Source organism: Lonchura striata, chromosome 3 (assembly GCF_050655825.1).
Source record: "Lonchura striata isolate lonStrDom1 chromosome 3, ASM5065582v1, whole genome shotgun sequence".
NCBI classification, from domain to species: domain Eukaryota; kingdom Metazoa; phylum Chordata; class Aves; order Passeriformes; family Estrildidae; genus Lonchura; species Lonchura striata.
The window spans coordinates 33,647,111-33,791,289 of NC_140705.1; the positions used below are offsets into that span (position 1 = coordinate 33,647,111).

General features: G+C 38.6%; 2 protein-coding genes across 5 annotated transcripts; one reads left to right on the forward strand and one right to left on the reverse strand.

Annotated features, from left to right (window-relative positions):
• Nucleotides 1-6,777: 6,777 nt before the first annotated feature.
• Nucleotides 6,778-60,184, reverse strand: IBTK (inhibitor of Bruton tyrosine kinase). The gene is made up of 29 exons (XM_021546192.3): nt 59,989-60,184; nt 52,595-53,262; nt 49,249-49,345; nt 48,791-48,915; nt 47,847-47,957; nt 46,495-46,665; nt 45,273-45,390; nt 43,331-43,511; nt 41,997-42,120; nt 37,903-38,080; nt 37,045-37,219; nt 35,633-36,226; nt 34,162-34,248; nt 33,181-33,263; nt 33,041-33,078; nt 31,269-31,362; nt 30,731-30,832; nt 29,868-29,985; nt 28,168-28,228; nt 27,386-27,513; nt 25,778-25,890; nt 25,048-25,196; nt 24,693-24,856; nt 23,454-23,546; nt 22,172-22,330; nt 17,143-17,295; nt 11,219-11,287; nt 10,987-11,119; nt 6,778-8,151 (listed from the first exon to the last, which is right to left on the reverse strand). The coding sequence occupies exons 2-29, from the start codon at nt 52,916-52,918 to the stop codon at nt 8,026-8,028; spliced, it is 4,068 nt and encodes a 1,355-aa protein (XP_021401867.3). The 5' UTR covers nt 52,919-53,262; nt 59,989-60,184; the 3' UTR covers nt 6,778-8,025.
• Nucleotides 60,185-84,972: 24,788 nt separating this feature from the next.
• Nucleotides 84,973-102,046, forward strand: TPBG (trophoblast glycoprotein). 4 transcript variants are annotated; one of them, XR_014953655.1, is made up of 3 exons: nt 85,472-85,560; nt 91,166-91,226; nt 101,913-102,046. XR_014953655.1 is itself a non-coding variant. In XM_085574782.1 (2 exons), the coding sequence occupies exons 1-2, from the start codon at nt 85,216-85,218 to the stop codon at nt 87,248-87,250; spliced, it is 1,317 nt and encodes a 438-aa protein (XP_085430908.1). In that variant the 5' UTR covers nt 84,973-85,215; the 3' UTR covers nt 87,251-90,317. The 4 variants fall into 4 exon arrangements, 3 of the variants coding, with proteins under 3 accessions (XP_085430908.1, XP_077638445.2, XP_031360353.3); XM_085574782.1 differs by lacking the exons at nt 85,472-85,560; nt 91,166-91,226; nt 101,913-102,046 and adding exons at nt 84,973-85,256; nt 85,975-90,317; XM_077782319.2 differs by lacking the exons at nt 91,166-91,226; nt 101,913-102,046 and adding an exon at nt 85,975-90,069 and having other exon boundaries at nt 85,444-85,560.
• Nucleotides 102,047-144,179: the final 42,133 nt, after the last annotated feature.

Here is a 144,179-nt window from a genome sequence, read left to right on the forward strand (position 1 = left end):
TCCTGGGTCACAGAATATCCTGAGTTGGAAGTGGCTCACAAGGATCCTCAAATCCAACTCTTCGATGGCTGCTACAAACCCACAGCCTTGGTGCTAACAGCACCACGCTCTAACCCACTGAGTTAATCTCAGCAGTCAAATGGTGTTTGTCTCCAAATTTAGGGCCATCCCACTTCAAAGATGAGGTCCTTGGACAGTCAAAAGGGAAAGCTTGTCCCCTAAATATTCCTAGACAGTACAAAGGCATGGACATTCAATTTTCCCTTGGTAAGATAACTAGTCTGCCAAAAGAGAACCCCAGGTTACAGATGTGGCTGCTGTGATTTCCAGCATTGTGTGACAGAAAGGTGGTAGAAGTCAGCCTTATGCTGACCTCTGCAAAATAGGACAAGAGAAAGAGGCTGGAGGCCTCAATTCTTGTTTTGATACAAACAAAAACATTATTTATTATCCAGCCTGCAATAAAAATTAAATTTAAAAATCAAATAATAATTCCCACAGAGGTCACAGTAGCATTCAACACACTTGGAAACAAAAGCCAAATGAGAGGTTCACCTTGAGGTTCCTAGATGATGGAGCAGAGTGCACTGTTGGCACACATGATACCAAACTGGGGAGAGTGACTGACGCACCAGAGGTTTTGCTGCCATCCAGAGGGACCTCTACAGGCTGAAGAAATGGGCTGACAGCCCTCATGAACAACACAGTACTACACAAACAGCTACAGAAAAAAAAAAAATCATTATCATTAATATGCCGTAGAGGGGAAAATATTTTGTTGCCATATGATCAAAAGCAAAGAAACAATAAAAAGTCATTGTAACTTGCTCTTCTAACTCCTTTTTGTGCTCAGCCCAAGTTGCTTCAAGTGCATCTCAGCAGCTTGGGGGTAGATACTGAAATCTGTAAAGGCTTACTGCACAGGAACAGAAACACCCAAGCATTCTGCAAGGTGTTAAAGTGCTAGTAAAGATTTTCTGTGGCATCTTGCAACATCTTGAAAAAAAATATTTCGTGTTCTAACAAAAGTTTGCACCAGGTCAGCAAATTTTTACGTTTATTTTTCATTGGGCTTAAAATCTCTGTTGCCATTTGCCACTACAACTGCATATCACATAGGACAGAAGAAAACAGAAAAAAAATGTTTATAAAGCTCTGGTGAGGATGGACTATACTCAGGGTTGGAGCTGCCCTTTGATACACTGAGTGTGCTTCTTGGTTAATTTCTTTGCCTCAGTCCCTTAAGAATCAGCAGGCAGCTCCTGTACTTAAGACTGAAAGCATCACCGCTTTCAGAAGAAAATTATGGAAAAAATTCACAGTGACAGAGACATTTTGGAATACCCAGAACTGCAGCCACTGTGTCAAGTCTGTGGGCACTACAGTCACCAGGAGAAAGGCACATTTGAGAGCCAGCACATACTTACGATGCCTCTGATACGGCTAGTTTTCTTCTGTTGCATTTTCATAAAGCCTTTTCAGTACTTAGTGTAAATCTTACTCTGTGTAGCTCCTTTCAGGGGGAGTTTTTTAAATATTCACCCCTTAGTGAACTAAGTTTTTTTTATCATCACAGACCTGTTTGTGGTCCAAGTTACATAAGGCTTGAAAGTACAACCCAGGAGAAATTAAATTCATCTTCAAAACTACATGAACTTGAACATTATTTAAATTAAGGTGGTCATTTTGGGCTCTGTACAACACGGCTTAATGATTGCTATGCAGGCAAGACTTTTATATAGAAACATTAGTAATATTAGGAATATTTATACTAAGTCCACTCCATTAAATAACCAAAACATTCCACACACATGTGGCCATTGCCACTTTATGGTGAAAGCCTTATAGCTCCTGCTGCAACTGGTGCATTTCTAATACATCCAATAGCACTTCCCAGAGTAAGCTTGCAGTGCACAGTAACACATAATCCTTTCCATTTCCTTGTCTGCCAAAGATGCATCAATACCAGACCTTCAGCTGTTACTGCTCATTCTGAAGCTGCAAAGGAGCAGGGAGAAAAGGACTAAGTAAAACCTGGGTTTATTGTATCTAGGAAAGAAGACATTGGAAACTAAAAGACAAGAATGAGTAAAAGGTAGCCCTCAAAAAATTGCAGCTTGCAACTTACAGTGGGTTTTCAGCCAAATTCCAGCCAAAACCTCATTTTTTATGCCATCAGTAAAAAGAGAAAGTGCCCCGAGATTGGAATTTCCACCTCTTCTTGTGGTGCAAGCCTGTTCTAGCAGCAGATGCACTTGTTTCATAGGAGGGTCAGGGAAAGAGAGGAACAAGTTTTGGTTGAAAGGCATTCAGTGTTTCAGCATTTAGCCTATATAGCTGATTCCAGAGGAGCTACAGGCTCCCCATGGGACAGGAAAAGAAGGAGAAACTTCCAGATTCTCCTTCAGGACATGACCATAAATGTACTGCTTAACCTTAGACTAAACAGCTTCCTACTTGCATGTTGACAGCCACCACCTGGAAGTTGGATAACAGTTCACAGTTAGTGTGCCTCACAAATACAGTGAGACGTAATTGTTAACATTTGCAAAGCACATAGATAAAGTTCAGATGAAAAGGTTCACTACCACTGAGTACACAGAGATGGAGGGAAGAGATAACACATTACCTGTATTTGTTGAATGGTGCAATATAATTCAATTCTACAACCATAAGCAAATACAGCTATGCACATGTGCATGCACACACATTCTCCTTTAACCCACGTGCTATTAGCTATTTGTGTAACACAAAGATGTGATCCTGGAAACCCTGCTGCACTCACAGCCCAATTCCATCTTTGCAGTATGCATGAACATGGGCAGTGTGTCTTATAAACATCTTAAAATACACATAGTGGGAAAAAGACTTAGATTCTGCACATTTTTCCCTCCAATTGCAATAGAGCCAGTATAGAGAAGGCCAGGTGAACAAAAATATCTGTATGTGTGTATAAGGAAAGCAGAAAAGAACTTTAATATATCCTTTATACCTTTTTATTTTTTGCTAATGTACCAGTTGTTCCCAGTGTGTTGTGTCACCAAATGTCATAAGCACAACTCTCATCTGCAAGTGCTGTGTTGCCATCTATGACATCTGCAGAAATGGTGGCATCCTCTTCAGAATAAATCTGTGACAGTAGATAAAAAGTTGGCCTAGAAGCCCAGTCACAGCTGATGAATCATGAAAACTGCAGAGAGATGAGCAGGAGGTAGGAGCAAGCAGCTTGTATTACCTGCACAGCTCTCATGACCTCTTCACCTACTGTCCAGGGGCTGTAGCCGTGCTCATGCAGCAGGTACAGTGGCTGTTCTCAAAGCAAAGGGCACCTGGCACCCTCCCAGCCACGTAACCTACAGCACAGGCAGCTATTTCCTTGTAGTCAGAGTCCACTGCCTGGCAAACACACGTGACATATTCCTACAGAATTACAAGATGGTGAAATGACTACATGAAGAAGACCCTTCTAATTTTGACTGAGTATTTCCAGTAAAAAGCATTCTCCAAGACAAGGCACACAAAGAAAATGCCTTGGCACAAAGCCAATGCTTTTTACAGACTCATGGTGTGTCCATGAAAACGTGCACCAAAGAATTTTCCTCCCCCTTTGCAAAGGTTGAGACATACAAATTCAGGCACCTTCACAGGCTCTGAATGGAGCTGCAGAGACCCAGCCCAGGCAGACACCAGATTCTGGAGAGAATTCCCCTCCACAGTCCTCAGAAGCCACTCCAGGATGGTCACACTCCCCTCACTCGACTGCCCAAGTCTTCACTGTCTGTGACCATGGCTCAGTCACAAATCACCCACCAAGGCACAGTTTCATGTTTCAGGCCTGAGCTGAAATTTATATATTGTATAGAAACAGAACTGTAAGCATTTCAGTCACTTAAATCACACGAAATAAAACATACTTTAAGTAACACCTTGATAAACCAGACTGAATTCCTCAAGGCTAATCTAAAGAGTAGACTTTCAACTATTACTATTACTTCCTGCCAGTCCTTATCTAAAGCCATTGCAAAAGTTTCCTCTTTTCTCATGTTATTCAGGTGCCACAAAATAAGGGGATAAAAGACAGGTCATGCTAAAGAAATAGTATTCTATGTGAGAAATAAAAACAAGAGAAAAACATGAGAAATCGAGACAGAGAATGAAAGAGGAACAGAAATAGAGAAAGAGAAATACAAAAAGAAAAACAAAACCTGAAAAACAGAAAGACAAAAACTGAAGAACAGAAAAAGAGGGGGGAAAAAAGAAAAACAGAAAAGAGAACAGAAAGCAGAATTGTTGCTAGAACAGACACCTCACCTGAGGAGTATCTTCATCTCCAGCACATTCTTCACAATGCAAGTCCCTTTCCTCCAGGCAAAGCCTACAAGAGCTCCTAGTGCTGAAAGACTAGTGTAATAAGAGTCCATGAAGGTATCTGAGACCTGCTATAAAAATGGGGGTTTTTTTGGTGCCATGATACACACTGTAGTTCAGGAAGAATTTTACTGGGAAGCAAAAACTTTCTAGGTAGAGTTTGTGTCAGACACCACTCTCTCTTACAACAAAAATCTCACACAAGCCATTAGAGGGGCCCCCTAAACTCACAAGAACTTCTCTGCTGCATCATCGCCCAAACCCTTTCATTTCAAACATACATTGTGTGTGTGTGTGTGAATTTGCTGGCCTTCTACAATTAATGAAGTTTTTTCTCAAGGTTAGACACCTGAAACACTTCAAAAATAGTCCCTTCCCGCTTGGCATTTCTCAGGTATGCCACAGCTAGAGCCTTGACAGGAGGGATTCATTTTGTGTGCCTCAACATCTCACTTGACCACTTTCCAGCACACAGGCAATAGAGAGAAAACCTTTACCTTCAGTTTAAGTAGCAGGCACTTTAGTGGAGTTTTACAAACTTTTCTTGGAGTAAAAATGGATGGAATACATTCTGAGATCATGTGATATCTTAATTGACAGCTCCAGTTACTACAAAGTGTCTCTGGTGACATCCTGCAAATCAAGGATTAAGGGCTTAAATTATTTTATTCCAGTGTAAATCTTTTACCTTTATATTTAGAATATGGTCTAACAAACCAGTGTTCTCTTCTGACTTGTCTTTACTTCAGAGCTAGCAATTCTTTGGGTGAGGAGGAGAGTTCAGGCTGTCAAGGGGCTGCAGAACATAATTTCAATTGCAGAATAATCAATGAACACAATCAAGCATTTGAACACTGTTGAAAGAGCTCAGAGTATCTTTTTACATTATTAAAAAAAAAAAGAGGGACAGGCATGGGGATGAAAATTTTGAACATTTGAAGTTCAAAAGTGCTCATTTTAAGACATGCAGCTAAAATATCCTATTGTCACCTACAAATGATACTAACCACAGGGTGGGGGATGGGGAATTCAGTTAAAAAGCACACAGTAGGAAGACTTATCATCAAGACTTATAACACAAGCTAAATTAGGAAATTTAGTAATTTTTTTGTCAATGCTGAAAAGTTGCACAATCAGTCCTTATATGGAAATTCCATTCAACAATACTGTCAGATTAGTCACTAAAAACAACTTCCATCCTTGAGGAACAAAAGTAGCAAAGATCCTACAATTGACTGAAGTCTCCCACTTTACTTACATTTTCATTTCAATGTACAGTGCAGAAAAGTTATGCATTCCTCAAATGCCTTGACACAGTAACAGCAAGTCCTGAAGACAGAGCAGTATTATGAAAATTTTAAATTGTTTTTTTTTCCTCCATTTGAAGGAGGAAAATTCACAAGTTTTACTTATCTATTTTTTAAGAAGTTACTGAATTTGGGGATAATGAATGATGAAGGAGAAAAGACAAAATGCTTATTCAAGGAAACTGTTTCAAAGGATGGTTCATTTGTCTTTGAGATAAAACAAATACTTCACTAAAATCCTTTTGTTTAAGTTGTATTTCTTACACTAAATAGCTGCAATACATCTTTTTCAACTTATAAATCTATATTTGAAATACTGATTTTTACTGCAAGCTCTGATGTGCTGCATTATGTTCACTAGAACCCGGGAATTCCATCCTGTTTTGCTGCAAGTTAAAGAAGTTAACAGGCCCAGAAATGACAAAATGTGATTAGAGCTGAATTTGTGTTTGTTGTAGCATAAAAAGGCCACAAAGTTGGGCATCTGAGCAAGAAAATTACAATTTTCTGTGACACATTTTAGCCTTAACAAAGCAGTTCCACCACAGCAGTTTAGTGTTCTCAACTCCAGAAGAGTGTTACACTGATCATTCTTCACTTTTGTTTATAAATATTGCATATAACAAGTGATGATGCCCAAACAAAATGTGGCAATAAAATCACAACTTGAAAGCAGTCAAGCTCTTTGGCATGGAGAACACATCAATGAGAATGAGATTTTCAATGGCATCTTAAAAAAAAGAAGCAAATTAGCAAATCTACAATAATTTCACATTTGATAATAAATTAGGTCACACCTGGAAAGGCCTGCTGCTTCTGTAGCTATTTCTCACATTACATAAGCTTTCTTTTAAAGCAGAGCATAGCTTCAGCAGGCCCTAAGGCCTTTTAGTGCATCAAATAAAGCCCTTAATTCAAGTATTACCATCAGTTTACTGAATGAATTACCAGCAGAATTTGAAACAGAATTAAAACCTATTCCTGGCCTGTGCAGCTTAAAAAGTCTGCAGTTCTTGTTTCAGACACAAAAGAAATACACATTAATTACTCTAGTTACCTAAATAATTGATTATATATAGACAGCACATAAAAGTACACTAACTTTGTATAAATCAAGATTTTATGGTTTATTGTGATTTTTTACAATTTTTGTGGGGAATTTTTTTTGGTGTAGCTTGACCTGAAATCATTAAAACATATCTACATCACTTTTTTCAAGATTCTTTTATCACACAGTGATCAATTTTTTACATTCATTTTCTGTAGATATCTCCATTCCAGTTTTCCAGAGTTCAAGAGTACTGACATTACTGAGGAAGTACAAGTTCAAATACACCTATACAAACAAGACAAACTAGACAAAATATTGTAGCTAAGACTACCTTTTTTTCTTTTTTTTTTTATATCTATAAATTTGTTTCAACCAGGCACAAAGAACTTTGGAACACAATATTGAAAGCCATCTAAGATAATCTTTGCAGCTCAGGTATTTGCAGATTTTCAAGTCAAGCACTCGCCCCTACAGCTTCAACAACGTATATACTGATCTTTTATTTCCTCAGCACTTCAAGTGAATTGTCCCCCAACACAGTGGTTCTAAAACCATACCATATTTACCAGAGTAAGACTATGGATGGGCTAATTAAGTGGCACCATGTTCTCTTGAGCTGTGTGCTTTACTTCAAGACAGAGCTGGCTGTTCCAAGGCCAGGCTCACTCACAGCAGTGACAAACATGCACAGCTGAGCTGAGCGCAGGCAACGGGCGGGCACAGAGGCACAGCCCAGGGCACAGCAGGGAAACGGGCTGGCCACAGCAACCAGAGAACCAGGACTTGCACACGTAACTTAAACTGCTTTGTCAAACTGTACTTTTACATGAAGCTCAAGCACAAACTTTTTCCCAATATTCCCAATTTGTAAGAAAGATCTGAAGGATACATCCCCAAACTTTAAAGGTGTTTAATTCTGCACATTCAATTCCACATTAAATCACAAAATAAACACTCGCTTTTCACCTGTTAATTTAACAAAAAACCCATACAACTTAAGATTAGTAAATACATTCCCAATCTACAGCCTCAAATAACATTACTAATTATTGGTGTCATTAAAGAAATGCTGTCAAAACATACATACAATAGGTACTGTGGGTAAAGGACACAGTGAACACACTATTTCGTTCCCTCTAACAAATAACTAGTGATTATGGGCAGTGTTTTAATGCTGATATTAAAAATTACATGATTCTTATTCTTCCAGTCCTGTTTTACTTGTAAGAAGAATTACAATTTCAAAAGTGCACATACAGCTGTGAGAACTGTGGAAGGGAGGACTGTGAAGAGTACAAATTAGTGCTTGTTCCACATAGGTGCTGCTATAGGTCCCTGTGGAGCCCTTTCAACAGTCACAAATTCTTCAGGGTTGTCAAAAGCTTCATAGTGGACTAACAAGTCTTGAATAGCACACTCCTCAATCTGGAAGGAAAAAAAGAGCATGCATGTCAGTGTCAGTTGTTTGGTTTTTTTTTTTACACCACAGGCATGGTTATGAACTACCTATACTGATCCTGAATGCATGAGACCTCCTAATCAGGAAGGAGTAATAGATTATACATTCATTAAGAAATCTCATGTTTGCAGGCCCTGCTCCTCGTAGGAAACTCTGAGGCACCTTGGTATCTGCTGGAAAGGCAAGAGAGCTGGACACAAATACTCTCAGATGCTTCCGCATTGGTGAAAAATTCTTAACACAAATGCTGAAGGAGTTGATCAAGGGAGACACTCTGATGGATCTCATACTCCCCAAAAAAACCAACTGGTCAGGGATGTGAACGTTAAGGGCAGCCTTAGCCGCAATGACAGTGAAATATTGGAGTTCAGGATCCTGAAAGATCGGAACAAGAGAAATAACAAACAACTTGGGACTTCAGAAGAGAAGATTATGAAGGCATCTGCTTAGAAAAATTCATGGAATTTGGCCCCAGAATGAAGAAAGGTTGATTTCAAAGATCATCTCCACCAAGCTCAAGAACCCACCATGCCAATGAGCCTCCTAGCCAAGTAAGAATGGCAGGAGGACTGCACAGCTGAAAAGAAGTTGAAAATCCAAACAAAAAGGAAGCATACAAGACGTGGGAGCAGAAAAAAGTGACACAGAAGGAAAACAGAGACATTGTGTGACAACACAGGACAAGAATTAAGAAAGTCAAAGTCCATCTATGGTGAAATCTAGCAAGGAACATGATGGGCAGCAAAACAGGATTCTACTGCAGCAAAAAAAAAGGCAACATGGATCCACTACTGAATGGAAGAGGCTGGGGACCTTCATCTTGGTCTTAAGTCTCCAGCAATGCCAGGCCCTAGAGATCAGAGACGCCCAAAATGGCCGCAAGACCACTCAGAAAAAACTTTGAAAATTTGTTGCAATAAGGGTTGATTCCTGAGGACTAGTAATCAAGTGTCCTTCCTACCTTCAAGAAGGGCAAGAGGATCTGAGTGACCACTAGGTGATTCCTGAGAAAATGGTATTGCTTAAGTATTAACTAAGAGTTTAAGTGGAAAAACTTAAGAACAGACTCATAAATGCAATGTGAGACAGACTGGCAGAACTGGTGATCTCAAAGGGCTGTGACCCTTTGAGTGGCACAAAATCCACCACACCAACTGTGAGACTAAGGCCAATACTGTTTAACATCTTCATCAGTTAGCCACCGGAAGAGACACAGTGCACCCTCAGCAGGGTTGCAAGCAGTAGAGAATGAAAAGGAGTGGTTGATATACCAAATGGCTGTATTGCCACTCAGAGAGACACCGACAATGCTGAAAAAACAGGCTACAAGGAATCTCATGAAGTTCAAGAAAGTGAAACACAAAGTCCGTCCCCCAGGAAGAAAAACCCTAGACACCAAGTACACACTGGGAGCTGACAAGTTGGAAAGCAGCCTAGCATAAAAGGACCTGGAGTCCTGGTGGACAATTTTGTGGGAGGATGGACTGTGAGAGAATAGAGATAGTGCTGAAGGCAATCTTGCTCCTGAGGAGTTGCAGCTGTACAAATTACCAAAGAGTAGGAACAGCCTTGCCTTTAATAGGTCACAGCTGTGTCCAATAAGGATGGTCCAACAAGGATGGGTGTTATAAAGGAGTGGGTCAGCTGCTTGAGAGGAGAGTTGGAGTCAGTTGGCTGTGCTACGGTGAGGATTAAGGGTCAGGTGGTTGTCCTAGGGACAGTGAGGGTTAGTATTTCTTCTAGGGACAGAAAGGGTTAGGCAACTGTGATAGGGACAGGTAGAAGTCAGCCAGCCATGTGGAAGAAAGAAAAGGAGTCAGTGTTACGAGGAGCTGCCCATGAGAATTCACAGAGAAAAGGAATGGAAGTCTCACAGTAAGATAATAAACTAACAGTTAGTCAGTTCCCATCCACCGTCGATTGGTGCCAAGCACCGACACCAGCAATGGATGGCCCATACAGGGATGAGTTCAGACACAATTTAGCCTTTTAGCCAGCAGTGCACTCATACTGCAAAGAAGGGTGATAACCTCCTGTGCTCTATGAGGGACAGCACTACCAGAAAAATGAGACAGATGACACTTTCCCTCTACCCAGCACTTCAAGTGAAGTGAAGACATACTTCAAGTACTGGGTCCACTTCTTGACCTCCCAGTACAAGAGAAACATGGATATAATGAACAGCCAAGTGATATGGCATAAAAATTATTAAGAGCCCAGTGCATATGACACTGAGGAGATGCTGAGCACACTGTCCTTGTTTAACATGGATAAAAGAAGACTTAGGATGATCTTATCAAAGGGTATAAATACCTGCCAGGAGAAAAGAAAGACAACTTACCTATGCTCTTCTAAGTGATACCCAAAGACACAAGAAGAGGCAGTGGGTACAGATTGAAAAACAAAAAATTGCATTTAAAAATCTTTTTTGGTGTGAGGGTGGTCTGTGGAACAGGTTTTCTGGAGAGGCTATTAGTGTTCATCCTTGCAGATAATCAAATGCTGCCTGGCTTTGAGAAACCTGTTCTGAGCAGGGGTTTGCATTAGACAGTTTCCAGAGGTTCATTCCAAATTCAACCACTCTCTGATGCTGCAAATAGATTTATCATGGACTCAGCCATTTTGAATTTAATAGAGGCCTACCTCATCAAACAGCAGCGTGACATTATTATTAATTTATATTAAATATAATTATGTAAATTACATTGAATAATACATAATTAATACTAATAACTGATCTCTGAAAGAGCCATTGGAAACTCCTCGTGTTACCTTAGAGCAGCAATAACTTAGCACTTTACCTGGATCAATGCCAAAGGTTTTTCTCTGCTCCTAATAAGAGCAGCTTCTTGCTGGAGCTCTTCCTCTACAATGGCTGAGAACATGACAGGTGCTATCACAGGAGAGCTGGCTGGTGATGCTGCTGACCAAGGACTAAAAAAAAGAAAACCCAAACAATATTGTGAGGCAACATCTAGGTAAGTACAATACACAGTAAAAAAGTTCCAGAACTTAAGCCACAACCACACTTACTTATGACTCTCCAGCTGTGGAGAATCCAGGACATGGTCTTCCAGACCTGGGTTACTTCTAGTGTTGCACCTGGTGAGAGGTACGAAAGGAGAGTTTAAAATCAGTAAAAATGTAGGCAGAGCATTTTCCTACATCATTTTGTGAAATACAAAATTGCAGTAGGAAATTACAACAAATTGTAGGATTTTTACAGAGGAAAGGTATTAGGATATAATGTGGAATTTGTTTTTAAGTGTGATACTGAGATTGAAAAAGACACATTCTCATTTCCAACTACCAGACCCTAAAGGAATTTCATCTTGGGCATTAATTCTGGCATTTCCTAACACTTCAGGATTTGAAAAAAAGTTTAAATTCTGATTATTAAAAAAAAGCTCTTTCACTTTTTAAAATGTAAATTAGTCAACTGTGTTATACGCTAACAGCACCACCTATAAAAGTTTGCAATTAATATGAAAGAACAAAAAATTCAAGTTAAAAAGATAAATATTCAAGATAAAAAACTGAACTGTCCTGCATTCAAATTAAGTGCTTCATGCAGAAGAGCCAATGCTACAATCTCACTGGAGTAAATTCTTTGAGTGTAAACCCAGAAATTATGGACTTTCAGTACATTTCCTGTAACCACTTCTCACATTCACAAGAACAGCATAAAAGTAAAATTAACAGAATAGAAAAAAAAATATCTTGAATTATTTATATAGCGTCCAACAGGAAGATACTTTATTCAGTTGCAAAATGTTAACTTCTCAACAAAAAGAAGTTCACGTTTGTTACACTGTATTCAATTAAGAGACAAGTATATTTGTCAGAAAAATCCTATGCCAGTAGGAAGAGAGGGACCTATTCTCATGATTTAATACCTATCTTTAACAGGACAGTTTTGCAGTTTCCAGAACCTTAAAAAAGTGTTACAACATACTGAGACATGCTGGCAAACATTTTTTAAATTATTTTATGGCACTGCAAACAACTCCAAGCGTGTTGCTGTTTCAATAAATCACTCTCAATTTTCTTTAATGCTTTGGTAATCCTTTGTAAGTGACCACAAGCTCTTGGATAAAACAGGAAAAAAATCTATAGAAAGTTAAGAGAATTCCAGTAACTACCAAGTTCTCTGTCTGAATTATTTTCCACAGAACACAATTCCAAGGATAACAAAACACATGATTCCTACCACTAAGTAGTAAGGGCAAGATCTCAAAAAGTGTGAAATCTAATATCCATCATCAAAAACAGATTTAAATTAATCATGTTGAGCTTTTTGTCACAAAACATATTTTTTCCCACGGAACAAACAATGCACATGCATCCTTGTACTCAGTGGAGCAAACGGACTACGAGATGGGTGGAAAATGGTCTGGAAATGGATTAGGTGTACAAAGCCCAACTGGAAACCAAGTACTAGTGGGGGTCCTCAGGGACTGATACTGGAACCAATCCTGTTAAGCATCTTTGGTAGAACAGAACAGAATAGAACAGAACAGACCCTCAGCAGGCCACAGCTGGCTGTGGAGAAGTTGAGGACGGTCTGCATGCCAGGCTGCCTTATAGAAGCCCTCAAGAGACTGGAGAAATGGACAACTGAGAACCAATGAATTTCAAAGGCAAGTGCAAAGTCCTGTATTTGGAAGAGAACAGCCGAACAGCCCCATGAGGCAGTACTGGCCAGGACTGACTGGCTAGAAAGCAGCAGAGAGAGAGCAGAACCTGCAGAGTCCTGGCTGACAAGAGGGAAGATGTTACCAGCCAGTGCCTCTGCAGCAGAGACAGCCAACTGCGTGCTGGGCTGTGCTAGCAATACTGTAGCAAGGCAGGCAGAGGAAGTGATTCCTCCCCTTTATGTTGTAGTTCTTTGTCTACATACAGAGTATCATTCTCAATTTTGGGCTCCATAATACGAGCATGCTGTGAGGTTGGAACAGGATTTGGAAGAATGTGTTTTGTTAATCCTAAAGGGAGGCAGCAAAGGGGAGATATCAGTGCTGTCTTCAACTACTTAACTGCAGGATAGAGAAAAGATGAAGCAAGAACCTTCTTAGAGGTGCACAATGATAGGTTAGAGGCAACATACACAAGACACCTGGAAGTTTGCCGGCAGAGGAGAAGGAGGAGGGGGGGGAAGATGCCCAGCGTGGGAGATGGGAGACAGAGTCCTGGGCCGAGAGATTTCAGCTGTCTGGGGAGTCCGGGAATTTTAACCCTTTCCTGTGAAATAAAGGCTTTGTGAAATATTGCTCCTCCTCAATTTGAAAAAAAGAGAGACAGCCAGAGACCTCAGTTGTTAGGGAAAGAAGGCTGGGGGGAGATGATGGAGTGGCTGTTAGCTGGACTCTTCTTGTTAGCCATAGAGTGAACCAATTTCTCCTCCAAGAGAGACTACATTTTAGAGGAATGCAATGGTAAGCCAAGAAACTCCTCCAGCAACTACCAGTTCAGGAATGAGCAGAGGAAAGCAGAGGAGGGTGTGCAGATGCCCTCCGTCTTCAGAGAAGAAGAGAAGGCGATCTCTGTTCTTGGACCCTCAGCCCCAGGGGAAAATGGGGGGCACTGTAGTCCCAAAATGAGACACTGGACTGTTCCTGTTAGTCCTTAGCAAAGCATCCTTAAAGGGGCCCTATAAGCAGTCTCTGTCCATGCATGGTAGTGAGAGCACTGTGACATGGAGAGTGTCACATTGGCCCGTGTGTCTGGGCAGTGCCATGTGTGACATGGAAACACAAGAGGTGGCAGCTGTGTTTCCTGGGGGTCTATAGTGCAAGGGAGACTCCTCTCTCCCCTAATGGACTCAGTATTGATTATGTGGAAGGATGAAGACTTAATTAAGGGTCCAAATGTGTCTTGCTGTGATTTATTGGAGTTGAGTGGTGGGAAGAGGAATGTTTTGAAAGGTTTTCATTTCAAATTTTGTATGTTGTTTTTTTTTTTTTTCCCTTTTATAGTAGTAGTAATAGTAGTAGTAGTGTAATAAAGTTTTCCCCTTGTTATTAAGTTCAGCCTGCTTTGCTCTGTTCTCAATCACATTTCACAGCATTCAATTAATAAGTTACATTTTCATAAGAGCGCTGGCATTGTGCCAGTGTCAAACCATAACAGCTACATATTAGCTCACTATTAGCCATGACAAAACTAGGCCATTCCCACACAAAGCCGCAAATACTTGTTTCCACTAAGACACTTCACTGCTCCCTGGAGTAACACAGTGAAGACAACTCAAATTGCCACAACTAAGTTAAGTCATGTCAGGCCTATGGTTTTAGCTTGGACTGTGAGCTACATACGCATAGCACAACTCCCAAGGCTGAGGTGCCTCTGGAAACAATGCAGCCACATCCACATGCCCCAGCTCTTGGAATGATCTGCCTCTGGATTAAATGCAGTTCAAATCACCACAATTCATGACATGGTTTACCTAAAAAAAAAAATCTGTACTGCAAAAATTGGAAAGTGACAGTACATAGAAGAATGCTTATGCCACCATCCAAAATACCCTCATCCAAAATACCTCAGAGAGGTAAGAAAACTGTCAGTTTAATTAGTGCAGTTTATCCAAAGGAGAAAGACAAAGCAGGAACATTAAGTCATGCAAGTATCTTCAGTGTCACATCACCAAGTCTGACATCAACAGATGAGGATTGCTTATACTCTACCCTTGTGTAATTTTCTTCCCTTAAAAAGGAAGGGGTAAGGGTGTGAATAATTAATCTTTACAGAAATAGCCTTTAAATGCCACAGGTAAAAATCAGAGCCTGCTGTGACAAAACTGCACAGTCAAAAAAATAAATTTACCTCAAACTAGAAACTCCCCTTCTGAGTTTCAGATGGAGGAACTAGTCACCTAGGCTCTTTATACCTACTAGAAAAAAATAAGCATCTTCAGACACAATCCAAAAACAGATATTTTGAGGGGCCTTCTTTCCAAAGTGATGGTAGCCAATTTAGCCATCTGCTAGGCTTCCACTAGCTTAATGTATCATCTTCAGACATTTAATATATTAGACCTGGATTCAGCTCAAATAGTACACTTTGAGAGCATGCAGGCTGGCCATACTGCACAGACAAGAAAGGGCAATGCAAAAGGAAGAGATTACAGAGCTGTTGTGGTAAAGCAATAGTAGCATCAAGTGCAAATTTTTTTATTACCAACCCAAGGCATCTCCCATATGATTAAAACTTTTATTCTTGTCCTAGCAACAAAATGAACAATACCAGTTCTGCAGATTTGTATTTCATGTCCCCACACCTCCATTCACCACAGTAACTTCAGCTTTATCACTCTGTTCCTGAGGAATGCCTCCCCATCACACACACTCCAAATGCCTCCTACCTCTCCTCAGACACTATCCCACACACAATGTTCCTACATTTCTACCCTCATTTTATTCTTTATATAGCAGTAAAACATGTACTACTTCTGTCCTAAGAAAACGCCAGTTTTTATACAAGCTGAACAACCAAAAGCAAGGCTCAGCAGAACATTCTTTTCCTCACAGAGAAGTCAGTTATTGGAGGACAATGGAACAGGAGTTCATCAGAAAGACAGCCAGATAATGACACAGCTTCTTGTGCACCAACAGCTCTGCAAACTTCTCCCTCAGCACAGCTGTGTGAACTTGAGTCAGATTGCTCTAAAGTTGTGTTGTAAGAAGAGTTGTGTGAAGGATTACAGAAGCTCCCACTCTTTACTCAAGAGCTTAATTTAAGCTCAGTCCCTCAGGCCTTCACTGAGCTATGCTGCAGCTATGGCCAAGCCCAGCTTTGCTGTTCCTGACCCTGACTTGATTTGCAGTCAACCTTGCCTAATTCCAATGCACCTGTCTGTGCTCACTGACTGTGGCTCATCCTGGTTTCTGCACATAGCCTGCCCTGCTCTCCTCCCTCTGTCACACTGGGGCTGTGCCTTTGCCAGGGAAGCCACCAGTCAGCCAGTTGTGCTGTCACACTAGGGTTCCCTACCACTAGGTCAGCTGGTCTGCAGTGCTTCCAGATAGTAGGTGGTAGAGTCTGTAAGATTTTCAGGCTCTCTGTTTTGTAAATATATTTGAAACGTCTAGCATTAAAAGTTACTGATGATAGGGGGAAGAGATGCAGGTGGGTGGGCAGTTCAGTCATACAGACCTTCAAGAACAAGGCTGAGATTCTTTTTTCAGCTTAAAAGCAGTTATTTTAACTCAAAACAACAATTCTACTGGAGGTAGCAAGAGGGTACATGGCTAAAATATTTTGACCAAAGAGCAACATTGTCTAATAACTAGAGATATAATTCACATGTGCCTTATTTTTGTCCTTAGAACTGTAGCCCCACAGTAATTATAATACACAGACATAACCAGTGCATCAATGTTTCTGTAAACCTGCTTAATCCATGATAAACTGCACTTAAACAATTAAGCCATCTTATAAGAAAACTAAGATTAGGAAATGCCAGAACTGTGTTTGAATTAGTTTAAGAACTAATATAAACTAGTTTTATCCACTCAGTGGTTACACAGAAATACTTTTAGCAAAATGTTTAATGAATGCCATATCTGAATGCTCATGAATATCTGATTACTGCAGAAGTTAGAAAATACTGGTTTATCATTCTATACATAGATACATATGCAAAAAAATTCAGATATGTTTTGTTTGGAGCCTGAAGTTTTTTATATACATATCTATATATTTTTATATATATAAACATGTATCCATCCATATGGATACATACATTTTGAAACTGAAACAAAGTATTAGCAGTGGCATTAAATTCCTTAAGTCTTTAAGTTTTCTATTCTTAAGAGTATTTCATTCATAAAGTCTTATCAACAGAATCCTCAGAAGAATGTTCTTTTTAAATGACAATTTTATTCTTATTTCAGCAGAATTTAAGAGGTCATTGTGCTTCTTGTACAATGGTTGACCAATTAGAAAATATGCATTCTTACCTTATGGTGTTTTGGACTGATGAATCCTCAGATCCTTTATATCCACATCTTTTAATACCAGTACCAGGTGAATTATTCACACTCATACATTTTTCTTCTTCCATCACAAGATCGCGGAATGACTTTGGCAAAGCAGAATGTAATGAAGATGACCTTTTCAGAAACAAAAATAAAACAACACCAATGCATTTGACACTTGCACTTTCCAAGATCCCATATTATTCTATGATTCAGATAGCAAAGAGGCCTTTCTACTTAAAGACACAAATAAAAATACATTTATTACTAAAATTACATTGTTACTTGGGTTTTGTATACCACCATTATCCTGCTAGACCTCATGTGTTAAAATAAGTCACTTTGGGTCATATCAATAAAGAAGAGGAAATAAATATCTATAAGAACAGAGGAAGACAGTAGTTTTGAAATAGCATGAAAATTGAAAAAAAAAATGAAACCCCACCCTGCCACCCATTTCCCACACCTCATCCTCTTATAAAGTAATTTTTTTTTCATAGATGTCTTATCTTAGATAAGCTGTACCTTTTCTAACAGTGCTAGTCCTTGAAAAATATTTTCATAAATCACAATGCTCCAGGTACTGTTGGTCTAACACAGGCAGTTTACCGCTATAAAAGTCAATTATAGCTGAGTTTTTCTTCCCAAGATACCGAGTTCCTTATACCTCCTTGATGTTCTAAAAATCCCTTAATCCACAGTGAAGTTTAAAAAAACTGATATAATTCATTTTCTTTTACTTGTCCAAGCACAAGTTACTGAATTAGAGTCTGCATACTATCTTTCAAAAATAAACCAGTAAGAAAATACAGCAATTTGGTATCTTAGGTATCATGAACACTTTCCAAACCTAAAACCTTTTTACTTACAGAATTCAAGGCAGTTACCATGAGTTCTTCTCTTACCTATGAAGGCTTTGAAATTAATTCTTCATAAATACTACAGAAGTAAAACAAGCTTTTTATACAATGCCAATTGTTTGAGCAACTGCCATAAGAAGAGCAGGATCTCAAGTCAAAAACTTTAAAGCTACATCTAGGTGGGACACAATTTAAGGTAACAAAGATGAATGAATTTTAAAAGCACAACATTGTATCTGAAATGTTACAACAAAAGCATCTGAAATCTATTTATGATGCCTGATGTCAGACCACCCTGGATCTTTTACTTTTATTTAAATTATTGGATAAGCAGCACAGAAGACATAGAAAGCAGAATGGGAACCTCCAGATACAGGGACTCGGAGTCATTTTGCACATCCTCTACTCCTACCACCAGCTGGCACACGAAAGTTCAGCCAAGTGTTTGACCAGAGCTTCCCTAAATCTTTTATACTGAGTATGCATATGGTCCATGGGATCTGCCGTCACAGAAGCCAATTCTGCTAGTGACATTTTAAAGTAGCCTAGCTTGATTTGATTTACCCATTTCCATGAAAATTGTGTACTGCAATCAGATCCCCTTGGAACAGAGAGCCAAAAAAAAAAACAATCCAGAAACAACATCTCCCAAAATAATCAACTGTGTCATTCTCATTTTGTGAACCTATCAAAAAAATTATTTGTGGTTTAAAATTATTTGTTTGAAAAGTGGTACAAAATTTTCCTAACATGTAACAACTCTAAATTTCAGCTTGTCCTGTCTGATACATTGACATTTTTATCTAATTTTAAAAATTAGAAAAACTAATTTATACTTTAAAAAATAGTGGAGTATGGCTATGGTTCTCTAGATGTAACTGCAAACCATCAAAGAATGGAGTTCCAAAACAGCTGCTGATGTTAAGTATAAACTGGAATACTGTCAACCCAACAACCTAGACATCAGGATATGCAATTGTTAATTCTCAAGAGAGACTTCAAATTTCTTCATGCCTCTGGTCTTGAAAAGCCATAGACTCTCCTAAGCTTAAAAAAGGCCTGAAACAAATAAGCAACACTCCCTTTTCCTTGATCAAAGTGGGTTTAGAGAACCAATAAAGTCAACATGCAGTTAACTTTAGACATTTTTTTGAAGTATTACTAGAGCACTATTCAATTTTCTCCCTTCTAATTTTCAGTTTTCTTCAAAGGAAGAAACAAAGGTTCAGTTTCCCAAAAAACTATGAAGCTAAAGGTTTCTCTTAGTGGAAAAGGTAGGGCATAGTGTATGACAGATGTTCAGTCAACGACAAAAAGCCAGAAGGTCCCACACCCTTCTGGCAAGTGTGCTTCACCACATTCAGCATCCAAGTTGAATATCTGATTTCACTGGAACACAAGTTCTATTGGCTTTGACTATATTGCAAGTGTGGAAAGCTCAATCGACTGCCAAATGCAGTCAATTAATAGTCCACTGTGAATTTACAGACTAACTCTGCAAATATAATATTAGATGAGTAACACAACTATTCTACCTTACACATAAAAATACTTTGAACAACTAGCAGGGGCAATCAAATAATTGATTGCTTGCCTAAAGCAGCTTGAAGTTTATTCAATAAATGTTTTCTTCCAGCAGCGAGGCCTAATTTTAAAATTTAATATAGCTGCCACTGGTTCTGTGCTTGAACTTTTGAGCTACCAGTATTTTCCAGATCGGCAGCCAGAGGAACGCAGGAGGAACGTGTGGAATCACGCACGGTGACCACATGAGTGTTAGATTGGATTCCATCCTCCTGAAATATACCCTAGCCTTTCCACCTAAGATGGTCTGTGTAACACAGTAGGCCCAACTCTTTCCAAAAACTGTTTAATCAGAACCTTAAGAGCACAATATACTTTTTGGAGACATTTATCGAGGGATATTCAAAAATCAGTCTTTATTTGCTTTTTAAAAGCAAGAAAGAATTCATAGGCAGTTTGCAGTTTAAATAACTCAATAAGGTAAAAAGTTATCTATCAGAGAGTAGATGAATAGTATATGAATAAGTCAAACTATTTAGGCAGAACCTGCCTTTCTTAAACAAATGTTGGCTAGGCCTGACCACCTGGTTGTCCTGCACATGCCATGTTAAGGCACTAAGGATGATCTGCCCCTTGAGCCTCCCTGGAGCTGAGGTCAGGCTGACAGGCACATAGTTCCCCACATTCTCCTTCCAATCCTTCTTTAAATGGGTCTTACATTGGCTCAGCTCCAGACACCAGGGCCCTCTCTATCTGACCAGGGCTGCTGGTAAATGATTTAAAGTGGCTCAGTGGTCACCTTCACCAGCTCCCTCGGTACCCTTGGGTTGATCCCACCCAGCCCCATGGACCTGTGTGTGTCTAAGAGATGTAGCACATCGCTGACCATTTCCCCTTGGATTATGGAGGATTCATTCCAGCCCATGGGGCTGGGGATCTGGAGAATGACTCATTATTAAAGACTGAGGCAAAGAAGACATCAGGTGCCTCAGGATTTCCTTCATACTTCGTCACTGCACCTGATAAAAGGATGGAGATTCTCCTTCACCTTCATTTTATTTCTATAAACAATTTTGTCTTTAATTTTTAGAATTTTTATATGGCATTGTCGTCATGGATAATTACAACATCAGTAGTGAGATTACAAATAGTAGATAGAGTATTACTTTTTTTAATATAATAAAGGATAGAATGACAGTGTTTGCTGTGCTCATCAACATGCGATTCAATTGTCAAATTCTCCTAGTAAATTTTAAGTCTCAGAGCTCAGTAGCATCTCAGCCCTGTGACACTTCCATTAGCTAAGGCAAGTAATTAACCTGCTGCTTGACCTGCAAAATCACGTGCATAAAGCAGGTAGCATGTCTTCAAAGCATTTGAGAGGACCAGTTTTAAGGACACAAATTCATCCCCTCACTAGACTAGACTTCAGAAGATGAATCTTGCAAACCTTGTTTTTCTTTTTGTCGAGGTCTCAATTATTGTTCAGAGATCAGGAAGAGTCTGAATCCTTAAGTGCAAACCAACTCATTGTCTTTCCTCTTAAAAATAAAATTGTGGGCTTCGCCCAATATTGTATCAGAACAAATTTAAGGGATTGGAGGAGTAAAGGAGACCCTAGATTTTAGTCTCAGGTGTACATGGATGAAAAGCAATTGAGAAGACAGAAAGCTTAAGAGTGACTGTGATGGGTATGCCAAAACCTTTGCTCTCACTGAGGTACAACCAAGTAAGCTATAGAAAGAGGAGACTGACAGTCCTTCTAGGGAAGCAGTACAAATGTAATCTGCAATAAAAGTCTAGACCTTCTTGAATAGGGAAAACTGGAAAAATGGCCACATGCACTTAAATTAACTTGAAATGAACATTTATTTCATGCTTAAAGCATGCAAATAGGTATTAATCCTGTGATAATCAAACCCATTAAATATACATAATTTGAAACTTCTACATGTTTTGTTTATGTTTTTATCCAATACCAACAGTATAGGTGACGATCAAAGCATGACTTGGGCTAGCACCTTATTACATTTGTTATAAACCTAATTCACTGAAGAGATTATAAACTATTTTTGTATTTGATACTATGATATTAATGCAAACCCTTAAATTGTATGTGATCAGCATTCAAAGTAATTTTAAACCCCTAAGCATCCTTCTACCATAAAAACTTTTAGAAGCACCCAAAGCTCCCTCCAGCTCTGAGACCTAGATAATTTTGTTATCTCAAATTTGGATCAATTTTGCTCTAGTCCGAAGTCATTCCAGACCTTCCCCCAGGAAGGGCTAACATTTTCCTTTGGTTTTGACAGAGAAAAAATCCCACTCATAATGGTTTTCAATAACCTTTTCCTAGCTAAGTTTCAGAGCTAGTTCTCAATCTTCTTCTTCTATGATCTACTTGGACACCATCTGCAAATACATCATACACAGGAAAGCACCAGATGGGATGCAGTCTTCTGACTCAGAGCAAACTTTCAAAGAACTGTTAAACTGCAACCACTGCATTTCCCTACCCGCTTTGAATTTCTAGATTACTTCCAAATGTAGATACAAATAATTCAGTCTGCTTATTCAATGTAAAAACTCTCCAAAGAAAAAGGATTGATACTTGATTTATAACATACCATGCATTCCCTAGTTTTGCAACTTTTGTGGGTGGAGGTGGTGCAGTTACTGCAGTGGTAGGCTCCAGGCTGCTAGCTACTGCTCCATTATCTTTTGCTGCCAGGGCAATCATTTTCCTTTGCTTCTGAGAAAGCTTGATTCCATGAGACATCATTCGGCTGTGAATGGACATTGCAAAGAAAGAAGCTGTAAGATCCATGTCCTTTGAGATTAACTCACCTTTAATCCCGCAAATTAAACTGAGAAATAACTTCTTTCCTAAACAAAAATACTTTCCTTATAGTGCCAAAAGGCAAGGGCTGGGCGCAAGGGCTTAGATGGCTGGGAAGCATTAATAAGGATCAATTAATATCAAGAGTGACAGAAAGAACACATCATAGAAATATTCTTCATATAGATGTCCATAAATTAAAAGATGCAGAGTAGGAATCAAGTCACCAAAAGAGGACTACCACCAGATGAAGACTATTTTGTAATCTTGTGATTTTTTAGAGATTGTCAAGCTTAGCTCCCTTAAACCAAAAATATTCATACATTAAAAAATGTATACAACAGCATAGAGCCATTCCTTCTATCTGTAATAATTCTCTTTTCTAAGCTATTTGGATTCTTCAGTCTTGGCTGTTTTGTTTGCGGTTTCTGAATCTATCCATCAAGCAAGCCTTTACCAGGTTCCAGGAGTACTGTCCCAACTCTTCTTTATAGGAAAGCCACACCTCAAAGGTCATGAGAGTCACCCCCTGTTCTCTTCTGTATGTTGCCACTTAAGCAATGCTAGCTTTAATATACTGCCTTGTAAAAAAGCACATTTATCTCCTTGTGTCTTTTGGGATGCTTCTACAAGAAGGAACCACACTTGCTTCTGTCTGAAGAATTATCAACATCAAGACATGAGTTCTGGGAGAGGTCAGAGAATGCACGACAAGAAATGAACTTCTCAAATCCAGTTTTCGTGCACAAGTAATTTCCAAAGTCCTATGGACAAGAATTAATTCTTTTTGGTTGTAAACAGAAAGGCTCAGCAGGACAGACCACTTATTTAAGACACTAGCTCGCTCTTTTGCACTAGAGTTGACAAAACAAGACTAGAGTAAAATAAAGGGACACATTTTGTATGCTCAAAGAAAAACAACATAATGAAGTAAACAAAGCTGTTCAAAACCAAACAGGACAACCTTTATCTTGCTTTTTTAAAACTGGATGGCCTAAACCACTAAGTAAATTCATAACAACTTAGGCCTATAACACTTTTTTTTTTATACATTTTGGTTTTTTACCAACCTTGAATTTGCCTTTGGCATGGTTCCACATTTCTGCATACTTTCTTCAATTTCCATGATGGTTCTGAGATCCATAGCAGGAGGGCTGGCAGGGCTATATGAAAAATAAAAAGTTACCTTACAAGGCACTGATTTTTACTTACAATCCACAGTTTCAGCCTTCACTGAAATCCTCTAAATCATACATAGGATTGGTAACTGGTTGTATAATTTACATCTGTTTCCTCAATTATGGCAAACCTCAAATAAAATGTTTCTGACAAAACTTTTATAAATATATACATATTTAAGAGCACACTATAAAAATACTTTCAAGACTCATTATAGTAAAAAACAAAGAGATGTGAACTATGATTACTTTAAAAAAATAAAACTCTAAAAAGATTAGATATCTAAAGCTATGATTACTTCAAAAAATTAGCTAAATAAGAATACTTATTTAGTAGTCAAATGCTCATGCTAAGTTATAGAAAGGCACTGCTTGCAGTTCTGAAGGTTGAATTAGATCTCTCTTTTAAGTGAAGGATTAAAATTCTTTGACATGATAAACAAAACAGTTTTTGCAGTCAGAGCGCTACACAAACATCAGTAACACTCTCAAACTCCAGGTATCAGTCCCTTTTTCATACATGACTTAATTTTAAACTTCCACTGAAATAAGCATTAATTAAATCTACACATTCCTAAGCTTTACAAAAAACATAAATAAAATGTAAATATAAATTAAAATGTGTGTACTTAAAGACATCTGTAATTACAACTCGATTCAAGGACAGTCTTTGGCATAAAACACAAGCAGCACTTCCTCCATCTTTCCTTACAGATAAAAAACAATACTCAAGTTTTTATTATTGTACCAGTTAAACTTGTGGTGTTGATTTCTACAGCTTGTTTAAGCCTAAAGGCCTAAAAAAACTCAAAGTACAGCAGAGCTTCTAAAGGCTTTAAGCATGGTACAGTTCTACAAAAAACTCTCCAGTATTTTACACAGTATTAACAAAGTAGGTGTTAGAAAAGTACAGAGTAGAAGCAATTAAAAAAATAAGAATAATATATATAGAATTGCTTCTCTCAATGAATAATTACAAAATGTTGTCCTTTTATTAAATTACCAAGATCTTGAGATCACGTGTCAAGTAATGTATGATCATTTTGAAGAGCAGATAGCTTTTTAGTCTGAATAGAACATTATTAGCTTTCACTACCAAGTGTAAAACAGTGACTTTAAGTATTACTGCACCTGAAACTGGTTGCTACCCAATTGGGAGAGCTTGCAGAGTTGTGTCTGGCACTGGGAATGGACTGTGGAACAGACTGCATCAATGCTGATGCTCCCTTGCATGACTTCATCTCCTTGTTAGGGTGAGAGGGTTTCACACCCTGACTGCACACTTTGTCCTTCACCTAAAGATCAGGCAGAAAATTGTTGAATAATCATTTCAAACACCAAATTTTATTTTCTTATTTAAATAAACAACTCTTCAAAGTTGTCTACTCAATTGTAAGTACAACAGGTTCACAGAAAGACTCTAAAATACAAACTCTGTTTTGATGGACTAAATAAACACAAAAAACTTGCTAAGAGGAAATCCAACCTCAGTCCTCTCTGGATGAAATCCTTTTGTGAAGTCAGGGGACTGCAAGTCTCTGGGACTACCCACTCCTGCGTAACTACCTTCAGAGTCAGATGTTAAGATTTCTGGAAGTGAGTCTACTGAGTTAGCTTTATCCAGTTTTACTGAGCCTAGAAATAAGAAAAAACTATTAACTCATGAGAGCCAGACTAAACAATGCTTAACAAACACAAAAATTATTCACACCATATGATGACTATAAAACAACCAGAAATTTATCTAGTCCAGAATACTAGACAGTGGTAAGTATAGGCAAATTGTTTGCTATCCTAAATATTTTTTCAGAATGACATTACTTGCAGTTTTCTTCCTCTGTCTCACAATATACAAATAACAACACTTTCCCCCTTAATTCTTCTACTATCTTCTCAGTAAAAAGTGGGTAATTTATTCTTTGTTTCAGGAAAAAAAACCCACAATACACTAAGAAATGTTCCACTTATTAAAACCACGTAAGAAAACATGCATTATATTTATTTGATAAAATACATGCTTTTGTCTGAACTTTGGGTATGATGACAAGCACTCTTTCAAAAACAACCTAAATCTTAAGAATTCACTATTTAAATTCAACTATAATGTTCACAAGAAAAGAAATACTAAGATTTCCTTCTTGAAATATAGAAATTGCATTGCATGTCACACTTTATGTTCTGTTTTTATACCTGAAAGGAATCTCTTTCCCACTGACCTGTAGAGGCTGGACTCTGAATAATATCTGACAGATTATATCCTCCAGAGCTGTCAGACCGTTTCCTTGGCTTCTTTTTTGCCTTAGTTTTTGCTTTTTTGAAAAGGGTTTCCCTAATAGGAAAAAACAAAAAACCCCACAGAATGCATTAAAGCCAAAGAAACTGAGCTTCAGAGCTACCCATGTCAATGTCAAATTTTGCAGTCAGCAGCAGCAGCTATACTTCAAGTGGTAGTACCTGATCTTAGCAGCTGGCACTAGCTGCCTGCTCCTGCTCTGCTTATGCACTGGTACAACCACTTCATAAATGATTTTGGGGGAAAGAAGAATCCAGGAAGAAAAAAAAAAATTCTTTCCAATCTAGATCTAGCCTCTGGACTATTATACTGCACACAGACTTCTGCTGACACAGTGGAAGACACAGCTGCTGCACAGGCTGGCACTGCCACCTAGGTCAGATTAAACCTGCTACAGATCACAGCAACTGACATAAAGCAAATTACAGACAACTCACCATTTTTTTCTCTCTTGCCTTGTCCTAAATTACTGAAGCTCAATAAATGCCACAGTTGGTTTCATTTTTCCACAACATAAACACTGCCATTATAATAATACTAATTTTACAATAAAGCAGATACAGGGTGATGTTGCCCAAATTTCATGTGTTCCTCTCTAGGCTATCAAGAAAGAGTGAAATTAAACAAAAGGCATCTTTCATTTTAACAAAACCACTCAGAATTACATGAAATGCAGCTACATTTCAAAGCTTCTTTAAACAGCTTTTTGTTAAGTAACTACATAATTACTTAATCACTCCTGCAGCACTACCTCACATTACTTGGAGTGTCTATTTTTTAATCCTTGGACTACCCAATTCCCTAGAAGCTACCACCCAGCCTTGAAAAACACTAAAAGGCTTGCAGTTGAATACGAAGTAGCATCTTGGTTTCCTTGATCTACTAGCTCTTACCTATACTAGTTTATTTAGTGCAACTTTTCCTGACACAAGTGCTCAGAACAGTACACAATACTGAACGTGAGGTTTCTTCTGCAGACTGACATCTTATCCCACTGTTTGGAAGCTGTTACCAAGCCATCCTATCATATTACAAAGCTCTGTATTTCACTTGACAATTTTGTTAATATCAAGAAATTTAGATTATTACAATTTTTCAAACAGATCTATACTACATTCACTAGTCTGTTTTTTCTCTTTTGATCGCTCCTAATTCAGTGAAGTACAATGAACTGCACAGTTGGCCTCACACATATACAGATACTCTCATCACATGCACAAGCCCTAGACATTGCTGTGAATGCTCATTTTGCAACCTTTACTTACATGCTACTTACAAATTGAAAGTGCTCTGCTGCAGTTTTGCAACATTTTCAAAGTCTTAAGGAAACTGAGAATGGTCTTTGAAATCTCATTTCTTAATCTTTCAATTCTGAATTTAAATGCAGTCAGACACCAATGCAAATGGTGATTAATGCCACACACAGTTTATCTTGTTAAAAATATTGATGAAAAACAAATACTTACTGATAATTTTGTTCCGTATTCATTTTTTATCTTGTTAAAAACACTCATGAAAAACAAATACTTACTGAGAATTTTGTTCTGTATTCATTTCTTCCCTTAAAAATACAAAGTTCTCTCCATCTTCAGGCTCAAAAGAACTTATGTCAGGTCCATCTGGATATGGAGTAATTACTCTTCTGACCATAGCTGGAATCTGCAGTTGTAAAAGTTGTTACATTAAGTTTCACTGAAGTTGTATGCTACCAAATTTATGTAAGAGGGCCAAAACCGTTCATCATTTAAAACACTTTCATAGATCACGTAATTAATCACTTAACAAGCTTATAAACTTAAGTTATATCTTTAAGCAAAACTGGAGAAGTATCTTAAGTGACAGAGTCTAAATGCCTGTGTTTCATCTATTGTTAACTTATGGCAAAAAAAAGAGCTTAAAGATTTTGCAAATATTTATCTTTTATAGTAAAAGGATACTGGATTATAATGTGTCTTGGCTTTCACCATTGCATTACAGTTCAATTTTCACATTCTTCTTCTTACTGTTAACATCATATAGATCTTAACATCTATACGATCACCCTGAAATTTTCCGCTTTCTTCTCCTTTCTTCTAATTAAGGGATGCTCTTTTCCATAGGTTTTGCTTACACTGTTCCATGCAACAATTTCTAATTACAGAACATTAATATGTTTAATGTGTATAACTAATTAATTTAAAAGACATAACACTATTGCAGTAGTAGCTAGTGAATAATGAAACATGAACTCCTTGAGCATGATAATAGAAGCAGGCAACTTTATCTATTCTCATTTTATACCTAATCAGCTTACACTCAAGTCGTACAACTTACCATTTTCCTGTAATAAACAGAAAGATCCTTCACAACTTCATCACTTAAGACATCCAGAGTCCTAAAAAAAAATTATTCTTAAATACCAAATTAATCTTAGCAGCTTATAAAAAATCACATTAATGAAAAATTCAAATGAACATTTTGGATGAATCTCACCTACAGGTATTATCACCTATTCATGCTGGTCAGAGTCTAAAGGAAGATACTGAATATAAAATAAAAACTAATCAGTACCTTTGTTGTAGGGCAGGATTAAATACACGTTTCCCACCTACCTTTACCTAAGGTCACAGCCAAAACAGACCTATATATTTAAGCTAACAAGAACTGGTGATTGTTTTACCTATTTCTGCATACTGTCCTCCTGACATGTATCTAAATACTCAAAATCTATGTAAATTCTCAAAAAAACTCAAACACAACACACAACATAGACATTTATGCCAATAAACAATACTACAGCAACAAACTTGACCCAACAGAACTGTCTTGTCCATGTGAGCAGTTCTCATTGCAAAAAGCTGTCAGGACTTAGTTCTGTCTCAGGTTTCTAAAATTAAAATCTTTCTACCCAATACTAACATTTTCAGATTTTCCCTAAAATTTAGATAGATTCTTAACTGTAGTAAGAATATTGCATGTAGACTTAAGAGAAAACAAGTCTGAATTCCAAATAATATTTAAGGCAACATTACTAGATTTTTACTCTTCTCTCCAAAAAGGTTAGAATGTTTATACTTTATAGAGAGGTGAAGAGGGAAATTGCTAATATGAATGAACTTCTGTATCTGGGATGCAAGTGAAGCCTCTGTGTGACGTGGCAATGAAATGCTGGCATTCTGAACTGTTTCAGATCTCTAGGAACTTATGTAAGTATAAAGAAGTCTGACAAAAAGGAAAGAGAGAACTCACAATAAAGATTTTTTTGGCTGGATTTTTTTTTTTTTGGTGTTTTTCTTAAGGTTTTGCTAGAAAAGAACTTAAATTAGTGCTGATAGGGTTTGCTCTGAGAAGATGATATGTACTTAGGAAGCAACTTGATGGCCTGTCCAAAAGCATCAAGAGAAGGAAGGCCAGAGCACACCTTCAACCTCTCAGAACTTTAGAACCACTGTGGAAAGTAAGGATAATAAATCAATTTGTTCATCTCTCACTGCAGACATTTAAACAAAAAGACTACCAGAGGGCAGGCCTATCCTCTTTGGAAAATGAAGCAACTATTTAACACACCTACTTAATAAAACAAATCAAAAATGTATTGTTAACAACCACATTTTAAAAAAAACCCACACAAACAAACAATCCTAAAACAAACAAAAAATCCCTGCAATAATCCCCATCCCCCAGAAAAACAACCTCCAAATGGAGGGACAAGAAAAGCCCCACAGCAGTTTTATGCATCTTCAAAAATATTTTTAAAACCCTGAAAAAGACTTGACCTAATGTTAAAGCCCAGAGAGGCTCTTCATGCCAGACTGTAACATACAGTTTTGTACTATAGAACTGGTACAGTACGTACAGATATTTAACTAGCTTCTGTCTCCCTAACTGACAAAAATGAGCCTATCTTTAAACTAGAAGCATTCAGCTGTATTTTAACATTAAGCTGTCCATATTAGTTATTCCAATCCTTTTTACTTTTTTGGGATATTTAAATTTTACAACTAATACATGAACACATTTGTACTCCTGCTTACCTTGCTTCAAGCAAAGCTGCCATATTGAGTCCTATGAACTGCAAACAGGACAATTTTAGCTGTTCAGCACTATACATTGCTGAGAACTCCAACAGCTCAGCAGCATTCTTTAAAGTCACTACAGAAACAAAACACAACAAACTACATTAGATAATTTGCTGTAGTATCAAGCAGCCATTTTAACACTGATTGTGCAGCATGATCTAGTTATTGAAATGTATCATATACTACCCCATTCCTAGAAAAAATGTTAACATTCAAATAGCCATACACTATAGGAAGCTCCATGTAACTTTGTAGCATCTTGTATGCAATGGCTGCTTCACAGAATAAAGAGCCCTACCTACAAACAAATCAGTTTCAAAATATTAAAACCTAGCAGTCCGAAACAAAAAGGAAAGATAAAAATAGCAAGTTTCTTAAATAGCATAAAAACAGTTGTTAAACTTCCAAATGTTCCAATTTAGTATGGAGAAAGAAAAAATAAGAAGAGTGAAAGAGGAGAGAGGGAACACTAAATACAAGGACAGAAATAGAAACAGAATTCATTTTATCATATTTTAAAGAAAAGAAATTTCAATTCAATGAAATTAAGATTCCATTTGGGTTAGTTTTTTGGGGTTTTTTAATTTTTTTTTAATTAAAGAGCATGAGATAAAGATAACGTAAAAGGAATGGAAGATGATGCTAACCTAGAATATTGCTCTGACTAAAGCAGCAATTATTAGCAGACATGCAATGAACATCAAAATGTAACATACACAAAAGGAACATACACAAGTTCTTTGCTGCAAAAGGCAAGAAGATCTAAAAATAACATTTCTTGTTCTCTAACCCTTTACAGTACATGTGGAAGGACTCACATTTTTCTGCAATGGCTACTTCACAGATTTCCTTGAGTCTGGATATAAGAAGCTGGTCTGCTACCACAAGAACGTTACATATGAACTCCACATTTTGAGAATCTGGAAAATAAAGCATCATGTAAACACTGGGGGCAAATCAAAAGCAACTATAAAACAGACAGCTTCAATGACATTTTACCAAAGCACAAATATAATGGCTTCACAAATTTTGATGGGATTTTCACAGCACAAGAAATAGTTTAGAAGAGCACCAACAGTCCACTTTTTGAAGCAAAAAAAAAAACAAAACAAAACAAAACAAAACAAAACAAAAAAAAAAAAAAAAGGAGGGGAAAAGAAAACTGCAGTTTGACTAACTAAAGAAAAGGTAAAACAAGGCCTGGAATACTGCTATCCCCTCAAACTCTAAAGAAAGAGTCAAAAATTTTGATTTTTTTTTAAATGTAAACTCCAACACAAGCACATTAAGTTCTGAATTTCTATTTTAAAAATGGAAAAAATCCAAGAGCTACAGTTGAAAATATACTAATGGCACCTTTTATGGCAAGAGCTTCATCTGTATACAAGTAATCCACAATTATCTGCAGTATGTCAGAATGGATGGGCATTTCCAGAGCTGAGCAGGTAGCCTAAAAGGCAGAAGTATTTAAAGAAAAAAAAGAAGAAACAGAAAGATTAACTACTTGGAATAAAATATAAAATCAGGACAGTACCTATATTAAGAACACACTCAGATTGAAGGTCATTTTCAAAGTTAAATAATTACTTAAGCATTTGTACAAAATCTGTTCAAACTTCTGAATAAATATCCATGAAACAGTTTCATGTTTGATCACTTTGATCATCGACTCTAACAATCCTCCTTGACTATATTACTTTACCAACAATTGCCTAGAAGTAGAACTACAAAAATCCTCTATGCAAGTACTGAACTGCTTTCCTTTCAAGGTCAAAAGAGCTGATGAAATCACAAGTTCCCAAATAACAATAATACTGAAGTAGTCACTACTGTTAATGCCTCTGCAAACAAGGCCCTCATCAAGCCCTCCATTTGAAGAACCGTCCAAACTATTAAGGTAAAGCTTCCTAAGAGCAAACATTTGCCACTGAACAATGCAATTGTCACTATTTGTGTTCATCGCTGCTTAACAACTTAGGTTTACTTCAGGTGGTACCCAAGTAAAGCGTCATACTGAAATATTTACTTTGCTTTAGAGCATGCTACTGGTACTGACATATAACAGTTAAAAACCTCTTACAGACATTACAATTTTTAGATAACATCTACAGCCCTTGCTTCACAAAGTATTTACTTATTAATTTACATTGATTTAGGTTTACTAACAAAATAATAGGGAACTACATACTGATATACAAAACCATTACACAAAGGGACACTCAACACTTTAAAAAAGCCCTTAAATCAATCACTGGTCTCAAAGTGTTTCAAATATGTTTTTTTGAGAGATGACTTAGGAAAAGGCAGCACAGTAAGCTGGAGGATGGGTGAAGTTCTGTTTCACAGCAGAACAGAACTGCCAGTACTTCACTTAAGTACTTATTGTTCTTAATGAATTGCTGGAAAGCTAAGAAATTTGAGAAACTCCTGCACACTGCTTTAGTTTTCAGTCTCAGAAAAATACTTCTCCACTTAGACCATTCCTCTCTTTCCATAAGCATTACCAATACTGCTCAGGTAGTTAAACAGAGGTATTTTGTCAAATTACAATGTCCAGGAACAACCAGGACATTGACACACAGCTGGCAAATAGGAACCAAGACAAATTAAAGATCTACACCTTTTGAAACAGCAGTTGGTGACTAAGTAGAATAGTCCCTGATATCTTCCATTTCATTTAACAGCAAAAGTCAGCTGTAGTTCTACACACTGACCCTTGATCCTGCCCTCTCTTGCACTCAGTACATATGACATAAACTCTATACTATGTAAATTGTACCATTTTCTACAGAAAGAAAATGAAAATTCATCCAAAGCAGTATCCCATAAGAACAGTCCAGTCAGTGGTTTTTTATAAAGCCATGAACTAGTTCAAACTAAACCCCTAAAACAAAAGCAGCAATTTCCTTTGATATACAGTATTTATTATTCTCAATTAATACATAATCTCAGTAGTACAAACACAGAATAACCAAAAATGTGGCTTGTGGGGTTTTTTTTCTTGCAAACAGAATCAAAGAATCCAACCCTTCCTTAGCCCTAGTATTTATTATAGGAAAAACTGAAAAGCTGTCACTTATTTGATGCAAAATAAAATGTACCATCTCACATGGTTTTGGCAAACTTACCTCAATCCATGAGCTGCTTAACATGCTGTGAAAATAATCTGTAAAGAAAGGCATTTCAGTTCAAGATGCAATAAAATGACAGTTAAAAAAGACAATATAACTTATGTTACATAAATATATATAAAAATACACACACATACCAAGTCTTGCACAAAGTACACACTTATGACACGGGAACTCCTTTCCATCTAAAGATTTCAGGGTCACATCGTAGAGGTATGAACTAGAAGATATTTAATAGCATCAGAAATGTGACTATTTAGAAGAGCTACAAGCTGTAAACTCCACAATTAAATGCTAGCTTTAGCAAATTAGGATTTATCCTTTGAAATCACACACACCTGAACTGTAATAATACCACAGAACATAAACCCAAAAGAACAGGCACAATGCTTTCCAGAATTTCTTTGTCTAAAGTTAAGCTTCAAATATTCCATCTGAAATACTTCCTTCAAAACTCAATTACTGTTTCAAAAAAGCCATGATTAAACAAATTAATTAATTATTTAGTCAATTAAATGGTCTATGTTTAGTTACCTATTTCTTCAATATCAGGAGGCACCATAGGCCTTGATGATGCATTTTAAGAATGAACCCAAGTTCTGTGAAACCAACTACTTTCATGCAATGCTGCTTCTCCTATATAGACTATTCAGGACTTCAGGTAAAAGTAACTCAATCACATCAATGGAATTAAAAAACAAACATCACTTTGCTAAAAGCAAATTAGAAAACATACTATGCATTTGCTTATTTCCAATCCATGTAGTCTTATTGCTACAGAAAGCAGATTTACAGAAGTCAAATTGAATTTGACTGGATAACCCATATCATTTCTCCTGGCATTAGCATTCTATGACACAGTTAATCCACAGAATACACTAAGGTACAATAAAAAGAATCAAAGACATACCACACATAATCTATCCCCAATTACTAATTTACAGATTAAGTCTATAAATATCTACAGACAACTTCCAAACCTGAGTTACTATGATAGAGACAATTGAATACTACAAATTAAAATACAGCTGTATCAACCTTAGTCCTTACTTAACATGTAAAGAGATGATATAAGAGGAAGGCAGTGAGGTAGGGGAAACATGATTTTAAAAAGTTACCATTTCTTCTGGTTCAACTTTGGTTTGTTCCCATTCTTCTTATTGACAACATTAATTTTTCCATTTTCTAACCTGACTCCATCCAACCTGCAAATTATTAACATTAAAAATAAGCAATACAATTAGTATACAGTTCAAACCATTAAAAAGTTTTACAAAGTAACAGTACTTCAGTGGGCTCATATTGTGAATATGAAAATTAATCATCATACAAAAATAGAAGCCAGTTGTTACTTGAAAAGTTTTCAAGGCAGATGTAAAATGCAACTGACATTCTTTCCTCACCTTAGATATGCATTTCATCTTAGATGAAACCTATACTGTAGAGTTACTGCCTACTATTGTACTGTAAATATTCAATTAAAATTTCAATTAAGAGTTCAATACTACAGGGTCAAAAACCAAGAAGTTAAATACATATCAGTACCAATCAATAAACATTGATTGATTGAGCGAAGACAGTGGCTGGGAAGAGATAAGAATTTCAGCACTGGCTTTTTTAGCATCCTAATTCATCAGGGAGGCTTGTGAATGGGATGGTAAAGACACAGGAGTGCTGCTGGTGGACTACACAGTAATACACCTTTAAAGGCAAAGTACCACAGAAACGTTACTCAGGAACTCAGTTTTAGCAGCAGCCTCACATCTTGGCTCTGCATGCAAGAAGTACAGCAAGAAAACTGTCCTGAAAAAACTCATATCCCTCTTTTGAAAGGATAAATACAGGGAAAAAAGCCCAAACTGATTAATGCAGTTCTACAGAGACAATTGATCTAAATTCCATTTGTTTCAGTATGTAACATAAAAATTACATGATTTGAACAAGAATTTAAATTTGCTTTGTTCTGTTTTATACTAAACATATTTGCTGTCTTGTGAAAAACTGCTAGACTACAGACCACAGGATAAAAATTATACAGTCCAGAATTCAGTTACATCAGCTATCTCTAACATAATCAGTATTGCTGTTTTATGGCAGTCTTTCTGGAAAGTCAAATTATTTATACCAGATATCAAATCCCATAGAGCTCATGTCTTAGGGATATTGTCATAGTTTAACTCATCTGGCTAAAGACCATACAGTCCCTCCTTCACTCATTCTGCCCTCACCGCCCACCGGTGGGACAGGGGAGAAAACTGGGAAAAAAATTAATGGGTTGAACAGACAGTTTTGATAGGGCAGAAAAAGAATGGAAAATAGTAATAATGCTAACAGAATGAGCAGATACAAAACAAGTGATGCCCAAACAATGATGGAATAGCTCACCACCCACCAACCCGAAACTCCTATATGTACCGGAAATAAGCTCAGTCAGTACATAAGTAGCATTCTCTCATCATCTCCCTCTAGTTTCTAGTCAAACATCAGTGTTTTAATTCCTACTATTGTCATAATAACTAAATTTAGATCAGCTACGTAAAAAAAACCATGGAGAGTTAATTAAATATAAATGCATTTCCTTTCACCTACCTTCCACTTAAATTGCTGAGCCCAAACTTCTTTGCTGCACTTTGCAACATTTTAATGAGATTAGGTTCATCACCAGCTTTGCCTTTTTTAGATTTGCTCTTCTGTTTTTCATTTATAACTTGCACTTGATTATTTCTATAAATCTCAAATGCAGACTTTCCATTGACGTTTTCATCAAAGCTCATTTTGCTGAGATTAGAAATTAAAGTATCTTGATATTCATCTGATTTTTCTTTATATGAGATTTTTGGCTTGTAACCATGAGTCAAAAGATCACAAGTATCAGTGTATATGAACTGCAGAAGGTATGCAAACAGATCTGGATGGACCTTCTCAATTACATAGAGATCACATCCAACAGCATCTTCATCTTTACGGTAGATGTCTGGAGTGTCTAGCTGGTTGTCACTGGAAACAAAGAGCTTCTTGAAGAAGTCGGAGCGTACGGCCAAGATGTATTTGTGCACGGGGTACATTCTTGTACCAATCTGAAAAGTCACATCATGGATGCTGTCCATTTCATCTGTTTCATCTAACAGTTTGCCAAAATCCATTCCAAAACTAGACAGTGACACACTTGGAATTTCATAGAGACTAGAACAAAATTAAATCCATAATCAAACACTATTTAAACCCTTCATCACATTTTAATGAAATGTTTAATGAAGAGGAAAATTACGTTTCCATTTGGTTTCTTTTCTTACATTGCTGCACTGCTCAACATTCCTTGTCCTGTTCTTTACAAAAATAACTAATAATATGGTATTTATAGAATTAAACTACATAAATAACACATGACTAGCTTCAGTATATTTACAGTATATAGTATTTTGCCTTTGTACTGTACCACTATTATCAGAACTATCTTATCTTCATCTCATTTTTCCAACATGAAAACACAGAAATGCTTGTTGTATTTCATATTACAAACTAAAGCAATGTGGGAAAAAAGCTAATGTTCAGCTATTTATCACAAATGTTGGAATCTATTATGACAGCATAAGAAATATAGTCCAGTATTCTATTTACTTATTTTACTTTACACATTTCCTTCCAAACAAAGAAAAATTCACTTGTCACTTTTATTTAAAAGTTGATTATTGGTAATTACTGAAAGGGTGAATTTCTACAGTATTTAGAACTCAGAGTGTGTTATGAAATACCTGGCAAATGCTTGCCTTAAACACTTCAGATAAAACATCAATACTGTCTATTATCATGCAAATACATAAGCTTAAGCCTTTAGATAACTTCAACATAATTACTAACAAAGTACCATCCTATAGCAGTATGGGTAACTGTATTTACTGTAACTTCTGTATGAGCCAAAAAACAGGAAAAGAATTATTCAATCTCTATTCAATATCAATCACACGCAAAAAAAGTTACAGCTGCTGTCATCTTAAATATACCTGGTTTTAGGATCTGACTGTAATACAGCAAAATTGCAGCCACTAGGATCAGTGGCAATACTGACAGCTCGGTGGACAAAAGTCAGCTTCTGAAGTCGAATTCTTTCATACACACTGGTTGTATCATGTTCACAAGACACATCACATGAAGGATGCTGAAGGCTTGATACAGGTTCTGTTAAAAAAAAAAAAAGAAAATGAATACATATCACATCCTGCTAATTAAAATACAACTAATACAACAAAAAGGCAAGACTATGACTTCTATATGTCCATTGATGGAGTAATTGAATAACACTAAGCCATGCTGAAGATTTCAGGCTTGCTTATTTACAGAATATATAGGAGGAGATCTGGCAATTTCACTGAAAATCTTGTTCTGTATGAGACAGGTATGTTCCTTGCAGAAAAACAAACCATCAGGACCTACTTCCAGTAATATAAGCCAATAAGGTGGAAGTTGCTTTGGACCTTGAATTGTGCCCAGATAAGGGACGAGGAAACAGGTTTCACAGACTTAGCAGTGCAAGCAAGAATATGCTCCTTCTCTTGCTCACCACCAATTCTCTTCAGACTCATCATCTAATATGTGACAAGATTATTACACTAGACCATACTGCTACTATTGCTCTTCAGAAGTACTTTTCTTCCCAAAAAACATGCACCTAAAGATAAACTGAAGGCTGCAAAGTCAATCTTTGTATTACTGAGGAAAGAGTACAGTAGCAGTCGATGCTAAAAACCGTCAGTCACAGAGGAAAGAACTTGCCACATAATACTGCTAGAGATTGTAAAGATTCAATTAAACATTTTACTGATTCAGAAGTACTTAAAAAACACTAAGAAATCACAGCTAACCTTTCTTTTCTGAGTTTTTTTTCCCTTCTTCCAGCCACTTCCCTGTAAAGGCTTCACCATCACGTGTGACAAACATTATTTCATTCCCATTCAAGGCAACATCAGACATGAAGACTTGCCGGCCATACACCCAACGACACTGCTTCATGGAGTTGTTAGATGACTTCCAACAAAACACCTATAATATCAAATTTTTAAGGGAAAATCTTCATATAATTTAAAAGCAGTTACATATTACACACTACTTTTTTAAACACAAGAACATGCCATCTCAAAATAGCATACAAAAGGAGAAAGACATTCTTCAAAATTTTAGGATAAAGTGTTATGAGCATCTATTAGAGAGAATCCATGAGTAAAACAGGGAAAATCTATCATGATATCAAGATACATTTGCTCATGAAGAGCATCTGAAAAGCTTCTCCAAATACTGAAATATCTTCATAGCAGTCATATATAGGACAGGTTTTACAGGCATCTTGACAAGGAGAATAAAAGGTGTCAAGTCAAGAAACACGTTTTATCTAGTTCTTAATTTATAGATTTTTCCAACTGGTTTGCTAATAAATCAGACAAATTCAAAGCTAGCACACTGGGAATTTAAACCATTTCCTGTTAATTGTTTGACAAAAATCTCAAATTTCTCTGCACCAGTCTAGGTTTGGAATGGAGATCATGACTAAGCACAAATATCAAAACCCTCAGGAATACGAAGCACTGCATACACAGCAAGACCCCAACAAAGTACACTGTACATATCTGAAAGACAGGCCCAAGCAAGGCAAAGCTCAAATGTGGCATTAGCAGTGCTAAAGTCAGGCTTTCATTTTCTCCCACTGAAGGACTTACACAGGTCTGTTAGCATCTACATAAGGGAGGGACAGAAGAACTTGAGTAACCTATTTAATTTCAACTGCCTTGAGCCCTAAGAATCACAGAATGGTTGAAACTGAAATGGATCTCTGGAGGTTGTCTAGTCCAGCCCTCTGCTCAAGTAGGAGTACCCAAAGCCAGCTGCCCAGGAACATGTCCAGATAGCTTGTGAGTATTTCCAAGGATAGTGATTTCATAGCTGTAACTGGCAACCTGTGGCAGTGCTGGACCACCCTCAGTGCTTCCCGATATTCAGATAGAGCCTGCTCTATTTCAGTTTGTGTCCTCTGCCTCTGGTACTAGCTCTGGGCACCACTGAAAATACCCTGGCTCTATCTGCTTCACATCTTCTCTTCAAGTATGTACATACAAGTGACTTTCTATTTTCTGTGTATATACTTGTGATTTTTATTTTCTAGGCTAAACAGTATTCCCTTCAAAAAATGGCAAACAAGGCAAACTGTTTCAGTAAACCCAACTGTTAAGATCCCATCCCTCTCCTTATTAAATAATTTATAACGCCTGAAAGCACTGAAGATCCCAGTACTTGTCAGTATTCAACATGGAAAGATATAAAATGCACACAGACATTTTTCCTCTGATGCAGGAAGATGAAGTAATTTCTTACTGTTAAAGCAGTGTCCCAAAGATGTTGAAGGGGCACTACCAATACTACAGATGCTAGAGGCTACCCCTCAAATGATCAAATACTGAACTGAAAGTTTATAATCTCTGAGACAACTAATAACCTAATGAAAAGATAAGATCATCTCAAAACATAGCTCAGCCAAATGCAAGGAAAGAAAAGGAAATAACCACATTGCTCCTTATTTTGATACACAATCACTTTTTTCAACTTTCTTTAAGGAAAAGCTTCTTTGTAAACACCACTAGATGGCAGTGAAGGTTGAGATCTCTCAGTGAGCAGATCGAAAAAAGGGATTTAGTAGGGTCCTGTAAACCAGCACTTAAAAAAAGAGGGAAGAAAAAAATAAATTCACCATGGCCTTCCAATTCTAAGACAAAAGAGCATCTACACTTATATATTAAATGATTCGCCAGATTTAGGTGCAACATTTTGACCATAAAACAGTTGTGTTTTAACAAAGGCTTTAAAACTTCAAGTCCAGAGACTACTTTGAAAGGTGAAAAGGTGCCTGGCATAAGTGGAATGAAGAGATGGGAAGAAAAAAAACAAACACACCAACAAAAAGAACCTAAACCACATATACTATATAACCACTAATGTGCATGCAAAAACAGTTTACACCTTCACTGAAAAGCCATTAAAAGTCCATAGAATGAAAAATTAATTACTGTACATTACTTTTGTAATCCTCACGTGGCCCTAATATAAAAAAAACACCAGCAAGCAGCTCTACAGAAACAAATTGACTGGGGAACAATAAGCTTTTTCAAATATATTAATGGCAATAGGCAGTGTAAGAGTTAACATCAGCCCATTACAGGGTGAGGATGGTCACTTCACAAACAGGGGACAAAGAAAAGGTACAGGTGTTTAACACATTCTTTGCCTGTCTTCAATAATGGAGTCTCAGTGCCCTGATTTGAAGGACCATGACTGTGAGAATGACCAACTCCCAGTCAACCCTGAAACTCTGTGGGATCTGCTGCTCTAGCTGGATCCCTACAAAGCTATGGGGTCTGGTGAGATTCATCTGAGAATCCTCAAATAGCTGGCTGATGTGATCCCAAAGCGTCCCTTCATGATTTTTGAGCAGTCTTGGAAATCCAGAGGTCCCAGCTTCTGATGAACATTGTCCCAGTTTTCAAGAAAGGCAAGAAAAAAGAACCCCACACTATACATACAGTCCTGTCAGTCCCACTTCAGTGCCTGGTAAAGCTGTGGACAGGATTATTCTGGGAGGTGTTGAAAAACACCTGAAAGACAACGCAGTTATTGGTCACAGCTAGCATGGCTTCATGAGGGGAAAGTCCTGCTTATCAAACCTGATTTCCTTTGATGATAAGGAAACCCACCTAGCTGACCAAGGGAAGCCAGCTGACAATCTTTTTGGATTTCAGCACAGCTTTTGATACTGCTTTTCATAAGATCCTTCTGGACAAAATGTCCAGCACACAGCTGGATAAACACACCATGGGATGGGTGAGCAACTGGCCCACGAACTGGGCACAAAGGGTTACAGTGAATGGGGTGACATCAGACTGGTGACCTGTCACTTACTGGGGGTGTTCCACAGGGCTCCTCAGCCCTGCGCTCTTCAACATCTTCATAAGTGACTTGGAGGCAGGACTGGAAGAGATACTTAGCAAGTTCACAGATGATACAAAACTGGGAGGAGCTGCTGACTCCCTCCAGGGCAGGGAGGCACTGCAGAGACCTTGACAACTGAAAGGCTGGGCAACCACCAACCACCAAGTTCAACAAGGGAAAGTGCCAGATTCTACCCCTGGAACATGCCTGGATGTATGGACAGACTGCGGAATGGGATGCTGGAAAGCAGCACCTGGGAGTCCTGGTCAGTTGAACACGAGTCAGCAGTGCCCTGGCAGCCAGGAGCCCCAACCCTGTCCTGGGGGACATCAGGCTCAGCATCACCAGCTGGATGAGGGAGGGAATTGTGCTACTCTGCCCAGCTCTGGGGCAGCCTCACCTCGAGTGCTGGGGGCAGTTTTTGGCACCACAATCTAAGAAGACAAACTATTAGAGAGAGTTCAAGGAGTGCAATAAAGATGCTGAAGGGCCTTGAGGGCAAGCTGTGTGAGGAGCAGCTGAGGGCACTCGGTCTGTTCAGCCTGGAGGACACTGAAGGGGATAACTCATTGCAGTTACAACTTCTTCTTTAGGGGACAAGAAAGGACAGGCACTGATCTCTTCTTTGTGGTGACCAATGACAGAACCTGAGGGAATGGCCTGAAGTTGTGTCAGGGGATGTTTACTGCAAAAAGATTCTTCACCCAGAGGGCACTGGAAAAGGCTCCTCTGGGAAGGGGTCATAGCACCAACCATGACAGAGTTCAAGAAGCATTTGGACAATGCTCTCAGGCACCTCATGTGACTTTTGGGAATGGTCCTGTTTAGGGGCAGGAGCTACACCTTGTGGGTCCCTTCCAACTCAGCATATTATATGATTCTGTGAAATTCCTTATTTTCTATGCATGATTTTGTCCTAGCTTACATTTAAAGTTTGATTAATCACTATGTAACCTGCTATATAATTATAGTTGTGAAAACTTACCCTTCCAGCTTCATCCAGTGCCAGAATGCAAGTCTTTTGACCCCCATTTTCTTCAAGATGCTGGGTATCTACTTTATATTCCAAATATCCCCCACTCACAAGAACTTTTTTAAGGTTCAGCTGTCTGAAAGAACACAAGTTAAATTAGTATCCCCCTATTGTGTACTTAATGTTGGTTCTATGACAGTTACCTTTTTCCTTTACACAAGCAGTAAAAAAATAAAATTGAGGCAGTGGCACTGAAAAATTACTTATGTTTAGTTTCATCCTTCCGGTACTATTAACATAGTTGGTAATATTACAGCAGACTATAACTTTTGTTTGTTTTTAAGTATATCACATTGTATATCTAAGTTATTCACAAAATTTCATGAGTGAAAAATCAGTAGATGTAGCTTTGATTTCATCATTAACAAAAATTTATTCAGCTGTCTGTATTAAAACATCTATCCTATCCCAGCAGGTCATTTCTCAGGGGTTTGCTAGGTCTTGGTTTTTAGCTGATCAAAATCATACTAGTTATCTTTTCTCAGATGCTTAGTATAAGAGCACAGGATACAACATTAAGATTCTACAAGTGTCAAAACCTTCACTTACAACCATGTAGAAATTAAGTATAAGGCAATCATTAAGCTATAATATATCGATATATACTGTTAGAATCTGAAGTGAAGCTGAAAAGCTAGGGGGGAGTTATGTGGGCAAAATCAAATCTAAAAAAATCTATTCTAATCTGCCATTGCAAACTAGGTAAAAGAGAACAGAATTAAATATTTCCCTAAATTCATGAGTCAAGAAATCAGTTTCTTCAACAGGTTTTACATCCTGGTTTTAGCTTACAGATCAGATGATTTTACAACATCCTCCTTACAACCTAAATTATTCTTTATAATATACTATATCTACACATTAATTAGCAAATTCAGACCCCAAAAAAATCATAACATAAATAAACAGAATAGCAGATCTTCAACGTCTCTACCAAGATGCACTTAGACAAACTCAAAGTAACAGAGGAAGAAAAATACCAGTTTCAATGTTTTTAAACTTACGGCCCAAAATATTTCTTTTTAACGTGTTTTTTTAAATATCTTTGATAAACAGCAAGTGGCACCTTAGCCTCTTGTAAAAAAAGCCTCCAAAAACAAGTGAAGAAACAAACAAAAATGATAGCCGTAGTTCATATCAAAGAACTACAAATGAAAAAAACACAGGGCACCATTCTATTTTCTGTACTTTATGCACAAAAATCTTTAAAATAGCTTGCAAGTATACAACTACAGTGAAGTCTTCCCCTATTGTTCTTCATGACAAATTAGAAAAGTAAGACATACTTGGAAGCTATCTTTTTGCACTGATAGTCTGCAAGTAAATAAATATCTCCTCTTTCAGAAACACATACTGTAGCGCCATCACTTGCAGAGACCAGGGACACAGAGATGTCTTTATGGTGTAGAGCAGAGACTTGGCGAGGTGCAGTTACACATTTTTCTCCATTAGGATCCAGCAGATAACCTAGAAAATATAACACACCCAAAAAATTCCTTGCCATTCCACACATTGTTCACTTAAAGGATACTTTATGACACTACTTTGAAGAACCTTTAAATTCCAAAAGATTTTTTAGGTAGTTGGATAATTTGTCTTCAAAATATTTAGACGAGAATGACCAGACCTACTTGTTAGCTCACTACAAATACCTGAAAACCAAGACCTGATACATAAAAATCATGTAAGGCATATTTGACAGGGTAGTTATTTAACATGGTGCTACAGCTTTGCAAAAAAAAAAAAGAATATTTATTTCATCATATGAAAATTCAAGACAGTAGAAATACCATAACATTTGCATAAACTACAGATTATTTCAGACACAGGAATAAAAAAAAATAAGCTTGTCAAAAAATTTACTGTAACTGCAGGTAAGCATGAAAGCAGCAGTTACATGACACAGAAAAGGTTGGACCTGTAATGCAAGATCTCTGAAAACATTAAAATTTAAAAAAAAATGCAGGTCATTGCTGCTCTGTTCCTACAAGAAGTCTAACATCAGGAATCTCATACATGCCATAATCCTGTTTTGTGTGCAGGGCACTTATGCCTGCACCACAGAGCGCAACAGGGTACAGATACTGAGAAACAAGCAGCAGAGCTGCTCCTACAGCTGGAAGCAGCCCTGCCACAGGATAATGTAGGGCTATGCACAAACATCTTATGGGGGCAAGGTTTACCACCACAGGTGTACCATGGTGCCCAACTGACACAGATAATATCACTTAAGATTCAATTACTGTCTCTCTATGATACTGTACTGGACCACATGCTAGACAGAATAATCCCAACAACATGAACAACCACAAAAAAAGCTTAGATGAATGGGTGCATATAAAAAAAAGGCAAAATCAAACCACAAGATACTCATTAGTAAGGTATTTCTCTGACAAAGACAAGTTTTTCACATACCTTTGACACCTTAACATAGAAACACAAAAACAGCTGGAACCTGAGGCCAGAGCTGATGCAGATTAACTCTAAGTACCAGAGATAGCTAACAATTTTGTTTGCACATATACACAAAACTGCAAAAATGCAAATCTAAACCAGTATAGCAATACCTGTTTATTAAAAAAGATAAAACCAATTTAAATGTCCCATTCATAAAACAAATCAAGTTCACTAGTTGGTAATATATTTTTAAAAGGTTCTTTCTTGACTTCAGAATAAGACAAAGTTAACTGAAGATTCTGGTAATGGTATTGCTGAAAAAAATCTAGATATAGGCTATTTCACTTTAAAAAGTTAGTATGGAAAAAGTTATCAGTAGCATGTTTACAGTGCTTGATGAAAGAAGGACATAGGCAGGAGAGCTGAAGGCTAGTTTATAATTTATTAAAGGCAGTGCCAGCCAGATTGCTGGTAGGAGACAAGCTTGCCTTGGAGTAATTTCCAACACAGCAACATTCTGTTCCCTCAAAGTCCCCAGCAGCAGGACCACACAAGATACATAGAAAGTAAAAGTTATAAAGAGTTCAAATGAGAGCTAAATCTGACAAGCTCCTATTATCTCAAAATGTGAAAGTAACTGTTAGGAATGAAAAATATGCTTCAAAAGAAGTGTGAAGGGATGATGTCATCAGATTGGTTAAAAAAAAAAAGAACAGAAGAGAGAGAGAAAAAGCTTCACCCAGGCTTCTGTTCTCAGAAGCAGATGACAGGTTAAGCATGAACAACATCTTTCAATGGCTGGGTTTTACTTTCAGAATGCTTCTACCTTACCTAGTTGGCCGCCATTCAGCCCCATGGTATACACTGCTTCCTTAGTCCATAGCACAGTATGGAATCTGCCTGCAGCCACTCCAATCACCATTCTACCTTTCAGGTTTTTTGCCTGAACCTAAGCACAAATCCAAAGTACATCTTAATATTAAGTAGCAACAGGTGAATTTCACATATACAAACTTCTGACAACATTAAACTCCTAAAGTCATTAAGAGTGAAGCACTGATATCAATCCACATACAGCCTAATAAATCAGGTTATTTCAGAAGTTTGTCAAGTGGGACACTATTGAACTAATGACAAAAATAATTAAACTTTTTTGTAATATCTAATCAGAACTGGAATCCAGTCTCCTTAGGCTGTCTTCACATGTAAGCTGTTGAACAAGACTGAACAGGACATCTATAGCACAGCCACAGAAGACTCAGGTGCTGCAAAATGTCAGTTAGAAGTTTAAACTTGCAAGTCCTAATGGCCTAAACACACTGCAGAACACTACACTACTAATTCCACACTTCACATTTAACTTAACTTTTCCAGATTAAGATGATAAAATCTAAGGAAGTACTGTGGATATAGAGCTGTCATTACACTACTGAAGAACACACGGTACCCCAAAACACTATCCTGTTGCATTTTGGCCAATCATTCTTTTCTACTTTCACAACACTGATAGTGCCATGTTCTTCTACTTCAAATTAAGTTAAAGCTTCTTTACTTACAAAAAAAAAAAAAATAGAGATTATGCATAGAAATATAGTTAAGCTGCTGATGCCCATACACCCTCTTCCCTGTCACTACTCTTCCCAAAGCACTGACTCCAGTGCTTCGAGAAAAGGATGTAACACTCAAAACCTGAAAGCCATCATCCAATGTTCCAAAAGGAGTTAAGAGCATGATTCTCAAGTGATAGATACCTGTTAATACTTCAGCTACAGAACAATTTGGGGAAGAGGGAAGAAAAGGATTTTGGCAGTCATACCCTGTATCATACTTTGCACTACAAATTTTGGTGTTGTTCAAGTTACAAACTAAGACATTTATCAGAACACAGTTAAGATCTGAGATGTCTGATAACACAGAATCAAGATTTATCTGAACTCACATTAAACTTTGTGATTCTAAAAAGGTTACGGGTTATTTTTATAATCTTCACATTTTACTTTCTGCTAAGAAAAACCAAAACAGCAACACCAAACAATTAAGCTTTGACTTTTACCTGTCTTGGAACACTGCAATTAGAAGGAGGAGGAAGAATACCCAATTGATGGAAAGTATTCAAACCAAATGTGTAAACATATCCATCTTCTGTTAGAACAACAGTATGATCCTTAGCTGCAGCTATCTGGGAGCACTGATGACCAGTTAAGCCTTCCACAAGTCTTGGAACCTGAATCAGGAAAAAAAAAAGTTGATATAAAAGCATATTGTTTTATTATTAACCAGTGGCCATCTAGGAAACTAAGACAGTCATGACCAAATATTGAAATAAAGATAAAACATATTTGAACATTCAATACACTCATTAACATAACAAGCACACCCAGTGCAGTAACATTAATTACTGTCATTTGAAATGCTATCAGAGAAGTGTCCTTTTCTATCACAGGAGATCAATTTTAAACCACTTGTTCTGAAATTAGATTGGAAACTACATCTTCAGGACAGCTGAACAAATATTAACTATCATGTGGTATTTTAAATACCACAAACACTAAAGCTATCTCCCTCCGACACAGGATAATCCCAATGAAATTTCACAGAATAAGAAAGCAGTTCTGTATCTCTGAGTCTTCATGCACTCTAACATGACTTCTCCTTTATTCAACAACATAACATCACAATTTCAAAAAGCAATTTAAAAAAAATCCTAATTTAACAGAATTACTTTCTTTTAAAAAGAAGAGAAAATTTGAGCTCCAGTCTCCACTATAGCATTCAACAACAGAATACCTATTTCTACCAGATATTCGATATTAGAAATTTTTAAAAATTACTGTGCTGCAAGATAAATGCACACTACAAGGTAGGGTAAGATGCTTAAGTCTAAGAACTGTATTGTCATAATATCTTAGTCTTCTCAAATTTTAGTTTTGTGCATTGCAACAATGTACTATTCAAATGAAAAATGACCATTGCCTTTTTACTTAAGTTGCATAAGTCTAGCAAAAAGCAACCCTAGCAAAAAGCAACCCTACCATCCCTCCTCCTGCCACTACAGCTTCCCAGTACTGTACTGCTGTTTCTCTGCCAAAAAACATTTTATTCCACTTATCTAGCATCAGCTGGCCTTTAAATCAACTGAGCCATAACACAAGTTTGACCACAGCATCTAGCTATCTGAAGTTAAAATATAATTAAATGCAGATTCCTCTATTCTCTGCCACTTCACTATTAGCACTGGAGAAGTTTTTCTGTTACTTGGTGGGAAGCAAGAAGTTTGGTTTAAAATGAATGGCAAATTCATTTTGAAAGCACACTGACAGAAACTCTAATTCACTTTTTAGACTTGCTGCTAGAAATAAAAGAAACATCATACTAGAGTACAAGAAGTAACACAAGACAGCATACCAAGCATGTTTGTTCATCACCATGACCCAAGCGCCCTCCTTGTCCATGTCCACATGTATACACTTGGCCTTTGTGGGAAAGGAACACAGAGTGGAATTTGCAGAGTACCACCTGAAAAAAAAATGGATGGGGAGGAGGCAACATAGGACAGATTAATTTTTCTGGATAATCTGAAAACACTTGCCATAAGTACTTCATGAAGTAGATCTGCTTTAAAGATATATTCATGAAAATACAAGTAAGATAGTGGTATTAAATCATAGGACACATAAAATACTTGCTTTAAACATACTATGTACTGCCTTAAGCTATTTGAAGAGATCAGCAGTTTCAGTTTATTAAAGTAAGATCAAGCATGGCCTCATAGGCTAACAGAAACTCAAAAGACTGAATTTTTAAGGTCCACAATGCTACCTCAGAAATGCCAAAGAAAACATGTGAAGACTGCAGCACAGATTGTCTGCCCTGAATTTTTGCTCAAATTGTACTTCAAACTTTCCAAGATTCTCAAAGTGAAGTCACAAGAAGTTATGCGAGACATGTGCTTAACAGTATATGCTGCTTTGAACACAAAATGAATTTTAATTCAACATATACCAAGCATATTTATTATTCTACTTCAGTCCAGTACTGGAATCACACAGGAAGTCACCAGCTCAAAACAGTTACAGAATATAATGTTTCTGAATGCATTTAATGATATACAAACCATATATCCAAAGCAAATAGTATAAAACACCCTGTTCTCCCCACCAAAACAGAGAACCACAATTTCAGTAATGGTGACTGGGGTTGCAAGGAGATAAGGAGGTGGGCAGAGAGGGGAAGGCATCAAGAACTGTTTTGTCCATGGAAATCTTCAAGACTTGATAACTCCTTTGTTACTTTTTCTCCCTTACACACCCCTCACCAAGAAACATCCCCATGTAATATATTAAGAATACCTGTTTAATATACACGCCATTACGAGGAAAAAGGTCCACCAGTTCAGGATGATGTCTACCCTGCTGACCACCATGACCCAAGGTAAAATTTATATTGCTTCCCCAGGTGTAGACTTCTGTGGGATCTGTAATGAAAAAGATTCTCTCTGGAGCTTAAATTTATCAGTATTGTGCACATTGATATCAAAAAACAACTGCTATTTCTATCTAAAAATTGAAGAGGGATTTTTTTTTTTACCTAAAACTGAAATTTAAAACATTTAATAGTATAAGAAGCAAGATACCATGAAAAAATATTCCAATAATACTGTACAGATGATCAACATTAGCATCAGGCATCTCACAAATTATGAAGTCCCAATTAGAAACAAAAAATATTGTATACACTGGTACTTAGATTAATAGATTGTTGAAACAGATCTCATTCAAAACACAAATTAGACTATTTTATTTCTTACCAGTTTTCTTGAACACCACATGCATAGGCCTATCTTTCATCACAAGATCCAGGGCTGATAAGCCTTCTTTATCCTGAATATACAGACTAACACCATGCTGAAATAGGAGAGGAGATGAATTGAAGTTAATTTTAACTGCACAGCTTGATGTAAACCGTGCAAACCTTTAAGGAGCAAAACACATCTTTAATTGAAGCTTCGACTGATAAAAGAAAATCTTCAGATTCAAGTAAACTGTACGCAATTCAAAAACATTGCAAGTCTGTTCTGCCATATATACATCTTGTTGATATACTAACAGATTTTATTGTCTCAACCCTGACTGTGTAATAATCTGTAACCAGCAAAACACAAAGGAAACAGATGTGAAGATAAAGCACTGACATCTAGAAATGGCAAGGATTCACCAAAAATCAATTTACCGGCTTCAAAGGATGCATTTTCTTAAACTGGCATTCTACAGAATCAGTTTTTACAATCTAGACAAGTGACAAAATAATAAAAAAAAACCTATTATTTTAAAAATAAGCAAGGAACAGAGTTTCACAGCTGCTGAGAAAAGGCAAGGAGGACACAAACAGCCAGGAAAGAGAGCACTAGGGAAGGTTCAGAGGTACAAAGCTTGTACAGATCATTCTTTCAGAACTTAGAGAAATAGATAATCTCTGTAAACACCATTTTCTCAATACAAGAGTACTGCTACAGCAGCACTGATTTTAGGAAGGAAGTCAAGTGTCATCAATCACTTCCCAAAAGGGAAGAACTCCAAATGTCAGATGTCTTCAAACAGAACCTAATGGCCAACTCAGCTGTACCTGTGTACCTGAGGTCATGGCTAATACAAAGGAAACTTTAGAAAACCTCTCACTTAAGAGGTAAACACATGAAATACAACTTTATCTGGAGAAACATTCCCCAGAAGAAAAACAGCATACATTCTCAAAATTATAAAGACAACTCTAGTGCAACAGGACTGTGATTAATTCACCATATGACAGAAAAAACTGATCTATTTTTATGACTTAACAGATAGCTGGATATTCTTCATTTTTGGAAGTTGTTTAAAATATTCACAGGCAGACAAAGGCTGCAGGGATATTCACATGGTCTGAATTTGTGAAAACAAACTCCAGTTACTTGCTCAGTGGCAAATCTTGTAGGTATTAGATTAGATACAGTCTGAGAATAAGCCAAGACTGCCTCCAGCCCACAGCAGAAGTCTGCCATCCACACTAGTTTAGGAACCCAGGGGCTGATTCTGGAGCTAGTCCTGGTTAACATTCTGACTAACAGCCTGGATGATAGGCTAAAGTGCTGCTCCCTCAGCAAGGGTGATGACAGGAGACCAGGAGGAGTGGCTGATAAGTCAGAGGGTTGTGCTGACATTCAAAGAGACTTTGACAGGCAGGAGCAACAGGCTGAGAGGAGCAACATAAAGTTCAACGAAGGGAAATGCAAATCCTGGCCCTGGGGAGGAACAATCTGGTGAACTGGTACAGCTGGAGGCTGAGTGACTAGAAAGCACCTTAGTAGAAAAGGACTTAGGGCTTCTTGTAGACCACCAGATGACCACAAGCCAGCAAGCTCAGAGTTAAGAGTGGTGAAAGCATCCAGGGCTGCAGGTGGGAGTGCTGCCAGCAAGCATTACTCAGCACTGGGAAGCCACAGCTGGAGTGCTGGGTTCAGGTCTGGACTCCCAGACAGATAAGGACATATAGGAGCAAGCTCAGCAAAAAAACATGAAAATAATGACTGGGGCATCTGACATTCAAAGAGAAGCTGAAAGAGTTGGGATGCCTAGCCTTGAGAAGGCTTGGGATGGGGGAAGGGGACAGCTTGTCTTATCATACATAATAAATACATAATTGGAGGTAAGAGGTAGGGATCACAATGATATCCAGTGACAGAAAAAGTGGCAATGAGCACACACTAACATATAAGAAATCCTGTTTAAATCTAAAACACATTTTTACTGAACTGATAGTAACACACTTGAACAGAGATGTCTGATGCTCTGCTCAAAATCCAACTGGACACAGTCCTGTGCAACCTGCTCTAGATGACCTTGCCTGAGCATGGGGGCAAGACTAAGCAACCTTCAGAGATCTCCTTCTATCTCACCTATTTCATGATTCTATTCTATAATCAGTTTCTGTTGTTGCTGTAATACCTTAAGAACATACCCCCTTTATAACACAGTACAGCAGACAGACTCCAGTTAAAGAACTGGAAGAGAGATCACCCTCCATGAGCCGTTTCGTTTTTTTTCTTAGAAGAATATCAGAAGAGCTGGATAGTAAAAAAATCTTATTCACTTATGTACCTGACAGAAAAGTAAAAGACATTGGGGAAAACCTGTACAGGCCTCCTGTAAGCAAATATCAAAGATACAGCTAGACACATATGCACTAGAAGACTGAATATTTCTTCATATATCATGTACCGAATTTCCAGTTTTCTAGAGAATGGAATCATACGTACAATACTTATAAAAACTTTTTTTCAAGTTTACTGAAAAATTCCCCACTCTGTAAGGGGGACCATACCAGATCCACCATCTCTCTGTTTAAAGGCTAGCAGAAAGCAGAGAGTTACGTCTACAAATGGCTAGTCACTGTAATTTTAAAAGACTGCATTCAAAATGGAAAATTCTCTGACTTAAAAGGTTTGTTTTTAAATAACCTTGAACTACAAATATTTCATTTTCTCACATGGTTAAAGAGACTGAATATCTCAAACAAACATCTCTTCCCTTTGCTGTACTTGCAAAAGGAGGAAAAGAAGGAAGATCAATTAAAAATATATACAATTTGCTAATTGGATGGGAAGAAACAGCAGTTGTAAGAAAGGAATAAGGACGACTCAGCAAAAGCCCTAGTTTAAAATACTAATGAAATGGAGATTCACTTAATAGAATACTCCATATCTTGAATTATCTCTTAAATATACAATTAATTTCTAATTATAACTCCATTTAATTTTCCCTTATTTTATGTTCTCTAACATCAATTGATAAAATTACTGCAGATCTATTTTCAGAGTATCTTTGATTTGACCACTCTCTATTTTTAAGATCCTGAGCCTGATATCATCTACACAAACAAGTCTTCAAGGAAGTCCACAATAATTAGAGATCCTTTCTCAGTGCTGATTTCTGCATGGGCAAAGGCAGACATCTGTATGAACAGCGACAACCTTCAAGTAAATCAATGCACTGCAATCTGAACACAGTATTAAGACAAACTTCAAAAGGCTTCCAGTCAAGTTTAAAAACACACTTTTACATAAGCAATACAACTCTAAAAATTGCAGATGCCAAGGAAAATTACGGTTGCAAATCACTCACCTTCAGTAATGACAAAACACAATCAATGTATCCATAAAATATACTTCTGTGCAAAGCTGTCCATCCAGACTCTTTGTCTTTTGCCAAGAGATCCACTCCTTTGGTCTCAGCCAACCAGTCCAGCACACCTTTTTTGCCACAAGATGAAGCAAGATGTATAACGTTCCTACCAAAGGCATCTTTGATAGTTGCAGCATTGTAGCAGTAAGAAGAGAGAAAGGCCTTTATCTGGCCTTCACTTCCTCTGGTAACTACAGAAATAACATCCAAAGCATGCTGTAGAGATCGACACTTTGAAGTGCACTCTGGCATGTAAGAATTCATCTTCAGTTCTAAAGCTGCTCTTCTCCTTAAGGGGAACAACCCTTAAGTGTATCAAGGCACTTGAATTCAGTACACAACACAGTGCCTTAGAAAAATTGTAATTCCAAGGACGTAAAACCAAGTTTATTGAGCTGCCATCAGAAATCTTTGTACTGTTATGTTTGGCACTTGATCCGAATAAATATTTATAAATATATATTTTTAGAAGTCTTATTTCACCATCTTATATAACAAATAATCTTGTCCATAGACAATTCCAAAAGTGAACTACCTCTAGCGTGCAGAGGGGGATTCCCCCTCCACACTACCTTATTCTTCTAAAACTCCATAATTGCAGGGGAGACCTGAAAGAGAGCAAACCAGAACAGATTAGCAAACAAACACACTTTTCCCCTGCAACTGTACTGATTTAACTGCACATCAAACTAGCAAGTACAGGACAAGACAATGTGACAAGGGCTGATTGACCTGCCCCATGTCATCAGAGTTTATACTCAGACATTCAACCAGATTAAAAAAGCATTACTCCCCCACCCCAGCCTCCAAAGGTACCTCCTACCTTTCTGTGACATAAATTGTTTAGGCCACAAAGTAAACTAGATCCAAAATGTTTCTTTCCTACCCTCAGGGTCCTTAGGATCCTGACTCTTTAATGTCTAATAATATCATTACTTTGTGATCAGAAAGCAAAACTGAACTAAAGACTAAGTGGGGGGGAAGCCAACCACCAAAAAAACCCCTCAGCTGTTGAGTACACCATGGCTAACAGAGGCATTGTTAGTAACACAGGAGAAGGAAAGAGACCACCGATCTTCACAACCACTGCAATAAAAAGATTGTGTCCCATTTTCTCTTCCCTGGCCTGAATGCCTACCCATATCTCTAGAAATTTTAATCTGCAGAATCAACAGGAAGGCTCCTCTCCACCACTCCCAGAGTTGCTCACAAAGGTGGGTCAGAGGATGGCATCAAAGCAAATAAAAGTAGCTTGTACAAGAGACATGAATTCTGGCACTCATACAGGGCTAAGATCTAAAGTTCCTGAAACAGGTAAGAAGAAATGAAGGTCTAAGTTGTTAGGGGTAAGGGAGAAAGAAGAAGAAGAAAAAGGAAGCAAAAATAAGTCTTCTTCATGAAAATATAGTCACAGTCTGGGGCATACAGCACTTCTGCTTAGCTGTGCATACTTTAGCATATACATCTCTCTCTGGCATCCCTTTTCTCAAAAGTAAAGGAGGCTGACAGAAGAACTCACCTAGCCTATGAAATATCTGCAGTTATAGTCAGAAGTGTCACAAGAAGTGCAGATTGCAGTATAAAAATCACACATAAACCCAGAAAACAGAAAAGGTGAACTACATACATCACTAATTAAGTATGAACTATTAAGACCCCCCAAAAAAAATCACACTTCAGTCTTACAGATAAAAGTTTCAAATTGAGTGAAACAATATCCAGTTCATGTTTTCGTTTGCTGTACAAAATGTAATTCAAAGTTGTTCTACCCACAATTAAAATATTCCAAGAGAAGCTGAGTAATGCCATCCTGAGAGCTAAAAAAAATAAAACGAAAAATGTTAACAAACCCTCAGAGTGGGAAATGGGGGGATAAGACAGGGACACACACCAAGAAAAAACAATAAAACACAAAACTCCCCCAATCCTACTCAGCTTAGCAGTTGCAGTCATCATAAATCTTCACATCCTACTCCTTGACCACAACCTCATCAAAAAGGTTGAACTTAGCTTCCATTGCTTTTTAGCCACTGAATGTATAACCACATTTTCTTAGTATCTTTATTTGCAAAGACATATCAGGAAAATATGATTTTGTTTGGCAAAGAGAAATCCCAGTCCTCCTCCTGTTTTAAGAATCAAGATTTCCATAAAGCTATGTTTCAACATTACTATTGTTACTATTGTTACACAGGAAAATAAAGGTAAACATAACAAGAACATTGAGAAAAATCACTCAGGGGAGACATAAGGTTGACTAATCTGTTAAACTGGTATGAAATGGCACCACCACCCAAGGAAGCAGTCCTGCTGTCCCCTGTGTCATACCATCCTTTGTGCAAATCCACACCTATCTAAGGCACTGAACTGCATAAGAAAATGATCCAGAAGAAAGCAAATTCTGAGACTTGTGCCATTACCAGAAAAGAACAAAGAGGCCAGACAAAAACTTGTTGAAGGCACCTGAGCTCCAGCCTATCAAACACTAAAATAATGTGAATAACAAAGTAAACATTAAAAGAATAATAAGTCTGCTAGTAAACAGAAATATAAGCCTGCCTATCACACACTAACTCCATCACAGTGACATCTACTTCAGCTATGTGAAACCAGACTCTGCTGAATTATTTCTTTATAAGCCATTCCAACCCAGCCTTTCTTTACTGTAAACATTACAAAATTCAATATTGTATTAGTATATTGATAGATACACCTTGATCTACAGAAGGCTGTAGATCAAGTTTTCACTTAAGGCTGTCACACTGGCAACAAACACTGTCACGTTTTAACAAAATCTGAAAAAGGGTGATCATCATATCTAACTGTTACAAAAAGGAAGTCCTTAAGAGAAATCCTAAAACTTTCAAATTGTGAATTAAAGCTCATGGCAGTGTGAAAGCTTTTTCACTATTAAATGCTTACTTTTAGTATACAGAGTCCCAGTTGAACAGTGAGCACCTAAAATATGCACAAAACAGGAAGCACCAGCGTGTTTTACATTTTTAATTAAGATGATCTAGAACACGGTGCCATTTTGATTATGTGTCTCCACTTTTATTTGCAGATATTTCTGTAGGCTTCTCAGCATGAATCATATTCATGTTATAATACCAGTGTCTTCTTAATGTTGTAATTAAATTACAACTTAATGTTGTAATTAAAAGATATAGAAAGCTAAATAAGGCTATAATATTTTAACACTTTTATGATACAGTAGGCATTATTGGGAAATCAAATTATTTTTAAAAACTGATTCCTAATAAACATTATAGAAAAAAAAAAAATCACAAAAAAATGAAGGAATTAGAGCAGTGTTCAGAGTATCCCAAAGGTATTTTATTTCAGCAGCAAGTGGTGAAATGAGCTCAGAGACATGAGCTATTTATTATACATGTTCACAGCCCAGGAAAATTTATAAGATTGGAACCAATTTGGAAAAAATTCTTTAGTAGCAAGAAAGTGTTTGTGGTATCTTGCCTCCTGCAAGTGGGTAGGTAGGGCTGTCTTACTCAGCTCTCCCCCTCACAGAAGGCAAAGCACCACTGCAACAGAGCTGTCAGACACCCTCCAAGGACTGTGGCAGATGCATCATCTGACCCTATGGAGGCAGAACTCCTACAGCTGAAAAAGCAGAGTTGTACCTACTGTGGTTCTCCCAAAAATCTGTTTCTCTCAGGAAGTCACTACAAAAATCAAAGCTGTCACACGTCTCCTGAGTATGAAGTGAACGAAGATTCTACAAATACCTTAGTGACTAAGGATGATGGTGATAGATTTCATTTCTTGCAAACAGCAGACATGAAATCTCAACATTTGGGAAAAGCGAACAGAGTTGGCAGAAGCCTCCCACTGTGAGGTTCCAGAAACCTCTCTCTGCGTATCATAGTTGTTATCAATGCATTCCCAATTTCCTCTTTTTCCAGAAAATATTTCCACAGAGGTTGTGTGCTCTCGGCTCAGAGGTACAAGGAAACAGCAACCAACCCTGACCTCATGGGTGGCAGTGTCAATGTATGTTTCTAGCATCCAGTCTGATTTGATACTAGAACTGCCATCTGTGGTCCTTCTGATTCTTCCTGATGAATGCCTACACTCAGGTAATAGAGCTACAAAAACTTGGCTAACATGGATGTGGATATGGTACCAAGACAGTGGCTGGTAGCCACCTGTTGTGCCTTTTTTAAAACAGACAATGGTCTTACATGGAAGTGAAAGAGAACATAGAAGAGATTCAGCTACTCAATATTCAGTGCCACTCAAAGACAGTTTGCTGGGTCTGCATCTTCAATGCACACTGCATTAAAGTAACTCAAGGCTGCTTTACCCAAAACTTATTTCTCAACACTTTAAAACTGGCATAACTTAATTCCATTCACTGCTTTTTTGTCAGAGTTTATTAAATTTATTTTTTTCAGTGTTACTGATTTTACTAAATACCAGTGACATCTAAAATGCAGATGGTGAAAAATTACCTAGCTCCCCATAATTTGGCTCTCCCAAAACAGAACTAAGCAATGGTTTCTATTTTTCATATAAAAGAAGCATAGAGCTTTCCTTGTCAATCCTAACACCCTTCCTTTAAAATTTAAAGAAAAAAAAAAAGTAAAAATAATACTTTTTCTGAAGGTACTAAATTAATTTTCTTTTCCTTTCCATAGTAAGTTGCTAAGTGAAGTGAGACTGGCAACACCACACATTTCAGGAAAGTTACGTCTATCCTTATAAGGGTATAGCAGTATCTTAAATATTTCCACTGTGGAATGGAAGGGGATTGGTTTTTAAACAAGTGTGCTGACATATCTCCATGTTGGTCCATTTGCATTTGTTTCATAAAACCACAAAAGACCAGTAACCATAACAGCACGGAAGTCCTTAAAATATTTGTACCTAAAGCAAACTTCACTACACAGACTACTTGAATAGTAAGCTAATAAAAAACAGCTTACAGAAATAATGCCATGGGAATTTGCCATCACATTACCACTTTTCCAGGACTTTCTGTTGACTGTATTCTTACCTAAAGGCAACTTTCACTAATACATATTAAAGTAACAGTTTAGAATCTGACAAATTGACTAGAAAATTGAGGCTAGGTAGTAATACAACAGCCTTTGCACTGGCATTAAGCAAGATATCCTCAAGGAAACACAGATGAATTCCTAGACAAACAAAGCAAGTATACCTTTCAGGTACAGGTAGCACATTGTCCTAGGCTTTAAAGAACAGTCAGACTGTTAATTCCTGCTCAGACTACATATCCACAGATAGTTTCAGAATAGTTCACAGTCACATAGTCACAGACATTGTTCAGAAATTCCTTGTACATTTGTTGAAGAATGGGCAAAAATCTGTATTTTCCAACCCCTTGAACACAAAATGTTCAAGGGGTTGGAAAGTAATTGAATGTACAAGGGAAAAAAGGTAAATCTAAGCTATGCAGTAGCTAATAATGATTTAGCAGCCTGAAATTCCCTCAGAGAGACCTTTAAAAAAGCAGCTTCTTCTTGACTATATAATAGGAGCATTGAGACACAAAAAAACAAGGGTTCTGCTCTCCTCGATGCACAAAATATCAGAGTCCTGCTTCTAGTTCAGATAGCAAATTTTAAGAGCAGCAAGTAGATAGAGAAAAGCTTGGAAAGAGCCACTAGGATTCAGAATGTTTATAGAACAACCCCTGAGTACAAGCAAATTGGATCTCTTTTCTCCTTCAGCTGTGGCTTCAGCAGACCACCCAGAGCCTTTGAATAAGGCATCTGTTACACAAAGAAGAAACATCAAAACTCCAGTCCCTTTTACTCCTGACAGTGGACAAATTCCATAAAAGATTCAGATCATATGTCAGGAAGGATTTTCAAATTACAAATTTGAAAATCCTTCCTGACACATAATCTGAACATGAGGCACATGAGGCTCTCAAAACAGACTAGACAACAAGCAAACCACTCAAGTTATAAATAAATGTGACCTGTCCAGAGGTAAAGCTACAAAGGAAAACCAACTTGCTTTGAAAGACACCACATTCCACCATGCCCACTGTGTCCCCTGGGCCACAGCAGATCCAAGCTGCTTCATTTACTGGGATGGGGCCTCCATGCCACCACTCAGCACAGGTACACCCCAGAACAAATGACCTTCAGAGGCTCTCTCCAGATTTTCTGTAACTTCCTCCTTCAACAACAACAGCATAATCCTTATCAGAATGAGACATTCAGCAATCCAACAACCCTAATTCAGTTGCTCCTAGCTGAGCTAAGCAGCACTGTCAATTAAAGGCTGACACATCTGTCAAAAAAAGACCAAAGTACCACTGGTAGCTAAATTCAGCTGCAAACGTCAGAGCACATCTATTAGTTGGGAATCATTGTACATAAACAGTAAACTGTGAACTACTGTGCTGCGCCTTGTCTAGAAATACTCAGGACCTCCTATGTTTAATAACTTAATACTGTTTAAAAAAATTAAAGTGCTATAGGCAAAAGTACAGTGAATGCAGCTACAGCCACTTCCACAATCCATCAAGACCTTGTTATAGGCTTTATTGAAACAATAATGCTGAAGGGAAGTTAAACACAACAAACCACAAGCGTGCACTAGAACTTCACCCCACTTCAAAATATGTCCGAAAAATCATCAAGGACTTTTCCATCTTAGGAAAAGGTGACGTTTTTGATTTAACTGTGAATTTCTGGTACAGTTTTATTGCAGACAACCCACACCAGATGCTGGTGGGCGATTACTATTTTTTGTAAACCACAAACTGTGACCATTTTCCATAAAGATAGACAACTACACTGACCACATACCCAAAAAAATAAACAGTTGCATTTCGCCTAGGAAGACTGCATGGAAGTATCCCTTACAGATAACTACGAGACCGCGGCTCTCCAGTGCTTACGGTGCTGGTCTAACTCAGCAGCACTGTGAGTTGCTACAAAAACAGGCAAGTATCACCAAGAAGGAGAAACACGCCAGGCTTTCCCTGAATCCACAGCTAAGGAAACCTGGCAAGAAGCGCGTGTCAGAGTCAGGGAGGAGGAAGGTCTGAAGTGCTTCAAGGAGCCAGGGGCAGGCAGAGGGCAGGGGGCCATTCTGACTGCCACTACAGCGTCCACGTAGCCGAGGGGCGAAGAGACACACAAGAGACCTATTGACACAGGCGACCGAGCCACGAAGCCGGTCTCCTCCCATCCTACGTGGCCGGCTGCCCTTCAGCCTCCCTGGCTGCCTTGCCCGGAGCTCTCCCCATTCCTTCAGCCGCCCACCGCCGCCGTCCCGACCCCTCCGGCAGGACCCGTCTCCGAGCGCCTCCCCGCCGGACGCCCGCCCCTCACCAGTCGCTAGATGAATGGACTCCGGCGGGCAGGGCGGGACGCTCGCTGGGCAGCGCGGGGGCTCATCCTCAGTGACTCCGGGGCAGGGCCAGGCTGGGGCGCAGCCGCTACCGCGACAGCTCCGCCGGCGACAGCGGCGGCGACAGGCGGGGCCGCGGCTCGGCGGGGCGCACCGACGGCGGCCAGCGCACCCACCAAGAAGCGGAACGCCGATTGGCCGCGGCGCCGCCGCACCTCGCGCGCCGATTGGCTGCGGCTGCCGGCTCGGCCCCGCCCCCGCGGCCGAGCCCGGATTGACTGACAGGTGGGGTCAGGGTGGGGGCGGGCCAGCAGGAGGGAGCGGGGCAGGGGCGGGGCGCGGTGCCGCAGGGGTTAACCCGGACGGGCGGCGGGTGCGGGGATCGCTCCCTGTGCCGGGCACGGAAGGGACTGGAGTTATCGGGGAGCAGCGAGGGGAAAGGGCAGCAGCTGAGCGGCCTCCTGCTGGCAGTCTTGGCAGGAGAAACACCGTGCCTTGCTGCGAAGGGGGGGCATGAGTGTCTGGTAAGGTCATGCCTCCCTCCTGGAGGGCTCAACAGCAAATAAATACCCAACCTAGAGATCCCTCGAAGTAATGGAGAGAAAGCGCGGAGAAGGCTGTGCCGATTCAGCCTGTGTTAAGCCACAGCAGTTTCTCTCTCTGAGAGAACAAGTGGTCTGATGTATGGGATACAGCTTGATTCTTTGTGAGGCTTTTGACACCATCTCGGGACAGCCTCGTAAGCAAACCTGGTGTGTGCGCAAGGATTTGCACACCTGGTGTGTGCGCAAGGATTTGCACACCTGCTCTTGTGACTCCTGCCAGGCACTCCGTGAGGGCTCAGTTCTTTTTGGTGGATGTGAAACATGCATATTTTATTATTAGCCTTTTGCAAATTATAGAATGAATATTATATGTTTAATGTTAGAAAGTTATGCTGTATTAATTCTCTTAAGTAGTGTATTAAATATAGTTCCAGGTTATAACATAATGTTAAAATAGAAACTATTAAATGTAAGATATTTTTTACTAGCTCAAGAAAAGGGATAAGATAATCAAGAAACTGCACAGAGGTAGCAGCAACACAAAACCTGAGGAGGTTTCCTCTTATCAGAAAAGACAAACATTCTTCCACCTTCTCTGTTTTTATGGAACCACCAGGATTAAGGGGAAGAAGTTGACATAAACCAGAAAAATTCTTAATTTGCAAGGAATTTATGCATCATGTATGAGGTATATGAATATGCAACAGGCTATTGCTTTTAAGGGTTATTCCTTTGTTCACAAGGCATATTTTTGGCATCTTAATGCCCAAAAACATCCGGATGTCCTTAATTCTTTGTTTTTTATTGTCTTGTAGTGCCCTAATACTCATTGTCCAAATTTTTATTACTCTAATTTTATTACTAATAAACTTTTAAGATTTAAAAAAACAAGTGATTGGTGTTTTTCACAGTGGATGTCTTAGGTGATGCAATAGGTGGCACAGATTACCAATTAATCTGGGACAGGATTAGGGTGTACTGTTTAAAGGCAGGAAGCTGAACTCAAGACAAGCTTGAATTGGGTTGTCAGCTCAACAATGTAAAATACAGAGTAAAACAAATACATATCACATTTAAAAAAATAAATATATGTTTTTTTCCCAAGAAATATACTAATAATGTATTGACATTAGTGTAATGGATTCCTATGTGTTTTTTAAAGCCACAGTATTATCCAATGCAGTGTAAGCATTGTGACCTTAAAACAAAACGTAGCTATCTTTAGATCCACAAAACAGTTGAAAAAAAAGTTATTAATGTTCTTCAGCATGTTCTTCAGCAGCAGTTCAATTTGGGAAAGATTCAGTATGAATTGTATTTAGGTGAATCTCAAGCATTTTTACCTGTGCCATCTGACACAGTTAATGTGAACTATAAAATATGCTCTCTGATTTTCTCTGTATACGTGTTTAGTTTGCCAGCAGCCATTCACCATTGTAACCAAAACTGCAACCTACGTGAAATTTATTTATGCATTATTTTCCCAGTGACAGTTTCTTAGTGTTTCAGTTACAAACAAAGGTCGGAGGTAGCTGTGCCCCAGGTCTGCTGCCAGCTGGCCTAAGGACAGAGATGACCATCTGGGGAGATGAGGAGATCCAAATACAGCTGAAGTCAGTTGTAAGCAATGCTTTGTTGCATAATAACAAATTCAAGTGAATAGCCTGGACCGACTCTGGAGCAGCAGAGAGCATGATGGAAAGATGAAGAGGCTTGAGGCAGAATAATATCTAAAATTCTATATGAAAAAGATAGTTTCTGGAAGCTGGACTGCCCCTCACATCTTTCATAATAAATACTACTGTAAAGAATAGAAAAGTGCAGCAAACAACACAGAAAAGTGGGAAAATAACAGAGTCATGAATGGGACCTGATAGAGTCCAAGTCAGACAAAACCTTGACTGAATAACCAAAAGCTTTTAGCAATCGTTTTCTATGCAAGAGTTTTATCTTTGCAGGACTTTTAATATATTCATGGAAAAATAAGATATTAACTGCTTTCCCTGTTTTTTATTGTTTAGGTTTTTCTAATTGACCCCAGCTTACAGGTCAGTAATAAAAATTCCTGCTATCTTGTACTGCCTCTGCAAAAGCAGCAGCAAATTAGTGAACACCGTTCACAGAACCAGGCTGCTACAGCTTGATTTGCAGAGCTATGTTGAGGTGCTAAAGTAATATTGAAAAACAAAAGTAGCTCAAACAGGGTAACTTGAGCCTCTGTTTAAATTACTTGTTTTGGTTTGGGTTTTTCTACTGTGGAAAATTACAACACTGTTGCAAAAAAAATACACTATTTTGAGTCTTTCGGAAAAAATTACAGATGTGGAGATGAAATGCCAGCAACAAATCACTGAAGAGTATTTTTAATTGGGTAGTCCAACAGCCAGGTTTGCACGTTCATGACACACGTAGCATGTGTCTGTCAATAAAGAACTGTTCTTCTGGCTTTTTTCAGTCTGTTATGAAAAGATCTGAATTATCAGAAATAAACAAGTAATTATAGGAAAAAATATGTCTTTAACTGCTGTTGTTACTTTTTATAGAAGCGCTAAACTTTAATCCATAAAAAGGAAGGAAGAGCAACACTTTAAAAGGAAAACCAGTATACGTAGCCGTCTTCAGAATTTGAGGAGGAACATCAATTTTGAGCAACTTAACTAGCCTACAGAGTGTATTTTTGTCTTAATATGCTTCTCAGTTCATTGACTGTTGAAGAATTACAAATTGGCTGTGCTCTAAATGTGTGTACTTATTTAAGGTTAGGGAAGATAAATCTAGGCTATAGAGAGGACATTACCACATTAGACCGCTTTCTAGTGACCTATTAATCTTATCCATCCATCCATCCATCCATTGTAGTCTGCACCAGACTTAGGCTACTGGAGGAATTAGAGGAGGAAATGTAAGTGACAGAAAGGAAAAAAAGGACTTTGTGCTTTATTCTTTCTGAAATTTATCCTGAATGTTGTGGAAAAAAGAGTGATTCTTTTTTAAGTAATCAAAAAGTTCAATCTATATATCAAAATTAAAAAGAATTATTTTTTTCCTTTTTGGCTATACTAAATGTCAAGTGACAGATTGCTGCCTTCATATATCTCTTAATGTGCCTAATTATTACCAGTGTCCTCTGTAACCTTGAGTAATAGCTGTTATTGGCAGCAGTAATAATCTGCTGAAGAAAATATTAATCAGGCTTAACTTCTGATACTAAAAGTGTTTCTCATAATCCTTCTCTTTAATGAACTTAAAAAAAAGAAGGGTATAATATGCTAGAAAATTCATATTACAGAATTAATAAAACAAAATTCAATGTAACGCCTCTTAGAAGGGCAAGCTTGCAAAAAGAATTATCTCCAAATTTACTAAAACTATGTGCATCTTGCTTTAACAAAGCTTATCCTCTTACTCAGACAGGGTCATTAAATTCCTGGTGTATAAGAGTCTAAGAAAAGTGTGAAGAAGTCCAAGGATTAAACAGAGTGGAAATGACAGTGGTGATGGATATGGGCTTCCCAACCTGATCCATCTACTTGAGAGTTCCCCTGTGAAGTAGGAAATAGAGATGTGATGAGTATCCAGGAGCTTTCTCTCAGCAAATCATGGCTCCAGAAAAGCAAGTTCTTCGTCTTGCATGGCTGGAACACTTCCATGTAGCTGTGCCATGTCAGAAACTCCAACATCTCATTAGCTTGCAAGATTTCCAGCTTCTCTAATTAGACTTTTGGAGCCTTTCTTATGCCCAGGGTAGATTTTCTGTTATTGTAGTATTCCAGAGACACAGAAAGGACAGTTTGTTATCAGTGATATGAGGCGTGTGTGGTGACAATGCATTGTCCCCTGTTTTTTTCAGAATTCCCATAATTTTAAAAAATGTTTTGTAAAGTCCTGTGATAAATAGCCTAACATACATGAAACAAAAATTATATTGGCATCCCACAGGTACTAAAAGAACTTTTGTGTGACCTGGTAAAGGGACAGTTATTAGAAAGTAATCTTCAATAAAAATGGAGACTACAGTACATGTAAAGTTATTGCAGTATTATCTGTTGTGATGTGAAATACTTTTCAGAAGAGCATGATTTTAAACAAAGTGGTAGTTGGGCTTTTTTTTTTGTTCTGGGGAAGTTTATTGTACAAATGCAGAAAAAAATTCAATTTGTGGCCTGTCATTCCTGCATCACCCTTATCTTCCTGAATAGAAGGAGCAAGGCTGCAGATTATTTCAAAGCATCAACCTTCTGTGTACAGGAGAGATGGATGAAAAGACAAGAGAATCAAGGACATCTCTTGGGCTTCATGCAGACTTTCCAGTGCAAATCTCAGAGTCTACAGCTATGGCAAATAACACTGTTGATCTTTGGCAACCTCACAGAGAGGAGAGGAAAGATCATGGTGGCTAAGAGAAAAAGAATATCTGTTTCTCTCTTCTGAACCTGTGGGAACAGAGAGAAACAGCTTTTCTTGCCTTATTCTGATGACAGGGAAAAAGATTTTTTTTAACTTTTTGTAAAGACTAGGTAAATATCCTGTTTATGACATAGCTAATTTTGTTTCTGTTAATTTAATGCCCAGATGTAGCTATGTTGGTACTATCCCTGAAAATGGCATCTGGCCCCCTCTCTTGTATTGAGCCTGAGGTATAGTGGCCATGCTGGCAGTAGGATCTTGCTGCGCTCAGTTTGGGTGGCAGAGGGAGACTGGAATTGCCTTGCACCACTCATGTCCATCCCTGTAGCAACTCACCACTGTTGTGGAAGGTGTTGGTTCCCAGTAGCACTGCATTAAATAGCATGTTGGCAAAGATGGCATGGCACTCCTTCCATCACCTCCAGACAGGTCTCCTCTGGCCTTACCTTACTTCTTTTTAGGTCTTTAGTCATAAAATGCTCTCTTGATATCAGAATGTTTGATAGATAAAAGAACAATTTCAAGAGAATAAAATCTCAACAGCTACTAGAGAAACACCTTTGCATTTACCTTGCAGTGCCATCTACAGTCGAAAAAGTCTTGCGACGCTCAGATGACACAGTGCTGTTCAGTTAGCAGGCAATTCTGCAACAAAAACTGGCACCGCAGTTTTCTTTGCAAGTTTAGCTTGTGGAGTGCAGGCTCGGAACTCGAGGCATTTCTCTTGACCTAGTTTCATCTGTGCCAGTGGCTTGCTAAATATTGCATCAGGCAGTGGGAAGAATATTCATCCTTCCTCACTTTCACCACGGTCTGTCTCCATGTACAATCTAAATAAGCACCTCTATTGGTACTGCTAAAAACAGGAACTTAAGTTCTCTGTTTTAAGTTGTCCCTTGTATGAAGCTGTTTGTGATCACTGACTCCCCAGCAAAACAGAATCAGAGTGGCCTGGGTTGGAAGGAACCATAAAGGTCATCTTGTTCCAATCTCCTGTCATGAGCAGGGACACCTTCCACTAGACCAAATCGCTCATAGCCCATCCAACCTGGCCTTGACACTTCCAGGGATGGGACATCCACAACTTCTCTGAGCAACCTGTTCCAGGGCCTCTTCACACTCCCATAAATTATTTCTTCCTATTGTCTAATAGCAAGAAATCTGTCGACTCTCAGGTTGAAGCCATTCCCCCTTGTCCTGTCACTACATGCCCTTGTAAGTAGTCTCTCTCCTTTCTTGCAGGCTCCCTTTAGGTACTGGAGGGAAATAGAAGGTGGGATGCAATAGTCTCTTAAATTGATTGAAACTTATGAATGAAAGGCTGTATAAGAAACAGTAAATATTTCAATACCTAAAATTTGAGATTCAGTTTTGTTTTAGTGTGTAATGAAAGTGCAAATGAAGATATAAGTAAAACTATAAAAGGGGTAATTAGAGCCTCCTATTTCCACAATTTTTAAAATATCCAGAATCATAGGCTAGTATGGGTTGTAAACCTTAAACATCATCTCATTGCAGCCCTCTGCCATATGCACCTTTCACTAGACCAGGTCAACCCTTATCCAGGCTGGCCTTGACCAAACACTTCCAGGGATGAGGCATTTACAGCTTTTCTGAGTGACCTGTTCCAGTGCCTCACTGCGCTCACAGTGAAACCTTTCTTCCTAATACCTAATGTAAATCTACTCTCTTTTAGTTTGAAACCATTAGACTTTGTCCTATCACTCCCTTATGACCACTTTGCATCTTTCTCATAGGCCTCTTTAGGTACTGCAAGGCTACTATAAGGTCTTCTTGGAGCTTTTTCTTCTCCAGGCTGAACAGCCCAAACTCTCTCAGGTTGTGAACATAGGAGAGGTGCCCCAGGCCTCTGATTGTCTTCATGGCCCTCTGGACTCACTCCAAGAGGTCCAACATATGCCAAATTGCAGGGAAACTAAAAATGTTCATTTTTCTTCTCAGATAACTCCAACCTACCCAGCTATCATTTAGGCCCACTGTAAATAGATCATATATAAATACATTGTATTTCAGACAGAATATATCAGAAAACATATTGATTTTTTTTTCCAATTAACACCTTTAAGGAATTTTTTTGATTTATAGTTTTCAACATTAAATCTAGCAGCTTTAATATAATTGTTTGAGTTTCTGCTAAGAATTCCAATAGCAGAAGTTAAGCATTTCTGCCATTATAATAAGCATAAAAGGAAATTATAAACTCTATTATTTGCTCTAGTTTCACAAACAGGATGCACAAGATTTGATGGATTTCATACACCATGCTGATTTCTAAGTTTTAATAAAGTAATCCCAAGTTTGATGTAATTGTTTCTGATTAGTTTTTAATTTTGTTTATTTCCAGGTAGGAAATAACTTTCTGTCTCCTCTTCTAGCATTGATTATGCAGTGTGAACATCCAGTACAACACTGCAGGTACAAAGGAGTGTTTTAGTAGTACTGTAGCCCAAAAGATCATGAATCTCTCTGAGACAGCATGGATTGAACAACAATACTACAAAAAAAACCCCCACGCATTTCTCTCCTGCTTTTCTTCCCAAATGAACAGTAAATTCAACTACCTGGCTCTATGCCCTGGAAGTAAGACCTCCAAAAATGGGAGTCCAAATACAATTGTAGTGTATCTCACTGCATTCATACCTGTATCTCATTTTTGTTAAAGTTTGCTCTCAATAATCAAGACAGCTTCTATCCTTACATTCATTCTAAACTCTTCAGTGCTGGGTAGTCGAGGGTTACATATAGATAACATCACTGTAGATAATCATGGCTATCTGTAGGATATGCCTCTCTCTTCTTGTGACTGGGAAGGTACATCTCCCAGACCGTGACTCAAGGTGATGATCCACATCTTCATGACAGTAGGCTGGAGTTTTGCAAAGTAGTGGGTACACGGTATCCACTACAGTAGCACAAACATAAGTCAAGTGAAGCTATTTAGAATGAAAAAAAATGGGGTTTTTCCTCCTTTTCTTTTAATGTACCCAGGTTGTTAAATAGTTTTGTTAGCTCTTCTGGGAGGTTCCTCTGCAGTTCCCCAGCACAAATTCATAGACCTTATGCTCTTTTAGTTTGACTTGCTGTGTCAGACTAGCTTAAATACTTTCTTAGAAGATACCAATCTCCCTTTAAGCTTTCATTACACAGGAAATCTTTTCAAATGTGCAAAGGGCAAATCTTTTCTAGCAACTGAACTAAAGGCATGGACCTCTTCCCCCAGAACAACATCATCTCCCGTGCAAACTGCTGGATATATTCGTCATCTATTCTGGTTGGAAGAAACCTTCAAGTCACCGGCAGGGAGAGCTCCCAAGGTACAAATCTGTGGACCAAACAGTCAGTGTGAAGAAGAGATTGCAGCTCTCTCAAGGGCATCGCACATATTATGCCACTAGATGCCACTGTCGAGACACGTTTGGTCTTTGATCCCGCTTATCCAAAAATAAATTAAAAGAATGGCAAGATATATTTCTAAGCAGTATTTTGGAGAGCCTTATTCTTAAAACGTGAGGGGAAAATACTGTCTAAGAAACTCAGATTTCTAGCGAAAATGGTATACTTTCCTGAAGTAGAACCAGGGAAACATATTTTCAGACTACTGCAAGTAAATGAGTTCATGTTGTATTTAGCTGTTTAAATAGTTATGGTACTATTTACAGACAGAATGAAATTCCATCAGCTACTTGCAAGCCTACTCAAACATTACAGAATCAAAACTAGGGAGAGAAGCTGGCATGTGAAATTTCTATTTCATTTGGCCAAGAAAAATTGTTAGTTCTTCTCATTAGTTTTGCCAGTCCTCTTATCTGGGAATATATATGCTTTCCTCACTGATATGAAAAACTTCTATTCTTTCGCATGTGAAAGACACCTAATAACCAACAGCCAGGAAAAAAAGAAAGGCACTGATAAGCTGGACCATTCTTTCACCTTCTTTATCCAAAAATGAAGAAAATAAGAGGTTTCTCATTACTCTGAAAGTATAATATGCAGTAGGAGGACTCCATCCAGCTATTTGATTGGGACTAAAGCAAACTTGTAATCCTATTGCTAGATCTGGAAAACAGAAGTTAATCATGTGCAGTTCTCCTGACCCAGAATGTGTTCACATGGTCCCACATTTATTTGGTTTATAGTTACCTGAAAAGCTATCCTTGTGCTAAATACTTTTCAACTCCTGCCCAATGTACTTGCAGGCAGGAGGAGCATTTCCAGGCTTGGATAGGCTAGCAGAACAGGGAGACTGACCTGAAGCATCAACTGAGAAAGAGTGACACTCTGTAGTAATTCTGATTCTGTTATGATCAAACATGGAACTGTTTTAATTTGACATCATTTGGAAGTGAAATAAAAAGACTTGTGCTCAGAGTCTATAAGTGGCAATTCAGTGAATGTTCAGTACTTTGAAAAATGAATTAAAACCTGTAGTATTTGAAATTCAAAATTATGTTAAAAATGCAAAAAACATTCATTCATTCATTCTTCATTTAAAAAAAATAAATTTATCATGCATACATCTTCCCTAGCTGTTTCTGCTTAAGAGTTTGGTCAGCAGTAAACTGCTTGCTGTTTAGAACATGTGGCTGCTACTTCTTGAAAAACAGCCTTATCAGCTTGCTGCTTGCTGCTTTTAATTTTTTGTTTTTTAACAGAATAAACTTTTCAGTGCAGATTATGTAGAGGATTGGATTAAGTTTTTACTAAGCCAGTAAGTATCATCTCAGATCAGTGAAGGTAATGTAGTCCCACATCACTAGATCTACACTGAAGTGATCTGGATTTCAAAAGTACTCCTCTTTCTAATCCAAATTAGACCAAATCTTGTTTTCAGCAGAGCCTCACAAACCTGCTTGAGCCCAACAGAACAGCAGAGACATGGCAATAAATGTGTAGGACAGAGGACAGGATGGAGAGGCAGGAATCTTGTGGGCCAGCTATGCAAAAAGAAAGAAAATGTGGAATACACCACCTTCTGTTACACAGCTCACAGCACAATTTTATCAGCTTTCTTTTCAGCAATAACATTGGAATAATAGCATAATACTGCCCAGACTGCAAATGAATGTTTTAGTAGAGGTATGTAACACTTCCAAGGTGTGTGGGAAAATACTTCAACATCACTGTGAAGCTCCAGGTTGGCTCATCATACTAGTTCTGTTTCAGCCTTTCACATAATAATGAGAGTGTAAATGGGACTGACAAGAGTACAGACTCCTTGTCCTGCTAAATAGTACATGAAAAGATTACATTAAAAAAAAAAAAAAAATCACAGATTAAAATGGATTTTCAAAAGGAAGAAGGACTGGAAGCAACTCTCAGCTATAGCTGCTGGGTATCAGTTTACTCAACAATTATATGGTTAAGAATACCCCAAGGGCCTGCCCTGCTGGCTGGCTGTGGTGATGGGATCCCGGGCTATGAGACCTTAGGAGCCTCAGTCTCTTGCCTCTCCAGTCCCCAGCCCCACTGTGTCCTGACATTTGCTTTATCTTGAGGAAACTGCTCATTTCTCTCTGAACATACCCATTTGTACTTCAGGTATTCTTCCTTGCTCTCTCAGCTCCACCTTTACAGAAAAAAATAGAAAGAAAGAAACAAAGATCATTTTTCATGCCAAAGCTCATTAAGCAGACTTGGTTCAGCTCCCAAGCAAAAAGAAAAGGCAAAAAAGCAATGAAGAAGCCTGTTTTCCCCTATAATTCAATATCATCCTTAAAGAACCAACCTGAGAAAAATTATTTTTGTCTGTCTTTTAGTCACCTTAGTAAAGAGTTTGTAGCAGTGTCTCCATCATATGTCTTGGCCCAGCTATAAGGCAGCACAACAAAATCTTTATGATCTTCTTACCAATGAAGGCATGTTTTATACTATGTGGCATTATGCTATCCTTTCACCAAGGCACAGAAAAACAAGGCTGGAGAAAAGATACTCAGAGGTGGTATTCTGAGGTAAGAGGCCCATTAAGAAATTTTTAAGTGACTGGTATTGCACATCTGTGAAAGGGATGAGACACAAAACACAATTTCTGCAGTAAACAGGCCTAAATAGGAGGGATTTAATGATATCGTGTAGCCAATGTGATGATTCACTGGTTACTCTGTAAGGACATTGCTGTTACAAGCCCTCCTTAGGGTCCTTTTCTTTCTGCAGCCTGCTTTTATATGACTTAAAGCTTTGTATTCAATCTTTTTCAGCCTGAAAGATTACAGACAGGTTTTTCTCAACTCTGCCCAACAAAGAGCTCTGTATTACCAGTACAGGCACTACCCTTGCACGGCAGCATTTGCCATGTCTCACACATAGCCAAACACCAAAGCCAGCATAGCTTTATGCAAAGGACAAACTGAGGGGGAAGAAAATACAGTCTGCAGCAGTCTTTAAAGGAGTATCTCCCTTTAACTGCTAGTAAATTTCTGATCTGGGACTCAGCTGCTCATTGCATAAAAATGGCATATGTCGCTGAACCTTCAGATGTCTCAGCACCTACAGATATTTTAAACTCATAAGCACTCACAAAAAGTTGTGTCCAGATGGCATAAGACTTAAACATAGTTTCTCTTTCTCCTTGGGACTTGATTATCTCCTGCCTTGCTCTTTAAATTGCTTTCACTGGTTGTATGCTCTAATTTACGTCTCTGTAAAGCATTGTAATTTTGGTAAGGTGAACTATACACACACCTGTAAGTGGCTGCATAGGATATAAAGTAGCAGAAGATTAGGTCTGTGGTTCCAATCTGCCCTGCAGAAGGGAAAAACAATCTAGAGATGAAAGGACAATAGGAATTACCAGCTGCTAGGACAAAAGATAAACAAAGCCATTGTTATCCCATCAGTCAAGAAAGCAGAAAAAAAATTCCAGTGTGACCTCATGCACTTCATCTTGAATTGCTTTTCTCAGATCCTAAAATGTAGCTAGCTATGTAATGAAAGAAAGTCCATTAGAATGTTTTAAGGAGTTTTTCCTGAAAGCATATGAACAAATGTCATCCTGTTACTTTCAACAGAGTGCTCAGTCACTCTAGCAAACAGCAATAATTCATTCTATTGCACACTTACCTGGCACAGCAGGTACAACAATGCCTACAACAATATAGCTGAAATGCTGGGCATTTGCCTCATGCACCTGAAAAGCTGGTGGGGAGGTAATTTCTTCTCTTAGTGCAAGAGAGAATGCTACCAGTGCATCTCTCATGCTGTGAGAGGAGTACTGAAAATGTTAATGCCTCTCAACGAGGAAACCAGGCTATCAACAGCTGCCTGTTGTGCCCCTTTTTACAAGGAGAGAGGAAAGCATTCCTTTGTCTCCTGGGGCACATGACAGCCTCCCCATAAAACTACAGCTGCTGGAAAAAGTTCAGGTTTGTGACTCTGTAATCTATCTAATTGATCCTTTTTTACCATATCTGTAGTGCATTATATGCAGCAGTAGACATTTATAGTGTCCATGCATAGCTCAGACTGACATATATGCAGCTTATAGAATAATAATATATATACCAGTGCTAGTCAGACTTTCTACATACTGCTAAGCAAACAGAGCTGACTCAAAGCACTACAGACATGACCCTTTTCACAAGCCATTTTACCTCTGAATACTTTTGTTTCCCATTAGATCTATCCCCCTTGCCAAATTATATCAACATTTTCATTCTCTAAAGCAAGATAAACACATAAATCCCAATTCTCCTTATGAAGGACTTAGATAAAAGTTTTACAAAAGGGGAGAAAAAAGCCTACACAAGTTTGTAAGAGTCCGCTTGTTCAAAATGTAAGCTTTGAAACTGTCCTGTGAGAAATGATGATACTAAAAAAAATTGATTCATCTGAATTCATAAATCTGATGATTACTGTGAAACATTAACACTAAATAGATCTGCTACACTGTCTAGAGGCTGCTCTTTATGGTGAGTTAAAAAAAAGCATTGGACCTCTCTGGGATGCTCTACACATTGCCACAGAAGCTTTTTAACAGCTGTAGGGCTACTTTGTCCAGAAGGAGAGTCTTTGTCCATCAGAGAGCCATGGAAGTTGTAGATACATTTCGGATACCAAAAAAAGAACATAATCATTATAAAAATGGTGTGTGATCTAAGAGATGCAATCTAGAGAATAACCTTAACCAGGATCCCAGAAAAGTCCAGAAATGGAAGTGAGAAACTAGTAAGGAAGATGAATGGGTTACAAGAGCTCAGCACTAACTCTGCTTGAATGGAATCAGTGCCTTCCAGAGGAAAAATGCAGGATGGTTTATTTTTAAAAAACAGTACCTGTAATCCTTTTTTATTCATTATCTGTTTTCATAAATTAAAATTATCTCAAGGTGTTGAAAAATAAGCACTGCCTTATTCTAAGGATCTTGGAATATTTTTATTACTCTTACACTGAATAACAGGCAAGTAGAAATATTTCAGTTGATACAAATGCTACTACAGGGCTGATTTTCTTTCTATCTCTGTATAGACAGTGCCCAGTTTGGAGTGTAGCTTTCTTCCTGGGACTCGGCTAGGAATAGGAATGTAACATATGGAGCTGTTTGTAGAATCAGCATTGAAACTTAGTCAAGCAGCTTTTGTAATTTTAAATTTGTTCTGACCCAGCAGAGTTATTACCATTCTATAATTAAGTTTATCGTCACTGCAATAGGAACCACATCTGAGATTGAAGAAATGTTAATTTAGCAAAAATTAACATGATAAAAACTGCCTCATCAAAAATGGAAAATGCTCAAAGATGTTAACTTTTCAAAAAGAAAGAGTAAATAAGTCATCTAAGCTGTTGAAAAATAATGTTTTTACCTTTTTCCACATTATTGTGATTTTACAAAGACTATTTCATAAACAAAATAATATATTCTATAATGCACTTAGCATTGCACCCAAAATCATTTCTGCCCATTTCAATAAAGGCAGACTTTTACTTCAGCTCCATGTAATGCATCTCTGGGATTCTTAAGCTGCCAGGTGCTTTATATAATATTCTTATGGAAAAAGAAAAAAGAAAAAAGAAAAAAATATACTCTGTTCCTATAAAAATAGCAGGTCTCGTCATATTAACACAGTCAAAGCAATCTCATATGCAAAAGAAATTAAAATAGCTACAGCAGGTCGATAAGGAGCAACCAGTATAGGAAACAAAAGAAGCCAACATAAGTGATGAATTTTGAATTTTGAATAAAATGAAAAGTTCTGATTAACTTAAAATTTAGAGTCTGAATGGCTCATTGATTGCCAATGCTCTCTGACAGCATGTGCAACAGTCCAACATAACTTATCAGCACAAAAAAACATTCCCATATTACACAATATGACCAATTTCAGGAGAGCAAATGTCACTGCCAGAGAGGAAATGGCTAGTAAAAAAAAAGATTCTGCGTAATGGCTGAGGTTACACCCTAAGAAAGGCACATGCAAAGGCTTTCTCCTATGAATCTCCCCTCTTCTCCACGGGCTGGAGTTATATACATGGGTCCATGCTTATTTACAGAGGCAGCATAGATCCATGAGAAAGTGGTTTTGTACTAATCCAAAAATATAAACAAGCCTGAGTGTATAAATATGAGAGGTTAGATTCCAGAGGCAGAAATGTTTTATTATTGCAGGTAAACAAGACAACCACAGAGATACAAAATGTCACTTGTAGCCTTAACCAGCTAAAAGTACTCCTATCAAAATTCACTTGATAGCTCAGTTTAAAAAAGTCCCAGTCTTTAGCAAATATAATTTAGATAAAAAAACATGATTTGTTCAAATCTAGTCCAAGTTTTGACATAAGGTTATTTTTTTAATTAATTGAATGAAAAACTAGTTATCTTCTCCATCCAACTAAAGACTTTTCTTACATACAATTAGCACATGCCTTGACAAATTTAGCTCTCTTTTATTTTAAAGCTCAACATTTGGCCTTTTTACACACTCAGTATTGCTTTTTACAAATTAACTTTATTTTTAGATTAAATAATTACAGCACTTTTTATTTTCTTTCAAGAAGCTACCATCAAAAAGTAATTATGGGATCCATTCTCCCCATTCATTTTTCACTATTAAAGAATTGCCTGAACAATTAATAAACCTTCTCTAAAATTATATTTGGCAAGGTAAGACTTGAGATTTAATAAGCATAAATATAATGTTTTTCCTTATAGACAGAGTAGAAAAATTTAATCATTAACAAAAATTGCTAATTGTATTTTTCCCTATTCCCAAGGGAGATATTTTGATATTATACCTAGAACCTTTAGTTTTTGAGTAGTGCTGTTCTAATTATCAGGAGCCTGCAAACAGTATATATTTACCTTGTAGAAACACCAACTGTGAATATTGTGGAGAAGAATATCTCTGTAGCAAGGAAATAGTTAGAAGCACTAAAAAGTGCCCTGACTTGACAATTTAGTTACTTAAATGAATAAAATGCCTGGAACCACAACAAGGTTAGGATTTTTTTAAGTGATGTTTTTTTTCTGAATGAAACAATTAATCGTCAGACAGAATCTGAATTCACATGATGATGGATTATTCATTAGCTTACTATCAATTAATCTGAAGAAAACAAAGGACTTAAACTGAGGAAGAAATTAGTTAAAATTCTTTTTAAATACCTGAAAAATATTTGAGATAACAAAATGATTGTTCTAGCCTTCACAGGTAGTATTGCCAGTGTAAATGACAACAATAAAACCTGGGAATTACTGTGTCCTATCCAAATTGGGACACAATTTAATTCTGAGCCTGCAACATAAGTAATTTTTTAATCAGATAAAAACATTTCTACAGAGCTTCTACTCTCATTAAAAACATCTGCAGAGTGTCACATTACCTGTGGCTTTCAAAACTTTACAACATCATCTGTCTCATATATATCTTGGTTAAAATGTTGATCCTAGTATTTTGTGATAGCTTTTCAAGTATTTTTTCTCTTTCTACTTACACAGGCTCATTTTCTACACTCACCAACACTTTTAAAAAATAACCACATATAGTTAGTTTTCCATTGGGTGGCTCCACTGGATTCAAGGTATGCTAAAATACTGTTTCCTGAAGGAAGAGTAATAATAATACAGGATTTGGAAACAGATCTAGCCAGCAGTAGATGTCCTATCAGCATTAAATGAAATCTTATCCAAGGCCAGTCTTTTTTTCTCTCATATTTTTCCAGCAATTGACTTTGCCTTTGTTCTTACACAGCTCTGAACTGTGACTTGGCAACATGAGTTTGGCAAAGTGAAGGCATTTTTCAAACTGATACTAAATGATGGACAAAATGCCAACTGACTAGAGATTTAGCATTCATGGCATGTAGAAAATCTACCACTACTATATGTAAGCAATAAATTATGATCCTCCTAATTCTTTTTCATTTTCATTCAAAAACAAAGTAAAGAACAAATGAATTTGCCCTGTCCTTTTTGGGTCCCCCTACCACCTTGCCTGGCTCTGTTTTCTGAATTGCAGCAGTTCTGTAGAGCTACGTGAGTTAGCAGTTTGTCTAAGCATGACTGAAAGAACATGTTGACTGAAAGGAATAAATAAAATACTGAAAGTACTAAAAAAGGGAGAAAACCTTTCTGTCACTGTAGAATGGTAAATTTAAAGAAAAATAAGTTTTACTTGCAGCCCAAAAATACCAAGGTGTTCTGCAGCTCTCATTCATTTGAATAGGAATATATAAATGTAATAAGTCATGCCCCTGCAATTTTGCAAATATGAAACACTTTCTTTTTTACATTAAAATTACTATTAAATGCTGAAACTGATTTCCATTCAAGAAAGCACTCATAGCTTAGTACAATTTAGTCCAGTTTAAATGCAGCCACGACCTCCATGCCCAGTGTGATCAATTGTCAGTTATAGTAAACAACCACCATCAGCAACATCTATATGAGAGACAATAAAGCATATACAGCACTGAAAACTTCAGTGCATTTTTTTCAGTGTGACCTAAAGATGATTTAACTGTCTTAACAACTGCTTCCCAGCCATCTTCCCCAGCAGCACATTAATTTTCAAGTGTCATGTTTATATACTTGGTATTAGCATCCTGAACATCAGAATATTTTAACCTCATCACAAAAGAAACAACTCTTGCCATTCTGGATCTAATTTCATGTCCTAAATCTCTTCAAGCAGTAAATGCTCAGCAAGAACACCTTTGATATGTTATCTTGCATTGCCTCCATTGCAGGAACACAACAGGAAGCTGGTTTTATCCAATTACTTCTTTTACCTTGCTCTTTTGTGGGAATGAATTATAGAAAAATAATATGGGGATTGAGATTCTTAGTCTGTGCTGTAGGCTGTGGCTGTTCAGTCCCAAATGTGAGTCAGAGCAGTCTCAGTTTCTGCTGCCCTCAAAATTCATGCAATAAATTGCAGGTATATATGTTTCACTCTCAAACTGATACTCCTTTCAAAATGTTCTGTGTCCATGCCCCATTTTCTCTAGAGGCCATCTGCCCCCAGAGAAGGGAAAGAGCTTCAAAATCTATTTTATGCCCAATGGGGCATTTTTGCTCTGAATATGACATAGGGAGGCCCTAATGAAACAAAGAAACCATCCAACAAAATTTCTGGAGGACTTTGCAGGATGTATATTGTGCAAGTGCATTTCCAACAGTTTATTCAATAATATCAAGCGTACACAATTGTTCTGAAGTGTATTACAAATACATGGAAATCTAAAATTAATGTGTTTAACATTATATTATCTACTGAATTTTAAAGGCAGGAAATCTAAAATTTCTTAATAAATATTTTAATAGACATATTCAGATGGCTAGAGAAAGTCATTACTACAACTGGTTAAAAATAGAATCTCTCCAAGAAAAATGTTCAAATACCTTTTCTTGTCACTTGTTAATAGCATTGTATGGAAAGATAGATCAGAAATACCTCTAAAATGTCAAATGTTTTTTGTTTCTCCTTATGTTCAATACCTACAAATTTAGATATTTTCAAATTTTGTCCCCTTTATTGCCATCTCTCTCTCTCTCTGTTTTGCCACAGAATGTAAAGAGACTAATTAAGACCACTGTTTCACTTCCATTTTTTCCCATTCTTCTGACTTCCCATGATTGAAATCTTTCAGAGATAGAAAATGAAAAGGGATGGTGTAAACTTGTAACTATTTTACTTTTTTTTAAAAAAAAACTTCAAATATTAAGGATGCATGATTTTGTTTTTGACCTTCAGGTTGAAAAAGAAGAATATTGCAACAGAGAATCTTTTCATTGTAAAAATATTCAAGTGAAAAGAATTGGCTAACAGTACTTATGTTCATAGTTCTGAAGATTTTAAAGCTCTTATTCAAAAGTCCCTCAGCCACAAATGAATGGAGTTTGGGAAAAAATATTGAAAAGGTCATGTTTGTCTTCCTTCAGCAATGTGTGTTGGCCACAATAAGAAACAATATGCTGGAATATGCAGATTTCTGCTCCAATGCCATAGCAAGAGTTTGGCTTTTTTTCTGTAACTGCAATTCTTTCCAGTTTTCATTCAGAAATACGAAACCTAATGGGGTAGACCTCAAACGTTATACAACACTGAGCTGATAATTATAACAGACTTTGTAATGTAAAATATATTGTATTACCCATAAAAGATACTAAAATAGTTCAGCCCAGTGACATTAACTTTCCATGGCTAGTTGGTGATGACATGCATCATGCTTCACTATTACAATTAATCATTACAGCTAGCATATTTTTAAGCATGCAAATTTGGCCAAAGAAAGCTGAGGTCTTTTGATCCGGACTTTAATTTTATTGGAAAAAGAATGCCAGAACAGACTACAATTATATGTTCTACATATAATTGCAGAAAATCTTGTGATTCTTGGCTGTAACATCATGAAAACAGAGAAGGAAAAATTTAAGAATGCATTCCTTAAAAACACTAATTTACCACATTAGTTCCCTTTTACCTTTTCATCTGTCACCATAGTGGACTGACTGATAGATACAGAATTTCCAAGGTACATAAAGATTGGACTCTAGTGAGAGGTTCTTGGATTGAAGTAATAGCAAAAAATAGTGTTCATAGCCATGAACTGATGGAATGAGATTCCCAAAATTACAAGAAATCAGGAAAAAAAAAAAGAGTTGTCTTTCATACAGATAGATTCACATATACCCACCAGCCATTGTGATATTTGAGACTCTTTTCAGGCATGACAGAAATATAAGCAGTTCATTCAGCTGATTGTAGCACAGGGAGCTTACTATGAATTCTGAAGTACTTTCTTTAACAAGGTACAGTAAGCTACCACTAATACAGTGTACTAAGGGCAGAATTCTATAGCATAGGCAAGTTTACTTTTTATACTGAGCTTGCATTTTTATTTCCTGAATATCATCCTATCACCCCTACCCACCTTGAAGTACTACAACTAGCTCCCCTCTTCTACAACTAGCTCTCTGTTTTGAAACAGAGGTATCTTTTGTAGCCTTTTTCCCTGAGCAAGTCTTTGCCTAAACTTTTAAAATTTATTTTAGTATTTCCATGTAAGTCAGCATACATCTAGCCTCCAAATCACTTTCTTTCTTTTTCTTTCTTTCTTTCCTTCTTTCTTTCTTTCTTTCTTTCTTTCTTTCTTTCTTTCTTTCTTTCTTTCTTTCTTTCTTTCTTTCTTTCTTTCTTTCTTTCTTTCTTTCTTTTTCTTTCTTTCTTTCTCTTTCTCTCTTTCTTCTCTATTTCTTACCATTTTTTCCAGTCATAGGATGCCAGAATGGAATACAGGGTTTCAGGTGTAGTCATCAATGCTAAAGGGTCAGGAAGCTATCATCTTTCTCCTTTGTTGACAGAATATGCCACCTCCACAAAATAAAATCACTGTATCCCTTGTTCCTCCAACCCTCTTCAAATCTCCAAGAATGCATTCCTTTCAAAACATTTCAGATGTAGTAACCCAGAAAGATGCAAAGTCTTGAGCTAAAGCTGGAGAAGGATGGCAAGGCAAAGCAAAACAAGAAGAATTCAGTGGAAGAGGATTCTATAAACCTACATGTGTCACAGTGGTCAAATGCAGGTAACAAATGATCAACAATCATAAAGGAAAAGAAGCAGGAGGCTGATTCACCAAACTTTTTAATATTGTGTTCTCTACTTGTGAAGGAGAATTATACCCAGGCAGAGAGGTTGCATTTTAAGTCTGCTTTGTCAGATTGTAAACAATGACACGATGTGTAAGACAGGGGAGAATCAAACCGCATATGTTCTCAAATCTGCTGAGCTTTTCATATGCCTTTCTTTGGTTGTTTTTTTTGTTTTTTCTTTAATGGGAAATTAGTAAAATTCAACTCTTCCCTACAAAGACTTCCATTTTCAACAGATGAAAATGTTTTCATGAAAAAGGCTTTCCATGGAAATACTCCCAACTTGCTCTGTCCTCTGTGGTTAGAGCTCCCACAACCCTGAGTGCTGGAGTCAGCCACCCTTACTTGTCAGGGAAGCAAGGGCAAACCAGGAAACACCCTTGGCACCATGAGCAGCTGCAAAACCTTGGCACAGCGCTGCCTGCAGAGTGAGGAATGAGTGGGACTGTTGAGAGAAGTGTGAGGAACACATTGGCCCAAATTCCCTGAAGATCTGGGTTTCTGCTTTTCGGAGATGAAGAAGAAAACAGTGTATTTCAGCTCTCCCTTCCTTTCTCCACTATAGCTCAGGGACTGCTCCAACTCCTTTAGGAGTCCTCTAGAAAGCATGAGCAAATGTGAACTGGAACCCAGCACCTCAATACAACATGGTACCTTCTTTACACACTGTAATGAAGACAATATTGCCAGTTGGCCAAAAAACAGGATTTTGAGTACAGCATCAGCTGGGAGTGACTGTGTGTAGCAAGGCAGGTCACCATGGCCCAGAGCACTGCTATCCAACAAATAATCTGCTCAGCCAATTTCCCAGGTTTGCCTTCAGACATCTAGATTGACATCCCAAGAGGACACAAATACACTTTCCAGCTGAAGCCTACTCATATCATCCACCCTGCATTGTGAATCAGAGTAATAAGGAGTAATCAAAAAGCATGTCATTCAAAAAGGACTAAAATCAGAAGGCTTATTTTGTAGACGGAAGAGTTTTACTCACTGTAGTGATTTACTCTAAGTAGCATTTATTTGGAAAATAGCCTAGGTCTAAGACTAAATTTACATACTTAAAATTACAATAATGAAAAAGAAATTACCATTTAAAAATCCATATAGGAGTTCATTAAAGATATCTTTAAAGTCATGCATTGTTTCTGAGCAAAGAAAGAGTAAAAGCATGATTAAAAATTTAGCCTGGCCTGTTTAAGCATGTTAAATTCTCAGTTATATTGTGATGAACTTGTAAGCAGCTATTCATCATGGCTCATGTTGCAGATACTCTGCATGTCAAAACATGTCAAACTGGAGTACGGGCAGAGGGATAAGCACACAGTGTGCATCTGGAATACAGCAATTCCTGACTCCAGGTCTGGTAGTTGGTTTTGCTGGAGGAAGTCACCATTGCTTCTTTCTCATTTGAGTAAAAGGTTTTAACAATAAAACACTACTGGGAAAGCTGGGGACAAGCTGAAGAGTCCATCTTCAGTTTCAGCAGTTTTCAGCATTGCTTGTATTCAGATGAGGGCACTCTGTCTTCTGTGGTCCCCTCTATTCCCAGATAAGCATGCAGGAGTCTCCAGAACTTAAAACAGTGCACTGACACCCAATTAACATATTTAAAGACCCTCAGAAAAGGTTATTTTTGGCTAAAATATTTTTTTCTGTTAGTTCTGGCAAACTTTAATATGTTTACACACTATTGAAAATCAGCATTCTCTGCATTAAATTAACTTTCATTTTTTCAATATAAAAAATTGGAAAGCATACAAGAAAATGCAAATATAGATTCCTTGAAGATTGTCTTCTGTACAACTTCAATCAAAAACTATCACATGAATTTAAGTGCACCTATAAAGAAAACTGGAGCCTGAATATTTATGGCTGTGAACATGTGAATGCTGAATAAAATTCAAACAAGAATTTGAGGCAACATTTGGTTACCTAAGTAGTTTTATGACACAATCTTAAGGATTCTGATGGTGTTTGTTCAAAGGAAGCCAATCCTCAAGGGAAACATGGGTCCCTTGGAGAACCTGTTGGATCTCTCTATGTGAGGAAACAGACGGAACTTGCAGCTTTTGTGGGAAGATATTTTTGGTAGAAGAAAAGAACTCTGGTCTATGTGCAATTGCTCACTTGGTTTATTATCTTTAGCACATTATAAATACCCTTCCAAAGTCACTTCCTATGAAGTGCTAAATATCTTCATGCAATGTTGAAGCAATGTAGAGACATTTCACAGATGAAACAAAAATCTCCCTGTTGATAAATAAAATTTTTAAAAAATTGCCACTAGTGCACGGAATCTTACCCCAAATTATTCCAACTCCTTGGACATCAGCTGCAGTCAGGCCACTCAGAAAAGATATTCAGCATTGCTTAGTATCTGTCCAAGTGGGCATTGAGAAGATTATTTAGAATGGAATCCATCTCAATGAGCTTAATTAACAGCCTTAAATTTCAGTATCTAAAATAATCTTTCAGATTTTCCTAAGGACAGAAGCATCTACAAGTGATACTTTATTCCTTTCTAAGCTGAGAGCCTTAAAAGGGGAATAGCAAGACCAAAATTGTCAAATAATGCAGTTATCAGAGATTATCCCCATGACTCTGCAGCCCCTTACATAGGTTTTCATATTGTGGAAGGTGAATTACTGGAGTACTGAGTTTCAAAAGCAAGCAGATCTCATGACTATCACATGAAGCAAGCTTCAGATGTTTTCTTCATTATTCCAATGACCAGCATGTCATCCAGCCTCAGCCTGGAGCAGCAGACTCAAGCATTGTCTCAACCCTCACACTCTTTAACATGAGCTTCTCAGTCAACCCATGGAAATACCAGCCACAGGAACAGTTTCCTAATGGTAAATTAACTTCCAGATTGCATCCTTTAGCCATGACAATATATTTTTTAATCCTGTGCTTCAGCCCAGGCAGAAGTTTTGCATAACCTTTATGCAAAAACTATGATATGAGATTCTATGGGCTGTGCAATGCAAATTCATAAATCAATCAATCATGATAGCCAAAACAGACCTGAAAACACATCCAGTTGGGTTTTTTTCATTTTCCTAGTATATATTACAAACACATCAAGGAAACCCACTTACTATAGATGAATTCACCAGAAAATACCATATTTTTTTTTTTCAGAGTATGCCTCTAAGAAAAGTTGATTTATTTAAACAAGAAGAAAATAAATCAGATTACAAGTATTTTTCTTCCTCTTGCAAGCTTAAGCAGGTTTAGCAGGTACAATTTACTGCTGGAATAATAGGAAAGAATAGGAAAATACTTGTTATCTATTATTTGCATTACTGCAGCACATTCAAGCACCTGTCAGAGAGCACTTCACAGAGATGGAAAGAAACCATGTCCCCTGCCCAAAGAGCTAACCTGCTGTGAAGGACAAGAGGCACAGTCCCATCTAGACAGTCAGGAAGAGCCCAGACTGCTAGGAAAACTGGTCAGGACAATGAGCAGATCAGCGTAATTGCTCTTAATTTTATTATTTAATTCAAAATGACATTGTATCTAAACATTTTATAAAAGGTGGTTATGGTTATGCTGATTTAGGTTTTTTTTGTATGATTTATTTTTGATAATATATTCAGTTACCTATTTTCAAAGGCCATCTCCTAATGGAAACTATTTATTGGTCACTGAATTTTACTGTTGTCTAGTTGGACAGTTTGGGGTCAGGGGTATTTAACTTTTTCAAAGAATTTTCATAGATTAGGAGAACAAATTGCAGGATATCTTTACCTATCTATTTTTCCTGAGCACTATGCTAAGAGGCATGTCAACAACCTCTCAAACAACTAAAATTCCTGCAGTGTAATGCCACTGTTTTTCTCACCCAACATCAAAGCAATAACTTCCCAAAGTTCTGGAACTGCTTGTGAGTCCAAGATCTCATTTGTATCACTATTACTTCAGCCGCTGCATATTTTTTTTCGCCATAATCTTCATGTCAAGAGCGTGTTGCTCTTTCAGCTGGACAGCCCTTGCCTGTCACCCCAGCCCCAGACTTTGCTGCATCGTAACACCCACTGTCAGGCTAGCGAGAGGAGAACGATCCTACAGAAAACGGTGTTTTAATTCACTCTTCTCCAGATTCTGGGGCTGATTTTATCAATACTTCATACTGGATTCATCTCTTCATTTCCCTTATGGCTTTTGGCAGCTCTGAGATTCCTGCTGACTCTACCAAAAAAAAAAAAAAAAAAAAAAAAAAGGAACATAGTTTATCAGGAGAGCAGAATGTAACTCTGACATACGAGATGAAGGAAATCTTGTGTAGGCAGTGAACAGAAGGATAAGGAAAGCCCAAAAGAGTCATCGCCCAAAACTTTCTGTTTCACATTGCTGAAACTGTTAATTTGTATACGCTGGTGGATCTTTTGTGTCAATTAGGTGTTATTTAATGATCTGAATCACTTTCTAGGGACCAGCGGCCAAAGAGAGCCCGCACGGCAACTCACACCATTCACGACTTCCTCAAATACCCCCTCTGTAGGGTAAGGTAAGGGAGTTAGTCGGTTGCAAACCAGACTTTGTTACACCCGGGTTGTTCAGCCCTGCCAGGACGGTTCTGGGACAATCGCAGCGACCGAAGCTGGTAAAGGTTTTACACGCAGACGGGTACTTAACAGGCTTTTCCTCACCATAATAAAGTTTAAATCTCAATCTGGAGTTGTGGATTTGCAGGTCCATTTATTTTCTTAAAAATCACTATTATTATATATTTTAGGACCTCTAAAGTTCCCGGTGGGTTTAAGTGTAGTTTTGGTGTTATTTTGGTTTGGGATTTTTTTTTTTTTTTTTTTTTTTTCTCTAGCTTTGGAACTCACTCGGTGTATTTTGTGGTTGCTGTAGTTCCCTCCTCTCCCGAAACACGATCCCTGGGTAGGCGGGCGGGGGCAGCGGCCGCCAGCAGCCGGCACGGCACCCCGCGCTCGAAACCCGCCGGGATTCCCCATCCTGCCGCTGGTCTGAGCGCGCCCATCGTGGAAACCGCGGGGAGCGGCGCCCGGCAGCCGCGGCGGGGCAGGCACAAGTACGGCGCTGCGAGGCGGGGAGCGCAGCGCGGGGCTCTCCCTTCGAGAGCCGGGCGGGACCCGCTCCGCGCCCGGGGAGCCGAGCTGAAGCCCCGCATGGCGCGGCTCCACATGGCGCAGCCCCGCTCGGCGGCAAGGTGAGTCTCCGGCAGCACCACCTGGGCCGGGGAACGAGGGGGACGGGACGCCGAGCAGACCCTCCCGCGGGCTCCCGGGCGAGGCCGCCGAGCCGAGCAGCGGCGGCCGAGCTGGAGCGCGGGGGCGGCGGGCGGGAGCCGGGCGGGGCGCGGGCGGCGGCTCCCCCTGGCCGGGCGGCGCTTGGTTTCTCCTGCCAGCGGAGGCAGGGCCAGGCGCGGCGAGGGTGGGCGCGGAGTTGGCGGCAGGGCTGGGGGCAGTCGGCGGCGAACTGCGGCGGAGTTTGTTCTGTACCAGGGGCGGGAGGTGAGGGACGGGGTCCGGGACCGGGCTGGGCTTCGCTGCGCTCCGCGGTGGGTTTTGGGGGCGGGAGTTTGTAGCGGCCGCGGCGCGGAGCGGAGGGGAAGAGCCCCGGGGCAGGGACGGCAGGTGGGAAGCCGCGGGACACGGTGGGCGGTGGCGGATCAGACCCTCCTCTTCCTCTCCGTGCTACGCCCGTGGAGTCGACGGGCGGGTGGGAAGCTGGCGGCGTGAGCTGGAAGTAGGCGAAAACTTGTTCCTCCGCGTGTTCTCCCGCTCTGCCGCGGGGCCGGGGCCACCCGGGAGAGCCGCGTATCGGGGGCGGGGGACGAGACGCGGGTCGAGGGAGGGCGGGTGGGCGCGGGCAAGAGGAGCCGCGCCGCCCCGCCGCTGCCGTCTCCCTTTCCTTCCTTGCCGCAGGTCTCGCTGCGGGAAGCGGAGCGGAGCCAGCCCCCGAGGGGAAACGCCTGCCCCCGAAGAAAGGGCTGCCCGGAGCCGGCCCCCGCCTCGCCGCGCCGTCCGCAGCCGGAGGCGCCCGGAGGGAAAAGTTGCGTGCGGGGCCGGGCCGGGCGCGATGCCGGGGCGCGGCGCGCTCTGCCTGGGGCTGCTGCTGCCCGTCCTGCTGCGCTGCGGCTCGGCGCAGCCCGGCGGCTGCCCGGCCCTCTGCGAGTGCTCGGAGCCGGCCAGGACGGTGAAGTGCGTGAACAGGAACCTGACGGCGGTGCCCCCCGACCTGCCGCCCTACGTGCGCAGCCTCTTCATCACCGGCAACCCCCTGACCGACCTGCCGGCCGGCGCCTTCCCCGCCCAGCGCCTGCCCGACCTCGCTTCCCTCAACCTCAGCGGCAACCACCTGCGGACCGTGGAGGCCGGCTCCCTCGCCCTGCCCGCCCTGCGGCAGCTGGACCTCAGCGGCAACGCGCTGGCCTCCTTCAGCCCGCAGGCCTTCGGGGAGGGCGGCAGCCCGCTGGAGGAGCTGGCCCTCCGCGGGGCCCTGCGCAACCACAGCGTCCTGCTCAGCCTGGCCGCCCTGCTGCAGTCCGGGGCCCTGCGCAACCTCAGCCGCCTGGAGCTGGCCGACAACGAGCTGCTGCTGCTGCCCGCCGGCATGTTCACTGCCCTGCCGGCCCTGCGGCAGCTCGACCTCAGCAACAACTCCCTGGTGGGCCTGCGAAATGTCTCTTTTCAGGGACTGGGCCAGCTGCAGAGCCTCAACCTCAGCGACAACTCCCTGGGTGTGCTGGGGAACAACACCCTGGCCCAGTTCCGCAGCCTGCCCGCGCTCCGGCACATCGTCCTGCGCCGCAACACCTGGGTCTGTGACTGTGCCATCGAGGACCTGGTGACCTGGCTTAAAGAGAGCGACCAGGTGGAGGGCAAAGAAGCCCTGACCTGTGCCTCGCCCGACAAGATGTTGGGCAAAGCCCTGCTGAAGATCAATGGCTCGGACCTGAACTGCTCTGTGCCCGTAGACCTGCCTTCCCAGCTACAGACTTCATACGTCTTCCTGGGGATAGTTTTAGCTCTCATTGGGGCCATATTTCTCCTAGTTTTGTACTTGAACCGAAAAGGAATCAAAAAGTGGATGCACAACATCAGAGATGCCTGTAGGGATCACATGGAGGGCTACCACTACAGATATGAGATCAATGCAGACCCCAGGTTAACAAACCTCAGCTCCAACTCGGATGTCTGACAAAATGCCCTGGATGCAGGGCAGTGCAAAGTACCTATGCATGAAGAGTAGACCTATGCTTTACCCTCGTGCTTGCTTCCATCTCCCCTGAAAAGTCTCAGACATGCTTGTAACTTGAGGGGGATATGCTTCCCTGTGATGTCAAGTTAATTTTTGTTTTGAGATACTGGGCTGCTGAGCATGGCGTTCAGCTGTGTGTAGGAAACAAGCTGCTACTTTTTTTCCTCCTTACCTGTCTGCACTTGTGGGAAATTTTTTTTCAAGATGTCAAAAGAAAAAAGGATTCTTTATGATGATCCAAAGCCACCAGAGTTTATAAACGTTTGCTGATGCAGACACCATCCAACAAAAGCTGCCTCAACTTTTTGGGAAAAAAAATGTTATGTTCCTCTGTGCCAGTTTTGATCTTGTATATCTGAATTGAGATGCGATGATTACATTTCATAGACTATCTTGAGATTTTAAAAACCAAACAAACTCCTTTTAACAGCTCTTCAGAAGGAAATCAAATAGCAAGCATGCACAAATACAGTATAGTTTTACATGTTAGGACATATATGATCTAAGTAAGTCTCTTACTATTTTTTAGTTATTTTTGATTGCAGTTTACGTGACTTGACAGAATTTTTTATACAAACTGCATCTAAACTCCATCTAAACTCAGTCTGAACTGTTAAATTCAATAAACAGTCTTACAAGAGCTGTCGTGTTTGCTGTTCAATGAGAAAAGTATGGACATCTAAGAATGTGAATAGTCTCAGAAGTAATAGCCCTGCAGTAGAAATATGAATAAAAATTTATACGAATGTGTAGCTTAGAGCCATAAATGTTTGACAATTTTGTGATATGTGCTAGGAGAATTACACTGAGCTTAATTACACTGAGATTAAGCGACGGGAGCAGTTTCACTTGGCACAAACCCCTCAGACTGCTCTCTGAAAGCAGCTGCATAATGTCAAGACAGATGCTAGGGTCTACTTTCCTGGGAAGGTACAAGCTAATAGAATTTTCATAAGGTCTTCTCTACCAAATTAAAAAAACAGCCAAATGAAATTGTGGAGTACATAAGTTAAAGAAAATTTTACTTGAATGGAATGGCTTATTATAAAAAAACCGTACTTATGTATCCTGAACTAAATTAAATGCAGCTCAGTCGTGCAATCAGGAAGCTCTAAGCTTGTGCATCACTACAGCATTTATTAGATTGCTGTTTCTTATTTAAGGTCTTGGTACCTGTGAAGTTCTGTAGTGATTTACATCCAGTAACTTGATAGAACTTTACATTTACCTTAATGCATTTAACAGGTGCACTTCAGTATGATAACTTCACTTGCTTGCTACTTGCTTGGGAATGCATTTTCTTGTAAATAGATAGAGCATGCAAAAGAACCCTTCAGAATGCCTAATTTAAAATGCAACTCTGACCACATATAGAAAGGTTAGCAAGAACCTTGCTGTGGCTGCCAATAATTATTGCACTTTTTCTAATATATTTATGGTTTCTTAATGAAAAAAAAAATACACCAGCTGTAAAAGTGTGATGTGACTTGATATATACCAGTTCATCTGTGGAGCTTTTTCCATGGTCACTGTTACTTGAAGCTCTTGAGCATCTCTCAAATTTTACGAAATGCTGGCTAATTCTTTTTGCTCTCAAAAGTGACTGTTTCTCATAGATGTATACATTTGGTAAGAGCTCAAATATAAAATAGTGTTTAAAGTATAGGAAGAAATATAATCTATTTTGGGCATCACTATTATTCACAAGTGTTTTTCATCTTGCAACTTCAGACAAAGCAAGTAGCACAACTTGCTTTTGAATAATTTTCTATTGCTTTAAATTGGATTTCTTTGACACCAGTGATGTTTTTTATGTACTTACGTGCATTTACCCTTAAAAGTAAAAAAATAATGAATATTCAGTACAACTATTGTTTTGTAAATCAATATATTTGCAATTAATGTGAAATAAGTGATAGCATATTTCTCCTGCTGTAATTTAAATGTATGAGCAATATCTGGTTAACGACATATGAATTAAATTTGTGGATTCTTATAAAGCAGGCTGCCCATCTGAATATTAACTGCCCATATTATAAACATAGTGTGAAAACGTCTGTGAAGAACTATTACTGTTGCCACTATGCAAACCCTTCATACTTGGTATACATCAGATAGGTTATGTAAGAAGCTGGAATTTACAGTAGCTACGCAGTGTGCTTTGTTGTATCCATTATTCTGGAGATTATCAATTTACACTTACCTGTACAGTGCCAAGAGGAGTAGAGCATCATCCTTGCTTAGGATGCTCCTGTAATATAATAGATAAAATATGTGCAAATCAAGCCATTTCTTGGGCAATTTCCTGAGTTTTGTTAACAGATACTTTAAAGTAACTACAGTAAAAGCAATTATCCGTGATGTGTTAATGTAACAGCCGTGCATTTGTAGAGCTGTGTAACGACAGGCAATGACTTTAATTTCAGTCTCTCACCAATGGAGCAAGTATTCATATAGTGGGCAAGTGTAACTGTTGTTACGGTTACTATACATATTATTCTAAAGATTATTATTACTATGATTTTTGTATCTTAGTCAATGTAATAGAAAATTATTAGAGATCTTGTGACCGCTACTTTAAAATATTTTTTGTCATTTGCTTACTTTGTGTATTTATTAGGATGTAACATTTAGCATGTGTCAGTGTTGTGTTGGATGATGTTCCCCTACAGTGTCTGACCAGCAGTGAATGCTTTGGTGTTTTGTACAATGCATTATTTGATCTTAAATTCCCTTCCATAAACAGTGTTTGAAATTTGTTTTGCTTTTCTTTTACAAAATAATTAACAGTGGTACTCAGAAGATACATAAAAGTAGCTCCCACACTACTACAGAATATGGTTAAAAAACTAAACAGTTTAAAAAAAATTAGTTTCAACGTTCTTCTGAAGCACATTTTATAATCCTACTCTGCTTTGATACCTGAGATTCCAATTGACTACTTCAGATTGGCTATTTCCAAAGCAGCTTATTCATTCATTCTTCAATAAAACACATGTAGTTCTAAGTGCCTCTAAAATGTGTTTTGTGTACATAAATCCTCTAAGTTCTGCGTGACATAGTTGTCACTGAAAAACATCCAGACTAAAGTAGTGGGTAAATCTTCATGAAAGGCTGCACAGCTAAGAAGCAGAAAGGATCATTTTTCCAAGGTTTAGCTGCTTTGTTAAAGGTAGTTTTAGTTGTAATAATCTTATAAATTTGTTAGAAAAATAGCACAAGGAATTGACATAGTTTTATAATATATTTTATTAAAACACTTTGGATAAGTGATGTTGCCAGGTAAAAAAATTCCCCAAATCCTCCATTAACCAAAGTAGCTTTAAATTAGATCATTTTTATTTTATTAGATAATTTTTATTTTGCCAAGGCATGATATTACCAGTAATTCTGACATCCAGAAAGTGGTTTGAAGTTTTGCAACAACTGCTTTAAATCTTTTCATTCAGGGTAATTTACTTTTTAAGCACTGGTGACAGTCCCCAGTGACATGGCAGCAAGCAGAGCAGTCTGTTCAGACCCACATTCTGTTGTTGACTGAGATGTCACTGAAAACAGACATGGCAAATTATTCAAAATATGACTGCACTAGGTTCTCAACTCTCATTATTCTTCTAGCATTTTCCCTGTGGTATACTCGTCTTTCTGCATCTGCATAATTTTTTTTTGCCTCATTTTCTCAAAAAATCCATTAAAAAGTGTATCATGAATCTGCACAGGTAGAGAAATCAGTCTGACTGCACCAATATTTTGAGGTTTAGCATCTTTATTTCTCTTTAAGCCTTAATGTGGAAAAGAGCCTTTGTCAAAGTGGACAGAATGAAAATTTGATACACACTTTTTCTTTCTCTTTAGCAGCTGAATGTTCAAGAAGAACCATTCATTCTCAGCATATGATGAAGGAAAATAGCATTTGGTAAGAAAAATGTTTTGGTTTCAAGCTTCTAAATGACATTTATATTCTATGAGAGAAAGTGGAAGGGAGAAACTTGTAAAGGAAACAGAGACTTGTAAAAGAAACCCGTCTTCATAATGGGTCAGCACTGGAAGTCACAATGCTATGGCAGGAACAATTCCTGATTGAATCTGCCCATTATGTTCTGTTCATTTTTATAGGTTCAGCTCTAATTTCTTCCTGTTGCTATAAATAGAAACATTTTGTTAACAAGTGGCATCCCATCTTGCAATATTTGCAGGGCAGGTGTTTCCACTGTGAGTTTTTTGTGGAATATAATAGAAAATTGAATTTAATTCAGTGCCTGCTGATTTAATAATGACCAGATCAGGCTTATAACTTAATAATCCTTTATTTTTTGCAAATATGCTGCTTACAAGGGGAAAAGACCTTGGCTTGTAATCAAACAATAAAAACCCAATAAAAAAAACCAGGGGAAATAGAAAGCAGAACATTTGGAGAGTGAAGCATTTATCAGATACTTCACTCAGAAAAGAGACAAACCACGTGGGAGCTGAGGGTCCTTTGGTGATACAGAAGTAAGTGTACTCTGTTAGCCTCCCAAGTCAATACAGCAGTAGCAGAAAAGTGATGCTTTATACCAACACAATAAACCTAACAGCCCTTCTCTCCCACGTTGAAAAAAGCCCTACCAAGCCTTCAGAAGGAAGAATACAGGTTTGCAGTGTAACTATGTCCTTAAAAAGGACTTTCACTTTCTCAACTGTGTTACAATTTATGTGTTGTCACATCCTTGGAAAACCTTGCTGTGCCAGAAGTCATCTGTTGCGTAGGCAAAGCTTGAAATCAGTCTTTGCATTCCCAATGTTAGCCTAAATAGAAAAAGCAAACTATTAAGGAAATTAAACCAGTACTTTAGACAGCATATCTGTGGTATAGTTAATAATTTAATATTTGCAATTAGTTACATATTTCAAAGTATTCACTAGATAGCTTTTCCTATCTGATGATAGACTAACAGAATAACAGATTTGTGTTTCTAGTAATTATGCATGAAAGCATCTGAATAAATTAGCAATATTTCAGTACATACGGTGATGAAAATGCTAGAAATCTTGTGTTCTAGAATGTTTCACTGTTACAGAAATTTTAGACGTGCAAGAAACAGCTGTAACTTTTTCTGATTGAAGTTTGGCTTCGTAATTAAAAAACATTCTTGAGGAAAACCCAATAAAATACTAGATTGCTTATAAATGCTATATGTTAATTCTGTTTATTTTATTACCATAAATCCTTACAGATATTGAGGTCTTTACTGAAAATGTAGTTGTATTCCTTTTAGCCCAAATTGATGGTTGGGCTATGAATTTGCATGGTAGAATAGTGAAAAAGCAAGGTCTATAGTTGGCCTGATTTATTTACTTAGAAAGAAATTGGGCCAGTAAATATAAGAGATTGTGTTTCAATTGTTCTTGTTATTTCAGACCTAATTTGGTAGCTTTTTTGGTCATAATATAAGTGGTATTAATTTTCAAGCTAGGTGCCAATTCTAAATTTAACAGTAATGTATTTTCATCTTTTTCATTACCGGATCAGACTGTGTTTTAAAGTCTCCAAATACATATTTACATAGTGAAATATAAAGGCACTTTTATTACTGATGGAACTATTAAGTAAAAATGCTGCTGAAACAGAGAAAACAGGTGAAAACCAGAGTGGTACAAAAAAGCATTCAGTTGACAAACTCATTCCTGCAACTTCTTTTAATGAATTTTTTTATATTGCAACCTCATGCAAATCAAAGGGAAGAATGGTAGTTTATCTTCTCATAAACAGCTAATACAGATGTCCAAAATTTTGTTAGATAGGAACAATTTTTTGGGATTGTCCCAGAAACATAGCTCATAACTTAGTTTTGTGTCTAACTTGATTGCTGTTACTCTTTTTTTCTCATTCTTAGAACAGCTAACACAGAAGGATGTTTGGCTTTACACATGGTAGATTGATCTGTCCTAAGTTTTGTCACAGAACTGAACTGTCTTAGTATCTGGCTGCAGTCTGCTTCAGGTATTCCATTTGTTCCAGTAGAATTTCCCTTCTGTGCCATAGCCCAGGGTAGCTTTGTGTGATGTCATGGGCATGTATGCAATAAATTTATACAACATGTATAGATTTGACTCCTATGTCAAATGGACATTATCAAAAGTCAAATAGACATCTCAACATAATTCGCTGTATATTTCATCAAGTAATGGTAGTGAAACAGCAAAATAAGAAAAAATAACATTTACTGCCAGAATACTGTAAGCAATAATGAAGTGACACTACATTAGAGCATTTGAGTAATTTAAGCTGCTTCTGAAGATGGAAAAAGAAGAAGCTATTACATTAACAGTTTTATTCTTCAGGTAGGTGTCTTCATTAATTCTCATTAATAGCTCATAAACAAGCAATAACTGGATCCTACAGATAGTTACACATTTAAATATATTTCAGTCAGGGGTTTTACCCCACTGATTTTCTAGTTCCATCTTTGCAGAGGTGGGTGCTTTAGTTAGCCTGGAAGGGACTAAGATCTCTTGAACATCAGAAGACAAGAATTTTTATTTTATGTGTTCACAGAAGCATTTTGCATACACACACATACATGTATAAATATATTTATATAATGCAAAACTAGAGGGGACAGAAGAGGAGTAGAATCCAAGGTACACCATCTCTCCTGTCCAACATTCTGTTGGCTAGCATAGGATTTGTTTTTTTCACAGATTGGAAAGGGGACCTAAATGCCTGAAGGGAGTGGCTATGCCTCTGAGAAGCACATAAGACATGATTCATATTGCTGCACACCTAGTGTGACTATTAGCAACAACTTAACAAAAACTGGTGCTGAGTGGTCAAGATCTTCCAAAGTCTGGGGTTCTGCTCTCAAAGTAGCTTAAAGGGGCTTCATTTTCAAGCATCCTTGAACACCATTTGGAAAATTACACTTTTTTTCTTTTTAAGGTAAATTGAACAAAATGCAGAAAAAAACAATTTTCAATGTGAAAAGGTGTATGTCTGGTATACACTCGAGAGAAAATATAAATACTTGCAAGAATGCTTAAAATTCTCCAGTCTTGGCTCTCTCTGTAATTTCTCAAATTGAGATCTCTGTAACACCACCTACCAGAATATCTTTCCTCTTCTCTAGTTTATTCAATCATCCCTAATTCAGATTACTTTTATCGTTCACCTTTGTGACCAAACTTGATTACTTCACATTAGTAAGCAAAGGCAGAATTCCTTTGAATTTGAAACAAGTAATACATAAAATCAAATATTCAATAATTATGCAGATTATTATTAAGGCTGTATTTGTTGCCAGTCTTTCATTCAGGTTTTCCTTTTTGCTGTTTGTCCGTTTATGTTTAGCTTTTCAGCATACTAAAAAGTTCTGTGGTAGCCCAGAGGAACTCTCTGATTCCAATTCCAGTTACGAACAAGATGTTATTCTGAGATGATAGTCTTGAAAAAAGCTTGCAGAAACAGTGCTTGAACTTTTCTGACAGGATAGTAAAATGTCACTGAAAATAGCTCTGCTAACATATTCTTCATTTGTCAGAAACACTACATGTGCAGAAAGGGATGGAATGCTGAATTTGTGATACTGATGTAATGCTGTTTAACGAGCCTGTGAGGTTTCTGATACAATAGCTTGTGGTACCTCTGCTCCGATTTCTCCTCCCTATAGCTCCACACACACTCTGATCTGGACAAACAGGACCCGGATGAGTTTAGGACATGCATTCAGCAGATTGTGGTAATTTGTTTGTATTATTAATCATATGTGAAATCCCTTTATTTTCAAGCATATAAAGAAATATATTCTAGTATTTGTAATTTTTAACATAGGAAAAACTAGCTGGCATATGCCTGGTTTCATAACTTATCTGTAAATACAAAAAAAAAAATGCTCTGAATTTGAGTTTGTGAGGAACAGATGTCTTTCAGCAAGCTCGAGTGTAAATTCAGCAGGATTTCCAATTTAATCCAGGAAATGATGACACAGAAATTTATTGCAAGCAGAGAAATAACTCGTTCTTCACCATAGTTATGCGGACTATGCCTTTTTCACAAAGCAGTGCAAGGTGGTTTTTTTCTCCTAGGTTTCCAGGGAGACAATCGCAATCCAGTAGGGGTTACTGTTGTTCTTAATAAAGCTCTCTATATTTTGTAGTTTTAGCAATTTTTTCTGATCAAAATCACAGAGATAGGAGATAGGATTTGATAAATGACACTGAGTAACGTGAATTGAAGTGACCTATTTCAAACACACACAGATGATGCAGTGGTGCACCAGCTTAGAGTGGATGGTACTAGTGCTTTCACCAGCTAGAATCATTTTAACTGGCAGGAAAGGACTCAAAACTGAGTATTAGTCACTGTAGAGAGCTATACAAACTATGCTTAGCATTTAGCAGTTGATGTGGAATATAGTATATCCAAAAGGTTTCTTATATAGGTGTGAAGCACCATATCCAATTCTAGGGTTTTTTGTATACAAGTTATATACTAATTCACAACCTGCATGTCTGCCCTGTGGTTTAGAAGGAAAATTGAAGTAAACAAGAACTGGCTGATGTAAATCAAATTAATAGACAAAAATATCATCTCTCAAAATAATTATATTTAGAGATCTTATTGTTGATGAGAATTCAAGAAATGTTGGTCACAGAAATATATTTGCCTCACATATTTATTTATTGTTATACATTCAACTAGAAAACACATACATTTACAGAGGGTATATTCAGTACAAGGGGATCAATGGATAGTACATCAGTGCTACTGAGATCCCTCCCAGTTTTATTTTCCATTACTCTGCCATGTGAAAGGAAGAAGTAGAAAAGGGAAAACCTTCAACAGAACAAAGTGTTTAAGAAGAGAAGATGGTAGAGCCAAAAATCTCCTGTAATGACTGTCCTTTTAATATTTACTGAAGAAGGATGTGAAGTAATAGTGATGCAGTAGTAGAAGATAGTATGGTTTCTTTCATAAGTTTAAGGTTATTTAGGTTTATTCAGGGTTTTGTGTTGTTGATGCCAGAACTAATTCATGCATTAACATTTAATCTAGGTCACCAGAAAGTACCAGTGCCAGAATGTGCTATACATTTTTTCCTGTACTTTTTACACAGCACTCTATGCCTTCCAGTAATGCATGAAGTGCTTGTTGTTCTCTCCTTCCCTCCCAAGGGAAGTGCACACTGGCTGAGGGATACTGTATGCATTCTCTTGCCTTACGTTTCTGAGAGAAGGCATAAGCAAGGTAAAGCATCTTGCACTTAAGGTGGATTTGCTTTATGATATTCCCTAATTCCCGGATGAGTATTCATTTGCAAAGCCTGCTGCTTGGAGAAAGTTTTGTCTCCCATGCAATAAGCCTTTTGTCTGCTTTAGAAGAAAATGTTAGGGACATTCTTCTCCTCTTCAATTTAGTCCTAGAAGTTCATCTTTACAAAGGAATATGATAAATACTCTTAAAATTATGTTTTGCATCAGGAACTAGAAGGTCAGCTGTGCATAAATTCAGTACGATGATGGAATCCACAGGAAAATGATTGCTTAGAAACAATGAAAAAATGAGTAAAGATCCTACCAATTAAATAAGTTTTTAAAGTATGTCATAATAAGTAAACTCCCTTCCTAAGGATCCTGCTAAGCTCTCAAATGTGGGCATCATAGTACCCTGTGAACTCTCCCCTTCCCTTTCTCTCTCCCCTCTTCTTTCTCTTTTTTTCTCCTCTCTTCTCTCTCTCCTTCTCCTGTAGCTCGTATTGTTCTGACTGAGCAGTGTCCAACCATCCAGCTAAAAGGACATTAATGTCATCCTCTTACCTTCCTGATAAACAATATTTGCAGCTCACAGTTAGTTTTAATGTCTTGTCTACATCAGCCAAAATTTAGCATGTGCTGATCTGAGCTTTGCAGTTGAGCGAAGAATACAAGGTAAATTGGTAATGCACATGCAACTTAGTTAGCTTGTGAATTGCTCTTACTGGCTTTAAAGGATGAGGGGAAACATGTCAATACCATTTTGCTCTTCATATCTTCACCTCATAATGACACAAATAATAAAATACATTTTTTGCATTTTCAATATTTTTATGTACATGCATTTTTATATATGTACATGCACATTTACATAATACATTTTAGAATTCTTGCATATTTGATATTTACAAAAACACACATTTCTTATATACAGGCCATGCTATTCTTGCTGAAAAACAATATTTCAGTTTTATCTCATGTGCAGTCTTTTGCAAGTAATGCTAATTGAAATTATTGCTATTTATATTTTGTTCACTTTTTTAGATAAAAGAAATAGCATCTACTAGTTTAGAACTAATTATTGCAGTAAGCTTTGCAATAAACACTTTTGATAACAGGAATGATGGTTCAGGCTAGCATGGCAATTTTTAGCATTTATTAAGTCTTCTGAGTAGCTTAGAATTCTGTAACTTGTAAAACAGTCAAACATAAGCCTATCTTGGGTGAATAGTTTAACACAAAATACTCCCTTGACTTCACTTTGTTTTTATTGCTCCTTCAGCATGAGGATGCTGCCAATATTTTGACACTTTTTTTCTCCTTAAAATCTGCATCTTTTTGACGGTATGCCTTCAGAGAAAAAAGAGCAAGGGACTGGGATATTCTTGAATTTTCTTGTCAAAACACTGACAGGATAATTACCAAGAGATGATACAATTTGTCAGCGGGAGAGTGGGTGTTTGTGCATTGTGAGAGAGCATCAGTATGGCAGGTACATTGTGCAGGTGTCACATCCTGCTTCTCTAACGTGAAAGAATCTCCAAATGGGGTAGGAGAGTGAAGGCACTTCTGTGAAAGGTGGTGTAAGATCCAGTGTTGCTTTTGTCCTGGACTGTCCATTTTCTGGGCTCTAAAGGAGAGAGGCCTTCCCATTAGAGCAACACCTCGCAGGTCTCCAGACCCATTACAGTGAAGGAGGTTGTGTGGGGCATCACGCTACAGCTCTTTGACTTCTTGCATCTGGTCTCTCTACACTGCCAGTAATCCTTTTGTGGCCAGTTATCCTGGCTTGGTGGCTGTTTTGTACTGGCAAAGAGACATAAACCAAACTGATTGCAGAGGAGGACTAGACCTCCATCCTTACTCCAAAGTCACAAAAATGTATGATCTGCAGTGTGATCTGGGGCATTCCAACAAGGAGAAAAGGAGCTTCAGAGGTAATTCCTCAAGACCTGGGGATAAATTGTTCTTTATAATAATAGATAATTTAGATTTGCTTGGGAAGGCAGAGTTCCAACAGTGACAGAAAAAGTAGTCTAAGGTGTAATTTGTGCTAAGTACTCAGGCAGCTCTCTTTGGCCCATCGGTTGCCAGTTTCCTATTAGCACAAAGTAGTAACAGAGAGGGCTGCCTTTGAAAAAGGGAGGGAAAAGACAGGGTTGACCTGTCTTTCATTTGAAACTTTATTTTTATTAGTGGATAATACAAAGCAGAACTTGTGATAGTGCAAAAATGAGGAGTTTGTGGAGGTCAAATTTATGACTCAACAATAAAGTATTTTAAAGGAGGAATAGGTAAGTGTTCTGCCTACATTAGGAACAATATTTTTAGAAACATGACATCAGAGAATCATAGATTCTAAGATCTATGTTTGGAAAAGGCCTCCAAGGTCATTGAGTCCAGCTTTTGACCAAACACCACCATGATAACTAAACCGTACCACTGAGTCCCATGTTCAGTTATATCCTGAATACTTCCCTGGGCAGTGCATTTCAATTCTTAACAACACTTGCAGTGAAGAAATTCTTCCTCATGTCCAACCTGAATCTGCCTTAGTGTGGTTTGAGGCCATTTCCTCTTGTCCTGTTGATGGTTGCCTGGGAGAAAAGGCTGACCTCCACCTGACTCCACCCTCCTTTCAGAGGGTTAAACAGAATGATAAGGTCACCCATGAACCTTCTGTTCTCCAGACTAAATACATGCAGCTCCCTCAGCCACTCCTTATAGGATGTGTACTCCAGACCCTTCTCCAGCTCTGTTGCCCTTCTCTGAACTCCAGCACCTCCATGTCCTTCTTGTAGTAAAGGAGCTCAGAAGTGAACACAGCACTCAAGGTGTGGCATCACCACCGCTGAGTACAGGAGGACAATCACTGCCCTGGTCCTGCTGGCCACACCATTGCTGATACAGACCAGGATGACATTGGCCTTCTTGGCCACCTGGCGACATTTTTTTGGTGAACTTTTTGGAGGAGGGAGTACTCTGTTCTGTGTTTCCACATTGCCTAGTACACTGGGTCACTACTATCTGTCAGGAGCATCCAAATGCTACAATTGGTAATGCTGTGCAGATAACTTCCTTTCCTAGTTCTCCAGTAACATTTATTGCTTTAACACCACCAGTTCTTTTGGAATAGTGTTACAAATCCCACAAATGCCAAGGCCTCCTCCTTCAATACTTACCATAGACTAAATACTACCTTTGGGTAAAAAGTACTTAACATGATAAGAGGGCTTTGCCAGGAAAGAGATTCTTCTAGGAGGAGATTTGAGACAGGTCTAAAAACTCTTAAAACAGCTAAATGCTGCATGCTAAACTGGGGAGAAACCTCCAATGTAATGCAGAGATTCACAAATTGGCTTAAAGTACATTGCTTTGTGCATGAGAATTCTAGCTGTGGCAATACAGAACTCTCTGCAAGAGAATTTTCTCTGTCAGAGAGACTGCCTCTTTCAAGGCTACAGCAACAACAGCAGAAAGATGCCTTCTTTTTTGCCATAACAATTCCTTAAAAGAATATTGAAAATTTAACACAGGAGATTCTCTTATACAAAAATAATTGAAAAGGGACATCCTATTTAGTGAACAAGAATTAGGTTGTAAAAAGACTGCAGTGAAAGAGGGTGAAATAATCTCAGATTATTTAGATTTTACCAGGAGCAGGTTTTCTGTTGAAATCCATGCTGCTGTGAATATCATCAGTGCCTGCCCAGGGCTCCTTGTCAAAGCCCAGCCAGTGTGTGCCCAGTCCCTCAGCACAGCACCTGTCCTCATAGCAAATTCCCTGTGGAGGAAGACAGCTGTGAACCCTATCATGAGCTTTCTTTTAATAAATAAATTGATAAAAAGGTCTGTGCAAGAGAATTTGCAGAAACCTCTGAGGGATGCTCTGGCCCAGTCAGTCATAAGGACTGTGGCTAGTTTGCTTTGAAGTGTTTGTATCAAAGTAACATAAACACTGCGCTGCTTCTCTTTCATTTATTTTCTTTCACATGCTTCCAAATGTGCTAATTTTATGCAAAGATGTCTGTTAGCTGTAACAAATATTTATCCTCTGCTGGAACTGAACTCTTTTGAGTGCACAGCAGCCCTTGTAAGCAGGCATTTGAGGAAGGCAGGTGCTCAGCTGCTCCATTCCTCTGGTTTTTTCCACCTGGCCACCTTACATTACCCTTCTCGAAAGAGCTGAACTTCCCAAGGTCTGAGTCTGTGTATGGAGCTGTAATTAATCAGCTTCAGTGGGAGCTGCATGTGTAGTATCTGAAAGTAGCTGAGAGCTTAGGAATGTGTATCCAGTATTTCAAGCAAGTGATTTCTCTGAGCAAACTATTTATATTCCTGGCCAGCAAAATAAGCATGTCCTGAACTTCTGAGCAACTCATTCACAAAGTAATGCATTGTTTTTACAAGGAAAAGAACCTTAACACACTGCAGCAGGAAGTAGAGGATAGTTTTCCCAAGTGTTTTGTGTCTTGTAAATTTTGATTCCGCTCCGAAGGAAAACAAGTAGATGTACTTTCTTTGGACACTGTGCCTCCAATTCCTTGAAATAGCTCAGCTACATTCTGTTCTGATCATGTTGCATCAATGACAATTTTTAATTCATGAGTGGAGAGAAAGGCTTGGAGAGACAGCTGATTGACTTACATCTGTTCTGAGAGCAGATTGTGATTTGTCTCAAATTTTTTCTAACTCATCTCTAGAAAAGATGTTTAATACAAAGAGCTGCTAAACCAAATAGTTATTACTATATCAGTAAAATTAGACTAGTACACTTCTTTTATGATGTGATTTATGTCAAATTTTGAGACTTTTATATCACCCAAAGGCCCTGGTAAAGCCCAAGATTTATCTTGTAAATAAATACCCTTAAAACCCCCTAAATATCCTTAAAAAGTCCATCACCAAAGCTAATATGATTTGCTCATCAAATTATGACAAAAATTTACTTTCTTATTTATATGTCAGATATATGTAATTATACATACAACCCTTTAGGAAAGACTGAAATAGTTCTAGGACATTGTGACTTAGAGAACATGTAATGCAGTTTGCAGTTATTTTACCTGTTGGCTCAGGAAACAGGCAAACTAATTCAAGCAACTATGAGGACCTGCTTGCCAAGCTGTTCCCTTGGGCAAGTCCTTCCTGTGACTGGAGTTTCCCCCCAGATTTGCTCCTATAGACACATCTTTTTGCTGTCTTTTGAAGGAAGTGGCTGAACAATTAAGCAGGAGGTCTGTGGCACAGGATCTTGTAGGGCAGGGGCGAAAGGGGAAAGGTTGGAGAATGCTCACAGGTTTCTAAGGTCATGGAGACATCAGCTTCCTAAATGTCTAAAGCCAAATAACTTTGACTGTTCCCTAAGCAGATCTGCCAGTTAAAACCACAGTATGGCTCTTTGCGCCCTCCATGGCTTGGAAATACAAGAATTGTCCCTTCTGGAAGGTACCTTTCAGGTAAGAACTTTCCTTCTTCCTCGTGCAGAGAGGGAGGTGTTTGGTCCAATAGTCCAGTGAACTGCTAGATCATACACTCTATAGCTTCCTGTCAGTTGGGACCTCTCCAGATTTCCAAGACTGCTGAAAAATCATTGAGAGGGCCTTTAGGATGACATCAGCCACCTCTTTGAAGATTATTGGATGAATCCCATAGATTTGCAGGAATCTAGTTGGGGCAGCAGATCCCACACAGTTTCAGGGTCAGCTTTTATTTGATCATTCTTGCAGCCGTGAACCTCCAGCTCAGGGCACTGAGAGCCTCTTGGTCCATCATCCATGTTGAGGAGAGGGGCAAAGAATTCATTAAACACCTGTGCCTTGTCTGTGTCTGGGTTTGTGGGGTGACCATCCTCACTCTGTAATGAGCTGATGTTATTTTTACACTGCCTGTTGCCATTAATATATTTGAAAAATCTCTTTTATTTTCCCCTACAGCTCTGGCCAGCTTCAACTCCAGTTGAGCTTTGGCAATCAGCACAATTTTCAGTATAATTATTTAGTAGTGCTAAAGTTGGCCTTCTTCATTAAAATAATCACACCAGTTCTATATTGTTTATGTATAAAAGATGTTTTTATGAAGCAGTGAAACAGTACTTCATGCTATAAAATACAGTTCATTAAAATGCATTCTCATTGAATTTTTCACTGGTAGTATTTGCAAAGTAATTATTAAAGGAATCTGTAAAAGCTACATTTTTATTTATATAATATGAAACTATTATTAATCATCTATATGTTTTCTTTTAGACAAAGTTTGTTCATTAAATCTAACCTTAGTAAAGAAATTATACCGGGATGGAGAAATTTATTGCATTTCATTTTTCATCAAAAAGAGCTGCCTATAGTCTGGTGACCTAAGCTTGTTTACACTAGTCACAGCTCAATGTTTAATGCAGTAATACAAACACAATACGTAGTTCCATAACTCCTTTTAAGCTCTGGCATAATTAGCTTCCATTAATTAGTTAATGAATTAGCTTTCATTAATACCTCAACTCTACAGTTACAAAGGTCACCTTCAGATTCAGAGAGAAGAGTTTCTGGTGGTATTTTCAAGAGATGGAAACTGTCCCCATTAATAGCTGTAGATGTTAATTCTGAAGTTTAACAAATCGTATTAAAATTTGAACGGTAGTATCAAATTACTTTGTACATGTGGCTTTCCAAGCAGTGAAAGTTCTCCTTACAATAATCACAGCTGTATCCACAATGCATTTCAGGCCATTCTGTTCCTTATGGACTGTCATGGGTTGCAAATATCATGGCCAAAATCTGTCCTAGCCCTCTACAGTGTAATTGTTTGTAGGTTTTTTGACAATAAAAATATCAGCATAGAGCCTAATGTGGCAGGAGTGAGAGGGAACAGGGTCTGGAGGTTGTGCTGCACAATTAGGTCTCACATGAGGTGGAAAGCTGCCTATTGGGATCACATGGAGATGTGGCAGTCCTGGGCTTTCCAGATGGAATTTTTAGGCTTAGTCAACATGAGTTGACTTCTTTGCTACACATTCCTCCAGTTGCATGGTAGGCAAGCAGGTACGTAAACTCTGTAGGCTCACTCAGAATTCTCTTTTTGCTCAAGGAAGAGCTATGGTGTCACTCTCAGTATAGCCAGAGGTAAAACATTAAAATTAACCAAAAAAAAAAAAAAATTAAAAAAAATCTTTTTCTTTTAATGCCTGATCAATGCCTAATGTCCTTGGCCATTTTGATAAAAAAACACTAGTATTTTTGTGGCTGTAAAGAGAGAGGGTCAATGATAGATCTTCAAGGAAAAGAGAAGGTTCACATATTTATGAAACTTTTTTCTTTTAAAAAAAAATAACCATGGAAAAAGGCCCCTTAAGATGGAAATGGGAGCTCTCTGTAAAGGCTCTTCATGCTGATCAGCAGCAGCAAGATGTAGAAAAATACCAGTGACAGAAAGATTGCTTCATTTGCCAGTATAATTATCTCCAAGAGAGGTGTTCATGCAGCCAAATATATTACTCTCCTTGCCACTCATTACTGGTGGTTAGTGTAAGGGATGCCATGATCATGCAGGTAAATGAGGACGCAGGTATCTAACCTACAGCACTTTGATGGTTGCCTATTGAACACTTGGCCTCCTGGGGAAGTACCATAATACCCTGAGATGCAATATAAAACACGTATAGACTCCCTTTTAAAAGGCTTCCAGAGGGGAAGGTTCAACTTTTCCATTTTGTTGCAGTGTTTTGCTGGAAGAAATACACTGTGAAGAAAGGGGCAAGCAGAGAAAGTTAGCAGTAATTATCATGTTTTAGGTCTTTTTTGTTAGCAACTTCCTTGGTCGTTTCTACAAACTAAAATATTTCAAAGCAATAATATACACAGAAACAGTAATTCCCATTTAAAACAGGGAATGCTATGTTAAGGTGCTCTGTTAAAAATGTTTTTCAAACTTCATGATATACAGCCATCTCTGAGTTTCAAACTGAGTAGAACTTTGCAACTACCAGACAAAACCTCACGTTTCAAGTGTAGAGCCTACTGACATATTCTACACAAGCATTTAGAGTATTTGATATACCTTAGTGGTGAGGAAAACAAGAACTTAATTTATTTGCCAGTAAATTCTGTACTTGAACAGTTAAATAACATATACAGTGCATGATTTTCCTCACTTGGTATAGTATGGTCTGTGACACGTGACAGAATATCCCCTTTATTTAACTTCATTAGGAAAAGTTAATCAAATCTAGTAACATGGTGTAAAAGTAAAAAATAGCCTAATAGAAAACCAAATTATTTACATTTAGTTCCATGTCATAATCCAGCCTCTTGAGGAAAGAATTTTAAAACCTGTCCAAATTTATGCTGAATTTTACCATCTGAAGACATGTATTTAAAATTAACAGTTTTGAAAGAGAAATACCATTTTAATTGCATTCTAATACACCCACAGAGATGCTGCATTTTATTTATTTGATTATCTGAAGGCCATTCCTCTTGTATACTCAGAAATGCAAATTTTTGACTCCCATCCAGCAATTTCACTTAGGCAAGTCAAGTATGTAGAAACATACATTGAATAGAGCAAAATCCAAAAAAATCCTTTCCCTGCCTCCAGCATGTGCTCATCCTTTCTAATAAGTTATCATTACTCTGAGCCATGTTTGCACATCCTACCTCCTCAGGGAGAAGAAGGGTCACAACAAGGAGATGTTCTAAGTGCCACTTGTCTCTATTTCTAACCAGAAATCATTTTTAATGAGCACATTCACTTGTTTCAGGGCAATGCCCACCAAATCGCATGCCTCTGAGCCAGAACACATGGGAGTCTTTAGCAAGGGTGTGTGCCTTGTGAGCAGACCAAAAAGAGGCCTGCAAAAAGAGGTCTGCAAAAGATCCCATAATAAATTGCTAGCTGAAGTGAGTTGCATTTGAAACATGAGCTGGTGTGCTTCATTATTCTGCTTGCAGCATTTGTATGTATGGGAAAGTTCCATAAACTAGACTGTAAAAATTTATGACCAGTTTGAATGTGGACAAAAATAGTGAGTTTATGTGTTTCCTGATGCAGATGGTGATGGACAGTAAGAGCATATAGTACTCCCAAGTACAGAAACCCACAGAGCTTTATTTAATGTGACCTGTCACTGTGCCCCTACACATTTCTAACAAGGCAGCAGCATTGGCTGGTACACTGCACAGTGAACTGCTTCAGCTTAAAAAATAGCATAGAGGGTATTTCTTATATGAATGAATATTAACTATGGTACTAGGTGCTGCAGGGACTTGAACTTAGAAAAGAATTTAAGTTGGAAAAATTTAAGTTAGTTTTGTTGACAAAACTCAACAAAAATTTAGGTAGATTTAACTCCGCACTCCCTATGCTGTTGGCTGGAGGCCCACAGTTCCCCATCCATCCTGTACTTCTATGTCCTTTTATACCCAAAAACTGACCTTTAAGTTCCTCCACAAGTTTGTAGAACTCAGCATAGGGTTGGTCCAGACAGCACAACAGTGGGAATCCTTGACCCCAGCCCAGGGCAGCACTGCTGCCAGTGACACAGTGAGGATGGACTGTTGCTGGGACCAGGCAGACTCAATTAGCCCTTTAGCATGTATTTTCCCATTTATTCCCTCTAACTCTTCTATACTCATCACCAGAGTGAGGCGAGTCTGCTGCTGCAGCATAAAACACATACATTGTGTTTTCTAAGAAAAAATGGGGGGAAAAAAAAGTATTTCATCTTTCCTGAAAAGTCACCTAAGTTTTACTATTGCCATTTACAATTAGGCCAATGCAGTAGTCTTCAAAGTAAAGAATAAACCTCCCTTCCTGATGACATTGCTCATTTCCCTCCAGTGACAGAAATTTTTGTGGAAAGATTTGCTAGTGACTGAGCAGGACATGGTACAGGAAAGCCATATTTTAGGTAGTGCTTCTGCTCCATCTCAGACTAAATAAATCTAGCGTAGATGCATACAAACATGTTTCTATCCTGCCCATGCTTCTAACTGAAGTAATGGACTTTGGAGACCTTACATCTCCAGAGTCTCTGAACTCAGTAATTTTCAATAAAAAGTGTCATGGTAGTAGAGAAATTTGAGAGCACTTTAGGGCAGCCCTGGGCTTTGCTTACTGCTTTTCTGTTAGGTTATGGGTTCCCTTCCACTGGTTATTTTGAACATATTTTGATATTAATCCATTTTATATAAGATAAAGTACTATATTCCTCAAAAGAACTTGTAAGAGTAGCAAAGCTAGTTTTGTTTGATACTGGTGTGAGATGAATCACAAACTCAGAATCACAATGAGAAATGTATTGCTACCTGGTAATTGTTCACTTTCTTCTCACTTAATCTGAAGACAATCTAGTTACTCTGTTCCTTTGGTTTTATGAACAGTGTATCGATCAAAGACGAACTAAATAAAATATCAAAGAAAAGGTAAAGCAGCCATAGGGTAAAAGTTACAATATGACTAATACAAGTCGGGAAAAGCCAAAGTAAAAGAAAAATGCCATTGCTGGGAATTCAATAATATAGATTTAAAACTTGATCCTTCTAAATTTGAAGATATTATTGCATATGCAATAATTTTCTATAATCTTTAAATCATTAATATATTAAGTTTTAGGGTGGAGATGTTAAAGGAGAGTAGATCTGAGACAGTTCTTTGGGTTGCTCTGGGAATTTGAGAGAGAGCTTCTGAACTCCTCTGGGAGCCTAATGCTCTGTAATAAATGTAATTCCTGAATTATTAATCAAAAGATCGTATACTCTCATAAATTATAAGCAACAGCTGGGGAAGTGACTGGAAGACTATTTCCTAGGACACCAGAAGAGTGATGCTCAGAATTTCATTGTTTGAACTGAGATAGACATAGCTCTTCTGATTCAGTAGCCTTAAAACAATTTACTTGACTCCAAGTACTTTTCTACACTCAGATAGGCTGAAGCCTCTATACCCATGCTCAGAGATGGACAAAGGGTAGCAAATATCACCCGGTCTAATTTTTTAGCCAAAGAATGACATTTGGAAAAAGCAGCCCTCTCCACAGTGCTGAGAGGCGTTGCACTGAGGCAAAGCACAGCTAACAGGCCATGCCAAGCAGGGCAGTGCTTCCCAGCAGGTTCCTGCAATGCTGCTGCAGATGGCCGGGGTGTGAGCCATCAGCCCAGCAGGGCAAGCTCCTGGGGGACCTTGCCAGAGCACCTGCAGGAAGGCTGCAAGGGCCAGGAACCACTGATTTGCCCAGATCTGCTGAGGAGTAGGATGTTATCCAAAGGGAAGCAAAGACTTCCAACTTTGATCCTTGTAATTCACTTACTTTTTCTCTCCTTTGAGCACTCTAGAGCTGTAAATGAGAAATCTCTATCAAGAAATTGCTACCTTGAGAGATGGGGGCCTGGCTGCCATGTTAAGGAAAAACTAAATCTACTGCCTCTTTCTGCAGGTATTGAGAAATGCCTAAAATCATTACTGTGGTCCTGATAAACATTTCAGCATTTTACTTGTGTTTCAAAGACAGGAATAGGAGAACTGGGGCTTGTACTGATATGCAAAAAAAATGAAGAAATGTGGAATAATAGAAACCAGAACATCTCCAGAAGGTAGGAAGATAGTGATTTTTACTTGACTTGTGATTGTGCAGAGGGATAAGGTGTTGTTGCTTCTGACATCTGAAGAAACAGAGCAGAGAGATCAGAACAGACATGCCAAATTATAGTACCCTTATAAGAAACTGCACACATTGTTGGAGATCTGCATTACTAATCTCTTACAGCAAGTAAGTAGAGGGAAAGAGGTGACCAAAGGCAGCAAACCTTGATTATGCTCTCTAGAAAATAACTGGCTTCTAAATAACTATTTTTCTAAATACTAGAAGAAATGTATAACAAGAAGGAATGATGAAGAGCTGTTTAGTTACTTACCTGATTAATTATTTTAGTAATAAACAGCCTTATGTAGATTATTCTGAAAATCCAGCACAACTGCCTAGAAATTTCCCATTGTCAGCTAAAAACTGAAAAGGCAATTTCTACTCTATTTATATCAATCTTTTTAAAATCATTTTGCCTGCCTCTCTATGCAGACAGAGAAGGGAGGTGAGACCTAATATTTCTTCAAATCACTTGTGTTGTCTTTGTTGTGCTCTGGCTGTTCTATTCTTCCCATTATATCAACAGAGTTGGACACCTTCAGAGGATAGATCTGAGGATCTGAATTGTTTCTCTGTGTGACTACTTGCCCACTGCTAAAGATTTTTGTCCAAGAGAGCAGTGCTTGTTCTCAGGCCAAAATGGTTCAGGGTGGGTGGTGTCCTGAATGTTTGGGTCTGGCTGCTGCTAGAACAGAGTGACCACGCTGCTCTGCCCAGCCATTTCACCAAGTCTTCCCTGGGTGCCCTGCTAGCACTGAGTCCTAACAGCTGCTTTTCAATGGAGAACACCTGAAATATGGCAACACCAAGTCCTTTGATCACCAGTCCAAGCATAAGCAGTAGGTTCAAGTCCTGCCCATCTGTTTATTAATCGGGGAAGCAGACAGATGCAGTGACCAGTAATTTCTCTCTGTATATGATGCAGTAGCAGGAGAAGAGCTGAGGAGGAAGCAGCTGCTGCCCATTTCTCAGACCACTGTTTTGGAGAGCACTGCAGTATCCAGATTTTTTAATACAGCCTTACTGCAAACATGCATCTCTTCATCATGTAAATGGAAAATAGTGCTTGATGTACAGCCCCCTCATAAAAACAAACTGCTTATGCCTGTGGCTATAAATATATACACACAGAGAATTCTCTGTATCTCTTTATCTATAGATATAGTTACACATCTCTGGAATTGAATTTTCCATCCTTCTGTCCTGTCTGATTGTCCTTTGGTCCCCACACTATGATGATTTCCACATCAACAGATTCCCAGTGCTTACTGGGATGCAGTAACAAGACTATCATGCATTAATGGAGCCAAGCTTGGTGTGATTTACACACAAATGCTCTGGCCTGAATTAGACTGGAATTAAATTGTCTGTTCATGAGTTTTCTTTTTGAGAGAACTAACTTTGATTCAGAAATTAGCTCAAAATTAAAAGAAAAATGCACACCCCAAAATCCTGGTTTATATGTAGTGTTCTGCAGGCATCCAGGAATGAACTAAGGAGCTAAGTGATTTGACAGCTCAGCATTCCTCACATGCCCACTTTGAAGCAGAGAAGGTCCTCAGAGTGACTGAGGAGGGCAGGTTTGGGCAGCAGAAACCCCAATTACAGCAGCTTCCCAATCTGAATCTGAGTTTGTTTCAGTGCTTCACAAATGACGCACACGTGACATACTCTAAAAATGCTCAGTGGTCTCAGGGAGGCATGGAAGACAGAAAGGCAAGCCTTGAGTTCTTCAATGGATAAAAGCAGCACAGGTTTGCTCTGCTTCTGGCAGAGGAGGAAGGGGAAATTTCTCTATCTAATGGTACTCCTGATGTTCCTTGTAGGACAATTCCTCCTAGGTAGGAATTCAAAATACGGAGGCATAATTCTCAATTCTGTACACTGTGCCAAGGAGCAGTACTTCTGGTACAAAATTACAAAGTGCACTGTCCCAGAGCAGCAGACATCCATACCATGTCCCAGGACATATTGACTCTGGTTCCATGTACAGTAGAGAGTACGAACTGCTCAAGAGGTTCAGAGAGGTTTGGGAAGGGATACAAAGCCCCTCAAAGGCCATGAAAGCGCAGACATGAGTTGGCCTGGTGCCATGGCTGGTAGAGAGCTGAATACTCTGCCCAGGCTTTCCCAGTAATTGCGTGCAAACCCCATCATCTGGATGTTCAGCATTTCCATCCAGAGCTCAGTGCCTCAGCCATGCTCCTGCCTCTGCCTGCTGCAGAAGAGGTGGGAGTTAACCCGGGCTGGGGCTGAGTCCTGTGCCTGAAGCCACATTCTAGGAAGGAGGGTGTGCAGGTGGTATGAAGCTACATTTTTCTCCACAGGCATTTTTCTGAGTCAGGCATGTGAGCTCCAAAAAGTGGAGGGGCTCTCCTTCCTGTTTTCTTATCAGGCAGGTCTGGTGCTCAGTAGGTAAGCTGTTTTCAAAAATAACTGTGAAGCTCTTCACTTTCCTCCTGCAGTCAAGCAAGGAGGCAGTTATTTAGTTCTGCTTCTAGGGCAAGGGGTTTTGGATCCTTCTCTGTATTCCTAAATTAGATAAAGGTATAAATTTTGACTGCTTCAAACCATTTTCTTCTTTCTCACAGCCAGTAAGAAAGAGATTTTTTTCCCTTCTCCAATGCTCCTCTGTGTTTATGGCTGCTTAAGTTCCAGGTTACACTCTTCCAAACACAAAAAAGGAAGAAAAATCACCCTCTTAAAGAAATTTCCCACTTTGCACCAGAAAGACAATAATTTAACATCAAACTATGCAACATCCTCTTAAGTTTAATTAATCAAATTATTCACAAAATCAAAAAGTGTATGGTCTTTCTTTTCCTCTTTTTAGGAAAAAAATGCATTGATTTAATTGCAAAAACAAATATAAGAATAAAAACTAACAAAAAACATTGTTCTAAAGCAGACTAGCATTCACATTTAAATTACCTTTTTTTATTTGACCAAAAAAGATGGTATCCAACTGTTATTTTGTTTATTTTTTTAATGTAAAAGAAGTAAAAGCTACTTTCAAAGACGTGAGGTAATATCCATCAATAATTCACCTTCAATGGCTATAGTATTTAAAGATAAACACCCACTGGGCCATTTATTAGCCCTGACAGAGTGAACATAGTGTCAGATATCACTGAAAGGCCTGGAGGATTAAGGCACCAACCCTGCAAACTCTGACATGCTTGCCAGTCAAACTAGTCTCCAGGACATAGTTAAAGCAGGTCATAACCCTTTGCTTGAAGTAAATGCATTTAAGTCTGTTCATGCTTTGGATCATTGCCTCTCTGCCTGCAGGGAAAGTATAAGGGTTAGCTCAGCACTGGAAAAAAGAATTTTATATAAATGTAATATATCTTTATATTTATATATATATATATATATATATATATATATAATATAACAGATACAGTCTATCATTTGCCTATAAAACTAATTATATACTCTATAAAATATTGTAAAAACTAGAAGTAAAAAAAGAATATCAGATTGTTTGACTCTTCCAGTGAGGTTAGGAATTCAGTAAGCAAACACCTCTCAGGAATTACTTTAAATCCTTTCGTTATGTACAAGAAAGAAAAAAACTTTGTCTTCAGATTCTTGAATCATATTTGCTTATATAAAAACACTCAACTGGATTTCTGGTTTAGAGAGTGCCATAAAATCAGATTGTGCTGCTATAGCATCAGGATGCATTTTATTCTTGTAATAGCTATGAGGTCCCTGATTTTCTCTGCATCCAAGGAAATAAAAAAACCCAACTCACTAATATTGTTTTTTCCCTAACTTAACATCTTGTCATATTGGGCTAAGTGGTAATATATTATGATTAGAAGCAATGATGCTAAAGGAGGAGAAAAATGAAAGACTGAATATTAAATCTGATTCACATGTCCAGGTCAATGTTACTGCCTTGTGTAGCAAATACTCTTTATTGGCAGTACCCACCCCTTTCTCTGATCTGCCATATCGAACCACACACTGGTTGACAAGTGTACATTAGTCTCATTTAGCATTCCTTCTCCTGGAACAGTGAACAGGACAATAACTGGGTTGGGCTGTGTTTGGAGAGGAGCACCATTACTGTCCATGATTGGCCAATGACTCCTTCAAGCTGCCCATGCTCCTGAGGAGAGCAAACAGCTTGGCAGCAGCAGCAGCAACATTCCCAACCCAGTGCCCAAGCTCTCCATGGCCAACACCCAGCCAGGAGGAGGAGGAGGAGGCTGTCACTCATCTCCTTCCCAGCTGGTGCTGCCCCACTGTGCCCTGCAGACCCTCTCCCAGCCACCTTTGCTGCAGCATGGCTTTATCTTCCCTTTGCAGCCACCGGCTCCCTGCTTCCTGGAGGGCAAGGAGTTCCTGCCAGAAGCACAAAAAATATTTTATTGCCATATCAATGTCATGAACTGCTGGAACAGAGCCATGGAAACTTCTTCTAAATGGAAAATTAAACTTTTTTTGAGCAAACTGGGGAAAGCTAGGTATGTACCTTGCTGCAGCAGTGTGTATGGAGCTAACTGTGACCCACAGTGATGCACTGTGCAAGTAAAACAAGGCTGAATGCTTCTAGCCCAGTCTCAAAGAGTCTGGGCTTTTCTTGCTTAGATCATACTTATCTTAAACTCATCCATTCAATTATTAAAATGTTCCTACTTTGACCAAGAAAATCCCTTCTGCCCTGGAAGTAAGATCTCAGTATGTTTTTCTTCTTGCCAATTTTCACACTCTTCCTAGAGTAAAGAGTAAAGATTTTTCTTTTTCCAATAGATATAATTTACACATATCTTAGAGCCACAACTTCTCATATACAATAAGCATTTATTTAATCGTTTTCTAAAATACAGAATCTGAAAGAAAACATAGGTAGTATCTAATATTTGGGAAAAATTGAAAAGAGAGAAATGGAACATTTGTTCTTATAATTTTTTTTGTCGAAAGTCCATAAAGTCAGATTATGACAGAATGTCCAGTATTGTGAACTAATAAAACCCATCCCATTACCACATGAGTGTTGCTGAAGGCAATTAGTGTGCTGGATACTTTGGTATATTTTAAATAAGTGAGCTTATTAATTAAATATAGAGAAATTTTTGAGCACTTTAACTGATTTGAGTGTAATTGTTTCACCATCAAGACCAAAAATACATTAAAATTCAGTGAAAAAAAAAAAATGCTGAAATTTAGTACAAATTCTAAGTTTTTACCAGGAAGGCTAAAGTAGCAGTCAGTTCTATCTAGTTCTATAAAGTGGTGTATCCATGTGTTGCAGCACTTCAGAGGTCCTGTTCCCAGATGCTGACTCCCAGGTGGACTCTCTGCTGTCTAACAATGCAGCTGAGCATTTCAGCCTTTTCAACACTGAAAGAACTAATCTGGGTGTTTCACAGGGGAAAATAGAACCAGGGAGAATTAGTTTACAGGCCTGTTACACCTTTGAGATTTCTGCTCTTTTGATCAAATACAGCTGAAATTAGCTGACAAATGAGCAATTGTAAAGCAAGACCTGAAAAACTGATCACGTAAGCCCAACTTGTTTTGGAAAGTAGACTATAGAGGCAGAATGGACCAATACATTTCTTTGCATCTCTTGTACACTGAGAAAAGCAAATTCACATTAACAAATAAATCCACAAAACACAGCTAGTATATTTGATGAGGGTTTCAGGAAAAAAACATACTCAAATGATGTAAAATTTGCAAAAAATATTCTCCCTTATTGTCACTCTTCAACCACAGGATTATAACCAAATGGTATTGTTTTCAATAACAGAAACAGAGTTTTTTAGGACAGAAGAGGAAATCCTTAATGAAGGCAAAGTTTGAAAGGCCAAGATGCTGCTACTTTGCTTCTATGTCAGAAGGAAAGACTTCAGTAGAAAAACAGTCGGTTACATTTATCTTTGGTGCAGCTCTCAGGTAGTCTAATCAGCCTAAGCAGAGTGGTATCTATCACCTAGGAATGTTTTCTATTTTTGGTGAAAGTGCAGAATACAGAGGGATTTGCTGTCTCTGCCTCTGGGTTTCCATTCTGGAGCCCAATTTATCCACCAGTTTAAAGCCATGCCTAGTTGTACCCCATGTCAGTTGTGCTTCCAAGTGTTTTGCTGAGGTTGAACCTTTTTCAATTTTTGGTTAGGTGTCCATTGTACCAGTAGTAGACAGAGAATGAATATGTAGAGTTAACAGCTGTTTCCAAACATTTCCAAATTTGTAGCTTGGTTCACACATTGAGCCATTGTCAGATTGCTGTGCTGAGCAGAATCAGTACAGCATGCTTTAAATATCTAGACTGAGACAACTACAGAAAGTGATTAGCAAATGGCATGAAGCAGATATACAGTAGCTATAGAAACCACAGCTTACACAAAGCAAATAAGCTTGGACCATTACCTACAATTTGGTTCACGTTCTTTCAACTGAACCATAACATCTGTTGTAAGGAATCTTGTGGGGTGGGCTGAGAAAATATGTTAAACACAAATATTGCTGAACAAAGAATAAAGCCATTTCAAACTTAATGGTGCTACAAGGGTATTTAAATGTACCAATAAAGAAAGTAATGAGGGATGCTATCAGTGCCAAAGAAAAACACTAGAGAAAATCAGCTACAGCAACCTGCCTGTGGAGCAGCACACATCACACCACACTGCAACAGCAAGACAGCGTCATAATAGCTTTCAGCATCAATTTAAAAAAAAACCTCAAACCATTAAAAAGTTTGGCACTATTTTTATTACTTGATGGTGTACAATATCACCCCTGAAGATTGTGGGTTTTCTCCAAAAAATGGGACTCTTTCTTCAAATGAAGGTTTGAAATGAATATTGGATTGTAGCTGACAGTAGTGACCACAACCTTCTTTGCCTCCTTCAGGGTCTCCAAGAGAACATCAAGAAAATATAAGTCTTGTTTAAAGCAAGAAAATAAAAAAAAAAAAAAAGGAAACAAAAAATAGAAAGAGTGTCAGAAAAGGAAATGTAGAAACAGACATCAGAAATAGTGAGGTATATATATTTCTATCCTAAAGCACAAATTAAATTATTATTGCTCACCCCTTTGGTTTCTTTTGCTTTAATTGTAGATCCTAAGTGCTGATGCCCTGGAGAGTACTCTGATGTCAGAAAAGTGCTTTCAGACTCTAAGTCAGAATGCTGAATTTGAAAAGAAGCATGAGAAAGCAAAGAGAATATTGAGGCACCAAGTAGTTTCATAGCATCATTGAAATCTATAGTTTGGAAAAGGCCTTAGGATCATCAAGTCCAACTGTCAACCCAGCACTTCCAAGTCCAGCACTAAATCATGTCCCTAAGTGCCATAAGAGTGTCTAAGAGCAGGGCACACAGAGCAGCTGATACTTGAGAAGCAGCAAGTTCACCCCAGAGCTCTGTCTGGGCAGCTGTGTCAGTGGTGGGTGTGGATCTTAGACAAGCCATGGCTTCTGCTGGCTGGATGCCATCGCTCCCTGGCTGAACCAGCTCCTTGCTGCATGCTCTTCCACAAGAACTGCTGCCCAAACTGGCATGTCACTCGCTGTTTGCCTGCTCTGCTTGGAACTCCTGGTTGCTGGTGCTCCACTGCACTAGGTGATACACAAATATAAGAGATGATCCTTGACCTTGAACTGTTTCAGTTTGAATAGACAAGAAAAAAGGACTGCAGAAAGGAAGGGCTGTTGAGCATGTTTTACAGGCAAAAAAGCTGAGATAGAGGGAGATAATACTTCAAGATACAGAACTGCAAGTGCACTTAAAAAGTATTCCTGCCCTTTCTCATTCCAGAAAATATGTCCTCAATCTGCCAATAGCCCATGTACTGAAATTAAAAGAATCAGTATTTTCCAGGTTTTGAACCTGAGGTAATTTCACAAATATCCTGGGAACAGAGGTAGGAGTGACCACTCAGTATAATACTCTGGCAGTCTGCAAAAGGCAAAGAAAAGAAATAATCTCCTTCAAGGAGAATGAGCCTTTTTTTTTGTTTCCAAAAGTCACCCCCTGTAATAGCTGTTAGCAGCCTATCTTTTTGTTCTTTGGGGTATTCTGCAATAACAATCTCCAGTGCTATCTAAAGATTTGATTGGTATGTAGAAAACCAGCGTATGTCAATTTAGAAGCAAGACATGTAGGGCATTTAGTTTCCCAGAAGATTATTGATTAATATTCCTCAAATACCTTGTTCAATGCATTTAATGATATTTTTTCCATACATTATTCATTTTTCATTATTTTCACATCTTATAGAATAATTTTCCCCAAAAGTTTAAATAAAATATTCACAATTTAGTTCATTTCATTACTCATTAAACCCTTGCTTTCATTTTCTTTTTCATAAGCACAGTTCTTTAAAAACTAGTGCTTAAGCAGTAGATAAAGGGTGGTGATGTAACTGACATAATATGGAAGTAAAGAAAAAATTTTAAGTTTTAGTATCTGGAAGGTAGAACTCAGAAGGGGAAAGACATGAGTTACTCTGTGAACAAGTGTCAAGTTTGCAGTGGAAGGGAATGATGGAGAGTTCTCCCAGGGCTGCCACTAAAACATAGCCTTCTTCCATTAAAGGAAGTTTTATTTGCCTTTCCCATGGAGCAGGACACATTGAACTATGCAGGCTTGATAGTCCTTTTAAAATTATTTGGTATTGGTTTTGTACCAGTTTGTATTTATTTCTGCTGAGTGGCTGGAAAAGGTCATTTGTGCATTGGGGAGAAGCAGGAGGCATCTGAGCACAGCCTGCCACCAGAATTTAATGAGATGATCCAGTCTATGCGTGTGCTTGTAACGTCACAGCCATGATAATGGAAAAGCATATGTCTAATGGTTGTTGCTTTTTTTTCTTTCCTTGATAGATACAGGAGTTAAAAATGGGGTAGATAAGCTAAGAAGAGGAAGGAAAGCTAATAGCTCATCCCATGTTTCCCATTCTGTAATAAAATGTCATTTTTAGGACATCTTGTCTCTGGTTAGCTGAATTTATACATTGAATAACTGACCTGCTGGGAATTTAACTAGCAAACTCCAAGTTTAAACTGCAGCTCTAAGCCCAATTTACATATTTTCCCAAGGGTGAGCTGTCAGCTCCTACTCATTGGCACTTTTTACATTAAAGGTGTTGCATTAGGCCTAATGCATCTTCCCTTCCAGGAACATGAGTAATTGGTGTTGACTTGAAAGTTCCACATAAAAATCTGTGGTAAAAAAATAGAGGGAAATTATGTTAAAAACAAACAGGATATTTCTAAAACTATATTTCACATTATTTATTATGGAATATTGAAAATGTGCCAGGAGGAAAAACAATGTTCAGTGTTACCAGTCCATACAGAAGCCTCCAGAGGAGGAATCAGAGGTCATCCAGTCCCCCTGCTTAAGCAGGGTTACCTAGAACAGGTTTGTACAGGGCCACATGCTGCCGGGTTTTAGGTACATCCAAGGACAGAGACTCCACAATCCACCTAGACAAACCATTTCAGTGTCTTACCATCCTCACAGTAAAAAAAAACTTTTCTTCTTACACTTAAATAGACTTTTTCGTATTTCAGTTTGTGCTCATTGTCTGTCCCGTCCCTGAGCACCACTGAAAAAAAACACCATTCTTAATGCCTCCCATGAGGTATTTATGCAGTGTTAAGATTCCCTTGAGCCTTTTCTTCCCCACGCTGAACAGGCTCAGCTCTCTTAGCTTCTCTTTGTATGTCAGATGCTTCAGGCCCTCCACTGTCTTCATGGCCCTTCTTTGGCCTATCTCCAGTATGTCCATGCTTCGTGCTGGGGAGCCCAGAATGGGACCCAGCTCTCCAGATGTGTCTCACTGTTGGAAATGCTTCTTCCCAAACAGATTGACAAAGAGGGAAAACTATCCCAGTCACTTGAAGATGCTGCTGAGATGTGAGCCAAGAGCTTCTAGGCCTGAGAGTTTCCTCTGCTTCATTCATAAGGAATGGCTTTAACCTGTTAAAGCTGTTCGTGTTCATGCAGGCTATTGTCACAGGTCTGCTGTATCCCAGATTAACAAATCCATCATTCTGTTTTCACTAATTCTTCTACAATTATTTCAAGATTTTTTAAACTCTCATTATTCTCAGAAGAGCCGTAAACAGGTCTATTTACACCCTTTAAATTCCGTCTGACTTTGTAGAAGATTGTTGCCAGGTGATTCTTCCAACATTTGTGTTTTGCATCTATGGGGAAATGAGAGAGGACTAATGAGTTTCTATTCACTTGGGAGTAGAATATCTCAAATTTCAGCTATATCTGCTCTTTATGCCTTATTTTAGCCCCAAACTCAGCCACCAGAAGCTGCTGCAATCAAAGTAACTTTTTTTTCCTTAAATGCTTTAAATAAAGAGGATCAGATAGGCACTGAAAAACCTAGAATTCCTCAGACATCTCTCCAATTAAAAAAAAATCTGATTTTGTCTTAAGAGGATGTCATTTTCTCAGGAAAGCATCATCCAACATGCCAGCTTCTTTAGACATACTACCCATCATCACTAGTATGCAATACTTTTGTCCTCCTACCTGACATTGAGTCAGGCAGAGAAAAGAAGTGGTTAATGAGCAGAGAGAAACCAATTCTAGTTTAAAATATTGCCTGTGAAAAAGAGTCAAATAAAAAGGGGGAATAAATTTTAATTTCCATGTCAATAGTTCTTTAAAAAATACAACCATGTAAAAATGTGGAAGTGAATATGAAATACCAAAAATAAATTAATTTGCTCCATGTAGTTTTGTATGCCCATTATCCTGTGAAGGAAACTGGAAAGCTGGTATATTTATACACAGTGATAATTATTTCTTATCTGTTCAAATCCAAATAATGTTTAAATATGGATTTTCTAGGATCTACTTTATAATACCTTCCTCCAAAAGCCTCAGGGAATAGGACACTTAATTAAGAGTGTTTTAGAACTGGACTTCAGAGTGATGTTCATTATGTTTACTTTAATACTTTAGCAATCATTTTACATGGAAATCTGCAAACACTGACCTAACAGAAAGGATGTCCACCATGAAAAATTGTTCTTCATGTAACCTCAGACCTTTCTTTGGCTTCTTTGTCATTATTTCCATTCCAAATACATTGAATAATATAGAAGCAATTATTAACTGTGCACAAATGTAGCAATTAATTTAGAGTCGATTTAAATGAGTTTATAAAGGGAATCAGAGATTCCTGTTGCCTCTATTTTTTTTTTAAAGTAGAAGCTAGCAGTACTGCATATTTATCACTTGGTCTTATAAACTGTTCCATGGTGTAACTTTAGGACACACTGATGACAGTAACACAGACATGCAGGAAATACGCATGTAAAGAAAAAATAGATTTCATGTAACTCTACACTTAGCTTAGGCTTTTCAGACTTTAGAAGGAGAATTTGTTAATATTTTCCAGTTTAAAAATGGTAGAAAAATGAAGTCCTGAAATCCATTTGAATATTTCTAGAAAATTCTAATGGTAATCTATTACTCAAAAAAATCAAGTAAGTACTTGTCTGTGGAAAGAAATACAATTTTTTCCTGGAAATACCAACATTCAATACGTCATCCTCATCTGCAGTTCACTTTGTTCTACTTCTCAATAACTTGCATGTCTTTGATCAAAAAATTCTGGTTTAAACACATTTGTAGGCCAGAAAAGTTAATCCAGTGTGTTCTGTAAGACACCTTACGAGTTTTCAGACTGGCTTTCCAGGGGAATGCAGCTTACATGATCTTGCTCTCTGTCCATCCATCTATCACATGACAACTACAAGCCCATCTGACAGAAAGGCAGGATGCCAATGACAAATTATTTCCTGCAAATTTCATGAAAGTCTGTGTCCAGGCAGATGAGAGAGATCTAAATAATGTCCTGTGCTGAGAGGAAGGTTGCAGAGGGAGCCTAACCTGGTCAGAACAAATTCCTCACATGCACTGCCTGGCTCATGTGTTGGCACTGTGACCCACACACAGCCCCTGGCCCAGCCATGGAGAAAGAGGAGCACAACCAAGACTTAGGGATATCATGGGCATGGAATGATGGGCTGTTCAAGCCCAAAGGAAGAGGCAAAATGGAGACAATGCAGGAGAAGCTGGGCAATGATACAGGACAAAAGAGGACAACTGGTGGCTTATCATGGCAAGGGGTATGTAAGGTGCTGGGTTACTGTTGGGAGGAAGTGAGGCAGTGGAGAAAACAAATCTCTGTGATGGTGTTTGTGTTCGTTTCATTGGTTCCAATGAAATTGTTTGCAATTTGTTTGTGTGGAATAATAATGGAAATTACTCTTATATTTTATGTTTTAATATGATATTTTTGAGCGTTTCACTGCAATAGAGACAGAATGCAAAATCCAATATTGGATCTATTAGCATGAATTTTGCTGAAGGACTTGAAGAACTTAAAATGCTGAGACTGGAGTCAATATTAGATTCAAGCCTCTTGAGGGGAAGTAGAGCCATGTTTTAAAATGTATTTAATATGTTATTTTTATTTATTTATTTTATTGTAGTTTCTCAATATTTTCTCTCACAGTTACTGTTAAAAAAAAACCCAACAAAACAAAACCAAAACAAACAAAAAAACATCCAAACAACAAAATTACATTTAGTATTATATAGAAAAAGAAATGAGAATAAGGTCTGTAGATAGTGTATCATAATGGAACCTCAGCAAATGGAAAGATTTAATACTCCTATTAAAAACAGTAAATAAAGAGTGATTGAGTATATGAAGCCAAATAGCTTGTGTTCTGTTAAAATATATCTTCCATCCAGGCATAATTTGAAGTTATCTAAAAATTAGGAATCTGCTACCAACACTGGTAATTTGTTTCTCATTGATTACAAATAATGAATGTTCTTCATTTTTCATTTGTATGTAAAAAGCTGGAGCTTACAACCATTAGTTCTTTTTACCACAGAATTATAGAATCAGAGAATCATTTAGACTAGAAAAGACCTTCAAGATCATCAGGTCCAACTGTTACCCCAAAACTGACAAGTCCACCACTTAACCATGTCCTTAAGGGTCACATCTACACATCTGTTGAATAGCTCCAGAGATGACACCACTTCCCTGGCCAGTCTCTTGCAATGCCTGACCACCCTTTCAGGGGAGAATTTTTTTTATTGTCTAATCTAAACCTGCCCTGTCACAATCTAAGTAATTTCCTCTTGTCCTAGCTCTTGTTACCTGGCATAAGACACCAGTCCTCACCTGGCCTCACCCTCCTTTTAAGCATTTTTGAGAGTATTAAGACCCTCTCTGAGTCTCCTTTTCTCCAGGCTAAACAACCCCCAGCTACCACAACCACTCCTCATGGGACTTGTGCTCCAGAGCCCTCACCAGCTTCGTTTCCCTTCTCTGGACTCACTCCAGCCCCCCAGTGTCTTTCTTGTAGTGAGGGGCCCAGAACTGGATACAGCACTCCAGGTGTGGCCCCAGCAGTGCCCAGTACAGCGGGACAATCACTCTCCTGGTCCTGGGGCCACACCATTGCTGATACAGGCCAGGTGCCATTGGCCTTTTTGGCCACCTGGGCACACACTTCTCATATTCAGCCATGATCAGACACCACCTCCAGGTCCTTTTCCTCTAGGCAGCTTTCCAGGCACCCCTCCCCAGCCTGTAATATTCCAGGGAGTTGTTGTGACCTAAGGGCAGGACCCAGCTCTTGGCTTTGTTCAACCTCATGTAATTGGGCTCATCAATCCAGCCTGTCCAGATCCTTCTGTAGAGACATCCTGCCCTCCAGCAGATCAATACTTGTGCCCACCTTGATTTCAACTGCAAACTGACAGAGGATGCCCTTGATCACCTCATCCAGATAATTGGTGAAGATATTAAACTGGGCTTGGCCCAACATTGAGCCCCGGGGAACACCACTTGTGACTGGATACCAGGTGGATGCAACTCCATTCACATCCACTCTGGGCTCAGCCAAACACAGGTGGTAAAAACAGGCAGGCACCTGCTTATACCAGGAGCACTTAATATGAATTATCTCACTGACTTCAGCACACATAAGTAAAGTTACTCTGCTGCAGAAGAACCCTCATTGAGAGTTATCATTGCTGATATTTGAAAAAGCTACAAATTCATCAGGCTTGAAATAAGATTGTATTTTGAAGTATTTTTAAGCACCTGTGTAGTAGAAAGTCTGTCAGCCTTTTCAACATGAAATTATTAACACTTGATAAGATCTAGGAGCTCACACAGTGTACACAGTGTCAAAATTACATGACTGGCTAGTTGTTTTTTGATTTGTTTTGGTATTTTCCATTCTGATTTGCTCCAAAAGCAGTTGTTTTTCTGTAAAAGAACTATGGGGACATTTAATTTCTTTCATTATGACAGACAAACTAATCCTCAGAATGTATTATTATGTTTAAAAAATATTTGATAACCATTGTTCTGTAACTTAAATGAATCCTGTGCTATACATTGGTTTTGACTGTGCAATTCTCTTTTGTTTAGTATTTTTTAATTACTTTAAAAAGCATGTTTTGCTTTTTTTCCTCTCTCTTTCCTTGATATATAATTTGGTATCTGAAAAACTTGAACACTAGGTGATCTCAAAGTGACATCTCCTTGGCTGCTGGAAGCTCTTCTCTAGGTGGTCATCTCCACTCCTGCACTATGCCCTGTTGCTGCCCAGTGTCCAAAGTGTCCTTGAGCCTTAGCTCTAGTAATGCTGAGGCTATGGAGAGGCAACACCCAATGTACAGAATCTTAACACCTGGCCAATGTGCAACATTTAGATCCAATAAACACACTCCAGTCAGCACTAATAACATCACTCTCAGCAACCACCAGTAGGGATCTTGGGCAGGTTCTGATGGAAGACATGTAATTCCAGGGAAATAGCATAGCACAAGTCCTGCTCCTTTTTGTCATCTTCAGTCCTGATACTCGCTGCACTGGAGACAGTCCCAAAAGGGGATGATCAACTGAGACCTTACCAATCTTCTTCCTGGCTGGGTACTGAGGAGATTTCTTTTTCCCATTCCTTTCCTTTCTCTCTTCTGTTTTAATTTTTCTTTTTTTTTTTTTTCCTCAAGACTCAATTTGTACCTTTAAAATAAATACATTCCATCAGCTTCAGATGTTCCTAATCAATCAGTGTGCAGGTGGACCAGCCTCAGCATCCTCTGTGCTGCTATTTCTCCCACTGTCTGTCTTTGATGGCAATGCCAAGAGAAGAGTGTTACAACAGGTAAGTCCATAGCAACGACTCCCCGGAATTCCTTCCTAGACCAAGTAACTTGTGATTTAGGAACTTTCCTGGTCCAGAAATTCTCAAGTTAAATGTTTACATTTATGAATCTGGTTGGAATTTTCTAACAGTAATGTTTTCCATGCTTTATAGACACATGCAACCTTTTAGCACTGCCAACACACATTGATGAGGATTTCCATCTCCTTCTGCACTGTGTATGTGGCTCCTTTCTAATTAATTTCAATTTTCTAGCAATTTTCTGGCTCTACCTAGTGCCCCTCATTCTTGTATTAGAAGGAACTATAAACAATTTCCAGCCTTTTCCATGACACTACATGCTTCAGCATGATCTCCTGGCTGGTTTTTTGGGTTTTGTTTTGTTTTGTTTTGTTTTTTTGTTGTTGTTGTTGTTTTTTTTTTTTCCAGGCTGTAAAGTCCCAGTCATGTAAGGCTAGAGGTTCATGGCTCATGGAAGAAAGAGAGGAGTGGAAGACTTCTGCTCAAGTCACACCATTGACAGGCACATTTCTGAAAGGCTGGGAAATTCCACAAACAGAAAAATGTTCAGTCTACCCCAGCACAATGCAGGACCATAAAAACCAGCATGATGAATGTCATACCACTATGCATAGCACAGTGAGTATCTGTACATGAGCTTTCAAGGGAGTGCACATGGTGGGATTTAAATGTCCATCATCTGCTTTCCCAACTTATTGAGGAACCCAGTTTAATTTCCAAGAATGAGGAACAAGGTAATAGAAATCGTACTTGATTAACAAAGACCTCAATAAGCACCCTGTTCTGGCTAAATATTCAGTGATTGCAAACAGTATTCTTCCAAATACATAAATTTCTCATGTTTGGGTTGCAAGACAGGCACAAGTTCAAGGCCACTGGTGTGAGCATCTGCACATCCAAATTTTTGATATGTATGATATGTAAAAGAGACAACATACACAGAAATCTCATCAGGATGAAGAGATCTTGCCTGGATAGGAATGGAAGATTGCCCATATCAGAAGACTTTTACTTGCACAAAGCTCCAAATTGAAAAGTGTTTTATATTTTCATGTGTAGCCACACAAAGAACTCTAAACAAGCCAGAATCTCCAACAAGAGAGATAGATCTTCCCCTTGAAAAAGAAAACAGACACAGGAAAAATTAATTATAAAGACACTGTAAAGTGTAATTTTTGTTATGGCATAGTGGCTGAACAATAAAAGATCATTAACTTACATCATAATATCTCATAATTCCATCTCAGATTGTAGGTGTGGGACTTAAATAACAAGTGAATTAAAATGCAAGTTTTGCTTCTAATTTGACTTCTTTTTGGTTGTTTTTTGTTTTTTTAAGCCTGTTTTATAGCAGCTCTTAAATCTATATTTCTGGTTTAATTAAAAAGAGGCATAATTTATCACCTTCTATGTGATGGCATGGAAATTAATTTTACAAACTCTAGTTATAAGTAGTTATGTTAAGTTTGTACCAATTTCATGAATAAAAATAGCATAAGCTGCATAGTGAGCTCTGCATACTGGCAAAAGAATAGAAATAGACAAAGAAACATATACTGTCATTTTGTCTTGTCAAAGAAAAATTGATTGAAACCTTGTTTGAAGAAGGTCAACTTGTTGCCTTTCAGAACCAAAGCCTTACACTCCTGCCATGTTGATAGGTATTTCAGTCAAGGGGATTTACATGCTGAGGAGTAGCTGAATAAAAATACTCCCTGTTGGTCTAAATTGTGCAGTAAACAGATCCCAGGAGTACTCATGCATTTAAAAATTAGTGTTCTAGGCAGATCCCACAAGCAACAAGCAAATGTAACTTGTTTAGTCAAGATAATGCAGCACAAACTTTCTTACATGATGGACTAATGCTTCCATGACCACTGTCTCAGGTCCTTGGCTGGCTCTGATTTTCATTCTGAGTTATGTAACCATCAAAAAACCATATCATCCTACATGTCTTAACTGACATGCAACCCAGCTAGCACCAAGCTACAAATCAGCCTCTTTCTTGGTTTTTCCTTTGTGGGCTTCCCGAATGTAGTCAGACAGCTGGAGGACAAATGGCAAAATTGGAAGTACACTCCACTGTGAGTCATTGCTCAGGTGAGAGGTTTCTGCCTGGAATGAGCACCCAATAGTCACAAGCACCCTGTGTTTTCTGTTATGAGAGGGCTGAATGCAGAGCTGTTCACAGGCCCGAGGTTCTGTCCTTTCAATAAATGGAGGCTACAGCTGTTCAAGAACAGTGAACAAAACAAAAAAGCCACCACAAAAACCTGAGAGCCAACAGTTTATATGACCAATGGCTTAAGTCACTGACATGCTTTTGTATGCATTTCTAATGCATTCATTACCATAATAACAATAAAACAATTCATTTTCTTTCTTTTTATTTTGCTGTTATGATAATCATTTATATAAAATAGGAGTTACATCAGCTGATTTCATATAAGATATGACTCCTGTTTGAAACCCCTGTTTAAAAATGTTACCTATACTGGGCAAGCAAGATCTGTAATTCAGAAATTATTGATCTCCAGAGGGTCACAGCTCCCACTGCAACATCACTACACACAGAGAAACACAACCCAGCTATTTTCTGCAATAAGAAGCTGTATGCTATGGCAGATCAGCTCAACATGCATTAACTGAAACTCCCCAATAACTCCTATAAACTTTTTGAACCAGTACTTCATGCCCAGGTCAAATCTTTCTGACTCTTGTGTAGGAAAAGTTTCCCTACCAAGATTGGATACCTGCCTAGTGAGAAAGGAAGGCGAAACTTTGTCTTGAAAATATATGTGACCCCAGTGGAGGATCTCAGCACTGTCTTGCACACCATGGTTACCTAAGGGCATCAGGCCCAGCTAAAAGCATCAAAAAAAGCAGTCCACAGATGGTTGCTAAAATACCACAAGAGAAAGAGAAAGGGAAGTTATTTCAAGTGAGTTGCCTTATAAGTCTCTCCTCTGCTCATTCTACTCAATATTTTCATTTATATAGGGCTAAGTGGTTAATGAGAAGTTATAGAGGTGACAAAAATTGTGGAAGACCAGGACAAATTCTGAAATGAACTGGTGATGTAGCTGTCCAGAATCAACAAGATTAATTTAGCCTGTCTTTGCTTCAAATGGATTGTGAAGGGTTTATTCCTGGCAAGCTATTACAGAACAAATCAATGGGGATAACAATCAGCTAGACAGCTGTGTGTTGGTGAAAGAGCTGGGTGTATAGGAGTCAAAAAACTGGTATGGATGCAGTAATCTAGCTCTGCAGAAGAAAGACAATACTCATTTTGGAAATCATTACAGAAATGGGGTGTGCTACGAGACAAAGACATTTCTGTCACACAGAGTGCCAATGAAAGGCTTCCTTGAGCATCCTGGCCTGGATTCTTGAACATAAGACAGAGAAAATACAAGAAAATATAAGCAGTAATAGCAGCAAGAGGTCTGAAAGAGAAAATCTGCAGAGGAAAGAAAAAAAACAACTGTGATAGTTCAGTTTTTAGAGTGAGGACAGACAAGGAAATTGAAATCTTGCATCATTATAAAGGCTTTTACAAGTTCTTCTTGCTAACTTTATTCAGGGCAGATACTAGAGAGGACTTCTTAGTAGGGTAGAGAGAGGATAGCATGGTGACCACAGAAGACTATGAACTCTGCAGCAGTGCAGCATGCACAGGTTATGTCAATATCAGCAATTAGCAATACTAGAACATAGACCTGGCTCTCAGTCATCCTCCCTGGGAAACTATCAATTGTTCTGGGTCCATAAGCACTCCCTGTACAGGCCTGGTGTTCCCATGGGCCATGGACTGTTCCCAAAATACAGGATTAATGGGAGCATTCTTGACAGCAAGATAGGAGAGCTTCAAAGTATATTTTCCTGGGCCATTTGGTCTCAGGGCCAGGTACATTTAATGGTTTAGTACTGCAGTCAACCAGTAGAAGTCTGTAGGAAGGCAAACCCACCTCCACAAAGGAGAAATTAGGATTTACTGTAATATCTTATCTAGTCCTATATGAGTGCAGTTCTGTTTACTTACTACTGACCTTTGTTGGAAAAACTTCGGGCTACAGTACAATCCAAATTAGATATATTTTCCAGAATCCTTATAAAGATGTAATGAGGCTGACCTTCATACAAAAAAAAAAATAGGTCTAATATAAATCAAGTCCAGCATCTCAGCTGGAGATAAACAACTTTTATCAACCAGAAGGTGCAGAACTAGATTTATTGTTGTATGGCATCACACACAGGAGCAAGCCATACCAAACAATGCAAGGATATTTCCTTTCCATCATTTTGGAATTCAGAGGGGATAGAGCTGCATCACAGCTCTCAAAAAACAGCCTCTCAGCACCAGCTGTGGGCCCAACTTTATCATGCTTTCTAAACAAAGACAATGTCTACAACACAGTCACTGCTCCAGCTGTGCTGAGTGATGGCAGCTCAGCTGCCATAGCAAGGAGCTCAGCGTGGACTCCATCTGCATAAGCACATTGTTGCCCTGGATGGATTCCTGCTGTTTTGGGGGCACTTAACCTAATCCTGGCTCAGATAGGTCTTTGCTGCCACTCCAGTGTAGAAATGGCAGGCAAAAGAAGCACCTCCATTGGCTGGCTGAGCCACTGGAGACAATCCCTTTAATTCCTAGAGGGCTCTGTTTCTGAAGGCTCACCATCAATAAACACCTTTTATACATACTCTGGGAAATATTTCAGCATGAAGTCAAGATATACTCCTCACTGTCACCACTTTTCCCTCACACACTGAAGTCCTACTTCATTTCTCCCACTACGTCTTGACATACTATTTTTCTGGGATACAGTTAAAAAGAGTGAGAATATGTAGTTACTGGGTGGCCTAGAAAGTGGAAGATAATGTTATGAATTTGTCCACTAATAATGAGCAAAAAAAAAAAAAAATCTTCACCTTGCTGTGAGAAAAGGAGAAAAATGCTAAGTGGCATTTGCCAGCCTATCAAAATGGGGAAATCTTGTGGAAAGTGCATATTTCCCTGCTGTGAATTTCTTGGCCCTGCTCCTTTCCATATTCATAGACAGACTCAGTTTAGGCACTTTCAGTTATCTAGTTTTATTGATGCAAAAAAGTACAGAGGAAAGCACTGACTTTAGAGGAGGTAAAAAGAGATGATGAAGAGCCCCAAATTCTTGAAATCTATCAGTAGAAGGAGACTAATAAAGGCAGATCAGTAAAATATGCTTTCAGAACCCAAAATACAGTTTAAAAATAGAGAAGAGAATCTGAGATTCTTGAAGTGATGTAGCTTTAAAATAAATCTAGATATTCAAACCTGCTTCTGAAGTGGAATGTGACTTTGAGGAATGCTTGAAAGACCTCACCCACCATAAAACCTCAGTCTATTCCCTTGTAATCCCACAGCATTTGGTCTAAGTCACCTGAGAGGAAAAAATAATGGTGAGTGCATAATTTTTTTCCTATTTCTCCTAGGCAGTCTGCTGCATAGCTTGAAATCTGTATTTTTGTAGCAAATAATGATAGAAACTGACCCCTTTGAGCCCAGCATATAGGTGGAATATTTAGTACACTGCACCTTTGAGTCATCAGACCCAGACCCCTGCTATCTCCAGCAATCACGCCACATAAACCACTTCATAAATCTATCTTGTTCCATATTAAGAATTTTGTGGATGGTTGCCCAATTTCTAAGACTTCTTAAGTTCTATCTGAAGAATGGGAACTTTCTTCAATCTTGCATTTAACATTTATTCACAGAGAGCTGTACATTTTGGTTTCATTGCAGGGAACCATTTTCCTAGGTCTTCTGTACAGCACTAACCCACCACTCCAGATAGAATCAAAACAGCCTTTCCAACCTCATGCAAACTTTTCTTTGCCAGAGGGAGCAATCCAAGCTCTTTCCAATCTCCTCCAGCATGACAGAAAGCCTCTGCCCCTCTGAGTGACCTTCCTCTGCACGTATGGCAGCTGAAATCCACCTTTTTGCTGATTTGTTTGGGGTTTTATGTGTGGGCCTGTTTTGTTTTTAACTGTGTGTCCAAGTTTGCACTCAGTTTTCCAGAGAGGTTGTAACAGGCTTCATACTTGCTAATCTGCAGCAAAAATATTGAAGCCAGTAGGTTTGAGCCTTGTTTTTCCTTTTTTCTTCAGAGCATCTCATTGAGTATGATTCACCATCACATGTATGTTTCTTCTTTCCTCTCTAATGGCAAATGTCAGATTTATAATGGTAGTTATTGCTGTAAGTTCCTATTAAATTTTCTCCCATTTCTGCAATTCCAATTTAAAGGCTCAGCCAAGTTCTTTATTTGATATTCAAATCCTTGTTTTCAGTGCTGGCACTGCTAACTTTTTCATTAGCAGCAGTTTTCCTTGCCACATGATTTTCTTTTCCTATTTAATTCACTGATGAAACCAGTAAATACTCAGAACTTCATCATATATGATATACTTTCAAAGCCAAAATACAGTATTGCAATTTTTTTGTTTAAAAAATTCATGCTATACAGCTGCAGTACAAGCCATCATACACAAACTGCCTTTTTTCTATTTTTCACTTGCCCCTATATCTGATTATTTTAATAAATATCTTGTTTTCTGATACACACTGGGTTTCTGAATGAGAATAGCATATAAACCTTTGAAGAAAAAGAAAAACAGAAAGTTTCGTATCTTCATAAACCTTTATACCCTAGATTGATTTGGGAGTATTTTTAGCCTCTGTATTGAACTGTTCAGGAGTTACTGTTTTTTTGAGGTTTCATTTATAAATGTAGAACCATGTATAGCCTTTATCATAAGGCTGCTACCTTAATAAAAAAATGTGTTGATGCTTGCTTGTGATCTGAGCTTTGCCTTGATGCCTGAGGTTAGGTTCCTAGATTCACATGGAAATCCCTAAATAATGTGGCCTGAAGCACTGTATAACACCATTCACTGTTGATTTCACTAGAGGTCCAAGTTATTAGGCTTGCTGTCCTTTTACAGGAGAGGAAGATTTCATTTTGATGAGAGCTGAAGATCACTAGTGTTTCCATGCTCAGTGCCTGCCTGCAAAACCTTTTATCGCTCTTCACTTTTCATTCTCTTTTGGAGATAGATTGGGCAAGAGAGTGACAGCATTTTGGTGCCCAGTGCTATGAGACAGGTAGCCAGATACAGAATGTTCTGAGGTTGGATGATTCATGCACACTGAAAAGAAAAAGGCTAGAGACAGTGCACTGTCCTCAAAATTAACCCCCTAACAGCAGATCCCAAAATCGAGCAGAATGAGAAGCCTCTGCCTTCTCTAAGGTCATAAGTGTTTTCCTGTTTAGTTTGAATTTGTTACAATTTTGTACTTAACAGTGGAAACGTGCTAGAATTTGGCAGCTCCATATTTTGGAACACTTCTCTATTCTGTCCCCAGAAAAACCTCTGAGATAAACTTTTTCAAGCAGGACTGTAAACGTGGAGATCTTCCCCCATAAGATTAGCTTCCAGCCAAAGCAGAAGCTAGCCTGACTAATGTGAAGTCTCCATAAGTTTCCTGTGCTAATTTATTCCTTCTGTTTTAAGAAGCGTTTTAATATTGAGCTCAGCCAGAACCAGGTGGGTGGTAGAAACAGCAACGTGTTTTTTCCCCTCTCTTCTCCAAGGTTTTCTGAATCTGCTGAGTAAAAATTTTATTGTGAAGTACTTTGGATTTTACTATAAAGTAGAAACATCAAAGTTCAGTAGCATGTAGAAAGCAAAAAAAAAAGCATAAAATTAACAGGTTGAATTTGGAATAAATTCTTACATGAACTATTGTGTTCTTCATCTGAAGAGGTATGCAGGGGAAATCAATCTAAAACTGCAGAATGGTGTTCATGTTGTGGCAGCTGACACAAGGAGCAAGGACTGCTCCCCCAGGCACATTCATTCAGCGGAGCCCTGAGAAGTGGAAAAGCCTGAAGACCTCTGTGTGTTGCAGCCATATGAAGGACAAAAGGAAAAGAGAGACAGGAAACCTTATGTGCTGTTTCACATAATGATTGTCCTGCACAGGCTGCACTGAACCCACCACACCTAAGTCTTAGCATTTAAACAGAGCTAGGATAAGAAGAGTGAAGGGAAAGTTCTGTTTACCAGTAGAAAAAGTCCCCAAAATTATAAGCTCTCTGCAGTGTGGTTTGAAGTACATTTTGCAATATCTAACATGTCCAAACACTGACAATCTATTATCGGCTATGGGCAATGTTCTCAGGTTGTGCTGCTCAGAGCCTGTTTTCAGCAGCAAATCTCACCTCTGCTAGCTGTTTTCAGTGGTGTCTGCACTGAGAAGAATAAAAAGCCCTGCAGAGAAGCACTATTTTAGCTTTCTACTATTCTCACCAGATTATCCTTTTTCAATCACAAAATAAACAGTTTTATGAATCTTTTAACAAAAACTAACTTTACCAAAGAGTAAAATGTATACACACATGGAGATAGAGGAGTATTTATACATGTGTGTGTTTGTTTTGGGGTTATTAATCTTACATATTAGGATATATTATGGTTAACTAATAGACTAAAATTCAGCACATGTAACAGAAATAATTCTGTCTGTCAAAGGTATGAGCCTGTAAACTTAATTACAGAAACAGTGTAGGTTTATGTAAGCAATAAAAACCTAACAAAACAAACAAAAACATGCAGAAAAGCCCAAAATCTCAGCAGCAAAACCATGACATCAGATTTCCTCAGTGTGCATACCTGTGTACCACCTCTTTTTTGCTTTTATTCTGGCTGAATTCATAACTACTTGCCTATAAAGTAATGCAAACACCAAGGGGATTAGAACATCAGGATTCCATGGTTTTGTGACAAATTTGAAACTAAAAGCATCCTACCTGGTGCTTTTCTTTATTTTTTCCCTTCTTCCTGGTCTGCCAAAGAGTGAATAGCAATGCCATGTATTCAGTGCCTCTGCAATGCCTTCTTGGAAAGCCTCCCAGTGCCTTGGCCCCAGCACATGTTGCTCTTCCTTGGCTCTGACCTGTGTGTAATGCATCTCAGCTTGGAGCCAAGGCACCGCTCCCTCGGCACTGCTGGCGACAAAGCCCCTCTGCTTTGCAATCAGAGCTGATGTGCCAACACTGTCTCTAAAAAGCAAAGTATGTGCATCTCACATGATCTCCCTTCTCTTCCCACCTCTCCACTGCCTCTGGGGCTGGGCAAGGATTAGAGTTTGCTCGTGAACCAGTGAAGCACCATACTGGAGGCACTGGGTCTTGGCTGAGCAGTTGTGTTCTGCTGTAGAACAAATATTTGGCAAGTGGTAGGTGTGCCTACCACTCAAAAACTGTGGTAACAGCTCTGGTTTCTCCACTGGGTAGCTGGGCTTGATGCTTTACTGTAAAAAACAGCACATGCTTTTATGTATGCTATATAATACATTGAACTATAAAAATCATACAGCTTACTGGATATTCTCTGGGGATTCATTGTTTCACCAGGTGAATAGAATCTAATCCACAATGAAAATTCAGGGAAAAGTGTGAATGCAAATGGTCATGCGTCACCTTACAGGAGAGGTTTGGGCATGAGAGCAACTAAGACATATCAAGAGCTATCATAAATATGTATATAGTGTTGCAGAAATAACAGGTGTCTTGTAATAGGCAAAGTGTGCCAAACAGGTAGAACCTCTGAAGAGCTAATATCCAAACAGTCTAAAACAGAACAACAATATCTCTGGAGATGGGATATGGCATCTGTTACCCTAAAGCGGAAGTAAGTGCATCAGGCACAATAAGTCAGTGTACTAGAATCAGTGTGTTAGAAACTGACTGGATTTACCACATATGTAGCTCAGCCAGAGCCTGCTGGAAAGACAAGTTTTGGATCCAGAGCACCAAGCCAGGAACAAGATCATCTTCATAAGATACAAGGTTATACCCATTTTCTGTTCAGCGTTTTCCAGGTGAAGGTTTAATGCAGTTTTAGAGACACAGATAAACAAATCATCTCTGAACCATGCTGGACATCTACCTCTCCTTAAACTCTCTTCTCTATCCTTAGCTAAACTGAATTTAATGCATCCATTCAATAAGACAATTTGATATGAAGACATCAAGAGTTTAAATAACTTTTTTTAAGAAGGAAAATGATGAAAAATACCAACAGAACCAGCAGAAATGCTACTAAACATGAATTCATCAGCATGCTGACCTGTTGAAGGGAACCAACCCCAAGAAGAAGATACTTTGGAAACGCATGGGTAATGGTACCCAGGAACTATTTTTTCCTTTATGGTGTCATGGCAAGCCATAGCAGGCATGTCTCAAATTAAGTTAAAAGCCTGTCGGGAATTTGTTAATGAAAGTTTTGATACGGCTTAAAGCTGACTGGAGCTCACCCACAAGGAGGATTAGTCCTTTATTTTTTTTTTTAAGTACAAAATTTAGCTAGAACTATTTTATTCCTTGATTTGTACCTATTTAATCTGCAGAGTAATTAAAACCAGCTTCTTTTGCATATGCCATCAATATTGTTCAAGTGACAAACACTGCTGTGCTACTGCCCTGACATAATGTGCTGCTAACTGGGTACCTCTGCGTTACTGTCATCCCTTGCTGCTCACCACCAGCAGAGTCACCTGAGCTAAAGCAACTCTGCCTGATAGTAAATTTGTCTGTATTCTTGTATAATTTCAATTGCATACAACTAGTTTATCATAGCCTCCTTACACTAGTGCAAAGTGACATTTACTGGTCATAAATTCTAGAGCTTAGAGGAAATAACTACTTTAAATAGCAATTGGGTCTCAATGCCCTAGAGACAACAGTTCAATCATAGAATAGTTTATGTTGGAAGGGATCTTTACAGCTTATCCAGTCCAAACCTTCTGACCTTTACAGGTCATCTGGTCCAACTCCCCTGCAGGGATATATTCAACTAGATCAGGTTTCTCAGACCCCCCATCCATCCTTGAATATTTACAGGGATGGGGCATCCAGCCCCTCTCTGGGTCATCTGTTCCAGTGTTTTTCCACCTAAGTTGTGAAAAAATTCTTCCTTATATCTAGTCTGAATCTACTTTCTTTTAATATAAAACCATAATCCCCTGTCATATCACAACAGGCCCTGCTAAAAAATCTGTCCCCATCTTTCTTATAGGACTCTTTAAATATTGAAAGGCCTCAATAGGTCTCCCTTTTTATGTATTTGCATAACAGACATACACCTTTTCCAGTAAACTTGGTTCAGCTATTTTACTTTCCCTGTGTTGAGTGCATCTTTCCAATCACTTTGTCACCAGGGTGAGTAGATGTGATGCTATCCAGTTTTCCACTTCAGCTATCTCAAGGTTTCACCATGAAGTAAACAACGAGAATACCTAAGTGGAAAATTTGGATAGTTTATCTATTCACTCACCAGGGAGAGTCTCTTGCACTATGGACATAACCCATATGAACTCAGCCAATGGTAATTTCATTACTTGTAAGAAGCTCATGAGAACACACTGCTTTTATCACAAAACTTAGCTCTGGTATTTGTGAGTAATGGAGGAACTCTTCTTAGGTTACAGGTGGGACCTATCTCGCTCAGGTCTCAAAAAGTTAGTTTACAAACTTTCAGCAATTTTCACTGTCTCCCATTATAGGCAGCTGGGAGAAGCAAGCACATCCAGGGAGAAATTAATCTCATCTGGAGGTAGTTAGTTAAAGTAGGTCAGAGAGATTATATGTGTGGGTTGCTCTTCAATGAATGTAGCGAAAACCTAGAGCAATCAGTAGAGAATTAGACAAGTAAACCTTAAATATCTCTACTAAGATGGGAACAAATTTGCCCAATATTTTCTGTCAACCATAAACAGCTGCTACAAAAAAAAGAGTTGTGCTCTTGGTCATAGTTTCATGACTTGGCTTGTAAAACATGCCCTGCTCCAGGGTCTCCAATCTCCCCAGAGGCTCCTCATAGTGTTATGGTGTGTAAGTAGGTCAGCTCTCCTGCTAACGTTATACCACTCCAGTGATAAACCTTTTGTTTCTGCAAAAACAGTGTTTAAATGCTACTTCTCTAGCATCTGTTTGGCCATGATAGCAGGAGTATGGCTTACAGTATAATATTTGTCCTTTTTAAATAGATCCATTAATTTATACCCTGTACAAGAAACCTTTGTACAGATTCACTGCTGGAAGAAAATAAGAGTTGTATAAAGGACAAATGCCTCTGAAAGGGCAGCTTGTTGTAATCCACATGCTGTTCACAATACCTGCTTCTTTTCTGTTTCAAAGAATAAGCATTATAGGAAGTACAGCTATACTGTGAGGATTTATGAGATATTTTGGTGTTGTTTGTATAATATTTTCCCAAATGAGAACTGTGATTTTATGTTTGGTATATCAAATTAAGTAGAAAGATGAGACAGAAACAATTTGAAGTCATGAAAAATCAAAAAACAATTTTACACCCCTTTTTCTACCTAACACTGCTCCACATATTTAGATATGGAAATCTTAATTATGGCTTTGTATTTATGTACCATCCCTATTTGAAGATAGTGGTAAATGATATTATTGTAGCCAAGTATGAGAACTTGGTTAGTAAGATGATGGAGCTCTATTCAACAGATAAGAAGCAAGAATGTATAGCTTATCCTCTAAGAAAAGCTTGATATTATATTTATTAAACTTCTGTCTTATTTTCACATTACAGTAGATTAGATCAGTAATATTTTCTTCTTTGCAAAATAAATTCTGAGGACAGGTACATTTTTTGATTACAGCTTGAAACTTCTTCTTTCAAAACTCTCAGAGTTAGAAAAGCCAATGATTTATGGATATATCTGTGAAATAGTTCAAGTCATTTTGAAAAGTTACATTTTCAAGATTTTTTTTCCTGAGTTTAATGGCAAGGGAGCACAGCTTGCTGCCTTCGGTTCAACAGGACCAGGCCATTTTCTCTCCTATTAAGTGAATTGTGGGCATATTGCAGGCATGAGACTGCACACAGCAGTTATCACCTGTCCTCGCTGTGTGTCAGCATACATTTCTAGATTTCACCCCATCAACAACATTCTTCCCTCAGTTTTTTTTTTTTTTTAAGCTCAGATTTGAAAAGCCTGTGTGGATCTAGCAAAATTTGACAGCATTAACTAACTTGGAAACTTGAGCATCTTTAACAGTAACTTTGAAGTTAAATGGCACTATATTTTTTTAAAGTACATTATATTCAAGTTCTTAATTTTAAAAGACAATGTTAATGTTTTTTCTTCATATGATAGTGTCAGTAAAATAGATTTTTAAATGTATTTGAACAAATTCTCAATTTTTATCTGAGAATACATAGCAGTTCAAACCAAGTAAATTGCATTTTCTAGCATGTTGAGGACCTATTAAGTAGGACATTCCAAGACTGCTTAATATTTTGATTACAGTGATAGCTTTATCAACAAGGACATTTTATGGTAGTATAGATGTTCACCTGACCTTATCTGGTCCAACCCATGTCCAAGTTGTTTCTTGTGACTATCCTCCCCTCTCTCTGTGCTGAGGTAAGCCATGATTTTAATTCCACATCATCAAAGTCATCTTTCCAGGAGGTCTTTGGTTGAATACTTCACTTAACAACACTTGTAGCCGTTGAACCTTTACATGAACACCAAAGCTAACATTGATATAAGATTTTCTTGGCAATACAGTACTCAAATCCATCAAAAGATACCTCCAAAGTTGTCCAAACACAAACCCGTGCTAACTATTGTTCTAACTACCCCACAGTTTGCAGCATCCACCTTCCAGAGAAACCCTAATTCCAATAAAGATTTATTATTATTGTGTAATTAAAATATTTCTCTATACCAGAAAGTTTTTCAGATCTCTTCTGCACATGTCTTTAAATCATCCAGACCTTTCTCCACCTTCCCCATCTGATCTTAGGCTCAAAATGATTTATGGTGTTATTCTGATGACAAATACTACAGCAATGAGCCAGGGCATGGATATTTTTCAAGCTGAAAACCAGGAAAGAATCATTAGATACATGATAAATCAATTATTTGAACAAAAACACAATCATGAATTAAAAGAAAGAAACAGAAGAGAGTCAATCCATTTTAGTGACTGACAGAAGAAGTAGGATATAGGTACAAACTGGTTTTTTTCTATTTTGTTTTCTTATGAGAATGCAATATGCTTAAGAAATGTGTCAGTATATTTCAGTGATATACTGTAGCAAACCATCATGCAGAAGAGGAACCAGTCAACAAACAGAAGATTGGAAGTAGCAGCTAGAGAACCTATTCTCAGTGTTTCAGACCAAATGTGATAGAAACTCATGTGAGTAACTGAACTGACCTAATATGGTATTTGTTGATATTTGAAGCAGCTGTTGTCCAGTTTGACCAGCATTCTTACTTAAAACCACTCACAAAAGCTGATGTCTGTCTGAAAAGGTACTTGGAGTATGGCTGGTCTTCATACAAATACTCTTCTTTACCCATGAACAACAGTAATGTTTATTTGTTACTCGGCATCTGCACTTCTGTTGAGATTGATCTGATTCTCTGATTGGAGGGCAAAAGCAAGTTCTGGATGTTACAGGTGATCAGAGATGATGGTGAGGACACGGATTGTGTCACTAATCACTCGTCTCTTTTAGGAAATTGGCACAAGAAAAATTTCCTGTGCATGGAAATAGAATCATATTTTTCTATCTGTCATAAAACCTGTGATATAAAGTTATGTGAATAAAACAAAGGACAGAGGTTGAAGGATAAATCAATAACTCACACACATCACTCACTCACACACTGCTGTCTGTATAACACCAAGAGATGGTAATATTGAATTTTCAAAGGCAACTGGGCTTCTTGCTTTCTGCAGCCAAGGTTAATGTTCCCTCTGGCAGGGCTTTTGGCCAGGATTGGATACTGAACTCTCAGTCCCATAAAGGACACTTCTATCACTTGAGCTGAAGGACTAACTTCTTCACTTATCAGTGATGATGACAGCAGGCACGTTAAAGGCTCAGTCAGAAATTCAGTGCTGATTCTGGCTGGGGAAATTGAAGCTGACACTGCACCCAGCTGTTCTCCCCTCCCTCTATCACACCTTCCTGCTCCACTGCAACTGGGGGACAGGACAGACATCCAGAGTTCAGTTACCAGGGCTTACAGCCTCGTAGTTTAGAAGGGGCCACTGCTTTAGATGTTTCTGCTGAAGTACCAGATGAAACAGGACACCTGAGGCTCTGAGTGCATGTACCTACCCTTCTACTCCTGCTTAAAGAGGATTTCCTACTGTAATAGCTGATCTCCATCATGGCTTACTTTAGCAGGGAACATGTGATGTTCTGTGCTCTTATCTCCCTTCTTGCTCCTTTTGATTCCCCTGTAACTCCCCAGGGGTCATGGAATTAGGTGGAATAACCAACATTGCTTCACATTAAATCAAAGTATACAAAAGGTGAGAAGACATAACAGTTGAGCAAAGGATGGCTGAAAGCTCCCAGTTTGGTACATCAGCCTCAAAACACATCTGTAATGTGGAACAGATATATTGATGCATCAAGCAAACATGAAATATTAATGCACCTGAAAAGAACAAATGACAACTGACAGGGAATGTAGCAAAGAGTGCTGGTAATTTCTGTGCCAGAAAGAGAATCTCAACCTGTAAAAGGCATATAGCAGGGTAAGAAATTGTGGAAAGTCTTCATAGGAGAAGACCTAAAACTGCTTGCCTTGCTTACACTAGAAGAAGGAAGGCTGAGAGAACAGGCATCTGCTGCATATACCTGGTTGTAAACATCAAAGAGGCAGGAGGGGTGTCTAGGTGAAAGAACAAGGACAATCTGATCCCAAAGAAATGCAGCCTGAAAATTAAAAGATTGTTGCAAACTGCAAGCACTTTAGCAGTGTACTCCGTCTCCATACCTGATCCATCAGATGTTGTCACTTGTGCTATAGATATCCATCTGCACTGGAAACTGGAGGGAGTTCTACAGTCCAGAATCAACGTGGTTGTCTTTAGGATTCTGGAAAGACTCCAGATCTTACAGTGGGTATTACCAATGCCATTTGACTGGGAGATACCTGTTCTTGTAAGGTCCTTTAAAGCCTCTTTTACAGCCCTGTTTTTTGGCAAATGCTGTGTGCCAAACTTACAGTAACCCAGCAGTTGCCTCATAATATTTTCCAGAACACTGAGCAGTTTAAGACTATGGTTAAGAACTAAGTGGTGGGGTGGCAAACTTAGCTCTGATACTATTGTGCAATTAGGATCCCCCAACAGGTATCAGTGTAATCACCCCAGATTGCCATCAATGGAAAAGAAACAAAATGTTGTGGGTGTACAGCTGCAATCATTTCACTTACTGTCTTGCAAGAAATACAGGCAAGTGTCAAGTAACAAAGACATATGTGCCAAATTACGTCCTCTGTAGCACTTCAGTGACTTCAGGGGACAAGAGCAGGGTACAACAAAATAGTGTTTATTCCTGATTTTCATCTTGACTAAGTTCTTCATAGCTACCAAAGGGGAATTTAAAATTCCTTCAGTCTGAGAAATTCCTCACGAACAGCATTTTGTAAAAGCCTTCTTGTCTTTTTTTCTTTATGAAGGATTTAATTCCAGTTTCTAAGTTATCCCATGTATCTAGAGGTAGGAGCCACTTAGAATCTGTGCTCTGCAGCATTCACTTGTCATTTTAATGGCCTACTTTTCAAATGCAAAACTGAAAATTGAAAAGAGCTGAATTTTCTAGTAATAGGCTTAGTTTTCCCAAATGGTATTATGATATATAGATTTTTTTTTAATGGAGTTAACAATACCTTACTGAGCACAGACATAGAAATTTACATTTTCATTTATAGAAAGATTTACCAAAAAACCCTAATTTCAGGAGGAAGATTGCTGTAATGAACTTGTAAGTAACTAAGATACAGTAGGCCAAAGAAATCATGCTCCAGAAGAGGTAAAACTGACTACTGAATCTAGTATACTGATAAACCACAATATTAATACATTGTGGTGACACATTAATATAATACACAACATAAGAAAAAGACATCTGCTAAGTCCTAAGTTTCTGGTCTGTTTAAAAAAGGCTCTTTGCAAAGATAACAAAATATGGCATAAATACACTTATTTGAAAGCATTGTGTTTTGCAATGTTGCTCCCCAAGGAAATTCTGTTTTGTTAATTTTGAGCTAGTCTCAGATCCAGACAGCCCCAGTTGTGCTGGTAACTCCACAACTGTCCTTGACAGGAAACTCATTTTGCTTCTCATTAATGCTCTTTGTAAGCAGCCACCTTTCCTCCATCTTCAAAGATAGGCTGCCACCCTTATTCCATGAGTAAAGTCATCTTGATGTCTGCATGCATAATTGTTGGCTATTCTGAGACATTAGAAAGAAACAAGCAAATTGCTGCAGAATGAAAAGATAAAATAAAGAGTTAAATTCTGCAATTAAAATGCTGCAGAATTAAAGATAAATGGCAGATCCATAAAACTAGGATTAACCCATAGCTGGATACTTCTGATATTGCTGTTATCCAGCCAAAATGTTGCTCAATAAACCTTCTACCTGAATACTAACTTGCAGGGCTGTTGAGTAAGAAAAGCAGTAAAAACTATTTGAAAATCTTATTTAGGTATTGAATCTTTTAAAACTGCCCTTCTGGGCAGCTTGGTAATACTGTCAAGTTGCATTGTTCTTTTGCTTTAAAAGAAAAGTAGGAATTCAGAAGTAATCCCAGAACTGCAGGTGATTTTTTCAACTGGCACCTGCACTAAATTCTTTTCAAGTCTCTTACCAGATGTGCAAAGGTAAGCAGCATCTCAGGAGAGAACATTTCTCCTGAAAAAAAAAAAAACAAAAAACAAAAAACACAAAACAAAACAAAACAACAACAACAAAACACCAAAAAAACCAAACCAACAAACCAAAAAAAAAAACCAAACCAAAACAAAATAAAACAAAACAAGCAAAGCAAAAAAAAAAACCACCTAAGAGTTTATTTTGTGGAATAAATTATTTTAAGATGCATGTTCATGTCTCTTTTAGAAGCCTGTGGGTTCAGTATTACCGTGCAATGTACTGCAAGTCTCTGCATGATAGTTCCACACAATGAGTGAGTGCCAGTGAAATCAAAACTAGGTTCTGCTGTATCTGGTTTGAAAGTGAATATGATATGCATTTGCCACCATTTAAAATTATTTCCTATTTATATTTGCCAGCATGTTTGTCATCATATTTCCTTTTTTGATCACAAAGGAACCCTTTGCTTCTCAGGGCTAGACCCTCAGCTGAGCTGGTCACTCAGCAGTACATATTGGCAAGTGCTGACATTTGAAGAGCCCCTGCTGGAACATTATTTGTCTAATAGAGGTGAAACCTAACACTTTGTACTTAGTGCTATAGTTCAGGATCCTTTCAATTATTTTAATCCCTATTTGTCAGGGCTTCTTTGGAAGCAGCTTGTTGTGTTTTCATCTCATCAGCACACCTGCTATTTCCATGCTTGAATATATTCTGCAGCCCACTCCATTCTCCAATATCCTTCAGGCATTTGTTCTTTGCTAGGCTCAGCAAAAGGCTTGACCCCTTCTCCCACCAGTCATTTCAGCAGTCCTCACTAGGTCCCTATTCCTCAGGCTATTCCTCTCCTCCTGAGGATATTCCCTCAAAGCAGAGGATATTGAAACAACAGTGATGCTGTGTGCACGACCTCGTTTAAGATCTCTGCCCTCTGGGTTTTCCCCTTGGAAAAAGGATTCTCTCCTATTCTTTGAAGGTTAATTAATATTTGCACAGTTCTTTGTCCTTAACTAGCACACTGAAGGGGCCAAGTAGTATCAAAAAGTGAGGATTCCAGCCCTGGTGAGGCAGAAAGTAAACATATGTTAGATCTTTTCCAGATATGAAATATTAAGTCTCTCTTTTGTCTAGTGAACCAAAGTGCCCTCTTAAAACTCCTGTTTTGCCTAGGAGAAAACCAGCTAGCAATTAAACTCCCCTTTATCTTTCTCCTCACAGCAAGTTGGTAGGGCAGTAAGTGATTCTCAAGCCTGTGCCCATGTTGTGTGATGGCAGAGTGGACTTAACGTCCAGGGAGCTGGGCCTGAAACTCCTGCCTGGAGCAAGAGCTGCATGTGAAACAGACTGAGGATGGAGAGAAGGCAGCCTGGGCTGTACCCCACAGCAAAAGCAGCTGCCCCAAGGAGACCAGCCAAACTGCACTCCCCTGCAATCCTTAACAGCAGAGAAATCTTGTGTTCCTCATGTTAGAGCCAACACACAACACCTTCATTTACCTGATGCCTGTTTCTGCAGGTACCTGGCTTCAGCTCCCTGCTTAGCAGCCATCTAATCCTGTAGGCATCTGACATCTGCAAATGCAATATTGATTTTTATTGATGTTTACCTGTTTCTCCAAACACTGCTGGAGTTCATACCAGAATTACTTCAGACTTCTTGTCTCGGGCAAAGAGATGAGAGGGAAGCCCCTCTCTAGCTCCATTCCTTGTCATTGGCGTCAGCATCCAAACCCATGGGCATTTGGAAGATTATATTTTTATAGGGCTTGCTACAGCACTACAGCCTGCTGTGGGGAAGTTACATCCCAAAAAGGAACATGAGTTCAGACATGCCAACCCCCTACACATTTCCTACTTACTGCCTTTGGCTCTCTGCTCTGAGCAGGCTGGCCTCTCTCCATCCCAGTATGAGCAGCCTTGTTCTCCCACTGAATTTCATCAAAACCCTGGACACCTGCATAGTGAAAAAGTGGAATGACACTGTGTTTCTGTGAGACGTGCTTGTGACTGAGCTAAAATATTTTCTGTTTCTGTTCTGGCACTCACACAGCCAGCCTGGATCACGCCCACAGCCCGGTTGGATCACTCACCTCTGGAGCCCCACGGTGCCTCAGAAGGGAACTGGCTTAGAAGACCTCATGCTGTGGGAGCTCAGCACCACCATGCAGCTTTATTCAGCCTGGTGGTACCTTGTGAGCAGCAGGAGGAAACTGCAGACATGTTGTTAGTGCAGTGCCTGGCTGACTCTCACAGCCACTGAGCATCAAAGAGTTTTTCCAAAGGAAGGCAGCACTGATGGTAGCAGTTGTGTTTGCTCAAATGCTTGGAGAAAACTGGCACCAATTTTGGACAGAAGCCCAGAGAGAATCTTTTTAATGAGTTGCAACTTGCAATATGTCTGATGTGTGGATGAAAGCACATCCTTTACAGGGAGTAATTGTTAACAATTTTTTTTTCCAAGAGAAGTGTCTGTTACAGTAGAGTCTGTCAAAAAACAGGACCTTCCGACTTCTGAGACTTTGAGCCTTATTATCAAGGGGGGATTTGCTCAAGTGCCTCCTCAAGAACCGAGGCACATCAGCCTATGATTCTCCCAAGAATGATATTCAATCATCTCTGCCTTTCAGGTATAAACTTGGCTATTTTCCTGGAGTACTTCTCCTTCCTTCTCCCTCTCAAATTTTCTAAATCCTCAATACAAACACATTTAAGCAAACTTTATGCTTTGAAGGAAAGCAACTGGCTGCAAATCAACTGGTCACTGTGTGGCCAGCTCTGTGCCAAGCTGTCTGTCTGGCACAGTGTAAGGGCTTTGCATGATCCATTTTACTCCATGAAAGCTATCAGGTGTCTTTGGGGCTTGCCAAGGCTGCTGCTTTGTACAAATTTGTGGCACTGATACTCACAGCTGGAGGTCACCAGCTCAGAGGTTTAATTGGAATGCAGTGTCACAGCCTGGTCTTGGATGCGACCTTGCAGCAGGGATAGTCCCATAGGATCTGGTCCCATGG

Excerpts from the sequence above, each read along its gene's own strand:
- IBTK (XM_021546192.3), bottom strand. The coding sequence starts at position 52,918 with ATGAATTCTTACATGCCAGAGTGCACTTCAAAGTGTCGATCTCTACAG. Across the intron at positions 46,666-47,846 it reads GTGATGAACAAACATGCTTG|GTTCCAAGACTTGTGGAAGG; the intron begins GTATGCTGTCTT and ends TTCCTGATTCAG. Across the intron at positions 8,152-10,986 it reads AACCTTTGGCATTGATCCAG|ATTGAGGAGTGTGCTATTCA; the intron begins GTAAAGTGCTAA and ends TTTTCCTTCCAG.
- TPBG (XM_085574782.1), top strand. The coding sequence starts at position 85,216 with ATGGCGCGGCTCCACATGGCGCAGCCCCGCTCGGCGGCAAG. Across the intron at positions 85,257-85,974 it reads CAGCCCCGCTCGGCGGCAAG|GTCTCGCTGCGGGAAGCGGA; the intron begins GTGAGTCTCCGG and ends TCCTTGCCGCAG.